Below are 144,179 nucleotides of genomic sequence, written 5' to 3'. Positions count from 1 at the left end.
ATGCAAAAACTAATGAATAATATAGATCTACAGTACAGACCAAAAGTTTAGACACACCTTCTTTGTGTCTTTGTGTTTTTTGCATTTTCATGACTACAAAAATTGTAGATTCACACTAAAGGAATCAAAACTATCAATTAACACATGTGGAATTATATGCTTAACAAAAAAGTGTGAAACAACTGAAAATAGATTTCATATTCCTGGTTCTTCAAAGTAGCCACCTTTTGCTACTGCTTTGCACACTCTTGGTATTCTCTTGATGAGCTCAAGAGGTAGTCACCTAAAATGGTCTTCTGACAGTCTTGTAGGAGTTCCCAGATATGCTTAGCACTTGTTGGCCCTTTTGCCTTCACCCGAAACCATATTGATTGGGTTCAGGTCCACACCATCACTCCTCCTCCATGCTTCACAATGGGAACTAGGCATGTAGATTCCATTTGTTCACCATTTCTGCATCGCACAAAGACACGATGGTTGGAACCAAAGAGCTCAAATTTGGATTCATTAGACCAAAGCACAGATTTCCACTGGTCTAATGTCCAATCCTTCTGTTATTTAATCCAAACAAGTCTATTCTGCTTGTTGCCTGTCTTTAGCAGTGGTTTCCAGCTAAAGGCTGCACACAGTCTCCTCTTAACAGTTGTTGTAGTTCTGAGGCTGGTGACTTGGATGAACTTATCCAGCGCAGAAAAGGTGACTCTTGGTCTTCCTTTCCTGGGGTGGTCCTCATGTGAGACAGTTTTTTGTAACGCTTGGTGCTTTTTGCAACTGCACTTGGCGACACTTTCAAAGTATTCCCAATATTTTGGACTGACTGACCTTCATGATGGCCACTCGTTTTTCTTTACTTAGCTGCTTTTTTTTTTAGCCATAATACAAATTCTAGCAGTCTATTCAGTAGGACTATCCCCCTGACTTGTGCTCAACACAACTGATGGTCCCAACCCCATTTATGTGGATATAGACTGTTGGACAGAAAGCTGCTGGTCCAACAAAGCGAACTGGGCTTTTGCCAAAAATAAAAGACAATTACTTGTCACACCTAGTCCAGAACCCAAGTAGGGGGCACCACTGGACCCATTCTTAACCAACAGGCCACACAGGATATCTAAAATACAAGTTGAAGGTCATCTGGGTAATCGTGACCACAAAATAATAAGGAATTCCTCAATAAGAAACTTAATAGAGGGTTTACAAAAACTGAGGGAGGACCTGAATGGCATAAACTGGGGCCAAAAAGTAACCGTACACAGAAGAAACGGGACTTTTTCAAACATCATAGATAATAAATGGTCGGAAAAAATTGTGTATGGGAACAAACATATTGTAAAAACAAATAGTCACCTCACCTCTTGGGTACACGGTGAAAATTTGTATCTTCTTACTAAAATAAAAATGACTAGTTCTCCTCGAACCTACCGTATTTTTCTATAGTATTTGTTGGAGACATCAGAGACAGTAAAAAAAACAATGTGGATAATATGGAAAGATGGCAATAAACCATAAAGCGTTCAGACTAGTAAAGCATGAAGGTAGAAACAAAGCGTCTGGAGGATTACGGAGAGGAAAATACATTCTGTAAAAAAAACACATGAAAGAAGTAAAGGACTGAAAGAAAATAAAAATAATCCCAACTTGTATTTCAATTACATAAATAATAAGCACAAAATGAAAACTGAAGGAATAACCCGAGGGTAATGGTGGAGAGAAATTATGAAAGGGCCAATCTGTTAAAGGACAACTTCTCTACTGACTTTACTAAACCTAAGTTTACCTTTTTAGGCCTTGAAACCATCTTAATAGACAATCACTTGGTCCAGAGGGCATACACCCACAGTACTGCGGGAATTAAGTGTTGTGATAGATCTTCTTTCAAATATTTGAGAATTCCACTGATTCTGTTCTACAAGACTGGCGCATAGAAAATGAGATGCTAATATAAAATGTAAGCCAGCAAACTACAGACCTGTGAAGTTAACTTCTGCTGTGGGGAAAATATTTGGGAGGTTTCTTAGAGATGCTAATCTGGAGTAACTCAATTATGATAGCCTAATAACACAGCACCAGCATGGATTTATGAGGGACTAATCTGGTCTGCGTTTATGTCTGGGGCCCTTTACTGTAAGAGCAGTGAAACTATGGAATGTTGTGAGGGTTCTGACACTAGACAAGTTTAAGAGGGACCTGGAAATTAAGTTGGAAAGGATTTTTTCTTAATATGGGCTCATTGGCATTAGCCTTTCTCTTGATCACCACTGTAGGTTTACAGGTTGGATTTGATGGGCCTTCTTCTTTACTAAAGCTATTCTACTATCTCTATGATTCAGAGAATAACAGTTTGAGTTCCTACCATTATGAATGTTCTATAGTAAACGGATGTCACACGTGCAACAACCCCCACCAGGGCCTAGTCTTTTTAGACTTGGGGAAAGATGGACTCCCTTTGGTACATGAGTCGCTGGCTGAGTGCGGCCTAGCACTCATCAGAGTCTTGGTGCTGGGTTCTCAGATGGAACAGGCCTCGTCTTTGCCTTTCTTAAATGTTTTATCCTATGGAACCTATACAGATTGCAGGATAAGTTGGCTATACTTCTCCTTATACTACATCTGGAAGGCATTAAAAGTTCACAATTTCGTAACATAACCCATCCTCCGGGATGTTACCCATGACTCATGGGAATTTCTGCGTTTGCGCAGTCGTGATCCCTATCACGCAGCTACTACTCAGTGTGGTGGTGGGATGGAGAATACATGCACCTAGATTCCTGAGAGCCGGGTGATGGGGATTGTAAACCATCACATGCAGGATGTGTGCATAGTTGGGATTCGAGGGAGTGCTAGATGGCCAGAGTAATGTACTCAGCACCCAATCATAATTTGCATATTTTTAAAAAAAGACGTTTTTTGACGAAATAATTAAAAATGTAATGATGAAGTTAATGAAGATATGATCCTGGATCATAACGCTTACCTGTAAGTGTGTTTAGTTTAAACCGTGCCTATCCAAGTGGTAGTTTTTCTTTAAATGACTAGACACGGAGCCTAACAACAGACAGGTACCTGAAAGATATAGTCAGAACTTGTATAACAATTATCTATTTGGCACAAAGTTAGGCAAAGTGACTCACATTTATCAAAACTAGTGCAGTCTGTACAATGTGCACTTTGCCTGTGGAGTGTGCAGAGTGCGCCAGATTAATGAAAAATTCCGCACGGACTTCATTAAATCTGGCGCCCCCTACACTTCTCTGGGAGTGTGCAACATTTTTTTGGTGCACTTTAGTTATGCTGCAGAATTTGTTACGCACTTCAGTTATAAATGTGGCGCACGGTCCGACTAAGCACCAACACACCCTTTTAGGTGCACATTTTTCTGTCTTGTCGGACACAGCACAGCCGCGACACAAAACTGCCTCAGACATTTCATAAATACATGTACAAAGTCAGACAGAAAACTGGCGAAGGCACTTTATAAATATAGGTGCAAGCAGTTTGCACGTTCTTAGTGCAAAGTCAGACAGAAAACTGAAGCAAACGCTTTAATAAATGTGGGCCAGTGACTTTACACAAATAATAAAATAATATTCATGAAGCATTGCTCCATCATCAATAAAGCAACATTATAGGAGCAGATTATGCTGCACCAGATACATCAAAGTGTCTGATGCCGGATGATAAATATGGCATAGTATAAAGCTACATTTACACGAATGTATGGGTGTGAACCCTTCCCACTCCATAACGATCCACTAGTCATTCCTTGCACCTCCTATTAGTTGGCTTAGTTTACACCAGAAATCAACACCAAAATTTTGGTGTATTAGCATAATTTTGTCAAGCCCTGTCCTTTTTTCAGTGTGTGTCTAATACCTGTCTCAAAACCCTGATTTTAGATTTTTTTTCTGCAGATAACATCAGAAACCTGTGGTAAATAGATGAATAAATCTGCCCCCATTGGAAAGTTAATAATTCCATTACATAATCTTAAGGAATAATCCGGAAGGTGAGAAGCATGTATTAATTTCCCCATTTCCCCAAGTTATTGTTAGATATTCCCGAGTGTAAGAGTGGCCCAACAACTTGTCTGTGAAGTGGACGCCTCAGTCAATGAGCTAAGAGCCTGCCAAAAAACCCTTAAGACCCTATGACAGAATGTAAGCCTCCACTAGCACACAATGTCAGCGATCACTTCACAGCATCAGCGCTTTACAATTACAGGCATGTGAAAAATGCCTTTATATAGTTCTAGAGTGGAGCACTAAGAAACTATGCCGAACTTATTTACAGTGCCTTGTTTGACACACTTCAACCCTTCTCAGTCTGCAAGCATATCCTACATGGTGCAAAATTTTGCATATTAGTGTGGTGGATGAGCCAGATGGAATTTGATAGGTCTGTCTTTCTTTATTACCATCATATAACATAAAGTGCCATGAAATCAGTTGTCTTAAAGGCAATCACCACCAGGATGAATGACTATATACAAACGAGCCTGAGGGATTCCAGGCTCCATAGGTATTAATGGAGCCTGGAGCCCCTCAGGCTCATTTGCATACAGCCCTTCAATCTGGTGGGGATTGCCTTTAAGACAAATGATTTCATGGCACTTTATGTTATACTGTATGATGATACTGTCTGGATCATACTTACTAAAGCAGATCCACCGGCAGATTCCTTATACCACCCTGATGCAGTATCTGCGCTGGAAATTCTTTTTTTACCCTCTCCTTTTTGTTACAAATTGATTTGTATAAATATTTGGGTCCTGCAAGAGCCCTTCTGGTAGCACTTTCAGTTCATTTGCATAGTTAAAGACTTATATTTTTAACAAAAAGGAGACAGTAATAAGGAATCTCCAGCAAAGATCCGGCACCAGGGTGGCAAGAGGAATCTGCTGGTGGAACTACTTTGGCAAGTACAATCCAGATAGTAGATTTCCTTTAAAAGAGGACTAATAACTTCTATAGACTGTACTGTTTTATTTGCGTTATAAATAATAATAAATAATTGTGTTAATTATTACAAAAACAGTAACGTTTTGTGTTGGCTGTTAGGACCCTTGCACAGGAATGTGTGGATCTCAGTCCCCATAGATGCCTATGGTGACTGGTCATGGAGCGGTAAGCACACGTTGGGGCTTATTTACTAAGGGTCGCGGATCACACTTTCGACGGACTGTGCGCTGTTTTTGGGATTTGCACGGCTTTGACAGGTATTTAACAGGGGCATGCACTGGGATTGTCTCAGCTGCACTGACTTTCATGCAACAGAAATTGGGGGCCGTGCCGTTGGACGATCCAACTGATTCGGACTGAGCGTGGGATTTAACTTTCAAATTGTGTCGCAAGACAATGCACTTACATGCACCAGGAAGAAGAAGGTGAACTCCAGCGGACCTGAGTGGGGAAGTGACACATGCACGATATTGGGTGCAGACCAGGTAAGTAAATGAGCCCCATTGTCTCACCGCATGTCCTATATTTTTCTGTCTTACAGCGCAGGCCACTCACTTTTCTTTGGAGAAGGGAGGGGTGAATAGCACTCACCCCTCCTCTATCCTGTGCGCACTGATAAAACTGTTTTCTTAGCGGCTTTGTTGTTATGACTTTTTATGAGTGGTCGAAATTATACATCACCAAATACGGAAAGTAATGCAACAAGTGCAAAAGCGGCTTACTCTTCCAACAGCTATAACTCCAAGAAGCCGCAAGTGCATGTGGATCCATGCTGAAGTCTAAAGGCACATTAAACCAACATTAGAAACACAAACGGTACAAACCAGCAGTAACAGAGGATGAAAAACATTTCTTTTTTATTTAATAATATGTAGAAATACATGTATCCAATAGAGAACAACATGTGAGCTAGGCATTTTGGCCAAAAAGCCTTATTCATGGGGTAAAACATTATCCAGAATGTTGGTATTTAAAATAGCCCACACCTGATCACGTGGAAAACAAACTCTCCTTCTTGGTCATATGTTTGAGCTTTACACATATTAGAAGGTTAAAAGCAATGCATGTATGGGAACTGTGAATACTTATTATTTGTGCATAGCATCATATGATACATCTTTAAATACATAGATGTGACAACCATTCAAAAAAGCAGAACAATCAGATCATTGTGACTATTAAGAATCATATAATAAATAGTGTAAGTCAGTTATCATAACCGACCATATCAACTATTAAAGGGGTTATCCAAGGTTATAAAAAACCTCTTGGGTGGTCGGGATGGGGCAGATTAAAAAAAGAAACATTTACTTACCTCCTTGGTCCCTCCTGGCGCTCAGTTCTCCTAACTCTCTGGTCCGTGCCCCATATAAACAAACAGGGGCACAGAAGCAGTGCTGCGTACAGCTTTTGGCCGGGCGAGATGGGTGGCCACTCCCACTCGTCCTGCATGATACAGTCCTGGGAATAGGGACGGGTGAGTGTTGGCAGCCACCTCGACTGGCCCGGAAGCTGAACGCAGTGCAGCTTCCGTGTCCCATGGAAACCAATACAGCTCTCAGCTTTCATTTTACCAGTGCTCATGAATATTTTAAATGGGAGCTGGGATTGGTTGCCATGGGCAACTAAGAATATTCTGACTTTTAGACAGCTTGATAAATCTGCACCTTTGTACAGTAGAGAATATATATATGTTCATACATCAAAATCCAAAACACTAATTCCTCATTAGCAGAAAGACTCGTAACATTATCTTAAGCATTTTAGAAAATGATTTGACACAATATATCATAGTATGCACATTTGTACTTCAAGACTATGTCAGTGTAAATGCCTTTACCAAAAGTCTGTGAAGCAATCTTCTGTTCTAAAAAGTATATGAATATAATGTTTTTGTGGACCTAATAGGTGAGAATTAAGTCTCGTCTGATATTCAGCCCCTGTGGTTGGACGAACATCCAATAAGTATCCCTATTGAGTAATCTTCGTTTCATGTCACCATCTCTCATTTCTTTCAGAATTCTTTCTATTCCTCTCCAGCGCTTATCTGGGTCTTATCTGATCGTTCAGCTTTTTCTGTTGCAGTGCCAGATGTTTGTGTAGCAAGCTCTAGCTGCAATGCCAATGCAATATCAGGCAGCTAGGGCAATCACTAAATAAGTGTTGTATGTCTAAGGGTATCCTGGTATGCCTCTGATGACACATCGATTGGTAGGGTCGATGCAGAAACGTGTCAGACAGGGACACAATAAACCTGAATGAATACTTATGGCTATTTCTAGCAGACTTTTAATGATATTTTGAATAAAGACTTTTAAATGTTCTAATCAGGCAGATAATTCTTATATCAATATTATGCAAAGAGTTCAGTCCCCAGCAGAGTGATCAGTCCGTGGCACGACACTTCTCACTTCTGTGATCACGGACTAATGTGAAACCGGCCTAATTTTTTGAGTTAGTACAAATTTCTATAATTTTTGTCACGTTTTAGTAATTCAAATAAATAATGTAAATCTCTGCAAAAAAATGCTTCCTATCTACATTTATTTTATGCCAGAAAATAACTTTAATCGATATGCCCATTATTTGTACAAGTAAACTTCTTACAGTTTTGGTTAGTGGTGGGATCCTGGCAGGGCCCCCTGAGCCGAGGGATACAAGTGTCAGGCGAGCTTATGGTGGGGTAGCACAGATGGTTAGTCTCCGCCCACATTTCTGATTGACATATACTATAGAGACAGTATCATGTAAAGAGGACCAGGCAAGCCTCTTCTTGTCTTGTTTTCATCTTTTTGCGGAGCAGACTTTAGAATGATTTCCTTTCTTTGCTGGGTGCGCTCTCCTGTTACCAGCCATCTCCCACGGATTGGATGTAAATGTTACTAGAAATAACATCAAAGCTGGCTGTGCTGTGTACACTCTGCTGCTTGGTACAAGGATTTGCTGCTCTGCAGCTGTCTTACCGGTGCCATTCAGACATGGAACTTGTGTTTGAAATGTATCTATGATTAAAGATGGAATGCTCAGCCACTGTCTCCTTCCAGCTTTTGTTAAGAAGGGTGGGTGGGGCAATTGAAGGAAGGAATGCCTTTTTTTTTTAAACTCCATTGTCAGGTGGAGGATTAAGCCATTTTCTCTCAGGATGGAGGTCCCAAAAATAAAATATCAAAATAGTTTGCAATTTTTCTTAAAGTGGAATGTCCAGTATTGTCCATACAAGTCTGGAAAAAAAGGGCGAGCACAGATCACTTCTTTTTATAGCCTTTACTCAAGTAACAAAGGATTCCACGATTTAGGGCAGCATATATTTATTGCTTTTACTGATACTGGTGTTTAAGGTTATTTTCCTATATGTTTAGTCTTATAGTTGGCTTTAAAGGGAACCTGTCACCAGGGAGCTCATTTTCACTAAAGACAGGTTGCAGAAGACCATGACACCTGCACTGTAAATATGCCTTTCTACCTTTTCTAAGCATTTGCATTACAATATAATTGTGTTATAACTTACCTTGCATCTGGACAAAATCCTGGGGTAGTCACAGGGGCTGGACTTTGGATTGGATGCATTTCAAAAAACAACATGTGACTTGTCTGTTACTCACTCCTCCGAGCTTGGCCTCCACCTTTGTGCTCCTGTACATCTCCACCTCCTGCTCCTTCTGAGATCACAGCCTGGTGAGATGACATCAGTGGGGGAGGGACATAGCTGTACAGGAGCACAAAGATGGAGGCAGCCTGCAGCTGAGACAAGTCACATGTTGTTTTTTGAAATGTATCCAAACCAAAGTCCAGCCCCTGTGACTACCCCAGGATTTTGTCATGATGCAAGAGTAAGTTATAACGCACAATTATATTGTAATGCAAATGCTTAGAAAAGACACATAGGAATTTTTGCACTGCAGGTGTCATAGGCTTTTACAATCTGTCTTTAGTGAAAATGAGGTCCCTGGTGACAGGTTCCCTTTAAAGAGCTGAATGCAACAGTGATACTTTATAAATGTCTTTAAATGGCTATTGCCATGAAGACAAGATTCTTAAATATACTCAGGATAACAAAATAAGACATTCTTTAAGTCACTGTTATTAACAAAAATACAGCATTTCATAGATATAATGAATAGCTTTTCCTGTCTGCCTCCAGCCTCTCTCCCCCTCCCTATTACAAGACACGCTCACACACAGACAGAGCAGCATTGTGCAGAGAATTACTCTACAAGTTACAGATAAGGTCTTTATTAAGTGGTTGAGGGAGGCACTTTGTCTGTGTAACAGCTCAGATGTAGCAGAGCTTAAGTGTGTCATTGTGTGTTATATGCATCTCATGGATCTCATCATCTCTGATCTGTCTCATCTCTCTTTTTCTCTGTGTTCAGAAGTTCAGAAGTTAAATAAAAGTGTAGATAAACCTGTAGCCGGATAATCTAAGCACATTGTCAGCACACAGAATCTCACAGCACTAGAAGGATCATAAAGTGTGTGCTTAGAGAGTCCCCACCCACACTCTGGATTTTTACTCTGACCATCACTGAGTCTTAGGAGCTAAAATAGCAATAACACTGAGTAAAATTGTAAAGTAAGGGGTTAAAATGATCCTTATTGTATAAACATCACTAGGGGATTGAAATTTGAGAATTTTCTTTCATGGGCAAAGCCCTTTAATGCCTAACTGCTTTTCTTCTACTTACATTTGTCCCACAACATACTGGTCCTGAAGCAATAACATCTTGCACATGTACATGAATGCCATGCAGTGTGGGAACAAAGACACCCACTTTACTGTGTGCTGGATAATTAACCCCTTAAGCATGCATGTTTTTTTTTCGCTCATTTCTTGCTCTCCACCTTAAAAAATCCATAACTTTTTCATTTTTCCATGTACATAGCTGTGTGAGGACTTATTTTGTGCGTAACTTCTCTGTTTCATTGTTTATTATTCCATGATGTGTACTGGGAAGCTGAAAAAATTCCAAACGTGGAGAAATTTGAAAAAAAAAACGTGTTCACGTCAAGTTCTTGTAGGCTCAGTTTTTGTGACTTTCACTATGCGCTCCAAATAACACCTCTGCATTATTCTTTGGTTTCTATCTTCCATTATGGGGGTCACCGCCAGCAATAACCATTTTTATATTTTGATATATCAGACATTTTGGGAAGGGGCAATGCCCATTGTGTCTGTGATTTTTACTGTTTATTACGTTTTATATCAGTTCTAAGGAAAGGGGGGTGATTTGAACTTTTAGGTTTTTTACTTTTTTACATTTTTTTAAAAACTTTACAGTACTGGAGTATTGCAGTGTATTGAAAAAGCACACAAGGTTTTGCTTGGTCCTTGATCGGACAATAAAGTTAAGTAAAGTTTTATAAAAATTATTATAAAAATAGTAAAGTGCATACGGCCCGGAACGCCCATTTATGTGCACAGTGCAGCCTTGACACAAATCTGGTGCAAACACTTTGCATGTATTTATGTGCAGTCTATGCTAGAATACTAGTACAGACTGGTTAGTAAGTATGGGCCAGTATGTTTCCTATGGTGACGCCTGCTTGTTGGAGATATGGAGACTCCCGGGTACAATGATTCACATTTGGCCGGAGTGTAGACATATAGCTTAGCTCTGGAAAGCAGTGGAGGACCTTTAGAACTCCATTTTTGGGTCTTCTGTAACCTTTACCCCAAAGATCCCAGGTCTTCTATGCTCCCGGGTCATCTATTGTCAGGCTTGTTGCGCCATTTTATTGTGTCGCTAAGTCAGGTGATCCCTCGACTTTCCCCTCAAGATTACTATGGGTGGAGAAAATAGATTCAATAGTTCAACATATGGAAGATCTTCGGAATTCTAACAACGACGATGGGGATTTCTTGTCTTATTGAGTGGCAGCATGCACTGTGAAGGTGAGAAATAAAAATAATTCATTTCCATGAATCTTGCCTCCCAAAAACATTAGAAAGTCTGTACATATTCGGTTTCTCCTTAACCCCTTAACGCTCTGCGCCGTAGCTCTACGGCGCAGAGGTATAAGGGATGCATGAAGAGGGCTCACGGGCTGAGTCCTCTTCATACAAAGGTGGGGGTTTTTGCATTTTGCACAAAACCCCCACCGCTAATAACCGCGGTCGGTGCTTGCACCGATCGCGGCTATTAACCCCCTAAACGCCGCCGGCAAAGTCGCCGGCGGCGTTTAAAAGACGGCGGCGCGTGGGCGCCGCCATCTTTTTTTTCGATCGCCACGCCCCCGAACGTCATCGGGGGGCGGCGATCAGTTGCCATGGTAGCCTCGTGTCTTCTTTTGACACGAGGCTATCTGGCAGCTGCATATTCGTTACAATGAGCCAGTGGCTCATTGTAATGAATGTACTGCAAAAATGCCATATATTGCAATACAGAAGTATTGCAGTATATGGTAGCAGCGATCTGACTATCTAGGGTTAATGTACCCTAGATGGTCTAAAAGATAGTGAAAAAAAAAAGAAAAAAAAAAGTTTAAAAAATAAAAAAAATTAATAAAATATTAAAAGTTCAAATCACCCCCCTTTCCCTAGAACGGATATAAAACATAACAAACAGTAAAAATCACAGACATATTAGGTATCGCCGCGTCCCAAAATGCCCGATCTATCAAAATATAAAAACGGTTACGGCCGGCGGTGACCTCCGAGGCGGGAAATGGCGCCCAAATGTCCGAAATGCGACTTTTACACCTTTTTACATAACATAAAAAATGAAATAAAAAATGATCAAAATGTCGCACAGACCTCAAAATGGTAGCAATGAAAACGTCGCCTCATTTCGCAAAAAATGACCCCTCACACATCTCCGTGCGCCAAAGTATGAAAAAGTTATTAGCGTCAGAAGATGGCAAAAAAATTTTTTTCTTTTTTGTACACATTCGTTTAATTTTTGAAAATGTATTAAAACACAATAAAACCTGTATAAATTTGGTATCACCGCGATCGCACCGAACCAAAGAATAAAGTAGGCGTGTTATTTGGAGCGAAGAGTGAAAGTCGTAAAAACTGAGCCCACAAGAACGTGACGCACGTGCGGTATTTTTTCAATTTTTCCACATTTGGAATTTTTTTTCAGCTTTGCAGTACATGGCATGTTAAAATAAATAACATTACGGGTAAATAAAATTTGTTACGCACAAAATAAGCCCTCACACAGGTCTGTACACGGAAAAATGAAAAAGTTATGGATTTTTGAAGTTGGAGAGCGAGAAATGAGGCGAAAAACCCTCCGTCCTTAAGGGGTTAAAGGGGTATTCCCACAGAGGCAACATTCTTAAATATACTCCAAATAACAAAATAACACTTTCTCTAGTTCACTGTTATTAGAAAATTACAGCATTTCACAGATATAATTCTAACCTGTCTTTATCAGTCCTGGTATTTATAATTTTAAATCTTTAGATCATGTCAGATTCCTCTCATGAATAGCTTCTCTTGACTGCACACTGCAGTGCTTTCTGCCCCTCTCCCCTGTATTACAAGACCAGCTCAGACACAGGCACTTCCTGCCGGCAAGCAGCAGTGTGCAGAGACGTACACTACCAGTTACAGATTAGGCCTTTATCCAGGAGGGAAATATATAGCAGGGCTGACTGTGTGCACTATAGGTGAGTTGGCAGAGCTGAGACTGTCATTATGGTATCCATGAGATGGATATAAAACACAATCTCTCTTTTTCTATGAGTCAGATACTTGTAGAATGTTCAGAACCTAAATAAAAGTATAGAAAAACCCTGATAATCTAAGAACATTGTCAGCTCACAGCATCTCATAGCACAGAGGAATCATGAAGTGTCTGCTTAGAGAGTCCCCGTCCACACTCTGGAATCTTGCACTGACCATCCCTGAGTAACAGGAGCTAAAACATCAATAAAACTGAGTAAAATTGTAAAGTAAGGGGTTAAAAATTATCTTTATTGTGTAAACATCACTAGAGGATTAAAGATTACACCAACCTATAGAATACCTTAAGTAAGTCAACCGCTTAAAGAGAACCTGCAAAATAACCCCCCTAAACTAAATATATTTTCATAAACTGCCATTAGAGAGCATTGCCTCTATCCCTTCATTGTCCCTCTACACAGGGCCGATTCTAGCATATTTGCTGCCTGAGGCGAATATTAAAATGCTGCCCCCCCCCCTCCGCTACCTGTTCAGAAAATGCTGAAAACTTTACTAACAATTAACATCCCTACAGACAGCTCCCTGACACTGTGTGACTGACTACAGGATCTGGGAGTCATTAGTGGCATCTAGTACCTTATAGATGACAATCTCTTCCATCAGGAGGACTTTATTCCGGGTTCTCCAATCCATGACGTATCACAGGTGAATTCACAGCTGGATATCTTCAGCTCCGTGCAGCATCTCCACCCGGCGTCCCTAAAAATACCACAGTCACTTACAGTATAAAGTCTCCTGGATAACAACACTGCGCTCCTAAATAACCCTCACAACACAAGTGACCGCACGCTACCCCACATAGAACACATCCCCTCATTATATATAAATATTCTACTGGAATTATAGCATGTACAGCACCAATCAATATACAACACCCCCAATTTATTAATACAGACCCCCCCCCAATATTTGGTTTACATGATGCAAAGTAATCTATTGTATCTTATGAATAATATATCCCACCCAGTTATTATGTTACATGTGAATTTATATAGAGTACTACCCTGATTGAAGTAAATATATAGCACCTCCTAATGAATATATATATATAATTTATTTTTATAGGCCCCCCAGTATAAACAGTATCCAGCCCCATATAAATATATACAGCCCCCCCAGAATAAACAGAATCTGGCCCCATATAAATATATACCCCCCCCCCCAAGAATAAACAGAATCTGGCCCCATATAAATATATACAGCCCCCCAGAATAAACAGAGTATGGTCCCCGATATAAATATATACAGCCCCCCAGAATAAACAGAATCTGGCCCCCCATATAAATATATACAGCCCCCCAGAATAAACAGAATCTGGCCCCCCCATATAAATATATACAGCCCCCCCCCAGTGTAATAAGAATTTGGCCCCCCATATAAATATATACAGCCCCCCCCCCCAGTGTAATAAGAATTTGGCCCCCCATATAAATATATACACCCCCCCCCCCCAGTGTAATAAGAATTTGGCCCCTCATATAAATATATACAACCCCCCCCCCCCCGGGAAAAATGGGATCTGGCCCCTTATAACTATACACAGCCTCCCTAGTAAAAAAGTATATATCGAAGACAAACCCCCCCCCCCCCTGTTACAGTAGTAATCGCCCCCTAATATATATATTTAATTAATAATTGGACAATAAAAATAATAAAACTTGTACTTACCTCACGGCAGGGTGCTCCCACGGCGCGCGGCTCCCATATTCACGCGGCTCTTCTGGCAGCGGCTCTTCTGGCTGAGTGACACAGGCGCGTTACGTCATCATCAGCCGCCTGTGTCACTGCACTGTACGGAGCGACGCCAGCAGCCGTAAAGGCGCTGCGCCGCTCCGCATGTAAATCGCACCTGTTTCTTAAAGAGACAGGTGCGATTTATCTGAAGGGAGATTCGGGCGCCAGCGGGCGCCCGAATCGCCCAGATTGGAGCTGCAAAATGCCGCTTTTAAAGAGGGCCGCATTCTGCCGCCCGAGGCGAGATTTTCATCTCGCCTCATGGCAGATGCGGCCCTGCCTCTACATGCCTGTAAACTTAAGCAATGAGGTCCTAAAGCTGTATGCAAATGACCTGTGAAATGTCCAAGGAAGCATTAGCATATTCAAGCTGTCCACCTTATTCATGAGTGGGAGGTACATACACACCCCCAGTGCATGACTGACAGCCTGTATAATGATGTGAGGCTGTATAATGATGTGCTTCCTGGTGCTGGTGGCCACGCCCCCTGCAGCCTGTGTGTGCATGTGTGTGTGTTTAGGAGAGATACAGCAGCTCCAGGCAGCCATGTTACAGCAGAACATGTCAGATTCATGTGTAGCTGATGTCTGTGTCTCTCACCTGTATATTAGGAGGATGCAGCATGTCAGCAGATGCAGCACACATACTAGCAATGCTTTACTATACATTACACACAGACATGAGCAGGGGGAGGAGAGGGGAGGGGTAACAGGGGTGACATCACTGCCTCTGACCATGTGACCAGCCTCATTTACATGATAAAAAATAGATGATTTTACAATGAATAATGTATGAAATAACTAGATAAAGGCTGGGATGGGATCCTTGTGAGCTGCTCCAACAGGTAGTAGTGACAAGACTAGTGGCAGAGACCTGATGACAGGTGTCCTTTAAACATTTAACTGAAAAAACTAGTGGAATAGTCATTTTATTCCATGCGTAATTAGTTAGACTGGCAGGTTTCCACCAGTCGGATTTATAGTCCAGTGTTTGTGCAGTGTTAAATGCCTTCCGATCAGCTGTGTGTGTTCTATGAGAATAGACTGCACCAGTCGCACGTATGTTTAACATCTGCGCAATTTCTGCCTTTTTGCAAAGTTTTTGCACAGGAAATTCTCAGATACCTCAAACATAAAATTGATTCCCCCTGTAGTAGCAATGGACCCACATACACCACCTCCTATGTTGTGTAGTTTTGCGATTAAATTTGCGTTGATAAATGTGGTGTTGCACACTCTGTGGTGTATTTTCTTCGCCATTGCTTGACTTTAGACTTGTGCGATGTTTGCACAAAAATTTGCAACAATTATATGCCAAGAAGCTACATAGGACTAGTGATAAATCTTCCCCATAATGTTCATCCTTCATTTCAGCCCCCGCTTATAATACATTCTTCTCTGTTGGTCCCTCACATATAATGTTCCTTTTACCTTTGAGCCTTCATTTATACTTATTCTTTTATGTATTACCCCTCATACTGTTTCTAAGACCTCAGCTTTCTGTACTGCACATCGCGGTTCCCTCTCTGTTCCCCTTACACTTTTTTTTATTGTTATTTATACAGCAAAACAAATGAATTCCCTTTCCCCAATGGTGATGTGAGAAGCCGATGGCTCCTTGTTTCCCCATTGTATTCCAGGACATACCATCATCACCTGGGATAGAGTGGGCAGTCTCCAAAATCCAGGACAGTCTTACCAGATCTGATTTAAATGGTTGTTCTGAGTGCACCGGGCAGTACGGAATTTTTTTTAAGGGTGCAGCTGCCTTTTCTATGTGATTATATACTTTTTAGGGACCTTTAGTATTTTCGTTACTGTCTTACCATTCTGTATTCTGAATAGATACCCACTTGCATCTGAAGAGTTAAAAACATGTAATGCTGAGAACTGTGGGACATCCCTGCCCCGGCCCATGTTTTGTACCTGAACAAGAGAGAAAAGATCACATTTCAGAGCTGTGAAAGGAGAGTTTATACCTCAGAAAAGAGAAGCACTTAACCTGAGAGGAGCCGGGGCCTAGAGTCAGATAGCAGACGGGGAGATGGACCTGTGACAATGGAATATTGGATAGTCTAGACCAGGACAGGGCTGGCCTGTAGCCATACATACAACTGCTGATGGAGATCTTAAGGCCAGAAATATTTTTTTAAAAATGTATGTATGAGAGGAGCTACCTCTCCAATATGACAAAAAAAATGGTTACAGGAGCCAAATATATATATCTCCTCCTACTACATACCTATTTGTCAAATGAGGGTATAATGCAATCTTTTTTTAAGAGACATATAGCCCCCCTGTTCATGTATTAATATCAAGCCTGTGTTCTTCCCTTCTATGTGTTCCTTATGGATGATCAATATCGCTGGGGCTCTAATGCTTGCAATGATCTGATACAGCCCTGACAGTAGTAGCAAAGGTGCAGCAGACTGGAGATTGGATGTGTTGGTCAATTATGTTACTACTTGAAAGAATCTTGTATATACTGTATTTTAATACATACTATATAATAACCTATGAATTCTGTATACTTTACCAGTCAGGCAATTCTTTTTAAGCCATGGATAAAATATTATTTTCCTTATTAAAGTATAACGTCTTCCTGACTTGTAAATATTATCTTGTGATCACATAATAAAAGAAAGAGGGGAATTCTGTATTTACAGTTGTAGTATAAGGTAATTTCCCCCGCTGGGTGAATACTGCCATCTAGTGGAGAAATGAGATTGCACACCTCTGGGAATCCCTGTTCTGTCTGCACATGTTCTATATTTTTACTTTTCAATGCCCTGAAATGTAGCTGTGAAGCTGTTCATAAAATTCACTATTCAATAATAAAACGCCACTGCAACTAGGCTGACAAACCGCAAAAAAACCCCCAAAAGTTACTTAAATATTTAGGCACTGACACAAATTGGACAGTTGACTCAAAAGGCTGTTTCATGGGCAGGTGTGGACAATTCCTTCAATACGTCATTCTCTTAAGCAAATAAAAGTTCTAGAGTTAAGTTTGTCCTGGGTTCATGTCCCAGGGTCAACATCTGCAAAGAGTTTGTATGTTCTCTTCATGTTCGCGTGGGTTTCTTCCGGGTACTCCAGTTTCCTCCCACACTCCAAAACATACTGGTAGGTTGATTAGATTGTGTGCCCCATCGGGTACAGGGACTGATTTGTCAAGCTATGTGCAGTGCTGTGTAATCTGTGTGCCCTATATAAATATATTATTATCATTATTATTATTAGAGGTGTGGTGCTTGCATTTGGAAGACTTTTCTGTGAAGAAAACAAGGAGCTCTCCATGCTGGTGAAACAAGCCAAAAGGCAGACAGTAAGCAGAGCAAACAGAACCAACCCGTCCGAGCAGCAATAGCCACACACAACAGATAAACAAGTGAATTACAATATCCAAGATGTAGACATATCAATATCCAAATCTAACGTAATGAGGAGACTGCGTGACAGTCCACCAGAATAATATAAAGAAAAGCTGGTGAAGCTGTAGTAAAGCTCATGATCCAAAGCAGGTAGCATGATGGCTTGGACATACAAGACTGTTTATTGATCATACGACACAGGACAAAAGCAGCCGGATGAATTAGGAGCTATTCGGAGCATACTGGGAAGATGTATTAATGGTTTATAGACCGGTGCAGAGTAGTACTAGACAGTTCTCTGTTGCGCCAGATTAATCCCGGTGTCTGATGCTGGATGATTAATCTGTTGCAGTACAAGACTGGTACTTTCCTCCTCCCATTATTTAATCTAGTTGCTGAACCACTACATTGAATTTTCTGGTGCAGCCACAACCCCCTTTTTACTGAGGGAACACCTCCTTTTTAGAGTCAGCCTAAACTTGGTCTAAAACTTTCCATAAATGTGGCGCACAGCATTTCAGGTGCAAATTACTCCTGATTTCTGGCACAGACAGATTGATACCTTTCCCTCACTGAGTGTTCACATCCAGTCAGACTGAAACACCAACCAATTACCCAAAACATAAACCCAAAGTAACCCAGAAATATATTAAATCAGTAAAGGGGCTGCCAATCCATCAGAATAGGTCATCAGTGTTCAGAATCAAAAACAAATTGAACAGTGGTCTGCAGTTTGTACAACACAATCGTAGCTTTAATACGAAGGTCTGGTTCCAGTGGAAGGTTCTTTTTGGCTTCAGTCACAGATACTGTGGGAATTGACTTATATTTATTACCCATGGCCTCCTTACTGCTAATATCAACTTTTAAAATTGTGCTCATAAACCAGAAGGTCTCTGGGGGAGCTCTCTGCTACAGATTCATAGGCTGTTACACTGTCTGCACCAGCAGCTCTTCCCCCTCGCTTGTGTAGTCACACAGTGGAAGGGGGGAGTATTCTAGCCCCTTGTAACAGCCTGTAAAGCTACAGCACAGGGGGATCGGGTAATACTCCAAGAGCCCTTCTGTCTCATTAGCATAATTTTAGAAGGAAAGGGGCCATGGATAATAAAGATTACCACAGTCACAGTACTTGGATTCATGAGAAAGTGTCCCTGATTTATCATGCTTGATTTTGATGGTAGATTTCGTTTAAATGTTTTAATTTTTTCTTTTTACATATAATGGATCCTAAATGAATAATGCATGCAATGAAGAATATTACAAAGTTTACCAAGTAAAGCAGCATATATGTGCCTTTTTTTCTTCTTCTTTCTCCTGCAATGATCTGAAATCCTGTACAGTACAAGGCAGATAGAGAAGGACTTGAGACTAAACAACTCTTTCACATAGACTCTCTTTCTTTTTATACCTAGAGAATATTTTCCTGGTTGATTCAGCTTTTTTAACCCCTAAACGCCAAAGCCACTTTTCACCTTCCTGACACGGCCCATTTGAAATAGTTGATTTTGAAATAGTTTTCTCGTAAAACATTGTACTTCATGTTAGTTGAAAAATTTTGTTGGCATGTTTTGCATTTATTTATGAGAAAATCAGATATTTGGTGAAAATTTGGAAAAATTCTGGATTTTCGAACTTCAAAATGTTTTACTTTTTCCACACATAGTCATAACCGCAAAAAAACTTAATAACTAACATTCACTGAATGTCTACTTTATGTGGACAAGGTTTTTTATGCATACCTTTTGGAGGAGGTTCTAGGACAGTGATGGCAAACCTTTTAGAGACCGAGTGCCCAAACTACAACAAAGGCCCGCTTATTTATCGCAAAGTGCCAACACAGAAATGTAATTTGTGATTTATACTCCCTTTTCTGTCACAGCTTTTATTGATACCAGCTCCTGAGGACACCAATAAAGCAGAAAATAGTCCCATGTACAGCTGTCACTTTAAAATAGCTCTGTGCACAGCAAGTCCTGGGCTGTCTGGGACTGCAGGAAGATACCTGGAGTCATCTCTGGTGACGGCCTGAGTGCCCACAGAAAGGGCTCCGAGTGCCACCTCTGACACCAGTGCCATAGGTTAGCCATCACTGTTCTAGGACTTTGAACGTTAGGTGCGATTTTTCACATTTTAATAAAAAACACAAAATCCTGCTATTGAGGGACCTGCTCAGGTTTCAAGTCACCTTGAGAGACCTAAATAAAAGGTAAAATCCCATAAATTACCACATTATAGAAACTACACCCCATAACGTACGCAAAACAACTTTTATGAAGTTTGTTAACCCTTTTGTTTTACAGGGGCTAAAACAAAATCGGATGGAATTTTGAAAGTAACATTTTTTTGGCTAAATGAATGTGTTTTTCAAAAAATGTACAAATTCTCAGTGAATAAAATACCCAAATCTCTCCCGCCTATAACAATACCCCATATGTGGTGGTAACCTGCTGTATGGGCACACGCCAGGGCATCGAAGGGAAGCTGCGCCATTCAGAGCAGATTATGCATTGTCACTTTTTTTGGCTATACAACCTTTCTTTTTTTTTGGTAATTTGGACATATAATTTTTTGCGACAGGAGATGCACTTATAATTTACAACTTACAAATATTTCATTTTAGTGGGTCATTAGCTTATTGATGAGATTTTATTAACTCTTGAATGTATGGAGGAAAAGAAAAAGTTAAATTTTGGTTTCATTTCTTTTTATGTTTTTTGGGAGTCGTACACCATACACTAAAATACTATATTATCTTTATTCTACAGATCACTACAATTACGGTGATACCTCATTTATATCATTTTAAATTTTTTTTTTCAATTTTACTGGAAAAAAAAAACTAATATAGAGGAAATCTCATTTGTTTTTGCATCGCCATCTTTTTGGAGACGTAACTTCAATATTTTTTGGTTGACAGAGCTAGTTTAGGGCTTATTTTTTTACGTGTTGAGTTGTCCTTTTCAGTGGTACCAGTGAGTTTTTCAGGTTTTGTTTTTACGGCGTTTACCGAGCAGGTCCAATAATATTACTGTACGGATTGTTACAGACACGGCGATACCAAATATGTTTTGTTTGTTTTTTTAACTGTATTACATGTGCATAGGGAATGCTTGTGTTTAGGGCACTTTAATAAAAAGAATTAATTAAATAAAGTTAAAAAATGTTTTTTATTTTTTTATGTACTTTTACAGGTTGGCTTGAACAAGCGGGGGAGTTATTTGTTTTCTGGTATCTTTTTGGGATCAAAAACCCACATGTTTTTTTATGGCAAAAAGTCAGAATAATTCATGCCACTTACACACACAAAGAAAATGCAACACATTGTTTAACCTGTTGCAATTATAGAGCCATATTTTTTTTAAATGCAACCTTTTAAGAAGCTGATAAATAGGCAAAAGGATCAGGTTCGCTCATCACCAGGTGCACAATCCAAGAGAGGGTCCTGGCTCGCACAAACATAGGTGAAGTAGAAGAAGTTGATCGGCACTTACAAAATCCGTTAAAATCGTTGTGCAGCTTTATTCATCCAAAAATAGGTACAATACAGGCAATGGGTGGATGCAATGAAAGGATGCAATTCACATCTACATCTGACGCTTTTCAGACCGTCAGGTCCTTAGTCATAGATCACCTGTGAATTGCATCCTTTCTTTGCATTGCCTGTACTGTACCTATTTTTGGATGAATAAAGCTGCACAACGATTTTAACAGATTTTGTGAGTGCCGATCAACTTCTTTTAATTCTTAAGCTTTTAAGAAGTCCCATAAAAAATGCTGCAAACCCTTGGTGTATGGGACAAATTTAAATAGCTTGCCCCATTTCAGAAATTGTTACAATTTGTATGGTGAGAAGTTATACAAAATGCACTGCCCTTATCCCCGAATGGTTCCTTTCTGTGGTTGCAATGTTAAAAAAAAAAATCTTTATGTACTGTAAACTTATATGCAACTCGCCTTAAAGGACACCTGTCATCAGGTCTGTGTCACTTGTCCTGTCACCTCTACCTGTTGGAGCAGCTCACAAGGATCCCATCCCAGCCTTTATCTAGTTATTTCATACATTATTCATTGTAAAATCATCATTTCTTTATCATGTAAATGAGGCTGGTCACATGGTCAGAGGCAGTGATGTCACTCCTGTTACCCCTCCCCTCTCCTCCCCCTGCTCATGTCTGTGTGTAATGTATAGTAAAGCATGGCTAGTGTGTGCTGCATCTGCTGACATGCTGCATCCTCCTAATATACAGGTGAGAGACACAGACATCAGCTACACATGAATCTGACATGTTCTGCTGTAACATGGCTGCCTGGAGCTGCTGTATCTCTCCTAAACACACACATACACACATACAGACTGCAGGGGGTGTGGCCACCAGCACCAGGAAGCACATAATTATACAGCCTCACACCATTATACAGGCTGTCAGTCATGCACTGGGGGTGTGTCTGTACCTCCCACTCATGAATAGAGTGGACAGCTTGAATATGCTAATGCTTCATTGGACATTTCACAGGTCATTTGCATACAGCTTTAGGACCTCATTGCTTGGGTTTACAGGCATGTAGAGGGACAATGAAGGGATAGAGGCAATGCTAGAAAATGCTGTGTGCCGTCACAGTGCCTTGCTGGAACGTAGACAGACAGTTCTGTTACAATCATTGAGCTCTTTATGTCATGTGACATGGGTGATGTCATCTAAGGTCCTTTATCCAGTAACATTAAACATCTACGGTATGTATCCGATGACAGAATTCTCCCATGGAGGCATTATACGATTTTATGTGATCAGATATATACATGGAGGTAAATGTTACAGATGCCATCACCCTGGTCACATGACATGCCTTCTCACCATTTAGCACTTCATAAGGCATGGGGAGGATTAAATAGCAGGGGCCAGCTAGGCAGGACACACCGCCTCTGATACCAAGTAACATGATAAATTTGACTTTATAGTGTTGTGAGAGAAACAATTTTTAGCCAAAACAAAGGGGGGCATTTAGTCGATAGGTTCCTGTCATTAGTCGTATTTGTGAAAAGTGTGGAGACAGGTTCCCTTTAAAGTTTATTTGTGCCTTAAGACTTAAAGTGGGACATTTAAAGCTGCTGAAAATGTATAGGATTGATAGATTCAATCCCCTTTGGATTGCCCTACTCACATCACCGTTTTTTTTATTTTATTTTGTCCATTTGCAAAAACAGACAGACATACTTTGAGGACACAGTGACAGCAAATAAGTAATAGAAGAGAGGAATGGAAACCACTACTAGTTGTTTTCTTTTACTGCTGCGATAATTTGGTAGCTGGCACTTTAATACGTTTTCCTCTGTTTCTCCACACAATCTTTTCTATGTAATAAAAAGTTACACTACAACGTTAATTGAACAAGAATTTCTGCAGTCAAGGTCCAAAAGTCTTTGCAGAAGAGGGGAGCCTATGGTACCAGAAAAATTAACTTGCCAACTCTCCTAAAGGTCTTGTCTTTGCAATTTTGTTCATGTCTGATTCTGAAAACGGGTAGAGGTTTTAAAACCTTGCTACAAAATACCAATAGGGAGCGAGACAGAGGGGAACTTCAGCTTCCATATTGTACCAGTTGTCCATGTCATGCGTGAAAAAACAAAAAAGTTAGAAAATACTCGGATTTGGAACGAAATGTGTCAATTTGAAACAATCTGTGGTACAAATTAAATAACAAAGAGATAGACAATTTACAAACTTTCTTGGTAAAATTGTATTTTTGACATTTGTACACTTTGTTACAAAACTGTATAGTACTAAAATTATTTAATTTCTTTTTCTTAATCATAATTTGGTCAGAAAGTTTACATCCATGTGCATTTTCTGGACAGATACAAAAACAAGTTTTTTTTTGTGTGTTAGATATATTCATTGATTACCCCGATAACACTCAATGTAAGACTTGTCTTAAGATAAATATATTAGTAAATAAATATTCTGAGAACATTTCCATAAATGAAAAATGGCACACATATACATATAACATACACAAGTTTGTAGTTTTCAGCTTTTTACAAAGTTTTCAAAATAGAAAAAAAAAAAATTATTACTGGTAGAAGCTTTGATTGGAAAAGATGTATCCCAAAATATGTCTCCTCATAATATTCTTTTAAGTGCTACACAATATCTGTTAAAGCTGCAGTACCAAAAGGCAAGACAAAAACATACAAATATAAAAGTCAGTTTTTAAGAAAAAAAAAAAAAAAAAAAAAAAGAACCACTGCTTAAAAAAAAAAAAAAAGTACACATTTTCTTTTTAGCATAATTAATCTGGTTAACATTGATACATCAAATTGTATTTGTATGGTCTTTTGTAGAAATATGTATTTAATATCCAATGAATATTTAACATCTGTAGAACATATCAAAAAACGTATAAAATTATTATAATATAGGGGAAACCATCTCTCTTTCACAAAGCATCCAATTTAAAAATAAGTTACTTGATTGGCTGTTGTAATTGAAATTGGCTGTAAATTCTCCATACAGTTAGACACAGTCGATATTAGACATGAGCCCTTTAAAGGACATCTACCACCAGGATGAAAGACTGTATGCAAATGAGCCTAAGGGGCTCCAGTGGTGTTAATGGAACCTGGAGCCCCTCAGACTCATTTGCATGCAGTCGTTTATCCTGGTGGTATATGTCCTTTAAGTGTGACTTAATAGAAAAGGCTGGATAGAAAATGGTTAAAAAGGCAGTAAACTGACCTTATCCTTAGATGCCAATATTGTAGAGAAGGCACTTGTGGTGGACGGGCCGGAAGCCATAACTGTAGTCGTGGCTCCCATTTAGCCAATAAACATGGGTTGGAAGCCAAGCTAGGAGAAAGCCATCTATACACAAGATGTAATTATACCAATACATGAATTTTGATCTCATGTTTTTCATGACCAAATAAAACATGGTCATAACCTACTTCACCAGGAACGCATTGGGTTTACAATGTATAAAGATTATTATTAGTGCCTTTACAGGATATAACTGGCTGTAATTACATGACCCCCCCCCCCCCCAAGCTATAATTTTGTTGATGAATGTATGTCAGGGGATAGGCCTAGGATTGTTAGCAGCGTCACACGTTCAGTGCAGGGGGGAGCAGTCAGGCTTATGCTGCTCTCCCGGTGCACATATTACATTAAGGAATTGAGTAGAAAGTGTTATATTTATGTTAGTTTATGAATACTTTCGATTAGTACAAATTTTAATAAACTATTAAGTACTGCGGTTCAACACACATCAGAGCAAAGAAGTACCCAATCAGAAATAAGCTTGAAGTATCCCCAATTAGTCACATTTGGATTGCCAACATTGGGCGTTAACCTAAGCTTATTACAGATTGGTTTTCTCAAGAACAGCCACCTTAAAGTTCTCTCTTCCTACAGTAGTATTAACAATGAATGAGTTAACTCAACATTTTCTGCCTCTTTATCAGAATTTACTAATAGCAATACCACGCGTTAGCTGTAAATCAGAAATACCATATCAGTATAATCAAATATCATTATATAGGGGGCAACTGGCTACAGACCAATCCAGTACTAGTATACCAGCATTTACTAGGACAATATCCATTCAAGTTGAATATTCTTAATATCTGTTTAACGCTTTGTGCGCTGCGTATCGGCTTTTGTTTTATAACTTGTTATTCAGCCCAACCTTTTAAGACATCACTGAGAACATAGCAAACCGATTCATTGTGAAACCGGTGACATCACAGAAGCTTCCAGACTTTTGAAGTATTTAAAAGAATTATTTACTATTTCCAATATCTCTACCCATCTGAAAAGAGAACTTGAGAAGGACATACTGAATCTGGATAAAGTCACTGCCAGTGGGTTCCACCGTAGCTCCTTGCGTGTAGTGGACTGGTTGAAATTAAAAGGGTTGTCAAGGTGAGAGAAATTTAGAAAAGGGCCGAATGGGGTCATTAAAAAAAAAAAACTTTTTACATTCTGATGTTTCCCAACTCTTCTTTCATTGCTACTTGATTTTGTCAAATAGAAAATTACCCCTCAGTGATCTGCCTCAGCGAGTGGTAGGATGAGGGGTAAGTTTTGGTATGTAAAGAGGGACGAGGAAGTCAAGACCAGCACAAATGGGGAGTTTTAAAATGGGAGCAACATAGAATCATGGAGAGGGAGGAGTTTCAAATATGTACCTAAAATTATCCATTGTTTTAATTCTACTGCTTGTAAATATTCTTCAGTATTGTCGATATTTTTTTCACTTTGACACCTCATTCATTACCACAGATAGTAGAAATGGATGTGAGCGGTAGTATAGTATAATACAGTTCAAAATCCAAATAATCAAAGGGTAAAAGATGACCGGCACCAGCCTTTCGTGTAGTAGTGCTCCAGTGTCACTCACACCGCCTGCGAGTTCATGACTCCACCGGTCTACTGTACTGTTTCTTCCCGGGGTGCACACTCTATGTCAAAGCACATGAACGGTGTAAGTAGTAGGAAAGTAAAGCGGCACTCCCTGGGGTAAAAGCAGAACTCTTTATTGCGGCATAAACTTCAGGACAGGGGGGATGCACGCCACGACTAGGTGACGGGCCGTTTCGCGCACGAAGCGCTTTCTCAAGCCTCAGACAACCCATGTAAATCGGTGAGTGCCGCTTTACTTTCCTACTACTTACACGGTAGTATAATACAGTATTAAGTGTGGTACATTAGCAATGATGGTAAATTGTAATCTTTAGTATTTTCTTACTGTATAGAATAATGTCTGAAAGGGCAACAACTATAATTTGAAATAAGGAGTCAAAGATGTAAATTGACTATTGAAAAACATTATGGTATCTGTCTGGAAATCTAATAGTTAGAGGCTGTGCTGGGAGAAATAACCAGCAGATGGATCAAAAGTCTTGTGACTTTTAATGGGGTTATTGGAGATTCCACTGCTCTTCCAACCAGCTGCTGAAAAATCCATCTTGCAGAAATAAGTCAAAATTGATGTCTAAACCCTCACTTTTCCAAGCCCCTGCCACTACCGTTCTAATGCTGCATTCCTGCCGCTTCCCGCTGCTGCTTAACACACAGGCTACAGCTCACCCAATCACTGGCCACAGCAAAACATTCCTCAACCAGTGATTGGTAGTCACCGGAGACTAGGAGTGGTAAACCATTGGTGAGGGTATAAACTAATTTAAATTTGATCCCATTTTAAGCATGTTGGGCTGGATTCACATCAGGTTTATTGTGTACGCTCAGTGTATATGCCGGGAAAGCTCCCAATGTATAGGCTGAGCATATACATTCAGAGACACTTTTCGCCTCCACCTGACCACTATACTGTATGTCGTATCCAGAGCAAAAGGGTGGATGGAAAGATGCAGCAAGCTACGTATGTGCACAGAGTAGGCCGTAGAAGCCTATGGGGAGCAGATATATAGCGTATTGCATCCCTCCCCTCAAGGCATGGTGGGGGCATACCTAGCTCAGCAAGAGGGGGAAGGGGGGCCTTGGTGAAGTCATTGTCCATAAAAGGACAGTGACATCACTGGGGAAACACAACCGTACATCGGCAGCAGCCAATCTCCGGGCGCTTCTAGTGTGCACTTCACCCCCTGCATTCGGGGGAGGAGGGGTCCCCGGGCGACGTATCACACTGTATAAGCATACAGTGGGATACATCTGTGCCATACATTGTAAGGACGCACCGGACCCCCCCCCCCCTCCCCGACATGTCCTTACAACGTCTGGCAAATAACGTGATGTAAACCCTGCCTTAGTACTTATCCAACCTCTGACAACCCTATAATGGGTGGAGTATCCGCTGAAGGAAAGACATTAAAATGAATACCCTTATAATATACAAATCCCAATTTAGATGGCACTAAAACATTTATAGTTAATTTTAAAGTTTACAATTTGCCTGTACCCAGTGGAGCCATCAATTCTATGAATGAAACCAATATAAACTATTCACATCACTAAGGCACAAAGTGAAAGGGGCAGCACCAGTTCATCCAACAATATGGCTGCCTTCACTGTGGGAAGAAAACGGGTACATTTTAACCGGTCTGCTCTAAACAAACTGTGATTCCAAACTAATTTACGGATACATAAACACAGACCATACTAGAAATATGGCATGAAAAAATATATAGAAAATATATTTGCATTGCACAAATACATTTGTGTAAAAAAAAAAATTACTGTAACATAAAAGTGGTTTTAGCTTATGATCATTACAAAGAATGCACCATAAATATAAACTGCAGCTATAAAGAATACAAATTAGGACATTGTTTAGCAAAGGCTCAACTTAAATACAAAATAAATTGTCATTTAAAGAGGCAGATAAAACAAAGTTAACCCCTGATCGCTCTTTTTGTGGTTTTTTTTTCCTGGCTTCATAGCCAACAGATAAAAATAATATTAATATTTTCTTGTTTATTTTATTGAAAAAATATATATCTCTTTTTTTCATTAGGAAAAGACAGTTCTTGCGCATGTACAAACTCACAAGGAAAAAAAAAAAATCTAAAACAGCAACCAAAAAAATAATATATATTTATATATATATTTATATAATTATATATATATATTTATAAAATAAAAGATTAAAAAAAACACCTAAACAAATAACACAGATCCAATTGCTGAGTCCAGGGAATAAAGCAGGTAAAAGTGGTTGTACTGTGTGGTAGTCTCCAGATCACGGTGCATTGCGAAGTCCAACTTTCATTACAAATATTTTTTTCTTTTAAGTGTGATTTTCTTTTTTTATATATATATATATATATATATAATTCTTCTTTTATTACAAGTTCAGAATATATTCCACAAGATTCAATCTATTCCTAGTAGTTTGTATCCTTAGTGCTCAGTCTTTGTCTGTGGGGTGGCAGCCTGTTGAACATTGGACACAAGACAAGAATATAAATGAAAAATTTCTGTACAAAAGATGATAAAAAATATTGATAAAACACAATCGGGAAATGTAATACTCACATTAATATTGATAGCAAAACTGTAAAAAACTACAGCATCAGCCTAAAGCCCACAAACTATTCACATTGAGGAAGATTTACAAACTCAGACGACAGGAAGTCCCTGGTTTATGAACAAGATTGGTTTTGTAAGTTTGTTCTTAAAGGGATTGGCCACCTTACTTTTATGTACATATATTAAAAGATCTCTACTGCCTTCATGAAATGTAAAGTAAAGCCCCAGGTTACCCCATCATCTGCCATTCCTGTCCATAATATGATAACAAATAGATTGAGCTCTCTGGAGGCAGCTTCTGTAATTCCCTTTAGACCCAGGCTGCAATGATCTGTAGGCCCCAGGCCCTAAATTGATGTGGTGTCACCCTACAGATCATTGCGGCATGGGGCTAAAATACAATTCATTTCCAACATCCAGGGACAGCCATGGACTGACTGTATACATCTTCCCCATTACATTGTATGGAAAACAGTTTAAAGAACGTGTTCATTGTGCATGTCATGTCTGTGATCCCTGAGGCCGGGGACAAGAAGTTTCAGGGAATGATGGCCGCCACTGAAGCAGGGAACGTCCCACTACTATGCCACTAGGAGTCCAGCTGCAATACTCTTACATCTCCCTGGGGTGCATGTGCATGGGAGGAATAGCTGTTGGATAAATATCTTAAATGTATGGCAAGCCTAAAAAGTTGTGACTGGTAGATTTACTGTTATCTCCTTGTAATGATCTCCGGAACAAGAAACATTCCTGTCAAGTACACAGCCAAAATTCCAATACCTGCCCATAGAGGAGCAGTCATTCTCAGCTCAGTATTACATGTCCTGTATATAATGCAATGCCCTACATACTACAGTAAGGAGTATATAAAATGCATACTTTAAAAATTAATTACTGCCAACATCACTATTTGTAGATATAGACTTGAAGCCCAGTAGTTGGATAAAGTTATATTTCTATTACCTGTGACATTTGCAGATCCCTCTGTTCCTGCGTTTCGACACAAGGCACGAGTCTCCTCTATCAGCATACAACAAGGTCCTTCTTGGCAGTACAGTACCTCCTCCTCCTCATCTTCATCCCCCTCCAGCTCCCAGGAGACATGTCCCACACAATCTAAGCCACCCTCATAGCCTGGATCCTCGGGAATGATGGGTATTGGTTGCCCAGCCTCGCACCCAGCTACCGCAGCAGCAGCTGCAGCCGCTGCCGCCTCCGCCAGGGCATACTGAATGCTGACTGCATAGTCCTCAGGGTAGCAGCTTCCATGATTTTCCTCATAGAGGCAGCAGGGCCGGGCAGAGTGGCCTAGTAGTGACCCTGGTTCTGTCCGGTGTAAAAGGCTGGAGGTAACACTGTACAAACCTCCACTGGAGGGCGCAGCTGTTGCTTGTTGGGGTTCAGTACCCATATACAAGTTTGTGCAGTCTGAACTGGGATCCCCAGTAGGCCTCTGAAAACAACAAGGGCAGCCCTTTTCAGGCCCCCGCCAGTCTCTTCCACCCCCTTGTGAGATGGAGCAAGAGGCTTCTGGGACTAACCCAGAAGTCACTGCAGCCCCTCGACGCTCTAGGGATGAGTTGCTGCTATAATTCATCTCCAGGCTGCAGCTAGATAGGCGATCCCGGGATGAAGAATTCGGAAAGGGCTGGTGAGGTCTGCAGTCTGACCTACCTCTTCCAGGTCCTGTTCCAATTTCCCCCCCACATGCTGTGGCATCACCGACACCAGTCCTAGCAGGACTTCGACTCCTGTACACATAGGGGTCAAAATCACTGCTGAGAGAGCTTCGAAAAGTGGAGCAGCTGCCATATACTCCTTGGTTGCTGGCCTCTGTGCAGTCGAGCATGGAGTCACTAGATGAGGCATGTCCCTGTGCAGAGCTGGTGCTGGAACTGGAGCTACTGTCGCTGCAGGGTACATCCGCTAAGTAGCCACTACATACTGAGCGATGTTGGTGCTGACTATGAAGGTAGCAACTCCCAGCAGCTGATGCAGGAGCCATGTGCATCATGGCAGGGGCAGGCTGGTATAGTAAATTTGTACCCGTCTGGAAGGCATGGTTCAAGCCCTTCTCTATTCCTCTGGGCACCTGACTACTTCCAGCTGTTTCCTGGTGATGCGGATAACTCAGGCCCTGGAAGTAGTAGTGTTGGTACATGGTTTCATATTGAGAGTAACAGGTGGCAGTGTTAAAGCCTCTTCCTCCATATTTGGAACGGCGGAAGCCATGACTAGTTTGTGGATATGGAGCGTGTTCCAGATCACAATGATGGCCTGGAGCTGGCTGATCTAGCGACACCGGCCTGTATCCGGTGAGAAAAGGAGGCTCCACAGGCCGCTCCACAGTGAGTACCGTGATGGGATTTCCATGTGGGCCCATGCTGGTGCGTGTTGGATATGCAGCAATAGGTCCAGTTCGTTGTACCCTTCCCGGGTAGTGGACTGGGAGAATAACTCTCTGTTGCTGTTGGTGTCGGCCACGGTTGCCTGAACTATCAACACACACAGAGCCGTGACCTCCTTTCTTTTGCTCTGTGGAATAAGAGAAGAAAATAAGTAACCACACTTTCATTAAAACGTAGTACTTCCATTTAAATTAGGATTTAATAAAGCATTTTCCATACATAAAACTTGTAACGTAAGCGATTATGAGGTCAGTAAGCAATTTCTGTGATGCAACAAGTCTTTGTCAAAAGTCATCATTGCAAAATACTTAAAAGAAACTAGATAAACTAGAAGTGTAACAAGAAGGCCATTGTTTAATCTGTAATAATCACCCAAATCTGCCATTTACAACACTGATGTAACAATGGATCCCCCAGGCACCAAGTCCTGGATACAACCGCCAAATTTAAAACCAGGTCCATCTACAACCCCTAATCGAGCTTCTACTTACGGCTATACTCACCTATAATATTGTGCCTGCAATGTGGACATGTATGATTCTGTAAAAGCCAGGGGTCCACACATCTCTTATGAAATCGATGTGTACAAGGAATGACTCTCAGCTCCTAGGCAAGACAAAAAAAATATGTTAAAAATATCTAAAAAGTGGCTTTAGACTAAGCATTGCTTCCATCTTGGATAGATCAGAAGATGAATCATCAGAGAATAAGGGATACAGAGTGGTAAAATTTTAAAATGCCAGTTAGGTCTTTACTTTGACCCTTTCCTATAATTGTCCGAGTGACTGAAAAGTTGATCTTATAGGGAAGATAACAAATATAAGAAGAATACTACAGTCACTGTGTCTGGATCTATGAGTAAGTGTCCCTGGTTTATCATGCTTGATTTTGATGGTAGGTTTTCTTAGGTGCTCACACTTTATGAGAACTGATAAAAATCCTGCTAAATTAGTTCAAACCTGGTTGCTATTTTATGTGTATGGAGTCACTCGGACAATTTGAAAAGTTGATCTTATAAGGAAGATAACAAATATAAGAAGAATACTACAAATTACGCTGAAGGACTCCTGGGGGTGTTACCAGAGACCCTCCATGCTGCAGATTCTCTCATTCCCCTGAATGGCACTTTCCCCTTTTTCTGCCTGATGTAGTCTCACAGCAGCAAAGCACACAGTGGAAGGGGGAGGGCTCACAGAGGATCTCTGCTAACAAATCGCAGGAGCCCTACAGCATAATTTTAAAATGCTTTTAGGATGGATAGGATGGATAACAAATATAAGATCACCACAGTCACAGTGCTTTTATCTATGAGTAAGTGTCCCTCCCTGGTTCATCTTGCTCGAGTTTGATGGTAAATTTCCTTTAACACCCAAAAAGTTTTTTTTTTTTTTTTTAAGTAATAGGGTGAATGGTCAAGAATGAGGTGAGCCAGAGGAAAAATAATCAGGGAGCGCAGTATACGCTTGGCCAGAATAGCCTATGGGAGAGGGATGTAACCGTGTGGCATCCACCCCATCCTCCGCTTCGCGTACACAGTGGATATTTCTCCAGTGATGTCCCTTTCCATATAAGAACTGAGATATTCCTGAAGGTAGCTTCCTTTCTGTCTATTAAGCCCTACATTTCCTACACCTAATCTTTTCCCCCCAATTAACAAACTAAAAACTTTATCTGTCTTTTATGCCAATAAACAGACTACTGGAGCGTTGGGTAACCCGGGCCGTGCACCAGGGGCTAAGGCACGGCTCCTGCAGCTAATCAGCCTGTGCCCATGCACATGCAGTGATTTCTGGGTCTTCTCGGCAGAGAGACAGACGTTACCGCACATGTGTGGGAAGGGGCTGAATAGCCGTAGAATGATGCATGGAGTCTCCAGTAGACTTCAGCCACAGTAGCCTCTAAAGTCCATTTGTATAAAACAAAAGGTACGTTTTTAGTTAGGGGGGGGGGGGGGGGGGGAGTTTAGGTAAAGGCAATGTACGACTTAGGAATACAACAACTAAGATATTCCAGGATGTAGCTTCCTTTCTGTCTTATGGTCGGTTTCCTCTAATGCAGCGGTGGCCCACCTATGGCACGGGTGCCAAAGGTGGCACTCAAAGATCTCTCTGTGGGCACCCAGGCCTTCTCCCCCTGGCACAGAGTTCACTAGGCAGGACCTATGGCCTCCTCCTGCAGTCCCAGGCCACCTGGGATGAGCTATGATCAGTGCCATCATTAGCTAACTGGGACTACAGAAAGTATGGACATGGCCAGGGAAGCTACAATAATATTGCACATTTTTCCTCCTTCTTTCTACTGTATTCATGTCCTCAAGACTCCAATATGATTTAAAGCTGTGACAAAGCAGGGAATATTAAATTACCTCTTAAATTGCCTTGTTGGCACTTTGCGATACCTAAGTGGGTTTTGGGGACTCTGTCTCTAAAAGGTTCGCCATCACTGTTCTAAGGAATCTCCTAATGCTGCCAATGTTCACCCCTCCTGCTTACAGAGGGGATGAGCAGAACTGGATGATGTATCGCACTATACAAGCATACAGTGGGATACGCTGCTGCCCTCTGTTGTAGGGATACAATCAGGAATCCTACAGACTTATTTCCCTCCCTTGTAAAAATACATGTGATGTGAACCAAGCCCAAATACATTTTGAGAACTTTCTAACCATAGCCAATTGCAGGACCTTACCTCTCCATCAATATACTTTTCTAAGCATATGGCACAATCTGAGGTCGAACTGCTACTTAGCGTATCCAGGCCGCCGCAGCTGCCCTCACGCAGCACCTTGCCTTTGGCTTTGAATTTCCTGGTTTCCATTTTTTCCAGAGCCTGAACTGCCATCCTGTTCATGGAGTTCTGCAAGAGAAGTTTAATGTCATTATGACTCATACTAGGTGCATCAGAACAGGTGCCTAAGGTTCTTTAAAAAAAAAGGAAAAAAAAACAAAAAACATATTTTAAGCTACTGTAATTTTCTTGGATGTTGCTTAGTATAAGATTGTTCCCCATGTTTAATACAACTGTAAAGAAAATTCTTTAGAGCTGCAAACAATGTATACCTGACTTCTTCTTTGCTTTAATTTGATCTTGATGAGTAGGATAAGGCAGACCAGTGACACCACCACAAAGAAGGCCAGGAAGATGCCCATGTCAAAATATTCAGTAGGTTGCTATAAAAAGGAAACAATAAAAGACAATCGCTGTAAAATACATTAGAGCCTTAGCCTCCCACCTTTGGGTGTCAGTGATCTGTTTTGCTACTTGACAATCCATAACAATTGAACAAGGGCATCTCTTAGAACCTTACCCGAGGTGGACGATGCTGAATTCTCGCTCGGGCCCCTTTCTGCTTATTGACAATGTTCATGAGTTTAATAGCATCATTGCCTTTCATATACACAACTGGCCTCTTAAGTGGATCTTCCAAGCCTTGATTTAACTGCGGGAGAAAAAGAAAGTTTTGAATGAATCCATGGTTATACAACAGGACAAAGTACCAGGGTTTTCTCGCACCCTTAAAGGATCTGCTCTTTTTAAAGCTTCTTCTTTTATGCTCTTGTTTTTTTTTTAAAGTTAAAATAATATGCAAATGAGCCTGAAGAGCTCCAGGCTCCATTAACACCTATAGAGCCAGGAGCCCCTCAGGATAATTTGCATAGTTTTAAAAGCCTCGTTTTGTAAAAAAAAAAACTGGGGCATAAGAAGCTAAAAGAGGAGCAGATCTTGCGAGAGGGGGCACACACCAGTATGTCAGTGTGCTTGGTTTACAATCCTTCATCCTGGTGGTAGATGTCCTTTAAAACACATAAATCCATGGTGCAGGGAAATATTTACTCATTGAAATACATAAGAAATGGACAAGTCTTAAAATGGGCCCCACAAATTTGGACACAAAAAATTGGAACTCTCAAAGGTGGTATAAAATTACTGTGCACCTGATCAATCAACCTTTACCCAAAAAAGAACAAACCAAAATCCAATGACAGATGTAAGCCAAAAACCGAGCATTTAAAACTCATAAGTTAATACTGTGATGCCCTCACTATAGTTGAGGGCACACCTATATTCTCCAAACCATTGTTTCACAAAAAGAACGAAAACAATGCCAAAAGTATCAAAATGTTTCAACAATAAGCTAATATGATAAAACTAAAAATACCCATGTGAACAGGACCAATAAATCTGCCCCTTTATTGTATTTTTCACTGAAATCCTCTACACTTCTTGATGCCTCCTTCTCCATGATGCTGATGACTGCTATTATTGGTGACCTCACTGTCCCTATACTAAGATAAGTCACAGCATAAACCAGTAAAACTCTTGGGGTCCGAAAACTAAGGGATTAGCCAAATAATATGCTGTAATTTCAGCCTACAGACAATATATTTGCAATGCTCATAACAATCATTAAAAAAAACAAAATCAAAACTAGGTAGATGCAAGCAAACAAACCCCAGCAATTATCCACAACTTTAGACATACCTGCTCCACAGCATCAGGGTTGTCCGAGACATCGAAGATGACCGCTGTAGCCCCTCTTTGAACCGCCCGCTTAGCCTAGAACACAAAACAAGAAAATAAATATAACCTACATCCAACAATATACAATATCATTGTTGGTCTTGGCCACAATCATTGTCTGACAAAGCCTTTAACCCATTATTACATTTATGTGCAATGCACCTTATGAACTAATTATGGAAAATCGATATATTAACTGCAAGGGATGCATGTAAATAAACACTACATTGATCAGTTGATATTATATATTGTGTTAATCACTTTACAATAAAAAAATATGCCGGTATGGTAAACACGAACATTCCAGATGCAGTTTAACTTCTCCCCACTAGGGGTCACACAAGTACAGTTTGTAGAATATCTGTACAGATAAAACTGGGCATCTTGAATTCTGTTCACACAGTATAACATGGTTATAGCTGACTGAGTCCTGGATTGCATAGATAATACTTTACAATATTAATAAAGTTATGCACAAGTCTGCATTTTCTATTTTGGCCAAAATATGTTCTATAAGCCAGACTCTTAATTCTGAATTCTTTATCATATATCATATTTGTGGAATTTAATGTAAATCTATGCTTTGCCATGGTTTGATGTGGTTATAGTAGCAGACATGCAAGATCATATATAGTAAAAACTGTTAAATATCGTAGACACATAAATAAAATTGTAATAACTAGCCCTGATGATAGGATGTCCCCAGGATATTTTGTGTGATTTGTAACTTTTGGGATATCCCAATACTTATTTGATGTGCAACTCAAGGTCATGTTCACACACTGAGGTTTCAGCACCCAAGTCCTAAGAATCTGCTGACACTATGGCGGCAAAGCAGGAGACCTTACAATATAAGCAAACTAAAAAAAAAAACATACTAAATAAAAAATATATAAAGTGAGGGCTATAATAGAAACCTTGTAAAAAAAAAAAAAAAAAAAAAAAACACATCCCTGCATTATTGTTTAAAGACAACACGGCTCCAAAAATGTTGAGGTCGAGGCAGTTTAATGAAGGGAACATTTAAGACCTCTATTTTTAAAGTTTAGTTTTTAGATCCATGGGTCGTACATGTCTGAAATCCCTTTGAAATGTACAGTGCTTTACTTTGTACCGTGCTCTTGGTGGAGCTGTGCGAATGGTGAGAGCACCTATCAAACACATTACACACACTTCATACATGCACTCCAGCATTCCACAAGCCTCACATATCCGGAACTTTAGGGCTGCTGGCTCCGACCTTGCAGGTTCTCTTGGCAGGAGATCAAAGCAGCAGCCAGCACGGAATGCAATCTCTTGCTCTGTTCTCCTATTCTCCAGCTCTTATTCTCACTCCCCTCTCTTAGCAACCCCCTTCTGTTTCTTTAGCGCTTTATGTTACTTGCCTTATGTCAGTTTCCCTCATCAATGCCATCCTCTAGATCAGAGGTGTCAAAATTATTTTTACCGTGGCCACAGAAACCTTATGGTTGCCCTAAAAACGCTGTACTCCATTTTATTACTGTATCTACTTAAGAGGTTTAGTAGTTACATTTATATAGCATTACTAAATAATCAGCCATTTGGGGGCACCGGCAGTCACAGTGCCCCTTTCCGCAAGGCAAGCCGGCAGTCACAGTGCCCCTTTCCGCAAGGCAAGCCGGCAGTCACAGTGCCCCTTTCCGCAAGGCAAGCCGGCAGTCACAGTGCCCCTTTCCGCAAGGCAAGCCGGCAGTCACAGTGCCCCCACCATTTTCTAGATCTCTTCTTGCTGTCATTCTAAAGGAAGCTTTTATGTTTAACTTCTTCTAGATACTGGTCCATGGTCATGTGATGTCACACAGGTGCATTGCTCATTAGCATCAAGCAACTTTGATTAAAGTGTGGGTTATTAGTAGTCGTGCACCTGTTCAACATCACATGACCATGGGCCAGTGTTTATTTACAGGAAATAAATGATGAAGCTTCCTGTTGCATGAAAGCCAGCAGACAGGCAGCAAGCAGAGATCTAGGAAACTGAGAGGAGAGAAAGCATTGGAAAAATGTATAACTTTTCATTACACAAACAATATCAATTATTTGCTGGACACCCCCATTAAATTCTTTGTTCTTAAAGGTGTTGTAACGAGTTTTGAAGATGAAAATAAAATAGATTTTTTTGTTCCATCTGACAAAAGTCATTCAGTCAAGTCATTTATAAAACTGAAAACTGCGATACCACCAACAATGGGGCCACTGTATCACGTCTTGTGCAATTAGCCCCAATGTGAGAGCAGAAATTGTGCTGTTCTAGGAAGATAACAATCCTGTACAATACTTTTAAGGAATGGGGGTACAGATAAAATTACTAAGCCAATAGATCACATAGAGACTCACATTATTATACACAGAAGACAGATATTGTACTTTAGCATCCAGGCACTAAACTCCCATAGACCTCAACAGGGCCCAATATTGGCTTTGATTACTTTATACAGGTATAGTTATTACAGGCAGTCCCCGGGTTACATACAAGATAGGGACTGTAGGTTTGTTCTTAAGTTGAATTTGTATGTAAGTCGAAACTGTATATTTTATCATTGTAGTTCCCGACAATTTTTTTTTTTTGCCCCAGTGACAATTGGAGTTTCAAATTTTTTTGCTGTAATAGGACCAAGAATTATCAATAAAGCTTCATTACAGACAATTTTCAGGTGATTATTGCAATCTGGGACTATTTTAAAGCATCCAGAGAGCTTCACCAGAGGTCACAGTGGGCAGAGGGGTCCGTCTGTAACTATGGGTTGTCTGTAAGTCGGGTGTCCTTAAGTAGGGGACCGCCTGTATACTGAACGGAAATGTACAATAGTTTAACTATAGGAAGAAAACTACTACACCATTCGGAAAAATGGTGAATTGATAAGTGTGTAAGTCATTGAAGCCAAAAAAGAGTTCATGGATGGGAAGTAGTTAATAAGGAGTACTCTTCCTAGTAATCCGCCCATGTTGTCAGGCTTTAGGGGAGCCCCAGGGAAGAAAGGTGGAGCAAAGAAAAAATCTTTTGAACTCCTTTTCCACACAAGACGCTTTGCTTCTTAATTATGAATGAGTTAATAACAAGCACCAACGAGTACAGGGAGAGTCTGCGAAAGAAGGGACAGACAGAGGTGGAAGATCCTTTGTAGGAGACATGGACCCAGGCAATAAAACTGCGGACTTGATCAGAATCTCCATAGACTTGTGTTGGTAATGGTGGAGTTTACTGGAAGATGAAACATATAAGTGGAGAGAAAACCATCACATAGTATGTTATCCACTTGGGAATGTCAAGTTTGCACAGGAGCAGGGTCTCTCAGATGTTCTGATCTGTCACATCAAGAATTTATAAGACAGAAATCATCAAAGATCTATAAAAGATCAGAACATAGTGGTGAGGGTCTACTGGGAGAAACGGGTGTCAAACTCAATGATGGAAGATGGGCTAGAATGCCTTTGTTAGATGTGTGAAACAGGAACATCTCGGCACAGGCACAACACAAATTCATGTTCCCGAAAAACAGAAATCAGAAATGACAACTTAGTAACGGTCTTCCTAGGATAATCACTAGTAACTCATTGATAGATAAAGAATCAGGTTCAGATGGCAAACCCAAAAACTTCTAAAAGTGGCTACATTACCCAGTCATACCATACACCAGTACTTCCATTAAATGGTGTCCAGAACATCTCTAAATTCTCACAGGGTGTGGAAGTACAAAGCAAATACAAACCACTGAAACTTTAGAAATGTTGACTAATCATCTAAAATTTTAAGCATTTTGAAGAAGACAGAAATATGATCATGCACCAAAACTCATGGTCAAATAAGAATCTTACATAATGGCACAAAATAAAAGCATAACTCTGTGTGCCAAATATGCCTTGCACGAACAGGGCGCTAACTGAACGTCAAGGACACTCAAAGTCCATGTACCCGGCCCTGTGCACTCTTGCATCATCTTCCCTTCTTCTCAGCTTTGCATTTGCAATGATGTGCAGCGAAACCTGAGCAACACAATAGAAAAACATCCTTTAGGCTGAGGTGTGAGACCTCATACTATTGTGCAAAATGTGGGGAACTACCTCGCAGAGCAGGGAAATCAAGACAAATAAAAATTACATGTATACAGTTTAACTTCTGAAAGTGATAAAACATAGAAATTACACATTTTATGCATTGAACTCCTCCACTTTGAATGGATTATCCTCCACAGATTTGCCAGCAGCCAATCTGCTGAGATGTAGCATCAGAGTATATAGGTCGTTTAGACCCAGACTTAAAAAGGGTCTTTTTTTGGGTAAGATAAGACCATTGGAAACAGAGACCATATCTATGATCAAAATTGCCTTCTGCATAGTCTTTAGTGGTTCCTGGAGCTGGAGAAGTGTGTGTATTCTCTGAAATAAGTGGGTTCATGGGAGATGAATTATTCCTTGATGAAATAGAATAATAATAATAATAAATAATAATTTATTTATATAGCGCCTACAGATACCGCAGCGCTGCACAGAGCTTGCCAAATTAGACCCTGTCCCCATGGGGCTCACAATCTAATCAACCTACCAGTAAGTTTTGGAGTGTTTATATTGGCAGTGACTTTGCTTCCCCCACTCTTGCTAGCAATGGGAACGCTTTCCATAGTATATGGCTCTTGTTGTGTACACTAAGGTACAATGGGAGCAGAGGCCAAATATTGCTAGGAGTCCTAGATTTTAAACAGAAGACGTCTTCATGTATCAGACATGAAATATTTGGGGAGATGGTGTAAAGTGACCTTTCCAGGCACAGGGCTAGTCAATACCACGCTTTGTGTTTGTGTCCCTTGGTCATTGGCATCGTACAGTGAATACAGAGCAAAGGAATTCAGGTATGTAACACCTCCCCTGCACATTTTAACCGTGCTACATTATTGCAGATATTTCACAACGTTGCTGCCATTATAAATACCAGAGCAAAAAGATGTTTTTTTCATAATAAATTGTATCCAGATGCATCAAAGTCTGGTTCAGCTTTGTACAGCAATGAACACAACTTGTCACAGGCTGTTTATCATGATGAAGGGCAGATTATCAACTATTGACAGGGAAGACTTTATTCTCCAGTATAAGACACCCAGCACAAATAGCCAATGAAATGATTGAGCACAGCTGCAAATATCATCAGACTACCTACCCAATGTACACCACCTGCATAGATTAGCAGTAAATGTTGGATTGCTCAGAATCACCTACTGCACAGGTGTAAAACACAAGAACTTGGGTTGACCGGCCTGGCTCCAAATCTAACCACAAGGCAGATGTTGTATTTTGACACCCCTAGCCTACTGAGACCATCGACAATCTCTCTAAGGGTTTATTCAGATGTGGGTGGTCCCTAAAATAGCAGCACCACACTGTTATCTCTATGTTGTCTCTGTGTTTGTGTGGGTTTCCTCCGGTTGCCTCCCACACTCCAAAACATACTGGTAGGTCGATTAGATTTTGAGCCCCATTGGGGACAGGGACTGATTTGGTAAGCTCTGTGCGGCGCTGCGGAATCTGTGCTCTATATAAATAAAGGAATTATTATTATTTATTATCTATATCTCTATAACGCAGCACTGTGGTTAATCCAAGGAATCCGGCCCTGCAAGGTCTGAGATTCAAGGATCGACCATGGTCGAAGTAATTTGTATGGCAACATGGTTTCTCCTGCAAATACATGATTGATACACTGAATGCATTTGGTGAACACTCAGGGTCCAACAAACATATGGGGAAGATTTATCATAAATGTCTGAGAGCAGAACAGTTTTAGTTGCTCATGGAAACCAAATCAGAGCTCAGCTTTAATTTCCTAAACAGCTATTGGGAAAATAAAAGCTGAGCTCTGATTGGTCGCTATGAGTAACTAGAAAAGTTCTACTCAGACACTTGATAAATCTCCCCCATAATGTCAATTATGCTAGGGCAGCACGGTAGCTCAGTTGTTAGCACTACAGCCTTGCAACACTGGGGTTCTAGGTTCAAATCCAATCCAGGTCAACATCTGCCAAGAGTTTGTATGTTCTCTCTGTGTTTGCATGGGTTTCCTCCAGTTTCCTTCCACACTCCAAAAACACACTGGTAGGTCGATTAGATTGTGAGCCCCATTGGGGACAGGGACTGATTTGACAAGTTCTGTGCAGCGCTGTGTAATATGTAGGCGCTATATAAATAAAGGAATTATTATTATTATGATGCTCCTTGCACTCCAATGTGCAAAGGTCCTTTATTTTATTTTACCAGTGTCATATTTCTTGCCAGAATAACCCATTTTCACACCCAAAGACTATACAGGCGGTCCCCTACTTAAGAACACCTGACTTACATATGACCCCTACTTGGGAATTTACTGTACTTTATTCCCAGGCTACAATAAACATCTATAACAGTTATCAAAGGTGTCTGTAATTAAGCTTTAGTGTTAATCCTGGTTCTTAGGACAATCCAACATTTTTAAAATCCAATTGTCACAGAGACCAAAAATTTTTTGACTGGGGCTACAATAATAAAGTATACAGTTCCGACTTACATACAAACTCAACTTAAGAACAAACCTACAGACCCTATCTTGTATGTAACCCGGGGACTGCCTGTACCCTCATTACCACCATTCATTGATTAGTCGAACTCAAGCACACAAGACCCAATCCTAACTCCTTATATATCACACACCGAAGCCTATTAAGTCACTTGGGTTTATATGAAAATTATTTTTTGTGTGAGAATAAAGCAGGAATGGCTGAATACACAAACATGCATCTGGTTGCAGACCCCTCTAGACACGATTTCCAAGCTTTGAGGCAACGATCCCTGGTGTATGAAGAAACTACAAGACCACAGGAGACTTTAGAAAACTGGAACACTTTACCATTCACTCTACTTTAATGTTGCCAATGCTTTGAGCTAGTAACTGGAAAAACTGGAGGACTAAGTGAAGAAAACTTAATCCACCAGGTTTATTTCTTGCAATTTTTTTTGATCTAAAATCAATAGCACAGAAATAAAAAGTCACATACTACAAATGGACTATGGAGTGATAATATGTAGATTGAAGAGCTTTTATGAATCTTTCCTGAACTACATAAACACCTTGTTCCTGATCTTATAGGTGCCACCGTCTCTTGACTTTGTCACAGAGCTCAGGCAGTTTCTTTCCCAAGTTCCTCAGGCGACCCCAGCATTGTGGGTGAGATGGGAGCGGTGAGAACACAGAGCAGGAGACAAGAGAACCCTGTTGGTTCTTGCAGCATTAACGGATGAGATTAATGATTAACAGATCAGAGGCAGTGGGTGGTTAATGTACAATTCACAGGTCATTCTGGCGGCGCTGATGAAAGGGAAGGAAGCAGGCAGCACTCCCAACCTCTTCTGCTGCAAAACATAAAGGAGAAATAAAAAGCAACGCGGAGGAGGGGGGCCGGGACATGGGGGTCAGTCACTACAGGATGCAGACCTGGTTTCCCTGTTACTGTAGAATGATCAGCATAGTGTTCTTCTGTTAACATGTTCTATAAATCCTTTAAAAAGAAAAAAAAGTGCACTACTGCAGTGAAGAAGATCAGAATGAAGATGTAGTTGACCATGAGCCCTGCCATTCCAAAAACAGAGATTGGGCTCCCATAGATAATGACGGAGCCCGTTTTCCTGGAGAGTTACCTGCATGAGCATGTGGCCCACACTTATCAAAACTAGTGCAGTTTAACTGCGGAGTGTGCAAATTGCGCCAGATTCATCAAAACTGGAGCACATTCATTAAATCTGGCGCCCCCTGTACTGCTCGGGAAGTGTGCACTTTGTTACTGACGTGTGACACAATTCTGCAGCATGAACAAACTCTGACTTAGCACTAACGTGGTGCAAATTTTTTCTGTCTTTTTGGACACAGAGCAGCCGTTACGCAAAACTGATGCACACACTTTGAAAAGAACGTGCAAACTGCTTGTACATGTATTTATAGTGTTCTTTTCAGAAAACTAGTGCAAACACTGTAATAAACGTGGCCCACTGTTTTTAGTTTGGAGTGCAGTAGAAGGGCATCGGATATTCCGGAGGAAAAATAGAAAAATCTGACAAATAGGTGCCAAGAGGAAAGAAGCAGCTGAAATGGTGGTGACGTACACTAAGGGTTAAAGGGGTTATCCGGGTTTAAAAAAATTTTTATGGCCGGGCTGGGGAGGGCTAGTTAAACATAATAAACATGGACTTACCTCCTCCGGCACCGCTGATGTCCCGCGCCGCGGTCCCTTCGATCCGTGCCCCTGTTTGTTTACAGGGGCACGGAAGCCGCGCACAATCCGGTCCGCGATGTGGACGGCTCCTCCCATCCGTCCCTATCTCTCAGCGTTGTAAGCGCTGGGAGATGGTGCGCATGGGAGCATCCGGCCGGCCGGAAGCTCCCTGTGCGCCGGTGTAATGAAACCGGCGCACAGAGAAGACCGGCCGCGGCGCGGGACATCGGCAGCACTGGAGGAGGTAAGTACTTGTTTATCATGTTTAACAAGCCCTCTCCAGCCCGGCCATAAAAATTTTTTTAAACCCGGATAACCCCTTTAATTTTTCTAGACCAGGATATCATCCATTATTCCTAGAGATTTTTATGAATAAGCACTGTGCTTCATGAGTGCATCTCCACTGAAAAATAGACAATTGTGATTAGGGACTGGAGTTATAAAATTGTTCCTTTTGTTTTACAATTGAAGCCACAAATAAATTCAAGGTGGAAAGTTTGGCTACAAAAACATTTTTTATGTTAAAGGTTCTTCTAAGAAAACATTTCCACACCACACTATGTTTACCTGCACACGAATATGTGCAATATCAGAGGGCAAACCCATGGTCCATTGTTGCGATCAGTGTGTGATTGGCCTTTAAGGTCTGCTCACACAAGGAACACGGCAGGGATAGGACTTGCTCTATAATTTTCGGTACGAGCAGTCAGCTCATACACGTGGTCACATCCCATCAGACAGAATTCATAGATGGGGGACACTCAAAAGGTAAATAAATCAAGAGAGAAAAAAAAATCTCTGCTATCCTAATAGTTTGATAAAATTTGGTGAAGCGTGTATTAGGCAGTGTAGCTCACAGAGACTGAATACACTGAGCAGCAAACCTTCAGCTGTGTGAAACTGTGGTATTTACAGGATTTAAGCAATAGGTGGAAACAAGTATAATTCCCTTTATTATGGCAAAAATATGGCAAATTAAGGGGGCAGTAAATCAAATGAGACATAATACATACGACATGTACTACATACATAATACATACTATAAAACCGGTAAAACTATTATGCGTTGCACAGTTTATTCATTTCAGTGTAGAATACATGCAAAATGCGCTGTCTGCATGAAGATATCTCTGCTTGGGACAGAGGCCGTGGATTTTTATTTGGAACAAATGGCCAAGGACAGCTTCCCAGGGACCATGGTTACAATCGCAGAAGATACTCCAGTAAGAAGCCCAGCAGCTTAGACAACACATAGTGGAAGGAATGTAAAGACGAGCCAAGAGGGAAATAGGCCTTGTGTGATCACCCGCTGTTCTCCCACCGAGACAGCTCTCAAATTCTTCTCTTTTAAATTACTTTACTTTTTCCCTTTCATCCCAATCAAAGACATTCTATGAAATCCTAAAGCCATCTCAAAACATAATGCTCTGAAGCGACACGGAAATCTGCTCCGTCTGCATTTTGAAAATAAAAATTCTCAGTAAGAAAACCACATTACTGGGGCTTATCCCAACTCTACACATCAGCACTGGGCTCCTGCCAGGTTACTGATTCCACTTAAAGGAAACCTACCGCCTGGCAGGTTCATCTAACCCATACTAGAATAGCCCTTTTTAGGGATAAACCTTTAGCCCCCCCCCCGCCGTTATAATTTTTTAATTACCCCAATATGAAAATTTACCAAAGAAGTTACTGGGGCGTGGAGTAGCCGGAGCTGATGGTACACGATGCGGCTACTCCATGCCCCAGTAGCCTATTGCGATCTGCCTACCAGCTCCTAGTAGCTGTGCACACTCGCCCGTGAAGCGCAAGTTCAGCACATGCGCAGTAGATCCAGCATCGGAGCAAAGACTGCACAGCCGCCAGCCTACACTCTCCGTATAATCCAGCTTCCAGGAGCTGCGTGCTGAAGATGGTTTGGTCAGTGGTTTGCAAGAGGCTACTGGGGTGTGCCAGTAGCCTCTTTGGTAAATTTGCATATAAAGAAAAAAATTCTAAATCATATGGGGGACTAAAGGATTAGCCCTAAAAAGGGCTATCCTACTATAGATTAGATGAACCTGCCACCGGATCTACCTTGTATAGAAAGAAAAGCCAGTGTGATTGTATATAGAGATATCTACTGTATTTCGGTGCTTGAGTATTTGTGAGGATTATTGTAACAGGGGAAAATGTGAGCTGAGGCTAGGCACACACCACATTTTCAGTATAAACGAAGTATAGATGCCAGGGAATCTCCCAATTTATAGCTTAGCCTATAAATAGACTTATACTGACCAGTATATGTTGTATAATGTGCTATAAATATGATGCAAGCTCAGTGGAGGCTACTGAAGTATATAGGGGAGGTAAAAAAGCAGCAATACTGCGTCACAACTGGCCTATGCTGAACGACATATTGGGCAGGAGGAAAGTGACATCACTGGAGAGACATCGACTGCAGCCAATCACGATCACTGACTGCGGCCAATAGTCACTCTTCCTCCCCGCCTTCAGGGGGAGGAGGCGGCACCGGACAAAATATCCCGCTGTATAGCAGACACAGGTACAAGTCTGTGCTGTATGTTGAAAGGACACATCAGAAATCCTCCTGACTTATCCTCAAATCATATGGCGAATAGGCATATTCATATAACTTGACTGGAGCTCATTTATATAACAGAAGTGCAATTACCCTGCAGCCCCCTCTCTCTGCTCTGATCAGACACCATCCGGATTGATTGCCATTTCTTAATCCCACAGTGATTCCGCACAGCTTCACATGGGCAGCTAGACGCTGTATTTTCCATAACTGCTAGGAGGACAGTGTGACTATCCTCTCTTTATTATACTACAAAAATATAAAAGACCACGGGTATACTCTCCAGGAATACTCTCAAGTGATGCATCATCCAGAGGGCCTGGTGCCCATTCTACAGTTCATTACCATGGGGCCCCATGACCCATGCAATGTGGGGTTACACTTACTAATGCACCACTTGGTAGTCTACCAGTGTTGGTTAATAGTCAACGTTAGAAGAAGGAAGGGAGCATGCAGGTATGCTAGTAAATACATGAAAGGGAATACGAGGGATATGTGTTCCTCACATAGTCAACTCCCGTATCTAAGCTTACAGTGGATTATGAACAGGGGAGAATTTTTTTAAATTCTTTCTTGGGGGTCACCCATGTATTTAGATAAACACTCTAATCTCCCTTTCTTTTACATATTCACAACTTGTGTGTGCAGGTGGCAATAACACTAGAGGCTTCTTAAGATACTGTAAAGACATGTAACTGAAGCCTCTTTATTCTGCTAAAGAAAATCCTAATCTGTTTTCTTTTGGCTGTGTCTTCTTGACCGAATGTTTACTTGTATGTGGCTCTCCCTGTTACACCTGGGCCTGTAGGGATAAGAGCGGAGCAGCTCCCTTATTCCAAGCCGCCGAGGACACAGCCACTTGTTTGATTAAACTACAATGCAAAACAATAAAGTCAATGGAATGTGTTTAGGTGATAGAAGGCAAACCATGCATGGGGCAGCAGAAAAGGAAGCTTTTGTCAGGGGGTGAAATCACAGAACTTTTCATAGAAGGTTACAAAATGTTGGTGTTCTTGAAGCAATATCTTGTCTGAACTGGCACCCTGGTACTTGAATAAACTCAATCTCGTCTGTATATGTAAAACTGGATGGAGTAAAATCCAAGCTATTTTATTTAAAACATGATAGGGATACTAAAGAAATAAATAGTCTAAATAACCGCCTTATAGTGGAGATGGTATGTGGCCATGCATTTGGTTGGCCAGTCACACATGATCATGTTTTAAACACACCTTAGGGTACATGCACACACACTTATGCCACGCTAGAGCGCGCATACCCCTCCCCTGTCCATAGACAACAGCGACGAGCCACTCACATGCCAGTGTGGACACCCCATCAAATAGTAACCTCTATTACAGAGGGCCAAATATCAGACTAGGCTGATTGAAGCAGATTCTACTGGAGAAGGCATCTTTTAAATCACATGAGTTTATCATATATTCCCACACAATTATCAATATATTTCCATCCACAATCCTGCCACTCTATTCTTTCAGGTCCAGCAATGAAGTCCGGACACACTGTCGCAAATTGCTGGTCCACTACAGTAAACGATTGATGGCATAACATTGTCCACACACCCAATGTATTAGTCCTGATAAAAACCCATTTAATGGTCCTTAATTACACAACATACACAAAACTGTGTGAGTACAATCTACAGATGGAAATGAAAGCAATGTAAAAAATTACTAAAAATTGCAACATTTGTATTCTGTTAATATGAAGCAGCAGGGCAAATGTTCTCAATCATGCGCTTATTCCAAATGACCAGTCTCCAATAGGCAGTAGAAATTTTAAAATCAACTTCAAAGGCCCTTATCAAGACACAAAAAAAATCTCTTAATCTCCTCAGATGCTGCCGAGGTCTAGTGAGGATTAGCACTCTAACTTTTTTACATCTTGGGTTAACAGGCTGGGAAAAAACATGAAACATAATCAAGAAATAAAGCGATTTAAAAAAATAATGTGATTTTTAAAAATGAAAAGTTTCTTAAAGGGGTTGCCACTCTTTTAACACAAGTTGTTCATGTGCCATTAATGTTCATCAAGTGATTCAGCAGTCCTGCTACTTACTTTAGTGCTGTCTGCAAATTCTCTGTGGATCTTTGTTTACATGTCTGATGAATAGGAGGAGATGTTGTCACTCACCCTGATCTCCCTCCTATATATGCAGAGGGCAGCATGGTGACAACAGAGAAAATATGAGGCTCTCAGAGGCGGCAAAGGTACAGTTACATACACATGGAGAAACATGTTTAATGGAAGAAAATTGTTGAAAAGAGGCCAACCCCTTTAATAACCAACCAAAAGGTAAGACATTGACCTAAAAAACACACACAGTCTCCTGTTCCCCCAAATTTTCCCTAGTTTGTCATACCAAACAGCCCCCTCATGGTTATTTTATAAAAAGCCCCACCTTACCATCTATGGATTAATTAGATACATCCCCCTACAACCCCATGGTTTCCTTATGCAGGTACTTATGTGGGCCCCCTCTAGCAAGCTCTGGGTGCTGGCACTTGCCCGGGTATGCCTAGTGCTGGCACCACCCCCACTTCCCCCGACTGTATTGTATACAACCATTTTACATGGATCACTGGATAAAATCTACAGTATAATATCTGAAAACGTTCCTGTAGTGCCCACCTCTCCGAGTAATCAGGAACATGTACAACTAAAAGGGGATCATCAGTAAAATCATCACCATGTAAAATTGCAAGACACTGTCGGGAAGCAGCCCTAGAGACCTGGATAACCATACCTGTATGTGTGCTATTAGCAGTAGCAGGATCGTTTGTGGCTGGACATGGGGCACAGTCTGGTGTACAGTTATGTAAAGGCAATTGCATGGGTCCAAACTAATGTGTTAAGTCAAATGTACATAAAGGTATTATTGCATAAAATGCTCTTAAACAGGTCATGGGTCCGGGCCCTACTGCATTTAGATAAAAAAAAAAACATACATGCAAAGCAAAAACCAAACAAAATGATACTAAATTAAAATAGCATAGGGTACGGTCCACATATAAACACAGACTAACAAAAGCCAGGTATAAACCCATTCCCTTGAACAACAGAATAAGATTTATATACCGAGCTCTATAGGAAAAATGTCAGCTTCATTGTATTTCATAGAAAGGAGGCGTCTGAAACATTAAAAGACTCTCTTAGATGTTTCGGCGGCTAGGAGGTTATTTGAGGCCTAGGACGTATACAATTACACAGAGCCCTAAGGCCTTAGGTTTCTCACATTGCCTGATAACTATTTCTGCGCAGGAGAGATACAGGACAGAGCGTCTATCCCTTTCCTTCCTCAGCACGGTTTTTTATCTCGCTCTGTCCTTCAGGGCCTGACCTTTTGTACATTACAAGGCAGAAGCAGCCCTGGTTATTCCAAAAGAACAGGCTGCATCCTCAAATCAGGGAGAAAAAATGCACTGTGAATCTTAGTTAGAAGAGTTTCTAAACCTGAATTTTTAGCCTACATATTTTAAAGAAAAAAAAAAAATCAAACTGACTTGTTATCTATTGCCTCCAGCCTTCTAAAATCAACATTTTAAATTATGCTAATGAGCCTCAATGGGTCCTGGAAGTGTTACACTGTGCAGACGCACTTCCCCTACCAATCTGGAAGGGGTTATACTGAGTTAACAGGTTATCCCCTATGCACAGAATAGGGGATAAGAAGCTGATTAGTGAGAGTCCAACTGCTCGGATCACCACTGACCATAAGAATGGGAGCTCCATCAATCTGGAGAACTGGGGTCCTGTTTCCACTGATGGAGCGGCAGGACAAACATGAATCCTGCAGCTCCATACAATAGTATGGGAGTGTCCAGCATGTTTAATTTGGTGCAAACCCTTTAAGAGAAATCAATTTTTTTTTTTTTTTTTTTTTTAAATATACCTTTAAGGGCAAGATACTGTATGTATTTGTCTTTAGAAGCTCAAATATCTCAAGGAGCCGAGTCTGCTATAGTATTGACATACCAAAAACTTTCACAGAGAGGAATGTAATTTATGAGCTGGGTTATTTCAGGAGTCATATCCTTCATTCGTGGAGATCACTAATTTCTCACCCTTTTTAAAGTCTCGGCAGAACAATTTTGTTGATTCTAGAATAAGCAGCTATAACTGTGCACTCCGGCCTGATGGCAGCTTTATTCACAACTGCAAGATCAATAATATCATTTGCTAGACATTTCATCTCAATCCCATTAATGCTTTTAACTAAGGCTGTTAACATTTACTGAGATTTCCTAAGCTTGGAACCAGATAAAAGGCGACATAGGTTACAATGTCCAGAGCGGATGAATATGCAATAAAGATAAGTGCTCCAGAGATGGCACCGGCACACATTTTCCAGTGGCGTTCCTGGGAGCCTTTCTTTCAGATTCCCGCCGTCTCAGACACACCTGAGAGAATACTTGGGGGAGGCTGTGGTTACATATATAAACACTTAATTCCTCTTTGACAAGTCTGGACACTGCTTTTCTTTTCGAATAGGCAAAAGGAACATGGAGGGGCCTCTCGACCCCCCTCTTTCCCTGTTCCCACCCACCGCTTCTCACTGAACTTCAAAGAGCTTGATAACTCTGCAGAGGCAGGTGTCCTAGCTGCAGGGTGAAGCAGGACTAGGAGAGAACAGAGACTGGATTCTGAGCTGCAACCGTACCTAAAGCACCAAATAATAAAAACAGACCACTGTAAAGGGTGTGCATGGGAATAACTCAAAATTATCAGATGATACATCCAAGTAAATACTCAGAGAAAGATCATCTATAACTTTTCTGATGGGGACTATAATAATAATACATTTTTATTTATATAGTACCATCGTATTCTGCAGCTCTTTACAGACCATGAGGGACACATACGGCCAGAATAAGCCACTACAGATAAATACCAGAGGAAAACAAGAACACTGGTTTGTTTCCTAAATAAATGTATAACATTTAAAGAGGACCTGTCCACTCAATAAAACAGAGAATACGTCATCACTGTGCTGTCCCTGACAGGTTGAGTATCCCCAAGCTGCTGTAGTCATCCAGCTCAGGTTGATTAGTCCAGTCTGGACAGTTCAGGAAGCTCTGTGTAATGTGTTTATGTAGGCAGCCAGCAGCACCCAGTTTTTCCAAGGTCCTGAATTTTATAATTTTGTTTTTGAGCAAAACCACTCAGTTCAGCGATTAAACAAGATATGTTTCTGCACCCGTGTCGCTAAAGCATTCTCAAGGTATGTTTGGTTCACAATGCATAAAAACAAATGTTAGATTTCTTTTAAAAGGAAACATCTCACTAGCCCTCCCCAGTTATCACACTGTTAAATTTCTAGCTTTATACCAAAAAGCTGTAAAACACTGAGGCAGGTAGCAGTCAGATTGACGCAACTAGCTTCAAGCGGTCCGGCGTATTCATGAGGGGATAGCTTTTATGAGATTGTGGACTTTAAGAGACACAGATTTTGCTGAAGCGGTGGCTGCCAAGACCATCTAATCAGTGTGGACCACACCAAGCGCACCCAAAGATCTAATATTTATTACCTATCCACTAATATTTGTAAAATGAACATTAAAAAAGACCCCAGGCAATCCTTAAAGTAGCCTTTAAATGGTAATTAATACACAGTTCATTCAAAGTCAATGGCACCCTACACATATGTCTAGCAAATGCATTGGGAGCCCATCTGCTGCAATGCAATGTCTACAGAGCCTTAAAAGGAAATGTGAAAGGAGAACAAAGACTCGGACAAGGCCAAACCCTATGAACTCAGGACTATCACAAAAAGAACCATAATAAAGTTATCCAGGTTTGCCTTATTCTTTCACAGCATTGCTGCCACAGACACTTCACTGTTCCCCAAGGTCTATTAGTTTAAATGATGATTAGAACAGATTCGATAGAGTAATGCTCAGATAATAGGATTTCCATATACAGATCAATTAGTTTACCGATTGCTTTGAGGTTTCCATGATAGCAGAAACTAAGTAGTGTCAACAAATATGACAGCAGATAGGAGACCAAGAGAAATAAAATATAAAGTGCATTAGAAACTGAAGTTTTCAGCTCTTGCAAGGGGTCTCTGGGGATAGGCGCACTTTCACCCTGAAGAGCTTTCTGTTCTCTGCACTGAGCTACTCCACAGTCCCTCCCCTCGGCTATGAGTAGGAGCTGTAGCAGGATTTTGGTTGACTACTTACAGCAGTCACTCATAGCAGAGGAAAGGAGATGGCGATCAGATCCTTGCAGAGAGCAAAAAGCTCTTCAGATACAAAGACCTGCCCAGAGCACTTGTAGGAGCTGCAAACCTGGACTTTAAAGTATATTTTCAGTAAAATATCCAAATATTGGTTTGAAACATGCACTGAAAACACATGTCTGCTAGCACTTTGTATTTCACATATATTTCAAAGTGACTAAATGCAAGAAACTAGCTCAATATTTTTGTCTTGGCTAAACTCCCATATAAACCCAGAAGAAAGTAAGAAAAGGCATGAACATCAGATTTTAATTGATTAAAGAAGTGTGGAAACCAAAAATAAATGTTCTTCCCTGCCAAAAGTCTAACACCAGCGTAATTACACATGATAAATAGTACAAAATGATGATGTGTCCATGTACACATAACACACCAACTATGAAGATATAATGAATGCAGGGAGCTTTGTCATAGGGACCTTCTAGTGATCATATCATATAGGCAGCATCCGCCGTATACATGTAGTTATCACAACCACCTTTCTTCTCACAATGCACTGCTGACAGTGAGCAATGAGCAAACCCTCCAAATAAAGGCACTGTTCGCATTAAGGCTTCTTTTTACAAGAAATCGATGACGTTTTGCCAAATCACACATTTGGCAGATGCAAAACGGTAATACCCACCCCCCCAGCTGGAGCAGGATTTGTCACCCAAACGGCTTATAAAGCATTGCATGCTATGACAAATCTGAATGATGCTTGTAGGTGTGTGAACAGAGTCTTGTTAACCGCATGCATTACGAACTGAAATTAAAAAGTGCCTAAAAAAAAAAAAAAGCTTCATGCCCAACAAGTTACAAAACACATTTTATGAACTTTTTACATTATAAACAAAAAGTAGCTAGGAAGACATTATCTCCAAAAAGGGCCGGACATACTCCACAGAACTGGAACCAGTCAGGATTGTATCCTTAAGGCTATATTCACACTGCCATATGGGGGACGTATATACCTCCCCCATAGACGGCAATGGGAGCACGGCATCATACGGGAGTGGTATGGTGCAGCACACGTGCGGCGCCGTACCGTTCTGTAGCCGGGAGAAAGATAGGACATGTCCCATCTTTCCCCAGAATACGGCAGTGTACACCATATATCACTATGGAGAGGGGCGGGGGTGAGCAGCACTCACCCCCTCCTCCTCTCCCCATCGGCGACCTGTGTGCCTGCCGTGGCACACTTTAGTGTGAATATAGACCAAAGTGGTTGTCGACGGGCATACATTTTATTTCCACCGTTGGGCCCAGGTTGTATAAAAATAAAGAACTTCTATTTAATTTGGAGTAGTCCGGCGCAGTACTACAGAGGTAAGGTCCGAGTTTAGTAAAAGTTCATTATAAATTGGACAACAGTGGGGCAATTTTGAAAAATAGTGAACCCAGACAAAACCTTTAAAATCCAACAAAATCCAAGCCTCTAATATGACTTACTATAGACATGGGGAGAAGTTGTATATCGATTCATGACATGCAGACAATGGAGAGCGAGATAAATTTATTTTATTTAGATTTTGAAGAATCTTGCTTAAAACCAAAAAAAGAGTATGACTGAGATGACCATGTTCCTTACCTTTCCCAACACAGTCAGACATGGTTTTGGATCCATTTCAGGCTGTTCAAGTTTCACCACTCCAACCCAGCCATACTCATACAAATCTTCCTCATCGTTGTTATTGCAAAGTCCCAAAGGATGCATCTATGGGAAAGAATGGGGTCAGCATTAGCAGGTGAAAAATCATAAAGATGCATCAAGAGAGAAGTCAGTTCCACAATGTAAAACACAGCAAGGAAAAAGCAAATATTAGCTATGAATAATATTATTAGTAATTATTTTTTATTAATTTATATAGTGCACACAGATTATGCAGCGCTGCACAGCGCTTGCCAAAAATCGGTCCCTGTCCAATTGAGGCTCACAATCTAATCAACCTCCAGTATGTTTTGGAGTGTGGGAGGAAACTGGAGGACCTGGAGGAAACCCACTTTTTAATACACCCTAAAGAGGTCTGGATTATACACCTATGTAGCAAGCCAGAGGTGACCTTACTTAAATATTATTGAATCAATCTGATCAATCTTTTGTCTACTTTGTTTCTTTACAAGATTTAATTTTGGGATGAACGGACCAATTTCACCCATGGATATTTTAGATGGGATAAATGAAGAAAACCTTCCACCAAAGCAAAGCCATTAGTTCAGGATGTACCAAGCCTAATATAAAAAGTGATCATCTCTGCTTATACAACAAGAATTTTTTTTCTAGTGGTTAAGAAGCTTTACATAAAAAAGGATTTTCTTTAGCAATATTTGGGGTGCGTAAGATCAGAAAAGAAAAAAGGGGAGAGGGGTGGGCAATCTTAAAAGGAACCTTAAAAGTTTCTTTGAAATGTTTGATCCTTTAATCCGATTAGCTTGATAAAGACAAAACAAAGGGGGAAAAAAGGGAGTTTTGTGTATGGGGACGTTGGCAGGGAGAGTGCACAGGGTGAGGAGCAGAAACCGAGGCAAATTATTGTCCTCAAATCTTTCTCATGGGTCACAAATTCATATGACAAGATCCACTTTCATTTAAAATCCCCTTTATCCCCCATTTATCAGTGCAGACAGCTCCGCTATTGATCCAAACATTCTCACCCTAATAAAAATCATACATAAACTTCATAACTGCATAGACCCCTAATATTGTAATGAAGTGCCCTGTACATTCACTAGTAAAAACATAGAAGAACATAGAAAATGGACTCTGTTTTGCTTATTGATGTATTGGTAAGGAGGATTTAGTTCAGGATAAAAGCAGATATCACCTGCACAATTTTATTATAAACCGCCACTAACTCTCTAACCCAAACACAAAGCTACATCCTGCTGTGTACAGATTATTTACCGTATTTTTCGGACTATAAGGCGCACAAAAAATCTTGATTTTCTCAGAAATCAAAAGGTGCACCTTATAGTCCAGTGCGCCTTATATATGAACCATACTTACAGACAACAGCTGCCTTGAACTGTGCACAGGTCTGCCACCTGCTGGTCATTCATCCTTATAATCAGGTGCACCTTCTAATCTAGTGCGCCTTATATATGAACCTAGACATTTTAGCAGGCATTTATTGAAGGTGCGCCTTACACTCCGGTGTGCCTTATAGTCCAAAAAATATGGTAAGTCAAAGGAGTACGAGCAAGCCATTTCAAAGTATAAATGGAATAAGATAGCAGTGTTGTGTTTTGTTCAGGAGAGTTGTGTACTATACCTTTGTATGTGGTGTTAGTAGCAGCAGGATGGTGAAAAAAATGCATAGCTGTAGCTGGACTAGGAGCACTGTGTTGCACTGGTGTGTGAAATCTCTTCACGCAACACAGTATAGCCCCTCCCTCCTGCTATAAGTCACTACTGTAGCGGCATCCTGTTTAATGGTAAAGCAGTTACTCATGAGAAGGAGCTGTGCTCTGTTCAGTGAAGTAATCTCATACACCCATGCAATACAGTGCTCCAAGTCCAGCTAGAATCCTGGAATATAAATGTATTTTTAGATATAAAAAGGTATAACAACACAGCTTTGTATGGAAAATCTTCTGGTAAACTCCCTTTAACCTTTACCCATCCCAAAAAACGAATGTATAAAATCTATTTCCTATTGCTTATTCAGTTGCTGCTTGTTGTATCTAAATCCAGGGATTCAACAAGCACATTCTCTATTTTGTGCTTCAACCAAAAAAAAAAAAAAAAAAAAAAAATCTTAGCGTTAGATCAGTAATACAAGGATAATTCAATATTATAATGTCCCTATCAGACCGGTAATAGAAGAATCACTTGGTGATATAATGTTCCTATTAGATCAGTAATGATAGAGATTCATTTCACCGCATACAAAAGCAAGTTATTTTATGACACATAAAAGGAGGTGCCCACATTCAGTCAATGGAAAGTTTCTGAAAAGACATTTCACACAAGTATAAAAGTTCATATCGCTAGGTTCAGAGCGTAAATATTTTGCCCAGTTCCTTTTCATCTAAATATCACACTCCTACAGAACAGCCCCGGTCATCTTTTCACACCCAACAAAGACACGGTCAACAAACAGAAAATGACACTTGCAGGAAATCATTTTAAATTACATTTGCAGACATTCCTATAGCGTCTAGGTAAATACTAGACTAGAAGAGCTTCCCCAAAAGGGGTCACAAAAGTGAAATACAGGCAGTTCCCCCCAGGTTAAGTACAAGATAGGTTTGTTAAGTTGAATTTGTATGCAAGTCGAAACTGTATATTTTATAATTGTTCTTTTATTTTTTTGCCCCAGTGACAATTGGTGTTTCAACATTTTTTGCTGTAATTGGACCAAGGATTATCAATAAAGCTTCATTACAGACACCTTACAGCTGATCATTGCAGTCTGGGGCTATAGTAAAGCATTCAGAGAGCTTCACCAGATGTCACAGGGGTCCGTCTTCAACTAGGGGTCTTCTCCAAGTCGGGTTTCCTTAAGTAGGAGAATTTAAAAATGGTCTAAATTTTATAGTTAGGGCAGTACAGTAATAGCAGTATCTCGTTCTAGTAGTGACAAGCGCCTCCCACCCATAATAAGGAGAGGTGCTGATCAAGTGCTTCAACCAATCAGAGAGTTGCACACCATTTAGGCAGATGAGATATTTCTGGTAATTCATATCCAAAAATGAATCTGTCCATAAAATATTATATACGAGCACAAATCTCTGTATAGCAAACTTACAGAGCCGTACACAGCCTGTCCCCTTATTCAGTCTATACCATTCAACACAATCTCCAATCCCAACACCAGACCTTGCTCTTCACACAACCACCTCCAGAATTATGTCAGATTGTCTCCCACCTCCCAAACCGTTAAACCCATCTGTTTATGATTGCCTACAACACGCAATTACCCCCCTCCCCCCAATTCTTTTCTCCCACCTCTAGAGTCTATCTATACCCGATATAGACTTGAAGCCTTCAGAACAGGGTCCTCTCTCCACTTGTTTCAGATTTCTGTCGTTTTTGATCTTCTGTATTTTGATCTCCCTTACTAAATGTACAGCATCAAGGAACCATAATCACTATATAATAACAATATTAAATAATGTACTAAGTGGCGAGTAACCAGACTGGTCAGGCCACCTAAAAAGTATGTGCTGGCACTGCCAACACTGGGCCTTTATGTGGCATCCAAAGCACTCAAGGACAGGTACAATAATTACCATTGTCTCACGGAGCTTGGAACTGGGCAACACTAAAGAGAAGCATTCTTGTGTTCTACCCAGTAAAGTTGGCTCTTTATTTTGTCCTCTGCCAGCACTTGTCTTTCAGCGTACGACAAAACATTTCCTATTTGTCACAATGGGCAGCGTTTGCCCTATTGTTTTAGATTAAACCTGTTATGGTACAAGGATTATGGGGAATTTTAATTACAAAGCTGGGCTTTTCCATAATTGTAATTACAGGTGCAAGTGGACTAGCAATCTCATTCTGATCCACACATAGAAGAATAAATCCACTACTGTGAACCGAGATTCTATTTTTTTAAAGGTCAGAAATAATGAAGGATTGAATGAATCCACCCATTGGTTTGAAAGAAGTCACCTACTGCAATTTGGATGTGCAGTTTTCTTTAACCCTTAAAAATCCCCAAATCCTGTTTCAGTGCATGTCCCTTTAAAAGACGCACAAGTACAATAATAATAATAATAATAATAACAACTTTTAGAACTTTGAATAATCACATGTACAGTATCACTGCCCGGCCATGCAATGAGATGATATAAATAAGTGACAAGGTCATGTACAATTACAACTAAAATTTTAAAATATATATCTATCATGACCACCTTAGTTTTAAGAATCCGGAATTAAAAGGGAACCTGTCAGGGCAATTTAGGACACTAAACAACTCACAGGTCTTTATGTACGGATGGCTTAGTGTCCCAATTCACCCGGTTGGTTTTTTTAAGAATATGGAAGAGGGGGAAAAAAAATGTATACCTGCCTTATGTCATCATTTACTTGGCGCCTGCGCGTATTACACCATATTTTGGTGCATGTGCAGTGGAACCGGAACACACATCACGCATGACACAGGATCTGAAGATGTGAGTCAGACGTGCCTCATCTAGGAGTTGTTTTTTTTTAAACATAAAAAGATACCAAAAAGGTTGATATGGTACCTAAACCACGGGGGTCCATAGAGACCTGTAACTGGTTTAGGGTCCAAAATCGACCTGACAGGTCTACTCTAAGGAGTGGTTGGATTTGCAGTTGTCGGCTTTAGTGTTTTGCATGGCATAAAACCAAAACCAAAAGAAATGAATGGAATGAGGCGCTGCCAGCTGCAGCTAACAAGTGTCATTGTGGGCACTGTGCGTGGAAGGCGGACTGCGAGGGATGATGTGACACACAATGATGGTTAACACATAAAATCAATATTTACAGAAAACTACAGCTTAGTTGCATTTGGCTCCCACCTCTTATGTGGCAAAGGTGCCCTGAAAGAAAGTTCATCTGAATTCCTAACTTCTAAATAGGCAAAACATTATGTCCACACGTCCCACACAAGGCAATTGCAAACTCCTTACAAACAAGTTTTCTCATATCTGTATTGTTTGGGTCTGACAACAGAGAGTTGTCCAATGCAGGAACCCATCAACATCGATACATACATAAATGTATAGAAAAGATAAGTTACAACCAAGATCTATTCCGATGCAACCTATTGAAGGTTCATTGGTTTTCCTTTATAGTGTCATTCACTATAAACAAGTAAATGTGGTTGCCGGGCCTGAACCCTAATAGCCATGTCGAGGCCGACATACCAGAACGTGCATATGTACAAAGACATCTAGATAAGTAAAACACAAGCTGTACAGTCTCCCGGGAGGAAATCATTTTCATCTCCGCTAAACAAAAGATTGCTTATTCAATGAGTGACTTGTAATTAACTGCTTTAAAAAGGCTCAAGCCCAATAACCAAGGAAAAAAGAAATCATATAACAATATGACCTGGCACTAAAGCCAAACTTTGATCACTCTAAAACAAATGTCAGCAGATAAATGATGTCATGGCAAACTAATACAACATGAACAGGCTTTACCAGGACTCTGAGGTTTGCTAGGAACAGTACATACACCCACTGTCTCATTATTTTGGTAACATGGTGCCGGAGAAAATAAATCTCTGGGATCATTACTACGGGCATTGACATGTACATCTCATCTATTAATGACAAACCCATGAAGAAGATCAGTAAATTTACTAAAAGAGAACCTGCATACTGTTCCCACTGGAAGGTCCAAACACACTACAGAAGGCAGGAATCTGGCGACCCAGTTTCTTGGGCTTTCCCTTTGTAGATTTAGGTCATTCCAACCTTACAACATGTAATGGTGTATGGTGGTTTCCATACATTCATCTAACTACAGATGTTGGAGGAAAGAAGGATTGGGCTGTAAAAATTCAACATGCTTGATCCTATGATGTGAACATCTATATACATATGGCGGGAGGAATAGTGGTCTGCCGGATGAGCCAGCTGGGCCAAAACTAATGTGGTTATCCTGCCACCCATCAGTTGTGATATGATAATGCATGGACCTTCATCTATATATTTTTTTGCAGGATTACTCATTATTCCGATGGTTGCTAGCTATCTTTCATTCCCTACACTTCCTTATAGTGCCAGAAGACACACAAATATACAATTTGACAATAAAGGGAAAGAGAAATTGAAACAACAGCAAAACACTGGGAATATTTGACTATACTTGACATGTTACCACTCACAATATAGGGGCCTAAATCAGATAAAGATTATTATTTCAAGACCCCACATATTGCAATCTTCCACACACTGATAATCACAATAGTTTCTTCCACTTCTTTAAACACCCTTATAAATGTACAAAATTTCATTATAAGATTATTAGACCCATAAAAGTGCACTAGAAGAAGAAGCCGGCCCAACTATAAAATGCTCAGCCCCTCAGGGATTCTGAAAGTTAGAAGTGTGGGTTGCTAGGTAAAAATAAAAAAAATCTTATAAAAGTGGAATAATTTAATCTCAATTTTCCCCCATTTAAAAGTATTTTATATGGAAACTTTAAGCTGTAAAGTCTTTCAGTATACTTAAAATCATGAAATCACTTTCTGGAGGAAATATCATTTTCAGTCTCAGGATTTTTGCTTGGGCACCTAACGTAACATATAACAGCCAACAGACCAACCCAAAATGCTGAAGTCTTGAATCATGTTCCAATATGTATTGGCACTTTAAAGTCTATCCAGAGATAACGAGAGGAAGAAGCAGTAGAAATATGGAAAAACTAAAAACCTGTTCTTTCCCATGAACACACTAAATCCTGGCTCAATTAGAGCTAAAGACTGAAAAACAACAGTTACTTCAAAACCAGGCAATGCCCATATGACCTTCTTTTCTTTTACAGAATAATTTGATATAAATGTACCCCCCTAACAATATTAACCCTTTCACGGCCGTCATATTGCTATATACATTCTATTTGCACATGCCCAGTGCAGATACCACGTATATACAAGCCATCATACAGTGTCCCACTTTAAATAAGGTCATATCTACAGAAGCGGGGCACCTTGAAACATAGAATATACCCTTTAATATATCAAGATGGTGTTTCTAGGTTGAACAGAACCGGAGATATCCACTGTCAAAGTTGTACTAAAAAAATGCTTTTTATATGCAGATCTTAATTGCAGATTTAACAGTGGCTGAGGATTGTGTTAATAAAAATGTAAAGTCTCACATGTCATGATAAAAAATAAAAAAATGGTTCCGATGCATAGGCGGTTCCAAAGAAGAGCAGAACAGAATTGCAAAAATTCTCCTGGAGATTCAGCCACCAATAAACACTCATTCTATGTATGGAGTATTCGATGGATTCAAAAGTGGAGATGGAACACATCTTGACAGCTTTTGGAACTTTCCATACAGAAAGTTGAATCTGTTTTCACAGCTTATTTTAGCCTCCCCCCTACTTAATAGTGTTGTACTGAAAGAGTTAAGCCACCAGCTGCTTGTTGTACACCAAAGAGAGACCCATTAAATTGCTCTGAACTTTGCCAAGTCACAGTTGGGAAAACTTGAGTCTCATATTCCAGTCTGATCTTTGTCTTCTATACTCTACATCAATCTTATAAGAATCTCCCTAGTGAATCTTTTTTAGCGTTTTAGACAATTGCCTTAGTTTGAGCATTTGTGAATCCATGCAACACATACAGGTACCCCTCCCAGAAAGTGTAACCCATCATCCAGAGCAGGGAACATGGAGGTTCAGATTCATCACCTTACTCCACAAATACTAGATTACGTACTAATTTTAAGCATTTCTCTAACAATCTTTGATAAATTCATCATATGACAATTTCAGCAAAAAGATATTAGTATACAAAATGATTGGGTGATAATCTTGGGGTCTGCTGAAGCAAATTGTAGACATCTGGATAAGATGTATGGGCAGTAGAATATTAATTATTCAAATGAAGTCCAAGCATGGGATGCACAGATTGTACCAATTTTATATACGTTTTCCCGAGATCTGGACTTCTGTCAAGCGAGACCTGTCTGATTTGGTTCTCGAACTTCGATGCTCCATCTAAGGAGTCATTTCTGGCAAGGAAAGGGCATCCTTGACATGGTCATTCAGGGTGGAGAGGGAGTAGTTGCTCAGAACAATGATGTTTCGTAGGGTGAGGAAATACGAGTCTTGGAGCGAGAAGGAGGAATCAACAGCCATGCACAGAAGGGGATGTCAGGATATGTTTGAGCCAAGGAAAGGAAACGGATGGACCAATGCAAAAATGGGGAAAGGTAGTAAAGAAAGATTGGGATAGACACATGGACAGGGCACTGGATAGCACATGCTTGTATTGGTTTATACAAGAGTGGTGATCGTGGCTACTGGAAACAAAAAAAAAAAAAAAAACACAACACTTAGGCTACATTCACACGACCGTAGGGCATGTAGGCATACGGAACTGAAATACGGGAGAAAATAGGACATGCTCTATATTTTTATACGGCCAGTATACGGTACGTACACTCCAGTGTCAAAAACGGCAATATAAATGGTTGGACGTATTGTCCATTGAAATGAATGTGGCCGTATGTAACCCGTAAAAAAACGGTACGATACGGCCGTTTTCATACGTCCGTGTGAATGTAGCCTTAAGGTTTGTAGAGCGGTCTACAACTGGTAGTAGGGCAACTTTGGAAGTTTCTTTTCTAACGTGTGAAACACCGTTAAGTGCAACGATCACCACAATATTTCAGTATATAAGAGCTAACAATTCTTTAGCATCTGTACATGGCCATTACAGTTCTTCTTCTTGAACGGTTTTGAACATTAGGAGAACACTTTTATCCAAGTGGTGTGTCCCTACTCAGGTTGGTACTGGCTATAAGACAACAAAGAAAACTAGGGCCCAGAACTGTATGTGCAGAAATTGACATGTATTGTCATTTTTCCTGACATTTTTGACGCCTTCCCCAATTTCATTATCTACTAAAGAAAAAGTAAAGTAACATGTTTTCCTAAAAGAGGAATTTCCTAAAGGGCAAGAAGAACTGTGTTTGACCCCAAGGTACAAGACCAGAGACCTTCTAAAAGAGCAGGATATGAAGAGGTGGGGAGGCACAGACCGTACTGGTGAGACTTGTCCAAAATAACTTCAAAAGCAGCAAAGCAAGGTATTCAAGAAGGTTATAGTTACAAACATAACTTGCCGAATCTCAATCCTACAGTGAGTAACCGGATCCACCTAAAGAGGAACATTGTCTATAAGTGCGAGAAATCACTTCCTGCCTTTTGTCCGAATTAGAAAAGCAGCGAGCCATGAATGTGAGCAGTGAGTCCCCAGGGAGATGGCCTGCCAGACCATCATAGGCATCCAGGAGCTGCTGCTGGCCTGCCCATCCGCTCCATACACCATCCCTTACTTTCACATAGGTATTTTCTGATAAAGTTGAGAGATTATTTATGTGTGGTGTAATTCACATACCATTAAATACTTACTTGCAACAATACAGTTTAATTCATAGCAATGGCAATGTGATGCACATAACTGTACAGGTGGTCACCAACTTAAGAACACCCAACTTACAGACGGCCCCTAGTTAAAGACTGCCCCCTCTGCCCCCCTGTGACCACTGTTGAAGCTCTCTGGATGCTTCACTATAGTCCCAGGCTTCAATGATCAGCTGTAAGTTGTCTGTCATGAAGCTTTATTGATAATCCTTGTTCTCATGACAGCACAGAATTTTGAAAATCCAATTGTCACAGGGTCATCCAAAAAATAAATAATGAACTTAAAATGATAAAATATACTAGTTCTGACTTAAATACAAATTAAACTTAGGTTCTTTAGGTTTGTACTCATCTTGTAAATTACCCGGGGACTACATGGCTACTAAATGGATCTTCTAAAAGAAGAGGTGCTGTCTCAAAGGCAACTGAGCATCTTTATTCCTAAAAATAGGATTGAGCAACAAAGCTGAGCCTAGGTTATCCACAGCTATTGTAAAAGAATGACGGCCTGTACACCCCAAAGCTGTAAATGTTTATTCATCATGCAAATTCACTCTTCCCTACACCTAAACTTGGATGGAATACTATTACTATACGTTGTATATCCTGCTCCATCTCAGCAGTGCCATCACAAGTACAGGTAGTCCCCGGGTTACATACAAGATAGGGTCTGTGGGGTTTGTATGTAAGTCGGAACTGTATATTTTATCATTGTAATCCCAGCCAGAACATTTTTGGTCTCGGTGAGAATTGGATTTTAAAAATGTTGGATTGTCATAAGAATCAGGATTAACAATAATTAACAATTACAGACACCTGTGATAACTGTTATAGCTGATTATTGTAGCCTAGGACTAAAGTACAGTAACTTACCAATTACCAGAGGTCCGTTTGTAACTAGGGGTCGTATGTAAGTCGAGTGTTCTTAAGTAGGGGACCGCCTGTAATGTAGTGGGTTCCCTTATATTTTTCACTAAGGTGTGGCTACAATCAGTAATTTTTTTAATTTGGTTCTGCAAAAAAGGTGGCAAAATACAAATGTCTCCAAAAGCTCATGCAGCCAACAGTCAGGCCTCCACATTATCAGATAAGCATGGTTTCAGATGTACATCACTGGCCCAGACATAGACACTCTGGTTAGCAGAAAGGTTATCAGCCATGTCCTCCTGCTTTAGTCTTTTCTCTAACAAACACCCCCCCCCCTCATCAGTCCTTTCCATTACAGGTAATGATTCCACAAAAAAAGTCCCAAAAGTTTTATGCCTTGGACAATCCTTCGACTGGATTCAGGTCCAGCATTTACCTGAAAAGCATTTTTTACGTTCAATCTTTCCTCAACCCAAGGACAACAAAATTGCAAGTTGATACCCTCATCTCCCACAGCCATCACTAGAAAACAGTAGGGAAGGTCTGTCCACCTATGGTAAAACCTCACAATGATGAAGTAAGAAAAAAAAAAAAAAACCTGTGTCCATGGAAAGGGAGAAGTCAATAATTTGCCAAGAAGGAGGCCATTTTCACGGAAGACCAAAAATATTTAGGAAGGAAACTTCCTCAGCACCACATCTTCAGCAAACAGGATCTTCAGACGGGGCCATGCAGGAACACCGTACTAGCACAAGAGAATTTTGTAGCTCACTTGTTGGTAGCGGGAGCTGATGGAGTATTTGTGAGTCACGTTGTACATTCTGGTCCTCTGTTCTGGGCTGAGAGACAGACCCAACTCAGATTTTCCATCTCTCCCCTCTGCCGGTCTCTGCACTGGTTACCAGTTTCACAACGAATAAAGTTTAAATTGATAACCATGACTCACAAAGTGGTCCATGTCCCTTCTATAGATCTCTTATGTAATCAGCAAATACCATCCTACACATAATCTCCGATACTCCGCAGTCCTTCAGCCTTGCTCTTACTATCCTTTGTTCTCTATCTGCAGGGCTTCTCCCATGCATCCCCACACTCAGGATCTCTCTACCAAATCATGTCAGATTGACCCCAACCTGTCAAGCCTTCAAACAGAACCTGAAAACCCACCTGTTACCAGTAGAAGTCATGTCAGAATATTTGAAAACCTCTAAAGCCAAAAAGCATATAGATTTGCATGTTTTACTGCTGTTGCTAGAATTTGCAGCTAGGGTACGGGTCCATGGTCCTTAGGGAGCCCACAGCCACATATTGCCCTCGTTACGGTTGTGGCTGGCCCTGTGTCTCACACAGGATGTATACAAAGTAAAAAAAATGGTTGTGGACAATTATAAATCAGAAAAGATGTCAATTTTGAGAGACAATTGCTGGTCCTGGACCAGTACTGTAGGTGTCTGTAGTATTTGGATTTGATAGGGCTGCATTAGTTATATTTAGAAACACAGTTTGAAACATTTATTTTGTAATGGTGTAAATGTATCTAGGCATGGGAAATATCCATGGGATTTTATAAAATATTCACGTGACAAAATCTTAACTTTTCCACTGGCAATGTTAAGGATTAAAACAGTCAACATGTCCCAAGCAATGACGTATAGAGGGCTTAGCACATATAGCGCCCTCCTAAACTCTCATTATGAGCCTACTCTTCCAGAAATGTATCCACAATCAAACAAATTGAGTAAACACAGCCCTCATGATTTATAACTGAATCAGGTTTTATTAAATCCACTTAAAAAACATACAAAGACAATTTTTACGTTCTGAGTACATCCAGCCAGTCATCACATACCCCTCATAGGTCGTGTCCTAGGAGATGTAATGTAAAGTGTAAATGCATATACAATAATCGCCTCACATGTTTATTTGAATGGAGTGAAAGTGTATATGAAAAGCCGGACCAAGTCTTTCTGATTCTAAAGACTGCGGACCCCACATGCAAGTCACTCATTACCCTTGCTCGTTTACAGGGGATGATGCCAGGGACCCCAATGTGCGTTTTACACTTGCACACCACCCCCTAAATTGGTTTAGTTTTGAATTGTGAGGACCTTGTTTACAGCATTTCTGCTTGAGTGGTGGATAAAGTTAAAAGATTTATGAATTAATAATGTATGACAAGTATAAGACCGTTAAACCTGACTGCATATTTATGCTACAAAAGGCAATAAAATACAGCAAACGATACCAAAGCGTTCTGCAGCCTCTTGCTAGAACGGGAGATGGTCTTATTCGGACTATTAAACCAGTTTTCCATTAACCCCATTCCTAGCAGAAGAGCCTATAATGGGTTAAATATCCTTGGTAATAAGCATCTGGACAAAGTCTTTGAAGTGCCCCTCCTCCCAAATCTGTGCTCCTCCAAAGGAAGGAGTTTTGTGGAATGTACTCAGTGGAATGACCTCCGCTCTGGAATGTGCTGAGCAAAGGAACATGGAATGCAAGGCCCCTTTTGGGGTGCCCAAAGTAAGGAGGATTAGGTGATCCCCATTTCCTATTACTATTTGTCTGATTAAAAGATGGATAAATGCATTGTAACACTTGTATCTAAGGCTTCTCCACAAACAAAACATAAATTCTCTGTTATAGAAAAGATTGCAGAAGCCACAGAGAATATTTGAAGAGCAATTCCCTATGCAGGTGCTTCCAGCTGCTCTGCAGTCCTCCCCACCAGCTTGTATAATGGGGTAAGGGGGGGGGGGGTGCAAAACAAAAAACAAACACTGCCACATTGGACGGGTCAAAATTTGTCTTCAGTTCTAGGATTTTGCAAACGAGCAGCAGAAGGGATATCCTTTACATGTGATTGGTGCTCATCAGTCTAGGCAAATAACAATGGCATTACAGCAGTCATCTAGATGTTTTGCAACCAGGGAATAAGAACTTTCACAGACACAACGAAAGCAGCCATCTATCCCAATTCCAGACATAGTCTTGGCCAATCACTAGAGATAACCAATAAAGAAACTAACCAATTTACCACCCGTCATGTCATCACGCAGATTGTGAATTGAAGGTTGAGGATTATTCCACATTTGAAAATTTGCAGCCCTTGGCCATCATACACATGCTGCTTTTACAGAAGGTTAATGCAGCACGGTGGCTTAGTGGTTAGCACTACAGCCGTGCAGCGCTGGGGACCTAGTTTCAAGTCCTAGGGTCAACATCTGCAAAGAGTTTTTATGTTCTCTCCGTGTTTGTGCGTGTTTCCCCTGGGTCCTCCGGTTTCCTCCCACAGTCCAAAAACATACTGGTAGGTTGATTAGATTGGGAGTCCCATTGGGGACAGAGACTGATTTGGTAAGCTCTGTGCACTATATATAAATAAAGGAATTATTATTATGCCGCATATGGACCTGGTCTCACAAAGAGGGTTGACTCTAAAAGGATACCAGATAGATTGCACATACCCTTTAGTCAGCCAGGCTATTAGATCTATGATTTATAGGGTAAGCTATATCACTTCAGTAAAAAAAAAAAAAAAATCTATAGAAATGTGGGATGAACCATAAAACGAGTCCTCAGAAAGGAAACGGTGTGGGCCGACTTTAAAAGGAAGTCATTAGCCGTCCCAGTTTCCCGATTGTAGTTAAAACATCCACAACAAAAACACAGGTAATAAAATGTTATTGCTGAACTATACAAAAGACTTATTATACTCCACGAAACATTAAAGTGAGGAGATTATCATGCTCTGATCATTTTATGGTTCTCTCTTTGAAGATAAATGGTAACATGTAACTTATCTCCTGCACCAGGAACAATCTGCAAACACAAAAGTACTCTTTTTACATGAATGAAGAGAACACCAACACTAAAGGCCAAGTGAAAGATACACAACCATTTACTGGCCTAATTGATTTGCCTTCTATTATAGTTTATGTGTTGTTAATGCCCACAGCTGAATGTACTACACAACTTTACACTGATTTTATGAAAAGTTACTTTAAAAGGGGTTGTCCCACCTTCAGAAGTTATGCCCCAATCCACTTAAGGGTTAACTTCCTAATCAGTGAGTGTTAGATGGCTAGGACCCCCACCAACCAGGAGAACAGGACCCTCTGTAATTAGGAGACTGGGGATCCAGTTCACAATAATGGTTGGCGTTGCAGGCCCAGCACATGTCCTGCTGTTTCATTCAGTTCTATGGGATCATCCGGAGGTAGCTGAGCACTGTGCTCAGCAAATCTTCGGCCACTCTCCTAGAATTGAATGGAGTGGCAAGATGCATGCTCATCCTGCCGCTGCACCCATAAATGAGAACAGGATCCCCATTCACTTACTTGCTGGGGGTCACTGTAGTCGGACAGGAAAGTAAACCCTCTTCTGTGGACTGGGTATATCTTTAGAAGTGTGGACAACCCTTTAAGAACCAAAGTTGGGAACTTTTGTAAAGGCAGCCTACTGTGCTTGCCTACTTAGTCGCACCATATAATACCCCTTTTAAATGGCCATTGCCATAAAGAAGGTAAAGTAGAGGCATCAGAAATGATCTTTGTGAAGCTACGGTTTCTGACCTTCTAAAAGGGCAATTTCCATACAATTTGAAGTTTATCATTGAAAAAAATATATATTGAAAAACTGAAAAAATCCAAGAGCTACATCATTAATACAGGTCCAGGTAACAGGTTAAATGTTCTAGTTCATGACAGTCCTGATTAAGAAGACTGAGACACTATACCTTGTTCAGAAGATTTGCCAGCACAAATGTGTTTACAAAATTGCATCTGAACAAACCACAAGGCTTCTAGATCAATGGCCTTTAGAGTAATGAGGCCAAAAAAAAGAGGTTTGGCCGCAACACACAACATTTGGTGAAACCCAAATACAACTTATTAACATATAAACCATCTGCCAACTGTAAAGCATAACAATGGACAGGCGATTAGTTACTCCTCTAAATAAATTTCAGATACTCTTCGAATGCATTGAGGCCTGGTTCTGGTGCCGTAGCGTCTCTTTTTGGAGATTTCCACACTGTGTAAACTTTCTAGAAACTTCCCATCTTGCCACTGGTAAAATGCATTGTAATCTGCAGGCAGCATGTTATAGAGCAGCAGGGACTGAATCAATTTATATATAGTACAGTACTAAGAGGTCCTATAACTAACGGGCAGTTTACTCTAAGTGTATAATGTATTTGATGTAAATCTTTAATTATATTAAAATTCTCAAGACTTTACATATGAAACGTCATATTTCGTAGAAATCAAATGCAATGGTTTGGCTTTTTCACTTCCAGAATGTACAAACAGACGGCAGCCTTCTAGAACCTCTGTGCTCCATACCAGTATCTGGCTGCAGTACACAGAATAGGCCAAGCCCAATGCCCCTGTGTGCTGAACAATAACAGCCCTGGAATAGCTGCTGCCCTTTGCGAGCAGAAAGCAGTGTGCCGGGAGTGTGACCAAGAGCAACAGGAAGTCCTGCACTAAATGCTGCCGTGTACATGCCGAAAACAGACTCTGCCGTCACAACCTGCAGAAATAACCTATACTATAGCTATGGATTTAACCATGGGTCCGTTACTGGTGGCTGAAGATGCGAGAGCTCTGCAGTGATCAGGATAATTTCCCTCAATAGAAGCGTTTAATTAGTAATGACCAAGAAAAATTCTAAGCAAATCCTCAATCTGTTGTGGCTGATGGAACTAATTTCTGTTAATAAATTGCTTCGACAATTCTCATTACAAGTATTAGAGCCTGCCGTAGACATTCACCAACCATCATGTGAAAGACCGGCCATGTCACATTCAAGACCTCATATCTCTTCCAAAGACCAGAATGCATGCACACCTTTTACCTATAAAATATGTTAAAAGCGGAAGCGTCAACGAAACCGACTAGTACCACAACGCTGTGTAAAGCCAGAGCAAGGCAAGTATACCTACCCCAGCCCATTGGGTTTTTATTTTTAAAACTCTAGCCAATTCGGAAGATGTGTGTATTACTGGAAAACACAGTTGACGTGCCTGTCGCATTTCTTGGACTGACCATTCCTTAACTAAACAACCTACATCATCAGAATTATATCTTTTTTACTTTGGGTATATAAATCCATGTTAAAACTAAGACTTCTAGCATCAACGATCAATAGGATGTCCCATGTTCAATTCAAAGCCACAGCTGGCCAAGGAAAAGTGGCCTTCAACTAGACCCAGTCTAGATTGGCCCTTACCAATATATGGTTTCGGAGATAAAAGCTGGTGCTCTACGCTGAGATATGATACAGCAAAGGACCCAAACATATTCATGCATAACCACTTTTATCGCTAGATTAGGGAAGGATCCCAGAAAGCTAGGTTTCATTACATCAGAGCAAGATTGAATCCATGAAAATGTTAAACATGCAGCCAAGAATTCGAAAGAAGAAGGCAAATCAATGACCACCAGCCATGTCTGTTGGACCATGCATCCTGAGATGGTAGTCAATGGCCTACTGTGGACTTTAGCATAAGGACTAAAGTACAAACTGATGGTCTACATCAAAGCATGGTCCATTTGTGAAAAAATCATTGCACCATATTCCATATGATATGCTCAGATTAGGTTTTTTACCCCATGTCCTATTGAGTTGGCTGTCTACACAATAAAGCTTATTAAACTAGTATTCTCTTAAAGGCAAACCGTCATCAGAAATTGGCCCAATAAAACATTAGCTGCTTGACAATATACTGCTGAGCAGCTTCTAGATGATGTTTCTGTCATGGCCTTTTGTGGTGGCATTATCCAGAAACCAACTTTAAAGTGGGATGTAAATTGGTTTTATGAAGTCAAGGAGGCGGAGAGTTTAACACTGAAGTCGAGATTTCCCTGCCTTAAAATGCACCCTTCACTTACATTGATGGTCCTGCGTCTTGGGATATCATTGATCTGATCCCTGAAGTCCAATGCACAATGTCAATCACATAGGAGGAGGTGTTCAGAGGCAGGGAGAGGAGCTTGACTTCAATCTTTAACTCTCCACCTCCTTGACTTTATACATTAACTTCAAAGTTGATTTTCTGGATTATGCCCCCACACCGGGTCATGAAAGAAACATGACCTAGAAGCTGACCAACTGATGACAGGTTCCTTTTAAGATTGAATTAACATATGTGGAGTACTTTGATATGGATGGGAAAACTCTACCCTCGAATATTCTTATCATAGTATTACTACCACCCTATGTTATGCCAGTAGTATCCATCTTAGTTTTTTTAACCTTACCCTGTATTTACTTAATCGTCTTTACAGCCGTCAACTCTAAATGTTCACCAAGGGTTAAAAAATAAATGGAACAGCTGCTCTTCCTGTCCCTTACTGATAATAATTGTCAAAAGCGTTTTTCCCATATGTCTAACAGCTGCACACAGCAGTGTCTACAATATGTTCTTTGCTCTCATTTTGCACCAAATTGCATTTGCAAATGTGACATTTTCAACATTGCAGTCTATTGTGGGATTTAATGAAGTCAAATATCCCAGGTCTGGAGTAAAAAGGCACCTGATAGTATACAAGAGAACAGGCTGTAATCACAATTTACCACGGGCTATTGCAATGAAATAAGCAGGAAAAAGGTTATTAGGTATCAGGGGACCGGCCGCTGCCCTTTTAAACAACATATTCAATTGTACTGTGTAATTTTACTTTTTACATTACATAAACTAGGCTGAGTGTGCAGAAAGCCAAGCCATTTTCTGTCCTTTCCCGATATGCTCTGGCTATCATAGCGTTTCAAAGAGATAACACTTCATTGACAAATTCTATAGGAACCCATAAACCTATGAATAATTTACTACAGTATACACAATATAGTATGTAATAAAACATGTTATTGTGGCTCTTACACTGTGCAAACAGAAGAGATATCCAAGGAAAAAGGGGCAATGGTATAGCAAGCACTAAGCCAATGGAAGGGTGAATAGATAACACATGCGCAGCAACTTTTTGTGGAATCATAAATGTTTTGTAAAAGAAATGTATGATCAGGAGCCAGAAGCACCAAGGTGCCATCGCTATCGCTATAGTTCAGGTTATAGAGAGGAGTAAACATGCGCGTAAGCAATGATAGTACCGGCAGCGCCTGGGTCATAGAGAGGAGTGTGGGATCGACAAGAAGCCGGCTGCAGGGAGACAAATATTTCTTTTTTGCTTCACTACCATCTACCATCTACCAGGGGGAATCTGCTGGGGCTACCCATCTACTGGGGGCATATGCATATTTTATAGCTCTCACGAAATTATTGTACATTTTCAAATGTGACAAAAATCAAAAACCTACATTGGGGGGTGCTTTATATAATCGCTCTACAACCCACAGACAATAGAGGTACAAGACAATAAAATAGCCCATAAGAAATACAGGTACGATATTACAATACCATACCGTAGCCTATGGACAACACAGGCACAATACCATACCAAAGCCAACATATAATAAAGGTGCAAGACCATAACGTGGACCATAAAATCTAAACAGGTACATTATCATACCATAGCCTATGGAGAATACAGGTACAATACATACCTATGGATAATAGAGGTACAGCCTATGGACAAAAGGTAAAAAAATACTACAGGCAGTTCCCTACTTAAGAACACCCGACTTACAGACGACCCCTAGTGGCAAATAGAGCTGTGGATGTTGGTAATTTCATGTACTTTAGCCTTAGGCTACAATAAACAGCTATAACAGTTATCAAAGGCGTCTGCAGTGAAGCTTTATTGTTAATCCTGGTTGTTATGACAATCCAACATTTTTTAAATCCAATTCTCATAAGGACCAATAAAATTTTGGCTGGGGCTACAATTAGTTACAAGTATATAGTTCCGACTTGCATACAAATTCAACTTAAAGGAAACCTTTCACTTCTAACCCACAAATACCTTGCAACAGTTCAGGGTGAGCTGATGCCGGAGCATATCTTGACCATTTGCAGAAACCGCTGTATTCCTTGTAAACTGATAAATATTGATGTTGCTCAGGCGCGAATGCGCCCGAGAGCTGGCGATGTCACCAAGCTCTCAGACACACTCGCACCTGTGCAAAATCTAATTTTTATCACTGCGTCTTTGGACGGTCACGCGCATGGTGCGCACAGAGATATAGTGGTGCGCCAAAGGGGGGTTTGAATATAACGAATAAAACAGTTTTACACGGAATACGCCGGTTTCTGCAAAAAGTCAAAATATGCTCCGGCATCAGCTCACCCTGAGCTGTTGCAAGGTATGGGTGGGTTATAAAGGTCATTTAAAGTGGTAGGTTTCCTTTAAGAACAAACCTACAGAGCCTATCCTGTACGTAACCCGGGGACTGGTTGTATAACCAAGCCCAATAGACAATACAGGTACAATGCCAGACCACAGCCCACAAATCATCAAAGTAGAACTGCATAACAGCAGGTGAAACAGATACAATTCTACTAGTTATCAAGAAGGCTGCAAAACTATACTAATAGCATAGACAATAGTTGTCACACCTTTATCCTAGCGTAAATATGAGGTTTAATAATGCAGTTCCTTACTGCAGGAATAAGATGCAGGTTACATTGACCACGTAGATTATATATTTTCAAGGGGATCTCACATATTACAATACAGCCAAAAGTTTGTGGAGCATCTTGCAAACATAAATAATAAATGACACTGAGTAAAGGCTAAAACACACACGCTTGGTTGGCGAAACCCGGTGCCAAGGACGGGACTCCAAGCATCATTGTTACATGTGATGAAGGGAACCGCTGCATAACCTCAGCATAACAGCGCCGTACTGTTATCATGTTCTCAGTATGGCGCTGTAGTCACATGGTATTGACTCTGGCATCATATATCCCATCCCCAGCACAGAGGTCAATCCATGAAATGTGGCCACCACACGTCCCAGGACACCCACCCAAAGCATGGTCAAGTGCTTTAACCCTATAGCAGGGATCCATCAGAATTTTTCCTATCCAAACTTTTTGATCTTGCTCTGAAAAAAATTGAAATGATAACTGATTGTCAACACTTCTGTTACTACAATCACATAAAAAATTAAATAAAAAAATGTAAAAAAAAAAAAAAAACTACATACAATCATAAAACTGCCTTTTCTCAATAATTACCCAAAATGACAACAGCTTACGGGGCTTAAATTTCTGTCTGTCAGAAAAGCCCATAGTGGATTTATGTCTTTAACGAGTGCTGAAATCTTAGCTTCGGCATCTCTAAGGTCCCTTTCATGTCCACGGTGAAGAAGGAAAGTGACAACCAATCTGAGCACAGTCATAGCAGCAGCTGTCACCTTCAGATGCCGAACTTACAAAGGCTACATGCAAACCACATACTAGGATACAACGCCGGTCTTATTTGTTATCCACCTCGTGACTCATATTCGGCAAGGAGTGCACTTTCTGAAGAGAATATTATTGTCATTAAAACACAATAAGAGTAATTTTGGTGGCTTCACCAGATTTAAGCCTGAATGGAATGAATCAAGTACCTCTAATCCCAAGGTCACTCTCTGGGAGCCCGGACAGGACACCAGTCCATGGTCTTGTTATGATAACCAATATACCAGACAGTTTTTGTACTCTAATCTCATACACTTTTGATCACCCACTTGGGTTTCAGCCAAAAGACACAAATTACAGGAAGGCACATTAAAAGAGTAGAGGAAGAGGAAATGTCTCTTTAGCCAGGATCATCAATGGCAATATTAAAAGAGGTAGAATGAGACCTATAGAGGAATGAATGATGCCGTATACACACTGAACACTTATACAATGATTTAAGTTTTAGTGGGAAAGTCATCATGAAGACTGATGGCTGGAGGGCTGATGATCGCATCTTTCTTCCCCATTTCAAGGGGCCAAAGGGAATCTTTCAGCAGAAACTGACCCAATAAACGGTTAACAGTATGTCGTCAAGCAGATTAACACCTTCCAGATTACCAGATTATGTCTCTATAATGGCCCAATGTTGTGGGATCATCCTAAATCAGCTTTTAAGATATATATATATGGGATCAATGTTCCTGTGCCCAGACACGTTGTAACCGCTTCTCCTGAAGTCCAATGCATGATTTTAATCACAACAGAGGGGGTGTTCTGAGGTTAGGAGAGCTTGACTTCAGTGCTCAACTCTCTGCCTTCATGACTCTTCACAACCAATTTACATCTCACTTCAAAACAGATTTTTTTTTTTTGGATGATCCATCCATGCTGGCCCTTGATAGAAACAATCTGGAAGGGGATAATCTACTTGACAACCAACAGTTCGTGGTTTATTAGGTCACATTCTGCTGCTGATGGATTTCCTTAAAATAGGATCATCAGGAGAGACAATTCTACTATGGTAAAAATGAGGCATTACGTGATTCACCGGATGGTAAGCCAGGACAGGTAAGCCAATGCACAGGCTAACTCTTCAAAGCAACTCTGTTACTTATGTCATTATACATCAATATAACAAATGGACATTGGCTACATCCAGGGGTCACAACTCGGAGTGTGTTCAGATTTCTTTTAGATATTTCTGCTGAAAAATTCTATACATCTGAGTTAGGCTGCAACATGTGCACCGATTCTTAGATCCCATAAATCTTACTTTCTTCTAATGATGAATTGTGATAGTCATACACAGAAAATGCATATACCCATGCCTTCCAACCACTGCAAAAGGCACAGGGCAAGTGTAATAATACTGAAGGTTTCATGGGATGTTACGGAGGTCTGCAAGGGTAAGAGAACCATCAGCAATGCTGGGGTTAACCTTAAATGCAGTCAAATTGACAGCCTGCAAAACATAGCGTGCAGGGGCCCAGAGGAAACCAGATTATGTACACCCGTGGTTTCCTGGAATATCCAGCGTGGAGTGCAATCAAGGCCAGGCGGCTATCCCATCAGGGAGGGGACCCCTCGACCGCTACGGAAGCTGTTGGAAGTACTTCAGACTTACAAGTTGTGGAGAAGATCCTCCCCCAGGAACCCTGGGAGACTGCTAGTGGCATGTTCCAGGTCTCAGCAGGCACCCAAAGCCCTGGCAGCATCCAATTATGAGAAAAGAAGACAATAGAAATTGTTGCAAAGAGCCCACAATGGATATAAAGTAACAGTACTCCTAAAACTACATGTAAAACAACGCAATCTCTGTACAACGCAGTGGATTATGTATGCGGTATATTATATGAGAAAATTAAAAGATATACATTTGAATCTGAGAATTGGGAAATCCGCACCTTTCATCTTCCCACATTTATATGCAATTGCTTGTTGTACACTCACCCAATTACAACAGCAATTACATAATAAAATTGCATCATCCCTAACCTTACCATACCCGAAATATGTCAGGAAGCCAATTTTAAAATATTTTCAGCAACTCATCAAGTAGTAAGCAGGTAATAGAATGATGGACGACAGATACTGGGGGTAAAGTAATCTGCCATGTTGGATTGTATTGGAGATTGTTGGGCACAGTTAAAGGCAATGATATCAAGGTTTATGACATCATGACTATATTAATGTTTATGACATCATGACTATATTAAGGTTCATGACATTGTGACTAAATTAAAGGGATAATCCGAGTTTACAAATAATTTAGGGGCGGGCTGGAGTGGGTTATTTAAAAAAATAATAAACGTGTACAGTACTTACCTCCTTCGCACCGCGGTCCATCTGATCTGTGCGCCGGTTTGATTAAGAGGGCCGGCCGGAAGCCCCCAATCCGACACCATCTCCCAGCGCTTACAATGCTGAAAGATAGGGAAGGATGGGGGGAGCCGGCCCCGAGACATCAGCGGCGCCAGGAGGTGGTAAGTACAAGTTTATTATTTTTAAGTAGCCGGTCCTAAATTATTAGTAAGCTCGAATAACCCATTTAAGGTTTATGATATCATGACTTTATTATAGGAAATCAACCTCATGGATTAAGTGGTTTTAATCCAAGCACACTTAAACGCTGGCATGTGCCCCTGCAACAGTGTCCATTCGTCATTTAGCTATTAATGGCTTATTTTAAAAAAATATATGCAAATGAGCCCGAGGGGCTGCTTTGTAATCACAGAAGCCCTTCTGGCTCCGTCGGCTGCCAAATATTCACGCCCTCCTTCAGTGCTTATGCCGCCTACTCCCCCCCCGTCCCTTGCCACAGATCCGGGGAGAGAAGGCCGAGCCAGAATGGGCTTCTATGACATACACAGGAGTCTCAGAGGCCGATTTGCATATTTTTAAAAGTTTTTTTTTTTTTTTTTACAAAAAATAAGCTAGATGAGGAACAGATACCGTTTCAGGGGGCAAATACCAGCGTGTTCTTGAGTTAAAACACAAAATCCAATTGGTTGATTTTTGCTTTAAAGAATGACATGTGTAGACCACCAAGTAATGCAAAATTGCATTGTCATCTAGGACAAATCACACATTTTGGAAAAAACATCAAACTATAGGCCGTTTCTGGTATTGCAAATCAGTAGAATTCACTTAAACTGCAATACTGGACAGAGTCCACGGATAGATCAGGCACCACTTCAAAAAAATATTTAAGGATTTAGTTTAAATGTGAACATGTCACCTAGAATGTCATTTTTATCTGATGCCTGGTTCCAATAGCCTATGCTATGCAGATGTTAAAAGTGCCTTTGTCAACATTCTAAATCATTTCAGTACTTTATACAAGTTTAATTCACATTACCTGGCTCTCTGCCAGCAGCGTGTGGCGAGTCCTGGGGAAGGGGCAGCTGCAGCCTGTGTGTGCTTGTGTCGTCTTGCGTATTATTTTTCTACACCACATACCCCCCCCCCCCTCCCCTGCCTGCTCAATGCACAAGACAAAGTGGGGAGGGAGCTGCATGAGTTTGGAGGAGAGGAAACTGACATAGGCACACACAGGCTGCAGCTGCCCGCTTATCAAGGACTTGCAACACTGTGCTGGCAGGGTGCCAGGTAATGCAAATTAAACTTATATAAGCTACTGAAATAATTCAGAATTCTGACATTAATTTTTAAAATAGCTGTCACCAGCTAAAATCACATTCCAGTCCAGGTGTTGAAAAAAAAAAAATCCCTTTGGATATCATGTTTATTACCCTTGGTGTATGTGGATACATGCTTCATCAGCCTACAAACAACAGATCCATGGTCCAATGATGCTCACATGCCAATGACCGTAGAAAGGACTACCCAAGCCCCAAATACGGGAAGGAAAAGGACCTGCTCAAAGTTTTTTGGTTTGCGTCATTTATTGATACACGGGGTCATGAAAACTATAGTCATGTGTGAGCTCACAGAAATTGTCATCTATTGAAACAGATAGCACAATGACAAAAACAAATTCCTTAAGCAGGAAGCTTTAAAATGAGATTGCTACCCAGTCTACATAAATAACTTGTATTTGTATAAATCTTATATATCAGAAGACTTTCCATAAAGCAAAATGACAAACTTTCTTCCATTAGCCTGAATGTACAGTAGCTGTCTGCGCCAAGGCCTGAATGTTTGCAAAGTTTTTCTTCCCAATTATCCAGAAGAGATAAAGTGGGTCACAGTGCATTACCAAGCGCCTGCGGTGGTCCAAACAAGAAGTGCCACCCACAAACTGAGAACATAACTCCTTAAGTGCCAGATATAAAGCTGGCTATGGAAACACTTAGGTTCCCATAGAGCCCTAGTAACGAACATCCTTTTACCTAAAATTTCTCAGATCCCCCATAAATCATCATTATGACCATGCCTTGCAAACAGATAAATCTGGAGGGTTTGGAGGGGGCGTGGCCTCCTCAGGCTGAATCCTGCAGCTTCTCAGTATTTAGCAATAATGTCATGTGACATCTCTGGTCCTTAAGCCTCCAAACATTAGCAAACTGTACCCCGTGCATGTATCTGATTACATGATGTCACAGCATGTCTCCAAGAAGTCCATGTAGACATGCTGTGAATTCATGTGATCAGATGCATACATGAGGTACAGTTTGTTAATGTCAGGAGGCTAGTACCTGACCTGATGTCAATCTGGTCACATGACATTTTTGCTGAATGCAGGGAAGAAGTTGCAGGATTCAGCCTGAGGAGGCCATACACTCAAAATCTAGAGGGTGTTGAGGGGGAGCCTCAATACCCTCTAGATTTGGGTGTATGCAAGGCAAGGTTTATAAAGAGGATTTATGGGGATCTGAGATAAACACTTTTTAGCTAAAAGAAGGGAGTTAGTTAATAGGGCTCTATGGGAACCGGTCACTAGCTGTATTTGTGAAAATATAGTGACAGGTTCCTTTTAAGATAAGCCATACACTAGAATAGGGCCACTTTAGGTACCATCCTTTACATCACTGATTGATGTCCCATCAAACATGACTTGTTGAATGTCACCATGCACCCATCTGATTTTGCTGCGCCATTCTTATATCCCCCATTGATTGTATGATTCCATATAATTCAAGACGTCTAGCAATTGTTCTCCTTTAGGGGAATTACAGGTTTGCAAGAAACCTTTCATTTCAGCAAGAACTGCGAGTTCTTTAGAAACTAAATGATAATTCATAGCTTTCAAAACCTCATTGGTCTCTTGATGGAGTAGATGCATTCAGCACAGGATGTGGTTGGGTTATTGCAAAAACCCCAGAATACTTATCCAATCAAACTCAGCCTGATTAAGTTATTTATCGAACAATCTTGCAAATATTTCATTGAAAAAGTGCAAAACGAGCCTAAGCAAGTCCAACTCAAATGGTCTCCAAGACCCTTGGATCCAGTGTCCAGCAAAGGAAGCGTTAAAAAGGAATAAAATACACACACACAGCATTTTACAGTTTTCTTTTGTTCAAGCTCAAATTCCTTACTGCTACAGGGCATGAAGCAACAGAAACCAAGTTATGTTCCCAACCTCTCTCAGCTTGGCAAGAACCTCCGCACATCACTCCATGCATTCCTCTGCGCTTTAGAAATGAAATCAATGAGGATGTACTGAGGTTTCTTGTTGGGAAAGAGGGAGAATGTGGTGTGTGTGTATGTTGGGAAGTGGTTTATGGAGTCTCTTCATTATAGTAAAGGCCCATCTAGGAGGTGAGGGAGTCCAATTCTCACACCATAAAACCAGGACTATCCCGTGGCTTGTGAATGAAATAAACATTATAACATGGCAGATGACCAGTGAGTGGTTATAGCTAGCGTCGTACACGGCAGATAGTATCACGGTCTGTGAGAACTTTACTCGCTATATCATCAAATCTTTTCCCTTGTTGAAGGAAAAATTAATCTGTACACCTTTGTCCATAAATACTACTAATAAATGAGATTTTAAAGGGCCACGCCATGCTTGTTTGGTCATCTGAGACTAGCCTGACCATTTCTACTGTATTTCAAGCAGATGGAGATACATTCCACCAACCAAGTGGGCCAAAAGGTGGCTTTCTCTTTAAAGAGACTCATTTTTTTCCCTCATACAAAAGAAGACTTCAGAATACATGTAAGAATTTTCCATGCTTTGATCAGAAGATATTTGAAACTACATGTGCCGCTTCTGGCAGCAGGAATGGAACAGCTCTATGTTGCCCATACGTCTATGCCAATCCCCTGCCACAGCTGGTTAATCTGGCCACCGTGATCAGCTGTTATTCACCAGGCAGTCAGGAAATCTTCACTTCTGCCTTCAGAAAATTACTCTTGTACCATCAATAAAAACAGTCCAGGAAAATTCCTGCTACATAATGTATACACTTTACAACTGATCAAGTACCCTACCAAACCTACCACCAACTATCCAATAGAAAAGGTTTATTTCCGTGGCCTGGCAAGTCAAACTGGAGGGAGAAGAAAGGCTACTGTGGTTATTGTTTGGTTTAGAAAATTGTCACTTTATGATCATCCAAAAAAAAAAAAAAAAAAAAAAAATGTTGATGATCTGTCAATAAGACAACTTAGCGAAGGAGTGTGGTTAGCAGTGCTGTCTCAGATGGTCCGTCTGTTGGAAGCCTCATCTATTAGACCAAGCAAAATAAAGAAAACTTACGTAATCCAATAGCTAAACTTATTCACAACAGGATATCTGGCAAAGTCAACAAAGCGTCCAAGTCCTTCACAGAGTGGGCAGGTACTGATCCAAGCAGTAGTCCTATGTAGGTGGACTTGTCAAACTAAAATGCCTCTTAAGTAAACACATGTGGAAAACACAATTCTGCAATACCCATGCCAGTTTCTGCTTTATCCATTTAATATTCAGGAATGGTTTTTGTACTATTTTTATGATCAGACACTTGGCTTCTCACCAGGGATAAAGCAGGCTCCATGTCTTAGCCACAAATGTGCTGCTCGTGCAAACAGTTTCACGCGACAACATGTGTTCCCTCTTTAAATTCTGTGTTGTACTATCATATAACTTTGGTGCCTAAACCCAAAGCTTGGGAAACCCATAGGGTGTTTAAATGCTTTTTAGACTGCACAAGATATAATGTAATTTAAATATGGACACCATCCTATACCCTTTTGGTATAAATAGGCATTAATTGTAAACATTAGAAAAAAAGTCTTTTTATTATTATTATTATTCAGGATTTTTATTTCAACTAGGATGGTCATGGCAGAATCTGAAGAAGGCTGGGAAAACTTAGCGGAGAATCTAACCTTCCCTTCCCCCAAATGCCAATCAATAATTCTACACAAGGGAGACAACAAGCAAACCACAAGGGGGTCATCTTCAAAGAGCTGGTTACCAGGGAAGCAGTTGCATGGGTAGAAAGCATGCTCGCCCTCCCAGTACTGCAGCTGCTATGGCCAGCACTGGGGTGCGGCTGAGCCAGGGTACATGGTAGGGGGGTTTGACTGAATCTGAAAACAATCAGTCCATCTTTTATAGGAGGATGGTTGATCAGATGTGCAGGCATACAAGAAGAGACATGCATTTCATTTGTATTGACACTTTGTAACTACAAATTACCAATTCATAATTAATGTTCCTTCAATTTGCCAGGTTTCTGAATTTAGTCCAATATTCCAACTAAAGGTTATGCGACAACTAAAGACAATGCTTCATTCAAAACCATCTTTATCAATGTCTTCCATTTAAAATATGTTATCTTAATATACAAGTCCATGTTTTGCATTAAGTGTAGATTTCAAAGCGATATGTTTGCATAGTAGGCAAAAATGCAATTTCTGCCAAAAAAATTCTGTAATAGCAACTAGGACCTCATGTTCCCAATCACAATAAATCACTTTTTTGTCTAGTTTGCAAGTCGGATTTCAGCGGATGCAAGCAGTCCAAATAGGACATTTTGTAGAAGTGGTTTCACATGGATACATCTTTGAAGTTCTTTGATCCACACCAACTTAACCTTCCAAAACAAGAAATTGCCATCCTCATTAGCTCATCAGCCCAATGATGCTATAGATGTTATGTGCCATTGATAAGATATCCACTTGCTTTAGAATGTTCAAGTTCCTTTAGATGCAACCATCACTCTAACCCATCTTTACAATATTAGGATATGTGACAGTACAATTGGCTAACTTGGTAACAAGCCGAACATGGTACTAAACAAGCATCTGGTGACTATTAGTAATGATAAGTAAAGGAGAGTATAGTCCAGGTTCTTTGATAAGCGTCACTCATGTAGCTTAAATAATACTACGGTTTTTGGGAAAGAATCCTACAAAAAACCATCTGTAGAGTAAAATATAGACACACAATCATTTATAAATGCTAGAGCTTACTTCATAAGAGGCCAGCAGGTCCAGCAGGTTTGGGACAACTAAACTGGTATATTACCAGAAATCATAGGCACTGAAAATTCGGAAACATCCTCCCAATAGCTGTAGCTCAGGTATTCCAAAAACTAACACCAACAGTGACATCCAGGCAGATGCAGGCACTGAACGCTGTCCGACACCAGGATGAGCCATTAGTAGTTTTTTACTAATCCCCAACAAAATACCGTTTCTGTCCGAAAGGAAAATGCGTGGGTTTTCCAGAAGTAGGATGTGCAGCTCTTGGAATATCATCTTCTCATAGTGTGGCATGAAAATAAGAACCAGAATATAATTAAAGCAAGCATGGGACAGCATGCAAACGCTATAAAGATGTTGCCTTGGATTAAACTGAACTCAAAAAACTCGGCGCTGGAAGGCAACGGGGAATTTGTAAAATATTTATTTCCTGGTTGGTCTACAAAGTATAGGCAGTGTGTAGCTAGTCTGTGAATGAGCCAAGTTATCTGCTCAGCTTTATTACGTTAAAGTATCCAAGGCTAAAGTGGAGCTGGTCCAGCGATCCCAGAGGCCTTCCAATCAGGAGCAGGGAAGGAACCAGAAGTAGCATAACGACGCGGGAATCAGGAACCGAATCCGGCAAGTATGCTTTTTTATTTTTTACCCCAGACTCCCTGGGAGTTTACCATGTTCAATGAAAACCACTTTAGGGATGTAAAATGTCGGCACACAACATTACTTTGACAACTGTACACAATATTTTGTGGTGCTTAGCCATATGAACTTGATAAAAAAAAAATGCAAGTACATTTATAATGGGAGCCTGCATGTAAATTACATTCAGAGATCTTTTGGGGATTAATGCCAAGCCGGTAGCTGTGAAGTGCGTGCATGTGTATATGTTTGTGTGTTGGAATGGCATGTATGGGATGAAATGCCAGTTGCTCTTAATGAATAAACGACCTTGGGGAAGTTCTGACAAGGTCTCCATCAGTTTAGGATTTGCTAGGCACTCAGTGTAGCAATCATTTAGCCCCAAGAAAAATTGCAAAATCAACCACAACAACTGGAATTTAAAAACCCAATTACTTGTCTATAAAACTGGTGCAAAACAGTCCTCATGCCATTAGAGATAGGTGTTTACACTAGTTATGTGGTTTGAGCATGGAATAAATGGAATTAATAACTCATAATTAAGCGCTGGGATGTTAATGAGAAAATAATATTATAGCTAAACAAATTCACATGCTATCAATTAAAATTTCATACCAAGAAAAGCTGGATTTACCTGTCCAATAAGATAACTAACTAAATAGGATAGCAAATTTTACAAGACACCGCTGTCCCTTACTTATAAATTTCTAGAACAACTACTTGACAGTTGAGATCTCTATTTGACTTTAGAAGATTCCGGAAACACCGGAATTTATCACCACTCCTTTATCACCACTGCTCAGAAGGGGTAAAAATAAAGCTAAAGGTACTCGTGGATTTACAACTGAGACCCCACAAGCCGTCAGAAACCTTCCCTTTTAATAGAGAAATGTACAAGGTCGTTTACCTTTTTACAAAAATTAAAAAGTTAGGAAATATTCCGCCTCTATTCCTCTCCTAAACTGATAGTTACTAGAAAACGTTTGCATGGATCAAAGTTTTAAATAATAAGGTATATGTATAGACGAAGTCTATGGGGGATGGGGGGGTAGGAATGGGGTAGCAACAAAGAATGAGAATAGCAGAAAAGCTGCTGCAGGAAATAGTAAGTATTGTATATTCTCCAATGTTCTTTAGTTACCATAATCACTTCTCCACAATGTGATGTAACAATAAGGGTTATATGGCGCACAGTGCCGTATGCCATGAAAAGATCAGACATGTCCTATCTTTTCACGGTGAACGGAGCAGTACGATGCCGCGCGTGTGCTGCACCGCACCGCTCCCGTAGGGCGCCGTGCACCCATTGCCGGCCTATGGGGGACGTATATCGGCCGTATATACGTCGGCCATATACACATCCCCCATGCGGCAGTGTGAATGAGGCCTAATACAGTGCTTCTGCAGAGCAGCTAGTCTTCATTCACTAGCAAAGATAAATCCTGGAATTAGGTTCTGCATTGTCAAGCAGTTTTCTCCTCTACAGACTCCAAGTTATATATATCTGAATAGTTATTGTAAAAGTTGGGTAAACTTTCACTTCATACTGTATCTTACAAATGACTAGTCATAGGCTCAGGAATGGCAAGCAAAAAGGCCTAGAAAATTGCAACTAATAACAGAAAATTCTGGCTTTTTTGTAGGACATAGCATTATAGGGTGGACAGCAAATAGAAGGGACTCGAGAATAATAATCCAAAGGAATATCATCTTGATGTTTTTAGGGATTATCCAACAACAGGCAAGAAAAAAAAGGGATAAAAATAATATATCATTAGGGTTGTTTCAATAAAGGGAACTTCAATGTGTGATATTTCAAAAAAAACAAAACAAAAAAAAAACCACAACATACAAAATTTTCTTTTTAGACTTGTCTTTAAAGTTCTACTATGCTCTGAGCCCAAGACAAGCAATCTAAAGAGTCTTCTTTATTCTTGAGCCAAAACACCCTCTCAAAGCTTTATGCAGCAGGATGCCTTTCCAACACAAATCACAGCAAATCCTACTGCGACTTTCCAATCCGACTGTGAAAAGTTCTGGGGTTTCCTAAACTACGAGCTCCATTTAAATAGCTCTAGATATTAGCAAGCAACAAAAGTAAATTCATTACCAGAAATACAGGAACGCTGGATTTAGAGACAGGCTGATACCCGCTGTGGGGCCTAGTGAAAGGGGAGATGGCAGCACGGAGCAGGACTTGAGCCTGGGCTTTGAAGAAGGTATAATAGATGAGGTATAGTATGCAGAGCATGTTAGCAGGAAGTGAGACACAATCTTTCCATTGCACATCATTCCTCACTCACTAAGCATTTGGCTGCACTTTAAAGATCTCAGCTTTCAAAGGACAGCGGGCTGCAGCCGGCAGGTCTCCTCACTCGGGCCTGGAGACACTAAACTCAGACTTGTTAGCAAACGTTGCACTCAGCAGACAGAAAGCCCATTTCCAAGGATATACGAATCCATCCACCTGTGAGGTGAATTCTGGGGGAAAATGCCTGCTGACAACTACTTCAATTAGGCATCACCCCCCCCCCCTCACAAAGTTTAAATATTCACACATACATTTTAGATCCTTTTGTAGCATAACATCCATCCTATTTTTTTCATGGTTTTTTTCTCATCCACTTGACATTTAGGCATTTCTTTAATGCCTTGATATATGTGGAAAAAGATATGAAAAAACACTTACTAAACGTAGATGATAAACTTAAATGGGGACATATATCACTGCTTCTATACCATAAACTGGCATAGTAGCAGTGAAATAATCACAATTTCTTGTGCACTGCAAGAAATTGTGATTATTTTTGCGGCACTGGCCACCAGACGGATACATCAAGATGCCTATGCCACTTGATGTATGTGCCTTGACAGGAGAGTGGCGTTTATCATATAATAAATAACCCCCCCATAGAGTCTAAAGGACAGGCTCTACTCAATCTGGTTGAGTTATAAAGTGTCTTATGACAAAAAATAAATCAAGACAATTTTAAGACTGTCTTTAATGTCATGGCAGAAAGATGAAGAATTTTGGCAACAGCCCCCTTTTTTTTTTTTTTTTTAACTCAAGTCTCAACCCTTTTGTCATAGACGATAGTCTAAAAGCTGTCGAAGACTTACACTGTTTGTAGACTTTTGTGACGGTTATTACACCAACATTTGACTATATAAAATTTGTCAACATGTCAAAATGCAGTCATAACCTGAACAACATAGTCACTGTTGGATGCTTGTCAATACAAAATCTATGCTGTTTTTTGAAAATGAATACTCATTTCTTAAACTTTTTGGAGAATATGAGCTCTGCTCTACCCCTTGATGCTCACCCTCCCAGTGTGCGGTCTTATAGACTTGCCTAGAAAAAGAAACTGCAGCTGCATCCCCCCTTCATTGTGTTATATATTTATTAGTTTAGATTTTATTTTTGTCCTAAACAAAAACAGTTTGATGTAGACGTGTTGCTGTGTGACTGTGTGCAGAGCCCATGAGCTAGGCGTGTAAATTTACATCGCCATCTATTATGCACATTCATGATGAGATGCATGCACTGCGCCTCACCGCACCATGAACGTGCCCAAACTGCACCGCAAAATATAGAGCATGTCCGTGGTGCAGCAGGACCAGTCTCTTTCAATGGACATGGGTGGGGTGACAGCACACGGCTCGTAATAAATAAATATAGGTATAATAAGAAAAGAACACAAAAAATAGTGCCCACACTGATTTGACACCATGAATATATAGAAAAGCGGATCTTGAGGGAATTTGTCTCTGACATTACTTTTGACCCCACATCCAGGGTCTTCTTCATATGCTACACATATGTATACTGCAAACCACATCACTGGATCAGAATGACTCACTCCACTCTACTGTCATCAGCGATTATTCCAGTCCCATATAACAGCAGGAGAACTATTTTGCAACTCTATTCACTTCCGAGAAATATATGATCTAACAAAACCCACCTGTAGTTTTAGCCTATAGACAAAATCCCCTAAACATCAGATAACCCAGCATAGCAATCATATCATCACTTATTGACTAATAAGACAAGCATGTTCTGACATCACAGTTCCCAAGAAAGTCGAGGGGGAACCTCAAACATTTAGCGCTCTCTCTACCAAATCACATTTTATATATGAGCGTCTCTTCCCAGGGTCACCGTGCAAGGAACCAGATGGGAACGTGAAGCTTTTGTTTTACGGTTAGCCAGACACACAATACCAGGGCTTTGAAAAGGCAAAATACAATAATCCATCAAAGAGGCATTGAGACGACTCAGGAAGTGGGGAAGGAACATCAAAAGAGCCCAGTAATACTCTTGTAATTCAAGGTGAAGCTGCGTCCTACACTTGCAGGACCAATCCAAACCCACTCTTGTAAGAAATTAATCTAAGCTTAAGGACATGGGACAGGTCAAACGACAGTAATCGTTCCATATTTTATTTTAAAAAAAAAGTTAGGACAGGATTACACAATACTATAAACAGAATTAAGTCAAACCTTGGAACTCATCTTTGAACTGTGCATAAAATTCATAGCTCATCCTCAAACACAGACTGAAAATCATAAATGGCCAATTTTTCAATATAGTAATTCATTACCAAGGTTTTAAATGAAACTTTTTTTTTGTTTTTTAATTGAAAATTTTGGACAATTTAGATACTCGACAATTAATAAGATCTATTGTATAAGGCACTTAGTATTGCTCAGAAAGCACACCAATTTATTTTAATGGGCATCCTTAAAAACTTAAAACTACAGCTAAACTTCTGGAAAGTTCTTCAATATAAAGTTCAAAATAAATATGGAGATGACAGGTCAGCAGTATATGACATGTATTCAGCATTTCTAGAAGTTTTTCCCTTGCTTTATCTCGAATTTTCAGTGGACTCAGGGCTTGTGGGTGGAGAGCAACTGCTGAGTTCTTCCATAAGTGGAACTGAGAAAAAGCAGGAAATTCTAATACCCAATTTTCTTTGTCATTAGAAAGCTACATGAAGGACAGTATGGAACAGTACAGATGTAAGAAAATAAAGCACTAATACCGACGATTAGCTAAATACAGGTCTTACAGCTGGGCTGTGATTTGACATTTCAGGGACAATACGTCTTGGGAGACCAGCTGTGTCACATCAGGCCCAACCCAAAACACTGGTTCTGATAAAGTCAACACTACATAAATGTACTGCTATTATTAAAGAACATAACTGGGATTTTGTCTTCACATTATTATCATGTAATGTAACAATATATATCAAAAGCTCCGCTCCTAGTATATCATTGTTACGGACAGGCCTGTTTAAAGGAAACCTACCACATCTGATGGTAGGTATTAGATGAGGTAGCTTCGGCGCCGCGCGCGGCGCCTCCGGCACTTCCTATGGAGGCCCGCGTGCACACAGCCGCGCGCAGCGCCAAAGCTACCTCGGGGCTGTAAATCAAAATGTGTTTAAACCGCGATATATAGCGGTTTAAAACACTAGCTAAGGTAAGCTCCGGCACCAGCTCACCCTGAGCTGGTGCCCGGTGTTTACATCTAATACCTACCATCAGAAGTGGTAGGTTTCCTTTAAAGAGAGAAGGATTACCAAGTATGACACTACAAAGGAATTTGTGTTAAGGTAATAAATTATGCAAAATTTATATTAGTTTATCTTTGTTTCTTCAAAATGAGGTCATTGTTTCATTTTAAAGCTACAACTGTAAATTGCAACAAAAAAGTAAATGGTATCAATGGAGGAGGAAGTAGATCAGAAACCCGTTTCCCATTAAAAAAAAAAAAAAATACAATGTAATAAAAAAGCTATATAAAAAAAAAAAAAATCCAAAAATCACAGTAAAGTTCCAGAAAGTGATCGCATAATACTCCTCTATATTTAAATAGAGAGTATGGCAGATCGGTAGGTTGTGCCATCACTTTATCATCCAAGGGGGTTGCACAACAAAAACTGTATAAACTAATATTTGTACACTCAGCTGTAACCATGTTGATAAAGTCTCAGGCAGTAAATGTAACCCATGGGTATTTTGCATGCCCACATCTTCGGCTTTGGGACCAGGGAGCAAAAGAAAAAGGAGCAGAGGATATACGCAGCACGGTGGCTGAGTGGGTAGCACTTCTGCCTTGCAGCACTGGAATCGTGGGTTCTAGTCCCACCCAGGTCAACATCTTCAAAGAGTTTGTATGTTCTCTCCGTGTTTGAGTGGGTATCCTACGGGTACTCCGGTTTACTCCCACACTCCAAAACCTACTGGTAGGTCCATGTCCCCTAATGGGGACAGGGACCAATGTGTCGTGCTTTGTGCAGTGCTGCGTAATCTGTGTGCGCTATATAATTATTATTTATTCGCTGGTAAGTGGGATCTGCAGAGGCTACTAGGGCGTGCAGTAGCCTTTGTTCCCACACCCTAATAGCCTCTGTTGAGCATTTGCATAAATAAAAGATACATTTTTTTTTCATGCTTCTGCTACCTATTTTATTTCGATAGATTGTGCAGTATAACAGGTTGCCGTTAGCAGACAGTTAGTGGCCCTATGTGGCGAAGGTTCAAACTGTGAGGTCTGTACATATAGGATTAGGCCCCATGCACAGAGCCATTAGGGTTTGAAGCAAATTACGGCCATATCATGGCCTCCATAGAGGTCCAAGAAACCCAGTCGTGGTGCGGTGAGCTTGGTGTTCTGTGTAAAGGGTAGGGGTGAGGAGTGCCCACACCTCCCCAATCCTCCCAGGCAAGCACACGCTGAGCACAGTTCTGGTGGTCAGCATTCAGGTCAGACGCTCCAGCCAGCACAAAAAAAAAAAAAGCAAAAAAAACACACACACTACAACTATTACCCTATTGGACACTGAACCAAGACCCTTTCATTTCATTCACACCGTCACAATAATTGATAATTTACGTGCACACCCAGAATATAAAATGGCACCATGTGTATCACATGGTGCACCCAAGATACTGCTGTACATTGTCATCCGTAGTTTTTTTCCTCTTAACCTTTTCAGCACCATGCGTTTGGCATCACCTTCACATAATGAGTAGAGAAGGCAAGAAGCGGCAGGATGTGAGGGGACAAGCTCAAAAATCAACCTGGGTGGCAGCTGATATCTGGCAGCATTCCCCAAAATCAGGCTGTAGTCTGAAATACCTGGGTATCTCTCCTGCTCCCTCCCCAGCTCTCAGCACACTTTGCTTCTCTAAATAAACAAGGGCGGCCTTTGTTTAAACAGAGAGAGGGAGAGAGAAAGGGAGGGGGGCGGAGGGTGAAATAAAAAGCTATATTACATCACCAACAGCTTTTCCGTTTTCAGTATCAATCGTGCATTGCTTTGAAGGATGTGTGTGCGAGGCTCTGAGTGTGTATGCTTTGATCTTAGCATTTCAATCAGCCTGGAGGAAAGGTGTTGGTTTTTTTGAAAGGATCATTATGGCTCTGGCTGCACAGGTTTCTGCACCGCCACCCGCTTCCATTAACCATTTATGCAAGTTAACTCACGCACCGCCACAAATATAGTCAATATGATCTATATAGATATTAATATGCATATAGAAGGTCAACTATTTACACAAAGCCTAAAGTTCTGAGGAAAGACAACACACAACAGATTACGCGAGGTCACCGACCACAAGCGTTTCACTGGAGCCGCATGCGAGATCGGGCAAGCCCCTCCCCCGCAGTCTCCGTTTTAATACGCTGCATGTGAAAGCGGCTTTAGGCTCTTGGGTGTTAGCATTGCGTTTGCAAACACAATACAAATGCCATGTGTGGCCACGCCCTTAGGCTACATTCACATGATGTACACCCGCCATAGCGTAGTACGGCGGGAATAGGGGAGAGGATGAGCGACACAAGCCCATTGCCATGTATGGGGGGATATACACGACATATATACGTCCCCCATAAGTTTGTGTGAATGTAGTGTAAGGGCGCATTCCCATGTGGCGTTTTTGTTGCATTTTTAAACGCTTCCAAAACACAAGTGGGAGGGGGTCTTGGACAAAACACATGCATTATGGGCTAGATCCCTCCCACTTATGTTTTGGACGCATTTAAAAACAAGTTCACAGAATTTCAGTTTAGGTTGGATAATGATTTTCTTTTTCAGATATTCTGGCAATTTCATCAATAACTTGACCATTTGATTTGGTAACTGAGGCTTTCGAGTAGAGGAGGTTTCTCTTCTCTGACCTTAGCGTAAATCTGACGATTCTTCCACTTGCTGTTCATCTGATGTTGTTTTTGATTTCCATAATTTTTTTTGCTATGTCTCTGCCGAGGTTATAAATGCAGGAATAGAAATAAATTCCTTATTAAATGGTCTCCATAATTTACATACAGCACAATGATCACACCATGAGATCATGAGGCTATAGTATTTTTAGTTACTCCAGTGCCCAATGTTTCAACTATAACAGGATAGTATCATAGATCAGCATCACTTGTGTGTGGTATTGCTGCATTACTCCATTTATTTAATTAGGGTTTATCTACAATCCTTCATACAGCCAATGGACAAGAGTGGTGCCGTTGGAAGAAAGTCATGTTTCTCACGCAACTCTCGTTTACTCTGGAACAGGATCAAAAGCCAAATACATGCACAATTTTTTCTCTCAAACACATCCTAGCTCTAAAGAATCATGTAGCTCAGGTCAAAATTAATGTGACATTACGCTTTAAAAGCGATCCATTTTCAGTGTTGTAGTTACCAAGTTTGGCTCTTCATGATCTCTACTTAATCTGTAAACCACTAGAGACAGTAGCACACTGTGGATTTGTCAATCATATTATTAATATTCATTTTCCCATTGTTTTGCTTGGAGACTGATTGCAGAATTTTTATGTGCTGTGTGGTAAAATAGTAATTATAGTTATTAAAGCCAATTAGATGAAATTAAAAAGCAAAGCATATCCTTTGAAAGTTTGCAATTTTTTTTCAGCTTCTGTTTTAAGAAAAATTACAAGGAGGGGCAGGTTTATAGGTAAATAACTGTACTTGTGGAGCACGGCGTGCCACAAAACTACATGGGAAAGCCGGTGCCTACCTACAGGCCAATTACAAAAATAGATCTTGAGGGTCTAAATGGCACCTAGGGCTATATGCACATTATTGTGGTGCGGCCACATCACAACCACAATAGGTCTTTTGCCGCGGGTGTCACCATCAAGGCTACGATCGAAGTCTATGGCCACTGTGTGTCACCGCACAGGCAGCAAGTAAGGCAGACACTCGTCTGCCAATGGAGGGAGTAGGGTTGAGGAGTCACAAAATATGCCTGCATTGTCTGTTTTTCTCAGGGGTGCTAGGCTGAGGAATCATTAGCTGCGTGTACGAGCCCATAGCAATACATGGAGCCGTGATACAGCAGCAAAATCTTCAGCACTATCACCTGAGGAAACAATGCTCTCGTGCATGGGGCCTTAGACCAAGTTCACACCTGTCTTTTGATTTCCATTATCTTCCGTTGCTAAAATAATAACGAAAATCTAACAGATCCATTTAAATTTCTACTGATATATATGGACTTTTAATGGCTTTAGAAAGTGTCTGCTTTTTACCACTTACATTAATGCTTCCGATATTTGAGTAGCCTGTAGCAGCAGCACTATTATTATGTCTCCAGAAACAGACGCCACATTGAAAAGTCCATTGAAATTACAGACATATGCGTTCTCAAAGGAAATCAACCACATAGATAGAAACCTATTAATACTCACCTCCGCTCCTCTTCACCTTGATCCCGGCGCTGTCCATCGCTAGTCTTGACAAGCCAAAACGACCTAGAAAACAAACTTATAATTAGCAGCACAGACAAGCTGTCTGGCACTCCAGGCTGCTAATTATGCACGCCCTTGCCACCTCACTCTCATGGAGGAGCGAGGTGAATTTACACCTCTTGCGTGACGTCACCTCCCTCTCCCATGCTGGGGGGGGGGCATAATTAGCATCTTGGAGCGCCGGACACCTTGTCCACCTTGTCTCGGTGGTGTTCTTTATATGTTTTTTTTCTATGCAATTCCGTCATATAAAAACTAGCAACGGACAGCAAAAGTATTAATAGGTTTTTATATGTTATCTACGTGGTTGATTTCCTTCACAGAAGATAACAAATATCTGAATGCAGGTGTGAACTCAGCTTCATTATGTTATGGTTGCATTGTTTACTACAAATCAAGATCCATGGGAAATAGTGGAAAATTATCTAGTTAGTTGGTAGGGGCTATTTTACCTGTCAAAGCAATTCGTTATTTAACCCATTATAGGGCATTTTCATAATAATTCATTGCGATTCTGTAAGATGATGTCATTACCTGGTGGCAGGGCAAAAAGCACAGCAAGCTGGAAAAAAAGTATTGCAAGAGAGAATACTTTTTTCTAAAGCCACGCACATTCTACTTGTCTGGTTACAAAATTAAAAAAAACTTTAAAAAAAAAACAAAAAAAACCAAACATTTTTCACCTAAATGTAAATGTAAGACAATGCATATGCAGGCAGTCCCCGGGTTATGTACAAGATAGGTTCTTTAGGTTTGTTCTTAAGTTGAACCTCTATGCAAGTCGGACCTGTATATGTTATAATTGTAGATCGCCTGTACTAGTTATGTGAAGGTCAAAAGACATAGAAGGGTAAATCTAATGCTGTAATAAGTTACCTGTTTCTGGATTGGTCTCAGTATAAACTTTTAGTGTTTTATTTGTGCAAACATACAAATGATAAAGATTTGCATTTCAATTTTTTTTATGGCACTGGCACCGTGTCATGCATGCAAAACTCCAAAACCTTCTGATGTTGTAGCCAAAGCAGGCAACACTCCACCTGGAACCAAACACACTTTAAGCTAAAGTTTCTATTAAGTCATTTCTACTGTTGATCCACAGATCTTGGGATACAAGCCAGCTCCGTATTTTTTATTTTTTTTATTTTTTTTTTTAACCACATGGTGTCTGCTTGTAACTGGAGTCAATTTACTCAGCTTTGCTTTCAAGGGGAGGTAACCCAACTCCACTAGAAAGGATGCTTTGGCTTCCCAGGCTAGTGCAATCCAATCTGGAGCGGGGGCTTTGCTAAGGGTGTTGCCTTTCTCACAGTATGCAGTGTGCAGGCATGAGCCCCAGGCACTCCTTTACGAGAGAACAAGTGCTTTGATAGCCATGCAAAGCAGGACATAGGAGTCAGACATGATGGGAAGAGAATTGTGAAAGGTATTCACAGGATTCATCTCAAAGGCAACCAAGAATCCCCTCCCCCAATATCTCCCTTTTCTATATAGACAATTATACTTTTGTAAAACTTTATCCTCAATAGATAACATATGACATAACATATGACTCCCACACAACCAGCCATACTAATAAGGTACCAATCCAACTAATTATTTTTGGTCTACCATCGTATTTTACGCCTAAAACGGCAAGAGGTTTAAATAGCCACCACAGGGAAAAACAAAAACATACATATTATAGATTGTATTGTTCACAGCAGGATGTTGGCTGGCAGACTACTTAGAAACCAATTCAGACAGCATTTACATCGGAACTGGCCAAACGCCAGTAGCAGTGTAGCCAATGCTTCAGTAAACTGGCTAGTGAAGTGTAATAAATGGCCTCCAAAGTCTCCTGTAATTTATCACCTCCATTTATGTATACAAAATTAAATCTGGTCATTGCTTGTTCAATTCTGAACCATTCATCACGATGCAGTCAAGTCTTCCCATGCCATGCTTAAATTAAACTCTGGAAAAAAATAGGAAATATCAAGTATCTACTGCCAAGATGTGACAACCTATAATTATAAATCTTTGTATGTTGTTATTAATTGCCCATTACCCCTTACTTTCCGGTATTATAATCCATGAGCTCATACTTAGTCAGCTTTGAAAATCGAAATCTCCTGTCTATTTCCATTGTGTATTGGACATTGTAACTATATTGCGAATTCACAGCTAAAACGTGAATTCCTCCGCTTTATCCACACGGCCTTGGCAAGAAAACAATCCCAAAACATCCCACAACCCATTGCTGGGCCTCCAACTAGCAGAGAACAAGCCAATCGACACTATCAAGTGAGTAAGGCCAAGCCATGAAATCCTGGATTATTAGAACATTAACAATCACCGCCATCAAAGAGATGAACTACATTCACAGGCATTTCCATAGAGGTGTCTATAGAGGATGGATCATCAATACAATCCAGACTTGTGATGCCACTCAGAGAAAGAACTACAATACAAGTTTGGTTCTTCTAATAGAAAGTGGACTTGTGCAGCCAGATAGCTGAAAGTTTTTCCATTAAGGAGGTATATGTACCATAAAAAAAAAACAAAAAAAAAAAAAACTGGAGAATAAACTTTGAACCAATAGTGTGCAGATGAAAAAAAAAGACATCTAACGTTTCTCTGTCACCAATAACAAATGTAAAGAACTGGATGCATTAGTATTTCCAGAAGTATGTAGCCACAAGAGTAGCTGGTAGGAAATCCTCAATTAAGTGAACCTGTGAGGTTGTAACACTTTCTAGAAATATAGGTATAGTTAAATATTTCAACTAATTTCAAGTGGTGTATAAAAAGGCAGGAGACTATGTCCACATCTCGTTGTGTGCCATACACTGTAAGGGCACTATGGGGGGTTCTGATGTGCCCTTACAAAGTATGGCACAGACGTATCCCACTCTATGCTTATTCAGAGAGAAGCATCGATTGGCTGCGATTTGGACAGTGACATCGCCGGGTCCCCGGGGGGAGGGATGCAATGCGTTTTGCCATCCTGCCTTTCTTACAGTATATGTCATATACAGGTCCGGCAGTGGCAAAAACTATGCCTCCGTCTGCCAGTATATGCTCAGCATATACAATCGGGAGCCTTTTCGACGTATACGCTGAGCCTATAAAAAAAACGTGATGTGAACGGGGCCTAACAAGGAACCATCAGAAGTCTGGCATTCAGACACGACCACTGTTGCCAAGGATAGGCTCAGCAACTATACAAATTATTATTTTTATTATTATTGCATCTATTATAGTTTAAAGATGAATTAAAATCGGTTCATTTAAAACTTGTTTGGCTTCTCTTCTGTAGTGTTCTTCACACTCCTTGTAGAAGTCAGTTTTGTCCAATGCACAGAGACATCCATCAGAGAAGCAACCAAATGTCTCAGTGTGTATTTTGTACTGTTGTTCAAATATTAATATTTTCTACTAAAATGTACACAGGAGTGCAATTTTCTCAAATTGCTTATTTCAACTAATTTCATAGAAACACAATGCAGAAAGGAATCCTGAACCAAGTGCAGAGAGAATATACAAACATGGAGATGTTGTCCATGGTCAGATTCAAAAATTATTGTTGTAAGACAAACCAGTTTACCAATGAACAACCCTTATTTTCTATGATACAATGCAGTGCTTCTTAAAGGGGCGGTATGGAGGGCATTATATAACATGAAACAAAGTAAAACTTTTGATTTCTGCATCTCCGGTGTTCAATGACAACTTTTGCTTCAGTATCCAAGGCTCCAGCCATGATGTTTCACGGGAAAATAAAAAAAAATGAGACGGCTACATTGTCACTGCCATCATCTACATGAGTTCATGTTGAAAATGTCATGACTGTTGACCATGATACATACACTAGAAGGGACCTGCTAAGTAAAGCCTCTGAAGCAGGTAGGAAAGTTATAGTTTCATACCTAAACTTTTTGGAGAAAGATATTAAGTGTTCCGACACTTTCAAGTCAACTAGGTCACCCATAGTATGCAGATTGAGGCAACCTTAGCAATGGTACTATTGAGAGCAGAATTGCAAATTGGATAAATACTTTCAGTATATAATAAAGACTATGAAGTCAAACATCCAGGAGGTGATCAATAAAAAAGGATTTGAATAGAAAATAAAAAGAATTGTAGTGAGCAATTTTCCATACTTAAGGAGACTATAAAGCCTGGCACGGTCCCTAGAAATTACAATACTTTAAGCTTACTGACATATCAGCGACATAATTTAGCTCAAAGATGAGTATTATATGACAAATAGGAGCCAGACAGCAGCATGTACAGTGTGTTCATAGTTAGGCGCCAGTAGTAACAGCAGAGGAGCCATGTCTTCCTGGCTCCTAGGAATTAACTGGAATACAATTCACCTTATTGCCGGGGTACAGCAGTGTCATACTATACAGTGGGATGAGAATTAAGATCTTTATTTCCCTCTTTTTAATCCATTTTAATCCCAATACTAAGTTCCCAAACAGTAACAACCCATTAAAACACAATAGTTCCAAAGCCTAGGCTTGCCGTCTGATTGGTAGATGCCATATTTTCACATTTATGACTATATACCGTCTCTTAGACAAGTTTACACTTTACAAGAAGATGTACAGATGGCCAATAAACCTCTAAACCGAGTTTATGTAAAGCCGTGAGGAACTTGGCCACACAGAGGCAAGTCCAAACTATTTGGTACAGTTCATTGGAGTAACAACAACTAAAGGACCATGTGCACAGCCGCCCATGAAGGTATAGTCTCACTACTAAAAGGTAATCCCAGCTACAATAACAAAACATATGTAATGTGTTTCCTCACAAGACTCACACTCAAAAAGGGAAGGCAGTAACCTTCCATTTACATGCTTATCCGAAGTACTGGTCCAATCACTGCATGCAGAGATGATCAGTATGAGTCAGTAACTGGTTGACCTATTATTTCCAGTTACAGAGCCCATTGGAGACCCATGAAATGTTGGACACGTGTACATAATCAAAGTGATTTTGGCATCTACTCGATATGAATTGCTTAAACATCCCATAATACGATTGACATGTCAATGTCATTGAAAGATGTCAGAGCTCAATCAGAGCTTCCAGGAAAGACAAGACAATCTGGTGATTGTATCTATACACATACAAAGCAATCACACTTGCATGTTGCCACTAAATATTACTAAGAGTCATCACCGGGAAAACAAGCTTTGGGTGGCAGTAGAGTTTAAACTAAACCCAGCACATATACTAGGAACATTCTGGTTACTGCCTAGATGCTCGCTCAGCTCTTTTGAGCTTTTGTTGATTTTATCAAATATATTGAAAGCCTGGAGGAAATTTACCTTCAAGTTGAATTTGGTTTCTGCCCCGGGTCCCCTAACCCACAATTGCTGTTGTTTTTGTTGGCTTCTCCCCTACTGGGTCTCCCATTAACTCCTCTACCAAGGGCCAGAGAAGGTGTCAGTGACACGGGGATTCATCCACCTACAGATATTGGATCTAGTAGGCTCAGGGGGGATGAGGGACGCAGTACTTTCAGCTCCGCCACTTCATCTCAGTGTTGGCTCCACATCCTCACAGGGTACTTGTCCACATTTCAGGAACTCTGCTTAGCCAAAGAGCCCCCGACACACAAGATATCACTGCTAAACTCTGTTATGTTGGCAATGGAGATAAAGCCATATTATGCCAGAGCATGGGAGACGGCCCTGGGTACAATGGTACACAGCCTTTACACTGACCCATAAGCTACCGCATTTTGTCATCTACAGGAACTTAGTTTTAAAATGCTAGCTCAATGGTATCGTATGACTACATCAGATGTATCCTGCGGTTCCTAGTTGTTGCTGGAGGTGTGGCAGGGAGGATGGCACCATGATCCACAACTGGTGGAGGAATTTCACCCTTATGGCAAGATGTTACCCGACTCTACAATTCTCTTACTCACTCCTCCACCACACTCCTGCCTGAAGAGACCTTGCTATCAGTTCTCCCTGGTTCTCTCTCCAAAATTAAAAAAAGCCTCTTGCGACATTTTCTTATGGCCACACGTCAGGCTGTAATAAGGAAATGGCGTTCCACTCAAGTGCCTTCCAGAGCAGACGGGGTTGTTGCCCAGAATCACATGCACTGGATGGAAGAACTGAAAGCAATAGATGATGAGAAGACTTAACTTTTTTACTCTATTGAATCTTTGGCTGTCCTTCAGGGAATCCACCTCATATACAAACTGGGTGGCCACCGCGATGGTCCCTGTTAAAAACTGAATCTGGACGTACTGCGATTAAATCGAGTATGTGGCAGACCTAGGCCCATGTTGCAAGTTTATTATGTTTAAGATATACTGTACCTTTATACCAGCAGGAATGTATGTATGTGCACTATTGGTATAAATTTTACTCTAGTGTCTTTATAGCATTGTTTTACCATTTTCAATAAAATTTATTAACCCATAAATATTACTAACATAAAGTGACAACATAAAAGGATTTGTGTATTTTTGGTACAAAACACATGAATAACAAAGTCTCCTCTACATAGCAGTTAAGAGGCCATTGGATGAAAGCAGTGCTGTTGTTCTAACATTCAGGTATCGGTGAGGATCTTAGAGTTTGGTCTTCCACCAATAAAAAAAAAAAAGAAATATCAGGTCATAGCTTGACATACCACTATGAATATATTGCAAAGAAATCCAATAAAGTGGTAGGTTTCCTTTAAATTAGATGATTAAAAAAAAAAAAAAAAAAAAAATAGATATTAGTATTTCGATCACTGTTACTGCTACAGTAAAACAGTTGTTGTGAATACTTAAATTAAAACTGAAGTAGCCATGTGACCCGCAACTACTTAGAAAATATATAAATTAATAATAGTCCTGCTGGAGTTATCTAAACCTGCCTATAAATATTTAAAGAACATCAAAGGCGGCGCTGTTAAATTAAAAATGCTGTCACACTGTTAGTAACTGGCCCCTGGCGCTGCCAGATTCAACATGTAGGAACCTCTGATCCCTGAACCGACAGACAGGGAAGAGCTGCAACCTGAGACACTGGTGCAGGCCAGGGGCTTATTCAATAGAAAATAGATAGATATATATCTATATATAAACACACACACACACACACACAATACTTCTTAAATAAGCTTCTCCCATTCTAACAAAAATAAAATACTGCCCTTCCCCCACTCCTTTACAATCACTTTTCTCCCAATAAAATATAGATTGATATGTTGAATTGTGTCAATCATTATAAAATGTTTAGGACCCATATTATACAACGAGTGGGGCTTACCTTGCCAGCTAAAATGGACTTGTTCCCACAGTGCCCAGCTACAGAATTCGTTACTAAAGGACGATTTAAGCGGCTGCCATGAGTAAAGCCAAGATCATCCTAACAGATCCATCAACAGGCATAACCAATGTATCCAGAGAACAGATACAATTGCACTTTATTGTATCACTAATGGCCATGACAGGTGAATAGTATATTGTCAATATCTCGGTGAATAAAACATACTTCTCCGACGCGACTGTTGCGCCAAGTGCCAATTTACTAATATTTTGGGTAGACATGCTTTTTAAAGTCTAGTAACTCTACATACAGCCAAGGAAACCAGACGCCCAAGAGGTGGAAAACACAGTCTGGCTACAACGAACCACCTTTCTCCTCCCATCAATCTAAAAACCTACAGGCTGTACTTATGTCCCATTTTAACTCCTGTAAATAGAAAACACTGTTTATTTAAACACATGCTTTGACAAAATGTGGTCTCTGTCTAGGGAAAATTACTATGTACAATAATCAAAAAATAAAAAGTTACAATACTATATATATGTGTTCACTTCATCAAGGTGGACCACACTCCAGATCCAAAAGAGTGAAGAAGATCTTTCAGCCAAGTAAATGTAACTTTTTTTTAAAAGGAACCCTTTGCTTTACAACTTTAATAGACATTCATTTATGGGTTGAGATGACCATTAAGTTGCTCAAACATTTGAGAGAACCATTGGCCAGCAATTGTCTGGTCCAAAGCCATCCCTTCCAGTTTTCCCATATGCGCACAGCCAAGCATTTATGTGGTTTTCATAGGGGAAAGGGATCCCAGAGTAGTCTGGCAGCAGCTTACTTCCCATGCGAGAAAAGGAAATGTTAAAATCCAACATGGTCATTAGTCCTTTGACCAATATTTTGTCTTGGGAGAACTTCGAAGCACCCCACTAAAGAAATATCATAGTTTGGTGGTTCTGCAAAAATCCATATCTTCTAACTGAAGTGTCTGGTCAGCTCATGGCGGGTCATTAAAGGGTTTTTCCACTAATCCCAAACTTTTACAGGTTAAGTATAAGAGGGGGGGGGGGGGGATTGGGGGTCATGTGAAGTGCCGGGTAACAGGACTCATGACTTCCTGTGATGTCTAGTACATTAGGGCTTTTTGTGAGTGGGAACACGTCCCATATCAGTGGTTGCAGGGGCATGTGGATAATGACTGCACAGCCCCCACCATCCATGACATCACAGGAAGTCCCAAGTCACGTGACACATGGCTCCCGGCACAAACCCTAAACTTCAAGGGGATAAGTGGGTGACCCAACTGGAGTCTAACACTAACCCGGTAAAAGCTTAGTGAAAATTTGGGTAGGTTGGGGGTGGTCTTCTAACATGAGCACACATTTATTACCCATTTACTACATCCTACACAACTATGGAACCCGAGATAACATCCGCTTCCATATACCATGTATAAAACAGCAAACCAATACCTCCACCTATGAATCTTTTCTAAAAAATAGGCCATTAGTTTTGACTACTAGACAACCCATTAGAGGCATTATTCACTCACTATTGTGAGCAGAATATTTGGTGCCAAATAGTGATCCGATTGTATTAGGGCAGAAGGATCAGATCTCTTTCCTGGAAGCAGGTATACGGCATGCACATGCAGACTGTATAACACCTTGTCCGTAAACACGGTCCATTAAGCAATTACCTATAATGTATGGCTAGCATGTACACATAATCACAGCACTTATGTAAAATTAAGGTCAATTACATTTCATGGAAAAAAGAAAATGATATCAATTATATCATGTGAAATTAGTAATTTAGCAAATGACCTACAAAAAGCTGAAAATTACAGTTGTGAAAACGAAGTCTACTTTTTCTCAGGCAGTGGGGATTCTTGACATATGGCATATATTTAGAATATGAATTTTTTCCATTATGGTAATACTATGTTCATTCTACTTGTAACAAGTCAGTGATGTGCAATCTATTTAAAGTAAATGAGAGCAAAGACGCTAAAAATTAGGGTCCCCCTTAATGGCTTATCAACACAGCAGCACCTGTGAGAAGACAGGAGACGCATACATTAAAGGGGATGACTGCTTATACATACCCTGTTATAGTCTGTAATAAGACCCTAACAGGGTCACCTCTATTATAAGTACCCGGTGACTGTTTGTTATTCTCCATCGGTAATGTGACCTCCATGAGGCAGGACTCCTAAGTCTCTAAGATGTCCTGCTGCCCAGGTAGGTCACACAACCTAAATTGCCTGGTGGCAAACTTTAACAGGGTAAGCTTAATGTGGGTGACCATTAGGGTCTTGTACTTACCCTGTGAAAGGTTGAAATAAGTGGCCAATTCCTTTAAAGAACATCTACCACCAGGATGAAGGATTGTAAACCAAGCACACTGACATACTGTCGTGTGCCCCCTCTGGCAGGATCTGCTCTTCGTTTAGCTTGCTATTCCCTCCAGGGCTCCAGGCTCCATAAGTTTCAATAGAACCTGGAGCCCCTTGGGCTCATTCGCAAAATTTTAGAGCTTTTTATTCTTAAAAACAGGGGCATGAGAAGCATAAAGAAAAGTGGATCCTGACAGATGGGGCACATACGTGCACGTAGGTGTGCTTGGTTTACAATCCTTGATCCTGGTGGTAGATTTCCTTTAAGGGCAAACGCAGTAAAATATGAAGGCACCAACATTGCTCTTATGAAGCTACAACGTAAAGATTAAATACTTGATGACTTCCTGTGAGGGTTTTCTTTTTAGAACTAAAAAACATACCAAATGCATTGTAATATACTGTATGCCTAAGCATCAGTAACTATGACATGTCTCCCATAGGATTCCTTGTTTGTTACCTGCCTTTGTATGGAAAAAAGCAGATCCTCAGTGGAATACAGTAATACACTAATTGGTTCCAGTGAGGAAAGCTCAACTGCAGTCACAATTGACAATGGCATCTATAAATGAAAGCGGATTGTGCTCAATAATTTAACCTCATCTGTCATGTAAAATCCACAGTAAAAACTGAAGATAATTATACATAGTCAAGTAGGAAATTATCCCACACAGAAACCTATTATCCAAAACGGTTTGATGTAAATTCATTCTGGGCTTAGGAGTCCAGTAGGCGGTCCTAATTGGCAAATTTTCACACAATGAGCAGGACTGGCTATAACATTGCTAAATAACTACCTATACAGAATATTTGAGCATATAACCAAGTATGTGCTCAGCTCCTCCAGATCTATAACATGAAGCTAACATATGGGACAACATACTCATGACTCTCTAGATAGGATTGGGACAGGTGGTTTTAGATGGAGGACAACCTGCCCGATATTGTGTAGACCGATACTGGGAAAGGGCCTATTGGATGCATCAGCGCAGTTCTGATTCATGCAACATTATACAAGTGTTGGGGCCTCCGATCCAGCAGTGCAAGTCAACCGCACAGTGATCCCATCATCAGAGTTCATCCAGGAGGTTTCATAAATAAAACAGTATACACCAAAAGTGAACTCTACATGAAAAAGCAATGAGATTTATCTGCACACAACTTCCACTTTAATAATAGATGTTAGCTTGAACCATTTCATGCTATTATAGAACGTAATAATGGAAAAGAGAGAACTTCTCCAATGTTTACATAAATATAAAATATATTTGTATAAAACCATTGCCTTTAGCAGTTTACACATCCGGGATCCAATCACGATACATTCATGGATATGTGTTGTGTACAGTATGTAATAGATGGTGAGGAATATGTCTAAGGACACCTAGCTACAAACTTGTGCAATATCAATGCACTCCAATGAGCCAAAGATACGGCCAGGAATTGGACCTGATCCATAATTTGTGGCTGAGGCAGTCAGCTTATACAAGGGGGTCAGGGAATCCACTGCTGTACAGGTGGTCCCCTACTTAAGAACACCCAACTTACAGACGACCCCTAGTTAAAAACGGACCTCTGGATGTTGGTAATTTACTGTACTTTAGCCCTAGGCTATAATAATCAGCTGTAGGAGTTATAAAGGTGTCTGCAAATAAGCTTTATTGTTAATCCAAGTTCTTATGACAATCCAACACTTTTAAAATCCAATTGGCACAGAGACCAAAAAAAAAAATTCTGGCTGGAGTAAGAATTATAAAGTACACTGTTCCGACGTACATACAAATTAAACTTAAGAACCTATCTTGTACGTAACCCGGGGACTGCTTGTACAAAGAGGACGTGTGTTTATATCACAGTACAGGGTTCTAGGCAGCATTGTCACCTTTTCACAACCTTATAGGGCAAAATTGTAAAAAACAGTAACTGTAGCATGGGCCCAAATTATGTTTAGGGAGTAATCACCCCATATAGGCGGCACGGTGGCTGAGTGGGTAGCACTTCTGCCTTGCAGCACTAGGGTCCTGGGTTCAAATCCCACCCAGGGTCAACATCGGTAAAGAGTTTGTATGTTCTCTCCGCGTTTGCGTGGGTTTCCTCCTGGTACTCCAGTTTCCTCCCACACTCCAAAAACATACTGTTAGGTTGTTTAGATTGTGAGCCCCATGGAGACAGGGACCAATTTGACATGCTTTGTAATCTGTGTGCGCTATATAAAGAATTATTATTATAATGTATAAGAGTCAGGGTTATAAATCCATTGTCAGATCAGTGCAACACCGCTGCAAATTATTAGTTTCCATAAAGAAGTTTCCCAAATCCAAGGAACCATCTGCATGTCACAAAATAACAAGTGATACGTCCTGTTGTACAAAGAGCCAACTGTATGGTTATACCTCTGCAGCATCACAGGTAGGGAAATCTGGCTAAATGAGAAAGAAAGCAGCCTACAGGCATCAAACACCAACACAATCAACCTCTATGCAATGCAAAACCAAAGCAACAATAATACAAGTATGCACTGATGGCAGGAGGACACATGGAAGATTGTTCTGGAACAGCTTCATTGGAGAATTATTAACCATCAGCATATGAAGTGCTCATAACTTTTTCCCCTGACATCTATATTATTCAATCAAGGTTGAAATCTCTTCAGAGAAGACAAAATAGTTCTGTAAAAGCAAATAAATTAAATTATAATCTCAGTCAATTTTCTGTACATTACATTTGTCAACTGAAAAAAAAAAAAAATATATGGCTGAAGGACTTGAAAGAGAGTTTAGATAAGTGTTCCCAAACCCCATAGAGAATAAAATACTGCTTCATTTTGCCAACTCTTGACATTATCTCTCGGCTCGGCAGGATAAAACAGTTTTAAATGGCTTGTTTAAGTTGCTAATTTTGTATTAATAAGAGCTCAGTCGAGATTAGAGTTAAGAGAGCAAACAGTTGGCACAAAGCATAGGAAACACACATGGTAAAAGGTGTCTGAGGCGGTGGTGAGCATAAAGAATGTAGACCGGTCACTCTGTGTGCCAGATCATGGAGACAAAACGCGCCAAATAGATGCTTACCTTAAAACGCAAAGAACAGGGCGCTTCTCAGAAACCACTTGAAACACTGTTTGCATCACTCGGATGTAAACGAAAACTTCAAAGCAGCACTGGATTTGTTCAGGTTCATCATCCATAAAAAACATCTGCGCATTACCAAGACCAAAATGGTGTACAAAGACCACACCGATAAAGCAATAGGAGTCTACCACTGGAGACCCATCTAGGATCCAAAGTGACTTTGGACTTTATTTTTTTTCCCTTGTTTAACACTATTATTAATAAAAGTTTCACATTATCTTCAGGTTATGGCATATCACATCTCAGATGGTGCAGTACATGCCGAGTATGAATATTCGTCTCTTTCAGCAGGTTACAAAAACAGAATTTGAACAAAGCACCATTTAAAGCCAAAGTAGCCACGGGTGTAACTTTATGCATTCTAACAACCGAGTTAGTGGCTTTATAGTAACTCAGCTTCAGCATCCATCCTACGATGTTCCCTACTATGGTTTTAAGGAGGCTTTAGTAAAATGAAGTTATGTTGTCGATATGGGACTGACAAGCTTATATCCTCAATTAGACATGCGCTGGATACTACAGACACAGTAATGTTAACAACAAGCAAGACAAAAAGACAACACAATGCATGCCAAAACCACCTAGACATAAACAGATCAGCAAAAGACTTTAGAATTGCTTAAAAAACACAATAGCAACTGCTTGTACTTCTAAGAAAATCGTCAACCTCAGGGAAAGAGCATTTCTCAGATTCTTTTATTATTAATAGCTTTAGGTGCTTTTCTCCTTTGATAACATGGCGAACAGCTTAAACATATGCAGAAGAAACACATGTCCCTCCGGGTGGCATACGGTAAAAATGTTTCCATAAAACAATCTTTGGAGAATGTGATCTGTAGAGAAGTTGGTGACAGTGACCTCAAGCAGATGAGTCCATTTGTTAGCAATAAATCTAAGTTTCAGACAAGACAAGACGTTTTCCATTGCTCCCCAGAATTATCTTTTTACCCATCGTCAACATCACAAACAATTTATGGATGACCACTACCAGACAGTGAGGGGCATCATTAACCAGCGATGGTTCTTGGGAGATGACGAGCCAATAGCTTATGAAGCCACCATTGTCAATTATTAGTAGAAATTGGGAAGAACTGAAGAGATGCAAACAAAATTTAAGAAGACCAACTTTAATCTTTTGAAATAATAAATTTGTTCATGTACAGAAAAATATTTTAGAATTACCCAAGTCAACTAGCAGAAGGTGCAATGTTATACATGTCTTAAACTGCAGACGACTTACTATCCAGCATTGTAAAATTTGGAGCAGAAGTTAGCACTGTATAAGGGCTACGGCACATTACTGTGGGCCGAGGACCATGCACTGGCTTGAATTCATGGACCAATCGCGGTGCAGAGGACAGGACTCCCTGAATCATAATTACATAAAATATAAGAAGTCCCTGCTTCTCTACAAAACAGCAAGACAAAACTAAGTATGCCTACACTATAAAGCTCAGGATCAATCCATGAAATACGGTCCTTGCACAACCAGCCATTCACGATGCTCACATCACCTTGCCCAGATGTAGCTGAAATATATTGCGGCCATGACATGGCTGCAATTTCGCTGCCAGATCATGGCCTGCAATGCTTTGTGTGACTGAAAAACTTACCAATAATCTACACCGAGGTTCAGGACTACAGGTGTGGGGTTGCACGGAAAATATAGGGCTACGGAATACATAACAAAGTACCAATGGTGACTCTTGCAGCTTTGGAACAATAGGTCAACCTCAGCCATGGTTAGGAAACAGCATTACCATGTACCACACAAAAGTAAACATTTAATAACTGGCAAATGCTTTAGAGCAGATAAAGCTGACCATACACATAGACATATATTGTTGGTGGAGGCCTTATGATTGGGAAGATGAAATTAATTTTGTTCTGATAAATGAGCCACCTCCTCCCTACATGCCATGCATTGCCAGGCCTAAAACGTATGCCTAGCTTAACATGTGTGGACTGACAACCCAAGGCTGCAATTACTGTACATGGGAGCACTTACACAGCTCCGCATACATCTTGATTGATATGTTTGTATGAATTCTTATCAAAAATCCAACTCATTAACAAGGCAATTCTAGTTCCCTGATGCAGATTCTTAGGGCACCATGTAAACAATCCCACCATCACTACAAGATGCCACATGATGCAGAAATAACCAACAGTAACAATATTCATAAATGAGCATTTCTGCTTTATTGATTATTAACCGTCACCCACAAACAACTAGGTCATAGTAATAAATCCAATTTAATCCGACTACTAAAGGCTACATGCTATCAAGTGCACATACTGTGAGTGTCTTATTTCACAGGCTAATGATCAGGACAAGGAAGGATGTAGGTATCAGTTACAGGAAGAATCTCTAACACAAAGCAGATCCCTCCACTGTGTGCTCTCAACAATACGTTCTCGCACTTGCAGCAAACCTGGGAAGTAATCAGATCAGGCTCTCAACCTATTGACATGTCATTCTGCACAGATGCTGCATTACTTGTACTGGCCGGTTATGCTCCAGCTGCGGGAGTACTTTATGGCGCCTATATACATCTAAGCGTTTATTATAACGAAGCAGTTGATTTAGCATCAATATAGTTTTGTAGAAAAGCAGAATTAAATATTAGTTTATATTTCATAAAAGGGCAAGTTTACACCTGCATTAGATGTTCCCTCCATGCTCTTATGAAACAGAATGGAAGCTAAATACTTTACGTCTTCCATTCAACCTTTGTTCCGCAAACTATTGCATGGACAGAGAGATAGCTTCCAACTGGCTCCAAATTGAATGCAGGATTAACATAACTACAATAAACATACATTGTACATTAGCAAATTTGTTTCAGGGTGAATATCAATATGGCCACGCGAATGGATCTCATCACCCAATCTGCGAATTAGCCCCTAGAGCCGAGTTACAAACATGTGTAACCAACTTTAAAGTCATTCTGAAAACAGTAATGTAACAAAAGAGTAGAACACAGACCCTCTTACTAAAAAGAGCCACAAATCAGCCACGAATATAAAAAGATGACAAAGTGAAGCAGCCATGTGTGACAAGAAATGTGAGATTTATGATGATCAATGGATAACGCCAAGATGTAACATAAAAGGTTCCATTTGTATCCTATTAAAGAATACTACAAGGTAACTTGCTTCACGAATAGAAGTAGTGCAAACAATAAGTGAGTTTAGTCAAGTTCACAACAACGTTAGGGGTGTCCAACACTACATTTTGTTTATTTTTAGCATCAAAAGTATAAACCCATTCACACCCGAGTCTGAGCTTTCCACTTCACTCTCTGTTAAAGGAGAGCATTATAGAAACTAAAAACGGAAGATGAACTGAAGGTCCAATACACATTCATTATTAATAGCGAAAAAAAGGAAAAGATTTGTGCTACGGCTCAATAATAAGAATGGAATGTGTAAGGGAACCTGATAAACACAGGTGTGAATTTAGCCCAAAATAGGCTGTAGCGCTATTTTGCAGTTATAATTAACAGATGCGTAACGGAAGGTAAACTTGCATGCAAGACAATGAGAATGGATGTCTTCGATGTCCGTTATTCTATTCCATAACGGAATAAACTACATATAGTGTGAACTTCGCCTTAGTTGTCTATAGCAATTTTTCCCACTGTGCAAACAAAAAACTGTGATTTGATTGGTCGCCACTCTTTGAAGGATAGCCACTCTTAGCATAAATAATCAATTTCTATGTAGATAGGTTTCCACAGGGGTTCAGTTCCCATGTAAGCCAGGGTGAAAGCATCTCTGACCTGCAGAGCTTGCAGTCTAATTATATGGAACCAGCCTCAAACATCAAAGCATTTCCACACAGCGCTGGGAAAAGACAGCACAGCACATGGCATGAAAATGCAAAGCACATCGAGAAAAATCCAGGCCTTTTATTCTGCAGCAGCCATGCACCCAATGTCAGCACCTCGAAAAGAGCAGAAAACATTTGTGTGCTGTGGTTTATAGTCTGTATACTATTACACTATTGACCTTCCAGGCATACCGTCCACAGATGTCGCCTGCAGCACTCAAAGGGTTAAGCCCTATCTTCAGTGTACAGCGCACTGCTAACAATCCAACTTCTATCTAGCAGCAAATGGTTTTGTGAAATATTATCCCAGTCCATAATCTACTCATTATTTACAGCACATATCCCATCATGGGGAGCAGTAGGAGAACCCTCCACCCCCCACAAAAAATTTAAGTAAAAAAAAAAAAAGCACAGCATAGTTAGGATTTCCATAGAGGCCTGTTATATGGGATTTTTTTTCCACAGGATACTGTACAAGAAGTAAACATTTCACATGGAGGCCATGTGATGGACGGCACATCTGACAGATTCTTTCCCTCTGAAAAAAATTAACTGTGTAACAACAGGAGCGGAAAATAAATGCAATAGATACACAAAACTTTTCTCTGTGTATGAGTTATCCTATTTACACATTCCCCAATGTATCACAATAGCAGTCATAACATACAATAACAATAGCAGTGCCCTGGCATGCTGGGGCTTGTAGTGCCATCAGTGCTGTGTGATCCTGGCATCTCAATAGCAGTGCCCCTATTGTGAATGAAGTCCACACATAGTATAGAGGCCATCTTGAGACCAGACTACTACACAAGCTGCCCCCTAGCAGTGGGAAAAGTTGTGTGCAGAGTAGTAACAATCCTGGAGCACAGGATCTGGGGCGCCCCCTGCCCTCTCACCTGCACGATCTCCCCCTCCGCGCTGATAGTGGCTCCTGCCCGGGAGAACCTTCCCTGTAACTCAGTAGTGTGGGTTTTATAATCTCCATTGGGACTGGACTCGAACAGAACCACTTCCACAAAGGCAGTCTCCTTAGCCAGGGACCCCCCGGGGGCGGCGGCCAGCAGGACCCCCAGCAGCCGGCAGAGTAGGGGCAGGCTCCCCCGGATCCTCGGCTCTTTCATCTCGCAGGATGGGGGATCAGCACCGACATAATTTCCGACTTGTCCCTCGGCCGCCGGTTCGGTCGGATCCACAGTAGAGAGCGGAGGGATCCCGGGATGTGGCGATCAGGCAGGAGGAGGGGATCACATGGGGAGCAGCCCGAGCATTGCACCATTACATGGCTGAGGATCCTCTCCCTGCTCTGCCAGGCGGCATCCCTTTCATCTCATCCACGTGATTGCCTTTCTTTTTTTTTTTTTCCTCTTTCCCAAAAGGGGGGTTGTCCCCGCCTCCCAGATCTCCCTGACCCCTCTGTGTCCCCTCCCAGCGCCGGGGAGGAGGGGGCTGCGCGGAGAACAACACAGGAAGATCAGGAACTTCTTCTTGTTTTCTTCTTCCAGAAGCCAAAGTGTCCTGATATGTGCAGCGGCGGCGACACGGGAAGTCAGAGCGCGGGGGGCGGGGCGCGGGAGGACAAAGATCAAAGGCTCCTGAGGAGGAGGAGGTCCTGTACGCAGCCCGGGCACCTAGAGGAGGGGGTCCTGCGCACAGCCCTGGCACCTGAGGAGGAGGTCCTGCCAACTGCCCTGGCACCTGAGGAGGAGGAGGTCCTGCCCGCAGCCCTGGCACCTAGAGGAGGAGGTAATGTCCGCACCCGGGCACCTGAGGAGGAGGTCCTGCCAGCAGCCCGGGCACCTGAGGAGGAGGAGGTCCTGCCCACAGCCCTGGCACCTAGAGGAGGAGGTCCTGCCTGCAGCACGGGCACCTGGAGGAGGAGGTCCAGCCCGCAGCCCTGGCACCTGAGGAGGAGGTTATGTCCGCAGCCCGGGCACCTGAGGAGGGGGTCCTGCCCACAGCTCTGGCACCTGAGGAGGAGGAGGTCCTGCCCACAAAGAGGAAATAATGTCTGCAGCCAGGGCACCTGAGAAGGTCCTGCTTGCAGTCCTGGCACCTGAGGAGAAGGAGGTCCTGCCCACAACCCGGGAACCTGAGGAGGAGGAGGTCCTGCTCGTAGTCCAGGCACCTGAGGAGGAGGAGGTCCTGCCCGCAGCCCGGGCACCTGAGGCGGAGGAGGTCCTGCCCGCAGCCCTGGCACCTAGATGAGGAGGTAATGTCCACACCCGGGCACCTGAGGAGGAGGTCCTGCCAGCAGCCCGGGCACCTGAGGAGGAGGAGGTCCTGCCCACAGCCCTGGCACCTAGAGGAGGAGGTCCTGCCTGCAGCCCGGGCACCTGGAGGAGGAGGTCCAGCCCGCAGCCCTGGCACCTGAGGAGGAGGTTATGTCCGCAGCCCGGGCACCTGAGGAGGAGGAGGTCCTGCTCGTAGTCCAGGCACCTGAGGAGGAGGAGGTCCTGCCCGCAGCCCGGGAACCTGAGGAGGAGGAGGTCCTGCTCGTAGTCCAGGCACCTGAGGAGGAGGAGGTCCTGCCCGCAGCCCGGGCACCTGAGGAGGAGGTCCTGCCCGCAGCCCGGGCACCTGAGGAGGAGGTCCTGCCCGCAGCCCGGGCACCTGAGGAGGAGGTCCTGCCTGCAGCCCGAGCACCTAGAGGAGGAGGTCCTGCCTGGGGACCTGAGGAGGAGGAGGTCCTGCCCGCAGGCCGAGCACCTAGAGGAGGAGGTCCTGCCTGGGGACCTGAGGAGGAGGAGGACCTGCCCGCAGCCCTGGCACCTGGGGAGGAGGTAATGTCCGCAGCCTGGGCACCTGAGGAGGATGTCCTGCCCACAGCCCTGGCACCTGAGGAGGAGGAGGTCCTAGCCTCTGCCCATGGCACCTGAGGAGGAGGAGGTCCTGCCGGGCAGTACGGGCACCTAGAGGAGGAGGTCCTGCCTGCTGCCCGGGCACCTGAGGAGGTCCTGCCTGCCACCCGGGCACCTGAGGAGGAGGTCCTTCCTGCAGTCCTGACACCTGAGGAGGAGGTAATGTCCACAGCCCGGGCACCTGAGGAGGAGGTCCTGCCCGCAGCCCGAGCACCTAGAGGAGGAGGAGGTTCTGCCTGCAGCCCGGGCACCTGAAGGAGGAGGTCCTGCCTGCAGCCCAGGCACCTGGAGGAGAAGGTCCTGCCTGCAGCCCGGGCACCTGGAGGAGGAGGTGATGTCCGCAGCCCTGGCACCTGAGGAGGAGGTCCTGCCCGCAGCTCTGGCACCTGAGAAGGAGGTCCTTCCCGCAGGAGGAAATCATGTCTGCAGGCAGGGCACCTGAGAAGGTCCTGCCTGCAGTCCAGGCACCTGAGGAGGAGGAGGTAATGTCCGCAGCCCTGGCACCTGAGGAGGAGGTCCTGCCCACAGCCTGGGCACCAGAGGAGGAGGAGGTCCTGCTCGTAGTCCGGGCACCTGAAGAGGAGGAGGTCCTGCCTGAGAAGAGCAGGAGGTAATGTGCACAGCTTTAATACCTTAGGAGGATGTACCTGTCTAAGGCTTAGGCACCTGAGAAGAAAGAGGCCCTGCTCACAACCTGGCCACCCAAGGAGGAGCAGGAGGTAATGTCCGCAGCCCGGGCACCTGAGGAGGAGAAGGTGATGTCCACAGCATCTGAGGAGGAGAAGGTGATGTCCACAGCCCGGGCACCTGAAGAGGTTCTGCCCCTAATCCAGGTACCTGAGGAGGAGGAGGCTCTGCCCTGTAGCCCGGGCACCTGAGGAGGAGAAGGTGATGTCCACTGCCCGGGCACCTGAGGAGGAGGAGGTTCTGCCACAGCCCGAGCAGCGGAGGAGGTTCTGCCCGTAGCCCAGGCACCTGAGGAATAGGTGATATCTGCAACCCGGGCACCTTAGGACAGGGAGGGCCTGCCCAGTGCCCGGGCACCTGGGAGGAGGTCCTACTCACAGCCTGGGCACCTGAGGGGGAGCAGGAGGTAATGTCCACACCCCGAGAACATGAGGAGGAGTTATTGTCAGCAGCTCGGGCAGCTGAGGAGGAGGTCCTGCCTGCAGCTTGGGCACATTAGGTGAGGGAGATACTTCCCGCAGCCCGGGCTCCTGAGGAGGGGGAGATACTTCCTGCAATCCAGTCACCTGAGCGGGAAGTCCTGCCCACAGCATGGAGACCTGAGAAGGAGTTTCTGCCAACAGCTTTAATACCTTAGGAGGATGTACCTGTCTAAGGCTCAGGACCCTGAGGAGAAGGAGGAGGTCCCGCTCACAGCCCAGCTACCCGAGGAGGAAGAGGTCCTGTCTGGTTGGGCACCTGATGAGGAGGTCCTGCCTGTAGCTTGGGCACCTGAGGAGGAGGTCCTGCACACAGCAGGGGGACCTGAGAAGGAGGTCCTGCCCGCAGCTTTAACACCTGACGTGTATGTAGCCTGGGCACCTGATAAAGGGCCCTGTCCGCATCCAGGTCCTGCCTAAAGCCTTGACACCTGATGAGGAGGTACATTGCCGCACCCCAGGCACTTGAGGTGGATGGCCCACCTGCAGCTTGGGCACCTGAGGTGGAAGGCGCATCCGCAGCTAAGGCCGTGGACATACGTCTGCCGCAATGGAAAGGAGGATGGGTGACCCGTCCCATCTCCTCAGTGATGCACAGTGTACAGGTCGTAACACAGGGAAAGATAGTACATGTCCCATCTTTTGGCCGCACGTGCTGCCATTGCCGTCTATGGGGGGGGCGTATGTACGAACGCAAGCTTGTCCCCCATACATTTGTGTGCATGTAGTCTAATAGTTAATGGAATTATAATCTTAGAAATTGAAAAAAAAATACTCTGTGGCCAACACACTGTATAACACCCCCTTCCTTGTATCTCCACCGTATAATGCCTCCTATACTGTGACTCACTCCACCCCCCACCCCAAATTATATAATGTCCCTCCTCTCCGGTTTCCCAACCGCACACACACACCTTTAATGCAGTTCCTTTCTTTGGCTCCAATCTATGATACACTAATTGTCACTATTGATCCTATTATTTTTCAAATCAACAATAAAACTTTATTAAAGGGCATTTGGAGATAAAATGCACACAATGAATACGGCACATAAATGGTGGTCTTGCAGGACCCTACAGGAGGAGAGGAGAAAAAAAAGTGGGAAGCAGCGTCCAATTCTACAATATGCTATCGTGGACGAATCATCTCCATGGTAAAAAAGAAAAGGACCTGGAAACCTCAAGCATGTTTATAGTCATCCATGTGCAAAGTGCACATGGGTTCAAATAAAGTGTGGCACATACCCTTGTAACAATAAATAAATTTGAAACACAAATTGGTCCTATTATTTAGTTAACATTTTTAGTCCTAAAACTGAGAATGAATCCAATGAACAAGGCTGGGTAGGAGCGTTTTGTACCTGGTGGTCTGGAAGGGATTTAGGCATGAAGAGAGCTCTTGGGAGCCAGCCAAGTACATCAATGTTCCATGTCTCGGGAGATTCCATCTGTGTTCCAGAAGCAATGTGAGGGGGCATATAGAGGTTTATTGTAATGGGGCACTGACACTTAACTCTTCCTACCAGCTGCTGCCTCTCCTTTCTCTTTTGTGATGCACTGAGCCCGGACTGCCTGTTAAAGGGGTTGTCGGGAATCAGGTGGTATAAAAATAACTAACATGCTATACTAACCCCTCTGGCACTACCCATCATCGGAGGTCTTTGATGGTTTACAGAGGCACAGAGTTCGTGGAATGCCTCCAGCCCTTACCTGTTTTAGCAGAAGTTGCAGACTGTAATTGGTGTGTGGCTGTTTTATGTGATGTCATCGCTAGTATTTGTTTACAAGCAGAGGTCGGTGGTGGCAAGTATTGACTCACTTAACCCGAAAAAGGGACAAGTATAACAGGCTTATTATTTTTATATTCCCCTGGGACCCAAAAAATAGACCCACTGGATAACCCCTTTTAAAGACTTATTACCTGTTATTTATCCATCCAATCCCAGATGACAAAAGCTTATTTAAGGAACTCCGTGGGAAGGTACCTGAGAATGAAGGTTCATAGCTTCTTTTGTGTTCCTGCAAGAGTCCTGGCCTCTGTCCGTTTGGCTTTATACAAATCTGTTCTGTATGTTTTGAATTATGGCGTAACAATAATTCAAAAAAACGTCTGCCTTCCAACTATGACCCTACCAATCCTCTATGCCTGCCTGGTATCACTTGACCCTTCCGTGTTGGTCATTACTAAACTGAAGTTGCTCCTGATCCCTGTATAGGGGTCTAAGGGTGAAAACCAGGGGATGACTGATGGAATATTAATGACTTTCTGCAAAGTCAAAAATTTACATACACTAAGATCACTATGGCTTTACACAATTTGGGACAGCTCATATGATGATGTTATGTCTTTGGAACCTTCTGATAGGTTTATTGGAAACATTTGACTTGATTAAAGACAACCTGTGGATGTACAGTGGGTACGGAAAGTAATAATAATCTTTATATAGCGCTTTCATATTTTGTAGCGCTTTACAAATCATAGGGGACATATACAAATAAAATAAAACATGACAGAGCATAAACATTCATATGGAACAAAAGGAGTGAGGGCCCTGCTCACAAGAGATTACAGTCTTTGAGGAAGAATGGGGTGGCATAAGAGGTGAAAAGCTTTTATAATGGTCCAGTCATTCTTCATAAGGGAATAGAACAAAATAAAATATAATAGAGGTGCTGCTACGTAAGCCAGTCATCAGCTGTCATCTTATATACAAAAGTCCAAGGTTAATGGGACTGCAGAGAAGCCTGAAGCTTGGTCTCTAGTAGTTGCTGGATAACAGATTTGAGGAGAACAGGATGGGTTAGTAAAGAGAGTTGAAACTTCATGCAGTTAACAAGTGTTATTGGCTTGCCTAAAGAGAAAGGTTTTAAGAGCACGTTTGAAGGGCATTCAATAAAATAGGTGCAGCTCTGGAGAAGTCTTGGAGACCTGAGAGGTTCAAATAAAGGTAGAGATTAATCGAAGATCACTGGCGAATCGAAGAGCATAGGTTGGGCGATAGATTGAGAAGAGAGGTAGGAAGGTGCAGCATTATGCAGGTCTTTGTAGTTGAGGGTAATCATTTTAAACTGAGGAAATTGACTGGCAACAACTGCAGTGACTGGCACAAACTGGAGGCATGAATAGAGTTACAATGGTCTAGACGAGAGTGAATCAGAGCAACAGTTAGCATTTCACAGATTACAATTGTGAGATATGGGACAATTCTAGAAATGTTTTTGAGATGCATTCAGCAAGAGCAAGCAAGTGATTGAATATTCGACGCAAAAAAGAGGTTGGAGTTCAGCGCAACCCCAAGACATTGGGCCTGCTACTTCGGGGTTATGGTGACATAGACCGAGATGGAAAGGTTAGGATAGACTCTGTTAGTAGATGGTGGAAAGACAAAAAGAAGACATGATGGTAGAGACGGCAGAGAGACAATAACTAGACAATATAGTTGGGTATCATCAGCATAAAGATGATACTGGAAACCAAATCTGATGGTTTGTCTAATGGGGGCAGCATGGATGGAAAAGAGAAGAGGAGCTAGGACTGAGCCCTGAGGAACCCCGACAGTGGAAGGAAAAGAAGAAGAGAGAGATCCAGAAAAGGAGACTCTGAAAGTGCAGTCAGAGAGACAGGAAAAAAACCAAGTGAGTGCAGTGTCCTTCAGGCCAATGCAGCAAAGCATCCTGAGCTGGTGGTCCACAGTATCAAATGCTGCTGAGAGATCCAGAAGAAAGAGGAGAGAATAGTCACCTTTGGATTTAGCAGTTAGGAGAGTGCATAGAGCGGAAACCAGATTGTAGGGGGTCAAGGACGGAGTTAGCTGAGAGAAAACGGGAAAATCGAGAATAGACCAGGTGTCCCAGGAGTTTGGAGATTGAAAACTGATCGGTAGTTAGCAGCACTGTATGGGTCCAGAGAAGGTTTCTTTAGTAACTGGGTAACAACAGCATTCTTAAAAGATGAGGGAAAGACAGCAGAAGAGAGAAAGAAATTAAAAATTTTAGTAAGGTGAGAAGTGACTGCTGGGGAGAGGGACTGTATGAGATGTGAGGAGATGGGGTCATTGATGCAGGTGGTGGGGCGAGCAGAGGAAAGGAGCCTGGATACTTCTTCCTCTGAGGCTTGCTCAAAGGAAGAGAGCAAACAGGGTTAGGTACCGGAAAGAAGGAATTTATGGAGTTAGTGGATTGAGAAATGATTTCATGGCAAATGCAGTTGATTTTATCTTTGAAGTAGGGGGCCAGATCTGTGGACCCTCTGGACCACCACGGGAGATGGTACTATCTGACACCTGGGACCGGAGTCTAAGTGGCACCTGGTCTTCACCAGAGTACCACCAGGTCGTTCCACAGGTGTGACTAGCCCGCAGTGGCAGCCAAGGTATCAATACAGTCTGTACCCGGGGTGACAGCGGGAGAACAGCACAGGAAGAAGCACTAGGACTCACGTCAGGAACAAAGGAGCTGGCACACGGAACAGGAACACCGCAGGATACATGGGAGCCGGCGGATTAAATACACAGCCGGAAGTGGTCAGCCCCAATCACCTGTGCACTGGCCCTTTAAATCCCGGAGTACCGCTGCGCGCCCGCCCTAGCAGGAACATGGAGCGGTAAGTCCGGGGGAGTGGGGCCGGTGCCGTGGAGAAGAGCACTGGTGCACCCATGACCTGTAACATGGATCGCAGGAGTGCCCGTGACAGTACCTCCCCCTTCGGCCTCTTCTTTTTGGTCCCAGGAAACCTCTGGAAGAGAGTCCGATCAAAAATGTTCTCTTCAGGCTCCCAGGATCTCTCCTCAGGTCCGAACCCCTTCCAGTCTACAAGAAAGAACCACTTACCCCTCATGATCTTCATGTTCAGAACCTCCTTAACCTTATACACATCCGGGGAATCCGTCACAGGAGGAAAGGATTGCTGGGAGAAGCAATTCAAGACGACTGGCTTCAGGAGGGAGACATGGAAGGAGTTCGGGATGCGCATTGATGGAGGAAGGCGGAGCTTGTAGGCCTCTTGATTGATGTGCTTGATTACCTCAAAGGGACCAAGGAAACGGGGACCAAGTTTGCAGCTGGGTATCTTAAGCCGGACGTATCTGGAGGATAACCACACCTTGTAACCAGGAGAGCTCCACGTCTCTTATCAGCCTGGGTCTTGGTGCGGTCTCTGGCTCGTAGAAGGGACTGGAGGGTCTGGTCCCAAATGGACTTGAGGTCCTGCAACAGATTCTCTACTGCAGGGACATCAGAGGGAGTAGACAGTGGAAGAAGAGGGAGAAGAATACGTCTGTAGGCCACAAAGAACGGAGCCGAGCCAGTAGACCCAGTCCTCAAATGGAAGACTGCTGAGATCCTGCATTGTAGCCCTGAATGCCAATCTTGATGCATGGTGGCACCAATTCCAGTCCTGACTTCTCTGTAGGGTCTGCAAGCTTGTAACTGGGACTTTGCAGATGTTTTTTTTAAGAAACAAGAAGAGACTTTTGCACCACATCGTCCCTATGATTGCCCTGTGGATCTCCTTCCAGCTCCTTGGCGTGGTCGATGGCCAGAACTTACGGTCAGGGTTCTGAGTCTGTGGACCCTCTGGACCACCGCGGGAGATGATACTAGCCAACATCTAGGACCGGAGTCTAAGTGGCAAGAGTCAGACGGAGCATATACAACTCTAGATCTGTGATTGGCAAAGCTGAAACTCAAGCAAGAGAGATGACCAGGGATGCTTTACTGGTTCCAAAACCCAAACCCACTAGTTCATGGATTACGAGACTGAAAGGCACCTTTGATGCTCAGAATTTTGCAATGAAGCGAATTCTGGAAAAATATTGACGGATTTTTAGGCATGATGGCGACATTAAAGACCATATGTCCTAAACTGACGTTGCCACTTTCAGAAGAGAGAAGAATCTGAGGGACAGACTGGTCCATAGTCACCTGGAACCGATTCAGCGCCCCGTAACCTGGCTAGGTAGGCCACCACCAGGTACCTTCGGATGTGGCAGCTGCAAGGCATGTAGATAAATCACGAAAGGTTCCACTTTTCATAGCGTAAGCATAGGAATCAGATATGACATCAGGGATCGCGTGACATGCCCAATGGCTGGTGTGGTGTACCTTCTGCTCTGTTTATACATCCCTTTCAGGGGTTTTATCTGTCATATGACCTTATGCTCTGCTCCCTACTGTGGTCATTGTTAAGTTTGAGGACCTGTGTTTGTTATTTTTTGACACATAGATGCCTGCCGGGCATCATGGACTTACTCCCTATTTTGAGCGACTATTGCTCCCCTCACACCTCGGGACTAATTGTTGTATTTTTGGTTCTCCCCCAATCTCTGTCCCATATGTTATCGACCCTCCTCTGTACACTGGTGATGACTGGCCATGCATTTATTTATTTGGCTAGAACCAGCCTGTTTTGGCAATCTGGGGACCCAGGTTTCGGGACCATCTATGCTCACCCCTCTCCTTACACCAGAGACACTATTCCGCTATGTTGGAGGGGTTTGGGGCCGGGTGTGGGTTTTTCCCATCACCTTAAGCTCAACCCGGGTGCTAATAGTTTCCCCACACTTGGGTGCTAGGACTCTCTGTATATAGTGACACTTGACTCTAGTGCGATCATGTAACCGAAGTCACATGACAGGCAGCGAGGGTGGTTCCCTTGCTGTCAATGCGGAGGTGAGTGAAGGCCTCGACCGGGTAGGAGGTCCTTTGGGGAAGGCACACCTTGAGAGCAGGAGACTTTAGCTAATATACCTGGCGTCTTTTGTTGCTCGCTGCCACTAATATTAATGTGACAGCATGAGCCCACGTCACTCTGTTGATTATACTAGATAGTACATTGTGATGACCCCTGATGATAGTCTTACTTGAAACGCGTAGGGTCAGAATGATATCTTAGGTGTTGAACATGAGAGTAGGTCTTCTTGCATATCACACTTAGCCTAGATAGGTGTATACTTCTCATCTGTAACTATCCTAGGGCATATTATAGTGTGTGCCGACCCTATTCACCAAAATAACAACTCATACCAATGATCAGTATTACTGATCGTGAGTTTATATATAAATTTTTAGATGATATCCACACTGTGGGAAATTACACTACACACACATTGAGTATGATGTGATTCTATCATTTTACTGCAGCTGTGAATAAAGTTACATTTTAATTACTACTCACAGGCTAATCCCTCTTGACATAACCAGTGAATCTCATATACAACTCTGCCGAGTCAAGCTGTCCTTCTTGTCCAAAATCCCTCCTACTCCTTCCTTCCAGTGACATCATCCGCCCGACCGGATGATTTCCTGTGCCTGTCCACTGCTTGTCATTTACTTATCATGCGCAGTGAACGGTGGCGTGGGCTTGTCATCTCCATCGGCTCATTGCGCATGTGCGGCATTGCTTACATACTACTCTCATTGCAATCGTTGCTAGTAGAATGTAAACGTCAAGCAGTCAACAGGCAAAGCAAATCATCTGGCCAGCCAGGTAACGTCACTGGAAGGGAGGAGTATTAGGGAGTGAGGATGAGAAGGACGGCTTGCCTCGGCAGAGTTGTATACACCCCATCTGAATCGCTGCGCATTCGCTGTATGTGTGGAAAGGTAATAAACTCTTTTTTTCTGGTATTCTGCAGCACTGATTTTATTTTTTGCTAGAAGTAGGTTGTTATTGAGTTACAAATCTGCTATGGGAACCGATCACTAGCTGCAATAGGGAAAAAGCTGGTGACAGGTTCTTTTTAAAGTTGCAGTATTGTCAGACCGAGCTACGAATCACTCTACCGGAACCTGAACGGTTTTTTGTATACTTTTCTATTTGATAGGTGTTACCTGTTATACTTTCCTTACCATGCTGTTATAATCTTTTTTCACGTGGTTTTATAATAATACCTGTACTCCTCGATTTATCACAGGTTACGATACCTTTGGGAGTTTAGCAGGGGCTTTTATAGTCTTTAATTATTTGAAATTCTAACTCAGAAGCGCTTATTATATTTTCTCTTGTATTATGAATACACTGTTTTTTGGCGGAGATGTGCCGGGAGACTCGCCCCCCATCGGTCTCCTCGTCTCCCCCCTTAGGGTTGTGGTGCTGGACATTGCCTTGGCTTTTTATGCCTTATCTTAGATTTACTAGGCTCACTAGGGGCCTGGGTTGTACATTTTTTCATGCATGTTATGTTTGTCATGTTTGTTTACCCCTTTCTTCCCTCCCCGTTCTTTCCTGGTCTAACCTCCTCCCTCCCCTCACTACATCATCTATACATGATCTAAGCTCTCCTTTACCTAAACTATGGCGGTATTAACTTTCTGTACATACAATGCCAGGGGTCTAAATAAACCGGAGAAACGAAGCCAAATATTATATCGTCTCCATAAGAGACGAGTTCTGGTAGCAATGTTTCAAGAGACTCACTTTAAAGTGGACAGCATTCCCAAATTACATAATAAGTATTACCCTGTATGGCACCACTGCCCCCACCCCTCTAGGAAGGCTTGTGGAGTTTCCATAGCTTTTCACAAGTCGTTCCATCCGTCCATATTGGCCACGGAGATAGACACGGAAGGCCGTTACATATTTCTTAAAATTGACTTACTGGGAAATGTTTTCACACTAGCTAATGTTTATTTTCCTAACCAGGGCCAGGTGTCTTTTGGCTTGGGGGTTCTGAAAAAATTGGCTGTCTTTGCTGAAGGATCCGCATTGATTCTAGGAGGCGATTTCAACGTCCCTCTTGATCCTGCACTGGACTCATCCACAGGTAGGTCCTCACTTTCTCACCTGGCACTACGTAGACTGAGACGCTCATTATTAAACCTTAAATTAGTAGATATGTGGAGGGTGCTTCACCCGGGAGTCAGAGATTATAGCCATCACTCTCAAGCACATAACAGCTATGGCCGCCTAGATTACCTCTTCGTATCACACCAACTGTTAGATCGGGGCCCTAAGAGTTCTATCGATTCCACCCTTTGGTCAGATCATGCCCCTGTGTACGGGTGGCTAGGCCATCTGGGCAAACGCACAAAGGAATTCTCCTGGAGATTAAATGACAACCTGCTAAATGATGCCCTATGTGAAGCTGAAGTCCAGGGTGTAATCACGGACTTTATATCCACAAGTCAGGCTCAACATCTTACAATGCCAGTTAGATGGGAGATTTTAAAGGGTTCTATCCGAGGGGTGTTTATGGCACATGGGGCGCGACTTAAAAAGGAAAATTCCGCAAAACTGAGCTCCTTATTCTCAGAATTGGGTTCTAAAGAAACCGCCAATAAATCTTCCCCAACTGATCTTTTGAAGACGGAAATCTCAACTATTAGACACAAGATCCTCCAAATATTAGATCAAAAGAGCCTATGTTTTAGAGATAAGGTGAGAAAAGATTACTTCGAATATGGGGATAAATGCGGGAAATTGCTAGCCAAAACCCTACATCCTAGGACCCCTCAGGCACCAGTTATGTCCATATACTCACCTCAGGGCATCTTAGTTAACTCACCGAATGAGATTCTTCGGGAATTTAGTAACTTCTACTCCGCTCTATATAATCTGGATGTTCCTGCTGCTGATCCTGTACGGTTCATGGAGGAGATCTCAGGTTATCTGGAATCTCATTTCCCAAACTCTATTTCCCCAGAGGAAGCCTCTACCATTGATAACGACTTCACCTCAGAAGAAATTCTGCAGGTAATAAAGGAACTGAAAATGGGCAAGAGCCCTGGGCCAGATGGCTTCACACCCAGATTTTATAGAGTCTTCGGGGAAGCCCTAGCTACACCTCTGACGGATTTCTTCAACTCTATAGACATAGACAGTCCCTTTGACCCTCAATCCCTTAGAGCCCACATCTCGGTTATCCCTAAACCGGGTAAGGACCCCAACCACTGCGGAAACTATAGGCCCATCTCCTTGATTAATATCGATCTCAAAATATACTCCAAGATTTTAGCTTTACGCATCTCCCCATTTATTCCAAACTTAATTCACCCTGAACAGGTGGGCTTTGTTCCGGGTCGTGAGGCAAGGGACAATACCCTAAAAACGCTTACCCTGATCTCGTGGGCTCGGCGCTCGGGGACCCCTTTGTGTCTGCTTACGGTGGACGCTGAAAAAGCTTTTGATAGGGTACATTGGGGGTTCCTGGGGGCCACTCTCACGAGGTTGGGTTTGGGAGCAAAGACAAGGAACAGAATTATGGCCCTCTATACGAATCCGTCCGCGTGTGTCAGGGTTAATGGGTCGGTATCCTCCCCCTTTCCCATTCGTAATGGCACGAGACAGGGGTGTCCATTGTCCCCACTTCTTCATATCCTGGTGATGGAATCTTTGGCTTGTGCACTTCGTGATAACCCATCCATTAGAGGTCTAGAGGTCAAAGGAAAACCTTATAAACTCTCACTGTTCGCTGATGACTTACTCATTTATGTCTCGGATCCGGTAGTAAGTCTACCTAATATTATGAGGGAGTTTGAGGCATACAGTAGAGTAAGCAATTTTAAGGTTAATGTCCAAAAATCTGAGATCTTGAACATTAATATCCCGAATCATCTGGTCTCCTCCCTGTCCTCCTCCCTTCCCTTTAAATGGGCAAATGGGCATATTAAATATCTTGGAGTGCACATTCCATCAGATCCTAACCAAATCTACGCTTTGAACTACGTGCCCCTGCTTAGGAACATAGAAACCGATCTCAAAACGTGGAGTTCCCTCTCCCTTTCTTGGTTTGGTAGGATGAATACGCTTAAGATGGACTCCCTGCCTAAGATCCTCTACATTTTTCAGACGGTTCCCTTAGATCTAAGTGCCGCTTTCCTAGATCAACTCAGGAAACTAGCTACTAAATTTGTTTGGAAAAACTCCCCCCCACGGATAAAACATAGCATTTTAACAAGACACAAAGAATTAGGGGGGGCAGGTCTTCCAGATTTCTCACGCTACCATAGAGCGGTCATAAGTAAAGTGGTACTAGATTTGACAAGTCGAAACAGCGGGAAGCTATGGGTAGACCTGGAATGTTCCCTACTGAATAATGGCCATCTCCCAGATCTGTTCTGGCTCCCCCCTAAGAGTGATTGGGATTCCTACAACATTTCACCACTAATGTTGCACATCTTGAAAGTCTGGGGCAAATTCGCCATCAGGGTCAAACTTATTAATGTCCCCGGTCCTCTGTCTCCGGTCATGGGTCTTCCCGGAATGCCGGAAACCTTAAATAGATGCCCTATTTTACTAAATGACAATGGTCGTCATAAGACTCTGGGAGAGATAATATCCACAACAGGGATACGCTCTCTAAACGACATCTTGGGAGATAGGAGACCTTATCCTGGGGTATGGCTACATTATCTTCAACTACGTAGTGCTATTCAAGCTCTGACTCCCGGGGGAACCTTAACCGCCTCATGGAGTGTCTCTAGTCTATGGGATGTTGTCGGGTTGCGGGGGGGAGGACCTACCACTGCCATACATGAGGGCATGGGAAACGGAGCTGGGTAAAACCTTCACCAAAGAACAATGGGAAAAGTCCCTCCTTCTAACCCATAAGATGTCGGTGTCCAACAAAATCCAGGAGACTAATTTTAAAATCCTTACCAGATGGTATAGAACCCCCACTCGCCTACATAGCATGTTCCCTTCAGTTTCTCCTATTTGCTGGCGATGTCACAAGGACAGGGGCACCATGCTTCACGTGTGGTGGGACTGTGGAGTGGTGGCAGCAGTGTGGAACGCCATTTGGGATCTTTACAAGCAGCTATACGGCTCCACAGGGAGCATTTCTCCTGATATTGCTCTGTTATCAATGCTCCCAGGGCGGCTTAGAGACATCAAAAAAGGCCTCCTGCGACACTGTATAGTGGCAATGAGACAGGTAATCCTTAGATTGTGGAAATCCACTTCTCCACCTACCAGACTATTGTGGGTAGAGGAGATGGACAGACTGAGACGAATGGAGGAACTGAGAGCATTAGATAACAATCAATATGATGTTTTCCATAAAACCTGGTACAGATGGGACACGTTCAGGAACTCACCTGCTCTAACCTCTTGGATATAGACGTCGTAATCGTGGGCACCGCTGTTTCAGCAACAGGGGGTACCCCCCAACCTTGATGTGTAGTGATTGATTCCTTGTCTCCCCCTTCCCCTTCCCCCCCCCCTTCTTTCCCTACCCCCCTTATTTTTCCACTTCTAGATGTTTAGTTAATGTTAGATACGTTTATATTTGCTTGGTTGAGCTTGAGTCCTACTTGATTATGATTCCTTGTCATAGCTAAATATGGGGCTGCGACCCGAACATGTGCCTGACTTGTAGGCTTCTCGCTCACTTGCAATAAAATTTATTGAACCATAAAGTTGCAGTATTGTGTGGGCTGGCAGCTGGTTCACACTCTGATGTGTACTGCGGGGGGCGCCAGAAAGGTGAGTTTTAACTTATTTTTTTTCAAACGCGACAGGGGGCTGCTGGCTGCTATATACTTGGGGGCTGTTGGCTGCTATATACTGGGGGGGGGGGCTGTGACCAATGCATTTTCCACCCGAGGCTTATACTTGAGTCAATAGGTTTTCCCAGTTTTAGTGGTAACATTCGGGTCGACTTATATTATATACCAGTGGTGGCGAGCCTATGGCACGGGTGCCATAGGCGGCACTCAGAGCCCTTTCTGTGGGCACCTGGGCCATCGCCCCAGCACACCAGGCAGGAGTCAAGGAATCTTCCTGCAGTTCCAAGCAACTTAAAAGATGCTGCTTTCAGTGATATTTTGAAACTTACTAGGAAGAGGGAGAATGAATAGACAGGGACGAATTATCTCTGGAGGACCTTCTGCTGGCCCCACAATTCTCTGAGTACAGAGGGACACTGGAAAGAAGCTAAAATGATGCAAATTTTCAATCTTTCTACTGTGTTTCCTTCCTCAGGAGGCCAATGTGATTGAAAGTTGTTGAAGAACATGGAGCAATAAATTACTCCTTTAATTTTTGGTTGGCACCTCGCGATTAATAAGGGGGGTTTTGGGTTGTTTTTTGGGAACTCGGCCACTAAAAGGTTCGCCATCACTGTTATATACGGTAGCTGGGCAATTCAGTTAATCAGCATTGTCAACTAATCCACTCCCTGTGATTGCAATAACACAGCCACAAGCACCCTACTTCATATCTATAGGATTGTAATGTAATGAAATAAATTCTCTTGTACAGATTCAGATATTAAGCGAAGCGTTATAGGAATTGTGGGGCACATTTACCACGAGTAGTGCAAACTGTACTAAAAGTGTGTTTGCCTGTGTATAATACAGGGTGCACCACAAAGTGTTGCGTGCGCCATAAATGTGTCTCAGACACTTCTTAAATACTTGTGCATGCAGTTTGCACTGAAAAGAACATGCAAAGTCAGACAGAAAACTGCTGCAAGGACCTTAGAAAATGTGCGCCTATATGCTGTTTCCACATTCTCTTCCAGTATGAAGAAAATATCTCACTAGCGCCGCCTATAGGTTTTACCGCTACCCTGTAACTTATCCATTCGTCATTTAAAAATGTGAGTATAAATCGATCGTAAATATGGTCGTTTTGACTAAGTTGCGTCCTCCTTATGGCAATGTGCTTGATTAGACAGAGAACAACATTATTGTAACATATCAATATAACAAGTAAAGTTGTGAATAATTATTACTTAGAGCTTCAATTGATCCATGGAAGTCATGTGAATAGCGAAAGCTTTTTAGGACATTGTTGGCGAGGAAATATAGGGATTTGACTCATAACAATTAACTAACATTTAATTCTCTATAAAATTATCATTTGCACAATAATTGCCAGTTGACATTTCTGTTATTTCATAATTTTTTGTACAATTATTGTTAGACAAATCCAGAAGTGGTTGAACACACAGAACAGGTGCAAATCCTTTCCTTATACTACATACCTGTGCAATATCCGATCCAAGGAACAAGATGTACCATATATGACATTATCATATATGTATTATCATATCTGCACCTAAAAAATGCCGGGATCTTTCGTTTTTTTGGGAGCAGAACTGTTGCGGATCAATTATAAGGAGTTTGCGCCAGAAAGAACAGATGTTTCCGACTATCCTGACTCATCTGTCTTTTTTGGGTGCAAGTGGGCGTGGCCTAACTTTTCCACGTTATCTGTCACATTTATGTGTATTTTGTCAGCATTCTTAGGCGCAATTTTTGGCCCACAACAGACCAGGAAAAAAATGTTCAGAGAGCAAAATTAAAGCGCAATCCATTTAAGATTTTGGCTCATCTCATTGACGTCGGCATTTTTATGGCACACAACTGATTATTACCGTCTACCCATTATTTAATTACAGCCGTGCACCACATCGGGCTGTGCTTTCCGGAGACTGATCTCCGATGCCGACAGTCGTGCTTGCGCCAGAATTAGTAAATCCCCCCCATTGTATCATTAAGAATACTATCTTTATTAATCCATAATAATTAAAAGCACATAAAATGAGCATCACACTCAGGATAAAAGACACTGAAGACATGACAAACAATATAATCTTGCACATAGATAAAACTACTGATGAGCAACCCCCCTGAGGCATAACCAAATCCAAAATACACAATCTAAAGTTAATCCTAAAATAATGCAGAGAAACAATACAAGTCCATTTGTGACAATGCTGCCGAGGAGCTCAATGACGTGATATATATAGACTGTGGGAGCTGCTCCCCGACATTTGTTTCATGTGGAACGCTTCTGTATAGTCTCAACACAAGGGTTTGGTTCACAATAAGGTTAAATTGTGAAGTCTGGATTTCCTCCACAGATACCAAGTTACCCTATGTTCCAACTGGAATCCATCCGAATTACGATCGGAGCAGGATTCATTCTGGGCAGACAATATGTGGAAAAATCCTCTGTGTAAACTAAACGGACAGTGGGTTCGAACGTACCATGCTATCCAATGTCTCTACGGACATTGCTTAACTTCTCTGGTTTTCACCCTTTCACACCTTTACCAGAATGTGGCCTTGTGGTGTAGTAGGTAGCAGTTTTCCAAAGACACCAGTACCTGACACAGATGGATCAGCTAAGAGAATGGTCAGGGACCGTCCTTGGTCAGGGCTGGTAGTGTAGTGGCAAAATCAGAAAACGGGTGGATCAATATAAAGCAACACAGTCAATAACAAGCCAGGGTCGTACACAGAGGATTACAGATCAAGAACCTCTCAGGGACCAAATAAGGGGTCAAACACCTCCTGCCCCCTAGGTAAAATCTATGAGGGGGGGTTCTGTCTATATATACTTTTTTATGGGGGTCCTGTCTGTATACACTATCCGTAAATGTGGTTCTACATATATATACTATGTATAGGGGTCCTGCCTTTATATACTATCTATGAGCAGGGTGGTTCTTCCTCTATCTATAGAGTGGGGATCCTGCTTGTATATGCTGTCTATGGTGGGGATCCTGCTTGCATATACCATCTGTGAGGGGGTCTTGCCTGCATATACTATGTGTGGTGAGGTCCTGCCTGTATACACTTTATGTGATGGGGTCCTGCATTTAAATACTATATATGGGGGTCTTGCCTGTATATACTATTAAAGACGGCCCCCTACCTGTATATACTATCTGGCTGTATATACTACCTATATTTTTATGAGGAAGATCATATATATATATATATATATATATATATATATATATACACACTCACCGGCCACTTTATTAGGTACACCATGCTAGTAACGGGTTGGACCCCCTTTTGCCTTTAGAACTGCCTCAATTCTTCGTGGCATAGATTCAACAAGGTGCTGGAAGCATTCCTCAGAGATTGACATGATGGCATCACACAGTTGCCGCAGATTTGTCGGCTGCACATCCATGATGCGAATCTCCCGTTCCACCACATCCCAAAGATGCTCTATTGGATTGAGATCTGGTGAGTGTGGAGGCCATTTGAGTACAGTGAACTCATTGTCATGTTCAAGAAACCAGTCTGAGATGATTCCAGCTTTATGACATGGCGCATTATCCTGCTGAAAGTAGCCATCAGATGTTGGGTACATTGTGGTCATAAAGGGATGGACATGGTCAGCAACAATACTCAGGTAGGCTGTGGCGTTGCAACGATGCTCAATTGGTACCAAGGGGCACAAAGAGTGCCAAGAAAATATTCCCCACACCATGATACCACCACCACCAGCCTGAACCGTTGATACAAGGCAGGATGGATCCATGCTTTCATGTTGTTGACGCCAAATTCTGACCCTACCATCCGAATGTCGCAGCAGAAATCGAGACTTATCAGACCAGGCAACGTTTTTCCAATCTTCTACTGTCCAATTTTGATGAGCTTGTGCAAATTGTAGCCTCAGTTTCCTGTTCTTAGCTGAAAGGAGTGGCACCCGGTGTGGTGTTCTGCTGCTGTAGCCCATCTGCCTCAAAGTTTGACGTACTGTGCATTCAGAGATGCTCTTCTGCCTACCTTGGTTATAACGGGTGGCGATTTGAGTCACTGTTGCCTTTCTATCAGCTCGAACCAGTCTGCCCATTCTCCTCTGACCTCTGGCATCAACAAGGCATTTCCACCCATAGAACTGCCGCTCACTGGATGTTTTTTCTTTTTCGGACCATTCTCTGTAAACCAGACCAGCCCTTCTGGCACCAACAACCATGCCACGTTTAAAGGCACTCAAATCACCTTTCTTCCCCATACTGATGCCCGGTTTGAACTGCAGGAGATTGTCTTGACCATGTCTACATGCCTAAATGCACTGAGTTGCCGCCATGTGATTGGCTGATTAGAAATTAAGTGTTAACGAGCAGTTGGACAGGTGTACCTAATAAAGTGGCCGGTGAGTGTATACACACACATATATATATATATATGTTTTATTTGTGCTGTCAGTTTTGTTAATATGGGAATACATTTTCCAGGTGACATTATACTGTATACTGTGACTGTGATATATTTGGGTCCTAATTGTGGAAATGTACTGCATGGAGCTGAAGACAACTGGCAGTGAATTTAGCACGGATAAACCATGGCAGGGAGAAATTGTATTTCTTTGCCGATGGAGCAGATCATATCCTGTTAGGTACTAGATACAACTGATGTCTGTGTCACTGATTTTGGTGACCCAAATATAGCAGGGGGTTAAGGGGCCCACTAAGAGGGAGTGGCGCCATTTCCATTTTCGCCATAGGTAGCAAAAAGGCTAGGACTGGCCCTGCTTAGAAGTGTTTCCTAGAAATAAAGCTTGAGGTGCTCCGCAGCACTTCTGGCTCCAGTCTTGGCTCCTCCGATTAGTAATTATTCATGGCTTCTGGTCCGTCTGGCTCCACCCACATAGCGGTGGTGTGATGTAACTGGTTCTCCCTCTGCAATTCTCGAGCTATGCGTAATCATAGCAGAATGTATAGATGTAATGCTATGATTGCACATAGTGCAAGCTGTGTAGGCGGTCCCATCCGGGAGCCATGAATAATTACTAATCGTAGGAGCCAAGAGGCACTCGACAGAGCGCCTTAGGCTAATTTATGTATTTGTAAAAGATTTATTTCTAGGAAACGCTGCACTTCTAAGACATACTAAAAGAAGCTTAATACAGATCGGCCCAGAGATGCTCGGCACAGGGTGAGTAGTAAACACTACCAACAGGTATTCTGATGGTAAATGCCCTTCAATAATGGTTTTGTGTCTGTCTTTTTTTCTTTTGTGCTTGTTCCAACAGATTTAGAGTGTCAGTCCCACAGACAGGGGTGTAACTGCAGTGGTAGCAGCCATAGCAGCTGGTATGGGGCACGCAGTGTCAAGGGGCCCCATCATCCCACCTGACACACTAAAAAGTGGAGGATGTGTACCCTTATATATATATATATATACACATATATATATAATGCTGCACAATTTACTAAGGGCTTTGCGTTGCATTTCTGATGGACTTTGTACATTCTTTTAGGTGAAAACAGCTTGCACAGGTATTTAAGAAGTGTCCGTTCCACTATTGTGTCACACGCGACCCTTCTGTGGCGCAGCTGCACTAGCCTTCATGCAACACAAATTAGGGGGCATTCTTGTGCTCGGTCCGACTGAGTTTTAACACGTAAATTGTGCTGCACGCCCTATATTAAAGATACACCCAAAAAAGTTGGTGAACTCAGTCTGGCCGGTTCGGGGAAGCGACAGATTCATGATTTCTGGCGCGAGTTCTTAATGAATATGTCACGCCCAGCATTAATCACGGAAAGAGCACTTTTAGTAAATGTGCCCCGATGTTTATATAACATACTGTATATGTGAAGTATATATGCTGTATCTGTGTTTTTATATATGCTGCACGTTTGTATATGGTACGCTATGGATTTGTATATGTTTGATATGTGCATGAAATGTATAAATGTGTTATTGTAACTCGCACAAGTGATTATAGAATATATAAGTATATTTTTAAGTGGGAAGGGGGTACCATTCAGAACCCTGCTATCCTGTCTCTCCCAGTTACCACTGGCCATATAGTTTTATGACACTAACAACCTTTTTCTTTGTTGCTCAATAGGGGCACAACTCTTGAATTCCAACACTGTTCCTGCATTTCCAGCTTCTCAACACTTTTTTATGGCAACATTTTTGGTGAATAGTCAAGATGAATGCTGTGAATATGGACTCAGCAATTGAAATAGATTCAGTGAATAGGGAGTCTGCAATTAAGGGATACTGATACTGATATTTCTTTAAGAGAAGATGATAATGATGATGATGTAGAAGCAAGGTCACTAACACATTTCTATTTCTATATGTCACAGCCTTTTTTACCTACCAGCCCTCAAAGGGAAATGTATTCTTTCCCTCACTGTCCCTCCATCTGAAGCTACCTCCTAGCTCTCTACTGGCTGTAATGGTGCCACTGCTCTTATACAGCAGGGTCACATGTCTCACCTGGTCAACCACAGCATTACTCAAACTGGGCATAGCTGTGGTTGCTTTGGGGCTTAAAGAATGTTGATTGGCTACTTGGAGCTTGCCGCATAGTATAAACCTGAATTCGGGGATTCAAGTTCCCTCAACACTAAACATGATATATGGAGGAGGGCAAAATGTGGTCAGTTGTTAGGGGTATATATGATATGTGTGGAGGCACCATTCTCAGTTATAGTGTTATTCTTTGGGTCAGTATGATCATGGAGATACCAAATTTGTATAGTTTGGTTATATCTTAATAACTTTAAAAACTGTTAAATAATTGCTTTAAAAAAGGGGTACACAAAAACAAGATATGCAGGATAACAAAATAACACATTCTCTAATTCACTGTTATTAACAAAAATGCAGCATTTCGCAGATATAATTTCAACCTTTCTATGTCAGTCCAGATGTTAACAATTTTTGGTTGTCCCTGGATACGACCACAAATCTTCTGTCGGATTCTTCTCATGAATAGCTTTTCTTGCCTGCACACTGCAGTGCTCTCTGCCTCCTGCCCCTCCCCCTGCATTACAAGACCAGCTCAGACTCAAGCACTTCCTGCCAACAAGCATGCTCAGTGTGTTACAGCCGGGTCCTGCCAGAAGGCAGGGACCCGGCACACAGAAGAGGATCGTGCAGTCCCGGGGCTGCGATCGGAGCGGCGGACCCCCCGGTAAGCGCTGCGGGGGGGGGGGGGGTTGTCCGATTCCTCTCAAATGCCCCTTGTACGCGGCGTTCAGGGGTTAACACCCATGTTCGGAGAAATCTCAGATCGCGGGTGTTAGAGGCAGGAACGCACCTCCCGCGATGCAGTACTATTACGTCAAATGTCGGGAAGGGGTTAAAATCCAATTGTCACAGAGACCAAAAAAATTTTGTCTGGGGTTACAATTATAAAATATACAGTTCCGACTTACATACAAACTCAACTTAAGAACAAACCTACAGAACCTATCTTGTATGTAACCCGGGGACTGTCTGTATCTGACATTTTGGGAAGCAGAGATACCTAACACGTTTATGATCTAGTTTATTTTATATGCATATTAGGGGATTGGGGATGTTTTACATTTTTATAGTTTTCATACTCCTCCCAAAAAAATTTATTATTATCATTTCATGTGAGAACATTGAAACAAGTGATTCTGAGAACTCTGAAAGCATTAAATTCCTCTTCTTATATACTTTCATATATTTGCGCATCGGAGGTACAGTGAAAGAAGCAAGACTACCTATAGCATTACTACCTGTAGTATTACTACCTGTATACTTACCGTATATGTGTGAGGCCCAACAAACACCAGGACTATCAACAGAGATTTCTATTCTCTGTCAGGATTTTTTGATCCTAATGGAATGATTGCATTTATAAATGTTATGTTAATATTAATAAAAATGCAGAAAATTCCCCAGAAAAGACAGTTCAGAAACTCTGCATGAATCAAAATGTTTTATTGCTACAGCTCCCAGACTTCTTGACGCGTTTTTTTTTTAAACTGACAAAAATTGTACATCTGGAGCCTGGTAATAGATATCAGATGAGGCTCATCTACAAGCTCATCTATAATTGCATAAATGTGTAGACTGCAGAGTCTGGGGATAATAGAAACTTTATGGTTATCACCAGGGAGGACAGGATAACTGAAAGATGCAAAGTAAAAAAAAACCCAAAAGAACAGGAAAGGCCTTTACATCTCCTACACAATAAAGTCCTACTTTCTGGCATTTTATTTGGTAACATTTAAAAAAAATTTATTTAATTATTTGGAGTTTATGAAGGTTTGGAGAGTATACAAATAGTCAACTGCTTCCGATTTCATACACAGTGTAGAAATTAGCTAATTGTTTCACGCAGGGCCAAAATTTCAGGACCCCTAACTGGCAAATTCTTTGGAACCCCCTGCATATAATAGTTTCCTATCTTAAAAAACTTCATCGCAAACATAAGTTTAAGATTATGACGGGCCCTGTAAAGAGATTTTGCCCTCCCCAACGCTCTATAGTACCGGCAGTCCCCTACTTAAGGACACCCGACTTACAGACGACTCCTAGCTAAAGACAGACACCTCTGCCCACTGTGACCTCTGGTGTAGCTTTCTGAATGCTTTACTATAGTCCCAGATTGCAATGATCAGCTGTAAGGTGTCTGTAATGAAGCTTTATTGATAATTCTTGGTCCCATTACAGCAAAAAATTTTGAAACTCCAAAAACAATTTTTGTTTGGAGCTACAATTATAAAATATACAGTTTCTACTTACATACAAATTCAACTTAATAACAAAACTATGGAACCTATCTTGTACGTAATCCGGGGACTGCCTGCATTAAAATGATATGATTTGTTGCATTAAAACAGTAATAAAAAAATTTGTTACATAAACACTATAAATGAACCAAATGTTTTAGATGGACACAGTAACATTCTTGTTACATAGATGCAGAACCAGATACAGGACCAGAGTCAAGATTAAAACATTGATATGGTACTGAAACAATCTTGTTACCGTATATACCTGAGTATAAGCTGAGGTACCTAATATTAACACAAAAAACTGGGAAAACCTATTGACTCGAGTAAAATCTGCACCCAGTCCAGGGCAGGTGCAAAGTAAAGATCTTTTTCATGGACCCTATATTAACATGTACATTGGAATTATTTCACATGCTTTAAATGTTTAAAATTTTTCAGAGTAACCTCTTTCTGAAAATTCAGACATTTTTTTAAATTTATTGGTTACTTCTAATGGTGTGGTCACACAATGGAGCACATTTACTTACCCATCCCCGGCGCGTTCCCCAATGTGCATTGTCCGACCGGAATGCACTGTGCCGCGATTCACTAACATTGTGGGCCCGATATCCTGCAATTTAAATGTTAAATCACGCGCTCAGTCCAAATCAGTCGGTTCTTCCGGCAGCCCGCCCTCCCCATTTGTGTCGCATGAAAGCCGGCGTGGCTGCACCAAAATCTGAATGCGTGTGACACAATCCCCTTCTCAATACTTGTTCCAGTGCAAATCCCAGAAACACCGGGAAGTCAGACGGAAATGCGATCTGCGGACCCTTAGTAAATGAGCCCCATTGTGTTTTAAAACACATTACAACATCTGAGGAGAGGTGCTTTGCCTAATTACATTACTGTTAACATTTGCATTTACAAAACACGATATAAACATGACTTTAACGCATGTGTTAACATAATTTACTATGCGTTTTGTAAAAGCAAATGCTAAAAGTAAAAGTCTCAAAAAGGCAAAATTTGCGCCTGCCAGGATAGGAAAAACTGTATCACAAGTAAAAACACATGATCATACGTAAGGCACAAAAAAGAGCTGCCAAATGTCTCATAAATTCACCAAAGAAAAACAAATCTATGATACATGTCCCCCAATTACTGACATTTGTAAGATAGTCCCTTGGATAATTCTAACATCAGACAGGTAGAGGAATCAGTTGTGATGAGATCTTTTTGATGAGTAAGGCTACATTCACACTGCCGTTGCATGCCGTACCGAAGCACAACGGGCACACGGCAGTGCCAGGGAGAGGAGGAGGGGGAGAGCGCCGCTCCCCCTGCGCCGTATTCCAGAGACGGATAGGACTTGTCCTATCTTTCTACAGGGTGCGGAGCGGTACCGTACCGCTTCCGTTGGGCACCGTGCGCCCATTGCTGTCTATGGGGGATGTATTTCGGCCGTATGTACGCCCCCCATACAGCAGTGTGAATGTAGCCTAACAAGTAAATATTTAATAAACTATTACCTGAAGCATAGTTTACAAATTTTCTTTACAAAATTCTAAATAGCAATCCTTATACATGTATACTCTTCCTTTTGGTGTAACACAGCGCTGAGCTCCCCTTTCCCGCCAATCACTAGGGCTCCAAGCAATTGTACAGATCATGTTATGGTAAAGGGGCCTCTGTATTTGAACAGTGGACAGTGGACACAGCAAGCAGATGGGGCACATAACAGTTATGTCACAGTAATATCTAAACTTTTACATTGAAAAATGAAATCTAACATGTGACATCTTTTGTTTGAAAATCGTAAAAAAATATGAAGCCTTGAATCATAAGAAATATACAGAACTTATTTTATACAATCATTTAACCCCTTTGCGCACCTTGACGTGACTCTACGTCATAGGATGCGGGTCTTTCCCGCACCTAGACGTAGAGTCACGTCACAACTTTAAAGTGTCACTGTCACTCGTGACAGTGACACAGACCCGCGATCTCGGCGCCGGCCGCCGGGTCCGGTATCCTAGTAACCGGCAAGGGACCTATCACAGCGGTCCCTTGCCGGCGATCGCTCTGATTGGCCGATCTGTATAGAATGGCCAATCAGACAGCGATCACGTGTCAAGAGGAGGACAGAGGAGGGCTGCAAGCTCCATTCTCCTCATTCAGCGTTGTGAAGTGAAGAGAACGGAGCCTGTGTCCTTCTGCTGTCCCCTCATAGTCAAAATCCACCATTTTAACCCTTTGATCACAGCTGCCCCTCTGTGATCATCCCCCATAACTCCCACACTATTAGGGAGTTCCCAGTTTCTTTTTTTTTTTGTCAAAAAAACTAAAAAAAAAAAAAAAAAGTCAGTGTTAGTTAGTATCAGTGTCAGTCAGTGTCAGTTAGTGTCCGTCAGCGTCAGTGAGCATCAGTCAGTGTCTGTCAGAGTCAGTTAGCGTCCGTCAGCGTCAGTGAGCGTCCGTCAGAGTCAGTGAGCGTCCGTCAGAGTCAGTGAGCGTCCGTCAGAGTCAGTGAGCGTCCGTCAGAGTCAGTGAGCGTCCGTCAGAGTCAGTGAGCGTCCGTCAGAGTCAGTGAGCGTCCGTCAGAGTCAGTGAGCGTCCGTCAGAGTCAGTGAGCGTCCGTCAGAGTTCAGTTTCTTTGTTCTTTGTCAAAAAAACTTATACATAAAAAAATTTTAAAAAAGTCAGTGTTAGTGTTATAATCAATTAGTGTCAGTCAGCGTCCGTCACAGTCAGTCAGCGTCCGTCACAGTCAGTCAGCGTCCGTCACAGTCAGTCAGTGTCCGTGACAGTCAGCGTCCGCCACAGTCAGTCAGCGTCCGCCACAGTCAGTCAGCGTCCGCCACTGTCAGTCAGCGTCCGCCACAGCCAGAGAGCTTCCGTCACAGCCAGTGAGCGTCCGTCACAGCCAGTTTCAGTGTCAGCGTCCGTCAGAGTCTCCTAATCTAAGGGAGCTTCAGTTTCTTTGTTCTTTGTCAAAAAAACTTATACATAAAAAAATTTAAAAAAAGTCAGTGTTAGTGTTATAATCAATTAGTGTCAGTCAGCGTCCGTCAGAGTCAGTGAGCGTCCGTCAGAGTCAGTGAGCGTCCGTCAGAGTCAGTGAGCGTCCGTCAGAGTTCAGTTTCTTTGTTCTTTGTCAAAAAAACTTATACATTAAAAAATTTAAAAAAAGTCAGTGTTAGTGTTATAATCAATTAGTGTCAGTCAGCGTCCGTCACAGTCAGTCAGCGTCCGTGACAGTCAGCGCTCGCCACAGTCAGTCAGCGTCCGCCACAGTCAGTGAGCGTCCGCCACAGCCAGTTTCAGTGTCAGCGTCCGTCAGAGTCTCCTAATCTAAGGGAGCTTCAGTTTCTTTGTCAGTCAGCGTCCGCCACAGTCAGTCAGCGTCCGCCACAGTCAGTCAGCGTCCGCCACAGCCAGAGAGCTTCCGTCAAAGCCAGTGTGCGTCCGCCACAGTCAGTCAGCGTCCGCCACAGTCAGTCAGCGTCCGCCACAGTCAGTCAGCGTCCGCCACAGTCAGTCAGCGTCCGCCACAGTCAGTCAGCGTCCGCCACAGTCAGTCAGTGTCCGTGACAGTCAGCGTCCGCCACAGTCAGTCAGCGTCCGCCACAGTCAGTCAGCGTCCGCCACTGTCAGTCAGCGTCCGCCACAGCCAGAGAGCTTCCGTCACAGCCAGTGAGCGTCCGTCACAGCCAGTTTCAGTGTCAGCGTCCGTCAGAGTCTCCTAATCTAAGGGAGCTTCAGTTTCTTTGTTCTTTGTCAAAAAAACTTATACATAAAAAAATTTAAAAAAAGTCAGTGTTAGTGTTATAATCAATTAGTGTCAGTCAGCGTCCGTCAGAGTCAGTGAGCGTCCGTCAGAGTCAGTGAGCGTCCGTCAGAGTCAGTGAGCGTCCGTCAGAGTCAGTGAGCGTCCGTCAGAGTCAGTGAGCGTCCGTCAGAGTTCAGTTTCTTTGTTCTTTGTCAAAAAAACTTATACATTAAAAAATTTAAAAAAAGTCAGTGTTAGTGTTATAATCAATTAGTGTCAGTCAGCGTCCGTCACAGTCAGTCAGCGTCCGTCACAGTCAGTCAGCGTCCGTGACAGTCAGCGCTCGCCACAGTCAGTCAGCGTCCGCCACAGTCAGTGAGCGTCCGCCACAGCCAGTTTCAGTGTCAGCGTCCGTCAGAGTCTCCTAATCTAAGGGAGCTTCAGTTTCTTTGTCAGTCAGCGTCCGCCACAGTCAGTCAGCGTCCGCCACAGCCAGAGAGCTTCCGTCAAAGCCAGTGTGCGTCCGCCACAGTCAGTCAGCGTCCGCCACAGTCAGTCAGCGTCCGCCACAGTCAGTCAGCGTCCGTGACAGTCAGCGTCCGCCACAGTCAGTCAGTGTCCGCCACAGTCAGTCAGCGTCCGTCACAGTCAGTCAGCGTCCGTCACAGTAAGTCAGTGTCCGCCACAGTCAGTCAGCGTCCGCCACAGTCAGTCAGCGTCCGTGACAGTCAGCGTCCGCCACAGTCAGTCAGCGTCCGCCACAGCCAGTCAGCGTCCGCCACAGCCAGTCAGTGTCCGTCACAGCCAGTTTCAGTGTCAGCGAGAGTCCAACAGCGTTATTCACTGTCAGACTGACAGTTTTGAACAGTGACAGTTCATCTGTGTCCACCAGCAGCAGTCAGTGTCACTGTAACGATTGTTACATTTGCAAGTAAATTACAATACACATTGTTACAGTTTCAAATAAAGTGCATTAGACAAAATGACACAAAGAACATACAGTGCTTAGGAGGCGTATGCTATGTTAGCCTCAGATACAGAATCAGCGAGTGAGGGAGGCTCAGAATTTGTTCTGTCCTCCTCTTCTTCTTCCTCATCTGATAATGAAGAACCTCCTCGCAGGGTTAGGAGGGCCATAACTCCAGTTTTACCTCCACCTCCAGAAAGTAACTGGTTTTCCACAACCTCCTATGTCCCCCAAGTACTTGACTTTACCGCTGTTCCAGGAGCCCAAGTACAAACAGTAGGGTTATCTGAAATTGGCCATTTCAAATTATTTTTTACAGATGACCTGCTGGACTTGATTGTTGAGCAAACCAACTTATATGCCCAGCAATTTTTAGAAACTAACCCCAATTCATTTTATGCCAGGCCATATAGATGGTATCCAACCACTAGAGAAGAAATTAAAAAATTTTGGGCATTAGTGCTAAATATGGGCCTTACAAAAAAACCATCAGTAAGGGACTATTGGTCTAAAGATCTCTTACATCATACCCCCTTGTATGGATCAACAATGCCCAGGGCTCGCTTTGAGGCCGTCCAAAAATTTCTCCATTTTGCAGACAATTCCCAATGCCCCCCCCAAAATGACCCCAGTTTTGACAGACTGTATAAGATTCGGCCCCTGATTAAATTTCTAAGCCACAAATTCTCTTCCCTATACACCCCAAAAAGAGAGATTTCGGTGGATGAGTCCCTTGTGCACTTCAAGGGGAGAATAAAGTTTAGGCAATATTTGCCTAACAAACGTGCCAGATATGGCATAAAGATTTACAAAATGTGTGAGTCCGAAACAGGCTACACTCACACATTTCGGATCTATGAGGGAAGGGACAGTCAAATTCAGCCCCCTGATTGTCCTCCATCCCTCACAATAACTGGGAAGATTGCCTGGGACCTCCTGCATTCAGTGTTTGACAAGGGGTACCACGTGTACCTGGATAATTGGTACACAAGTGTGGCCTTGTTTCAGTGCCTGGCTGAAAAAAAAACACTTGCATGTGGGACGATCCGCAGGAATCAGAGGCACCTTCCCAAGACCCTAATAAGCCAAACCCTGCAGGTTGGGGAGAGCAGAGCACTTCACAGTGATGGGGTCCTCTTTTTAAAATTTAGGGACAAAAAAGAAGTATTTATGCTATCTAGCATTCATGATGCCAGCAGCTCCCTTGTCCCTGTCCGCGGAACAGCAGAACCTATCTCAAGACCACTATGCATTCAGCATTACAATAAATTTATGGGGGGAGTGGACATGTCTGACCAGATCCTCAAACCGTACAATGCCATGCGGAAATGTAAAATATGGTACAAAAAGCTGGCAGTATATTTTATCCAAACGGCATTGTACAACTCCTATGTCATCTTTAGGAGCACTGGTCACCAGGGATCATACCTGGAATACCAGGAGAAGGTAATTAAATGTCTCCTCTTTGGTGATAATGCGGCAGAGGGAGGAGAAAGTTCTGCCTCTGCGACTGCTGTCTGCAGAATTGTTCCTGGGCAGCACTTTCCTGGAGTAGTGCCCCCCACTGCAAAAAAAAGTCACCCCCAGAAAAGATGTGTTGTCTGCTTCAAAAATGGCAAACGCAAAGACACAACATATCAGTGCGACACATGTCCCTCCCACCCTGGTCTTTGTATTAAAAACTGCTTCCGCATTTACCACACATCCCTGGACTTATAAATTTCTTTTTTACCTGTTTTCTTTTTTTTTATTTGAATACTCTGAACCCCTAATCTCGTCCACCTCCATAATTCCCATTATACCCCTAGATGAATACCAAGTAAATGAAGGCCTCAGAATCCTTGTGGCGTTCTATCACTTCCAGGCCTTGCCATGTGTCCAGGCAGTATATAAAGGTTTATTTTATGAAAGCAGGGGAAATAACCTTATAAATGTCAGAGTATATTTTTCCACATTTTTGCTGTTGCATGAAAATGATGTACTAAGTGGACATTTTTGATAAAAAATGTGTTTCAATATTTCAGATATTCACCACATCTGTTCCAAAAAAACAAGATAACAATACAACCGTATATACAAAACCCCTTAAAAAATATTTAGTGTGGTCTTTTATAAAACAGAGGTACTTATGGCTATAAGGGCCTATGTAAATCAAACTGGGACCTGCAAAACCTATAGGGCCCTAAAAGCTTCAAAATCCTTGCATTGTCCTATCACTTGCAGGCCCTGCCGTATGTCCAGTGAACATATTTATGCCACTTTGGGGGTATTTCTGAACTCAGGAGAAACAGCACTATAAAAATTAAGCCCATTTGTTTCACTTTCATGCTCTGCATCTGACAAATCTGTCCTATAAATGCTGAATTTGTGAAAAATGGCACAAAATTTTTTTTCACGCTACATTTCAACAAAAAACTGTAAAACAACCATAGCATCAAAAGGCTTATCATAACCATAAATACATTCTTGCAGGGGTGTAGTTTCAAAAATGGTGTCATTTGTGGGGGGTTTCCATCATTCTGGGGGTCCACGGTCTCTTTGAACATTACTTGGGGCTGGTGAATCAATCATTCAAATATTGGTCTTTGAACCCCTTAGGTTGCTGCTTCACTTGCAGGCCCTGCCGTATGTCCAGTGAACATATTTATGCCACTTTGGGGGTATTTCTGAACTCAGGAGAAACAGCACTATAAAAATTAAGCCCATTTGTTTCACTTTCATGCTCTGCATCTGACAAATCTGTCCTATAAATGCTGAATTTGTGAAAAATGGCACAATTTTTTTTTTCACGCTACATTTCAACAAAAAACTGTAAAACAGCCATAGCATCAAAAGGCTTATCATAACCATAAATACATTCTTGCAGGGGTGTAGTTTCAAAAATGGTGTCATTTGTGGGGGGTTTCCATCATTCTGGGGGTCCACGGTCTCTTTGAACATTACTTGGGGCTGGTGAATCAATCATTCAAATATTGGTCTTTGAACGCCTCAGGTTGCTGCTTCACTTGCAGGCCCTGCCGTATGTCCAGTGAACATATTTATGCCACTTTGGGGGTATTTCTGAACTCAGGAGAAACAGCACTATAAAAATTAAGCCCATTTGTTTCACTTTCATGCTCTGCATCTGACAAATCTGTCCTATAAATGCTGAATTTGTGAAAAATGGCACAAAATTTTTTTTCACGCTACATTTCAACAAAAAACTGTAAAACAACCATAGCATCAAAAGGCTGATCATAACCATAAATACATTCTTGCAGGGGTGTAGTTTCAAAAATGGTGTCATTTGTGGGGGGTTTCCATCATTCTGGGGGTCCACGGTCTCTTTGAACATTACTTGGGGCTGGTGAATCAATCATTCAAATATTGGTCTTTGAACGCCTCAGGTTGCTGCTTCACTTGCAGGCCCTGCCGTATGTCCAGTGAACATATTTATGCCACTTTGGGGGTATTTCTGAACTCAGGAGAAACAGCACTATAAAAATTAAGCCCATTTGTTTCACTTTCATGCTCTGCATCTGACAAATCTGTCCTATAAATGCTGAATTTGTGAAAAATGGCACAAAATTTTTTTTCACGCTACATTTCAACAAAAAACTGTAAAACAACCATAGCATCAAAAGGCTGATCATAACCATAAATACATTCTTGCAGGGGTGTAGTTTCAAAAATGGTGTCATTTGTGGGGGGTTTCCATCATTCTGGGGGTCCACGGTCTCTTTGAACATTACTTGGGGCTGG

The 144,179-nt window shown here is 41.8% G+C and overlaps 1 protein-coding gene across 1 annotated transcript; it reads right to left on the bottom strand.

Annotated features, from left to right (window-relative positions):
• Positions 1-28,538: 28,538 nt before the first annotated feature.
• ZNRF3 (zinc and ring finger 3) lies at positions 28,539-112,187 on the bottom strand. The gene is made up of 9 exons (XM_072142211.1): positions 111,385-112,187; positions 54,342-54,467; positions 35,638-35,712; positions 34,463-34,594; positions 34,215-34,325; positions 33,844-34,011; positions 31,659-31,761; positions 29,711-31,282; positions 28,539-28,651 (listed from the first exon to the last, which is right to left on the bottom strand). The coding sequence occupies exons 1-9, from the start codon at positions 111,607-111,609 to the stop codon at positions 28,626-28,628; spliced, it is 2,538 nt and encodes an 845-aa protein (XP_071998312.1). The 5' UTR covers positions 111,610-112,187; the 3' UTR covers positions 28,539-28,625.
• Between the last annotated feature and the right edge of the window lie 31,992 nt (positions 112,188-144,179).

The sequence above is a fragment of the Engystomops pustulosus genome, chromosome 1 (assembly GCF_040894005.1).
Source record: "Engystomops pustulosus chromosome 1, aEngPut4.maternal, whole genome shotgun sequence".
NCBI lineage: Eukaryota > Metazoa > Chordata > Amphibia > Anura > Leptodactylidae > Engystomops > Engystomops pustulosus.
The sequence above is the reverse complement of the archived record's forward strand: the minus strand, read 5'-3'. Positions and strand labels throughout refer to the sequence as shown.

Bases quoted from the DNA above. Each gene is read 5' to 3' on its own strand.
- ZNRF3 (XM_072142211.1), bottom strand. From the start codon at position 111,609: ATGAAAGAGCCGAGGATCCGGGGGAGCCTGCCCCTACTCTGCCGGCTG. The intron at 34,595-35,637 runs GTATGTCTAAAG...TTTCTCCCGCAG, and splicing joins ACCCTGATGCTGTGGAGCAG to TTAAATCAAGGCTTGGAAGA. The intron at 34,012-34,214 runs GTATACATTGTT...CTTCTCTTGCAG, and splicing joins TAAAGCAAAGAAGAAGTCAG to AACTCCATGAACAGGATGGC.